Source organism: Ahaetulla prasina, chromosome 7 (genome assembly GCF_028640845.1).
Source record: "Ahaetulla prasina isolate Xishuangbanna chromosome 7, ASM2864084v1, whole genome shotgun sequence".
Classification (NCBI taxonomy): Eukaryota; Metazoa; Chordata; class Lepidosauria; order Squamata; family Colubridae; genus Ahaetulla; species Ahaetulla prasina.
This window is the reverse complement of record NC_080545.1, coordinates 18,191,862-18,336,040: the sequence shown is the minus strand read 5'-3', so window position 1 is coordinate 18,336,040 and position 144,179 is coordinate 18,191,862. Positions and strand designations below refer to the sequence as shown.

The 144,179-nt window shown below is 41.1% G+C and overlaps 1 protein-coding gene across 4 annotated transcripts; it reads right to left on the bottom strand.

The window, feature by feature from the left end:
• Positions 1 to 23,863: 23,863 nt before the first annotated feature.
• GRAMD4 (GRAM domain containing 4) lies at positions 23,864 to 132,501 on the bottom strand. Of its 4 annotated transcripts, XM_058190063.1 has the most exons (21): positions 132,172 to 132,501; positions 104,598 to 104,668; positions 91,235 to 91,439; positions 72,056 to 72,176; positions 56,322 to 56,442; positions 51,545 to 51,600; positions 49,370 to 49,502; positions 48,896 to 48,921; positions 47,611 to 47,702; positions 46,172 to 46,263; positions 43,699 to 43,747; positions 42,499 to 42,570; positions 39,809 to 39,852; positions 39,586 to 39,695; positions 37,287 to 37,441; positions 35,252 to 35,341; positions 32,566 to 32,713; positions 31,941 to 32,034; positions 30,666 to 30,750; positions 26,998 to 27,066; positions 23,864 to 26,243 (listed from the first exon to the last, which is right to left on the bottom strand). In XM_058190063.1, the coding sequence occupies exons 3-21, from the start codon at positions 91,388 to 91,390 to the stop codon at positions 26,142 to 26,144; spliced, it is 1,815 nt and encodes a 604-aa protein (XP_058046046.1). In that variant the 5' UTR covers positions 91,391 to 91,439; positions 104,598 to 104,668; positions 132,172 to 132,501; the 3' UTR covers positions 23,864 to 26,141. The 4 variants fall into 4 exon arrangements, with proteins under 4 accessions (XP_058046046.1, XP_058046045.1, XP_058046047.1 ...); XM_058190062.1 differs by lacking the exon at positions 104,598 to 104,668 and having other exon boundaries at positions 132,172 to 132,499; XM_058190064.1 differs by lacking the exons at positions 35,252 to 35,341; positions 104,598 to 104,668 and having other exon boundaries at positions 132,172 to 132,488.
• Between the last annotated feature and the right edge of the window lie 11,678 nt (positions 132,502 to 144,179).

Below are 144,179 nucleotides of genomic sequence, written 5' to 3'. Positions count from 1 at the left end.
ATAAATACATACATACATACATACATACATACATACATACATACATACATACATGGCTTTTAGTAACAAATAACAAATCAATGAGCTAGTCAATCAAAGTCTGTTATGTAGTATTTATTTACTTGTTGAACTGTTTTATCCAATACCAAGTTCAGATTATACTTGTAACTTGCTTTTGGGCCTTTTTCCTGTAAATAAAATTGATTGATTGACTCTCCCACGGTTTCCAGGCAGACCTTTAAAAGGGAAAGGTGCACAATTCATTAAACTTGCTTCAGCAGCATTGAGACATCCTCATTGTCTTTTTGTCATCAGTCATGTTTTTTTCCCTTTTTTACAAAAAAAAATAAATCTCTTTGCAGGGATAATCAATTTAACCAAAAAAAACCAAAACAGAAGCATAAGGTTCCAAAGATATAACTGTTCTGACAGTTTGAATTCAGTGGATTTTGGGAGGAATGGCTTTAACGTCAGCAGTGATGCTCACCCCTCCTTTTCCTTTACTCTGAGTAGGGATCTTCTCCTCCAACTCTCGGACTTCTCTCTGTTGGAATTAGAACTGGAAGTTGCATAGAGAAGTATCCCAGGGCACAGATTTGTAATAAACAGCAGGTTTATTGCAATACCCAGGAAGACCATTAAGAAAGCTTGATTTGTAGTGATTTCTTCTGCTTTCTCTCACCAGTGCAGTGCAATAGCCCTAGAGGCCTTCTACTTTAGACAGGAGGAAGGATCTTTATCTGTCCCTTGTTAGTGTAAATGAACTAATCTAGTTTCAGGCTTCTTGCTTCTGGTCTTACCCAAAATAAACCTCACCTCCACCTTTTTTGGGAGGTGAGCATCTGCTTATTCGCAAAGGCTGCCACAATGGATATTGTAAATTTTGTTGCTGTTAGTTGCGAAGTCGTGTCCGACCCATCGCGACCCCATGGACAATGTTCCTCCAGGCCTTCCTGTCCTCTACCATCCTCTGGAGTCCATTTAAACTCACACTGACTGCTTCAGTGACTTCATCCATCCACCTCGTTCTCTGTCGTCCCCTTCTTCTTTGGCTCTCAGTCTTGTAAATTGTAAATTAATTGTAAATTATAAGATGCCAATATAACAAAACGTAAAGAGTGGTGCGGTGGTCTAGAGGTGGAGGTCTCACCTCACAATCAGGAGGCTGTAAGTTCGATCCTAGGCAGAGGTAGATATTTCTCTCTCCGGGCACAATGAGAATATATCTGCTGAACAAAACTCCGCATTGGTGACAGGAAGGGCATCCGGCCAGGAAACACACAGCTCCATTCAGTTGCCCAGACTCCACCTCGCAAGGAATTATGGGATTATTAAAAGGAGATGAATATACCAAAACGCAAACTGGTGAGCTATGGCTATACAGAGTTCTTGGCAACTGTTGTGTCTTGCCCGCTCTCACCGCAGCCGGGGTCTCCTTATCTGCTTCCGAACGCTGAAGAATGTCCTAGTATGCCTCCCGGCCCCAGCCCTGGCTCCATGCCCAGACAGGCTGAGGAGGAGGGGGCACCTCCCGGCCCCAGCCCTGGCTCCATGCCCAGGCAAACGGAGCAACTAGACCCCTCCCCCTCCCCCACAGCATGTGAGCCTGAGGGAGGTTTATTACCAACAGCTGCCGACTGGAGTGACCCTCGCTTCAGAAGAATTGATAGGCGGCGGCGTCAGAAGGAAGGGAGGGGCAGGCCTGGATAAGTGCTGAGTCATGGAGCCACACCCCATGGCCTATATAAAGGATCTGCTTTCTGGCATTCTCTGAGTCAGGCAAAGTCGAACATATCTTGCTGAAGTCACTTTCTGGTCTCCTGCCTGCCTTGAGGGCTTTGCTAGGACTTTGGCAGAGCTGCAGAGGCACGCCTGATTCGGATTTCCCTGACCCGGCCGTCAGCGGAGGAGTGGGACACGACAGCAACAATACAGAAGTGTTTTCCCCACCTTCTCTCCTGTTTGAGTTTGGGGTTCCCTCTTTCAGTGGACTAGCTTTTTTTCATACAGGCAAAGTTCTAGTTGCTCTCACTCCAGGGGTGGTATTTACTTACCTTACCACTTAACCTTACTTACCAGTTCGCAAATGTGCATGCGCACATCTTCCATGCATGCGCAACAGTGGTCAGTTTCAATTTTTTTTACTACCGGTTCTGTGGGCGTGGCTTGGTGGGCGTGGCTTGGTGGGCGTGGCAGGGGAAGGATACTGTAAAATCTCCATTCCCACCCCAATCCCAAGCAATTGGATTACTGCAATGCTCTCTACATGGGGCTCCCCTTGAGGAGCACCCGGAGGCTCCAACTGGTGCAGAATGCGGCCGCGCAGGGAATTGAGGGAGCTCCTCATAGCTCCCATGTAACACCTCTCCTGCGCAGGCTGCATTGGTTGCCGGTGGTCTTCCGGGTGCGCTTCAAGGTGTTGGTTATCACCTTTAAAGCGCTCCATGGCATTGGACCGGGATATTTACGGGACCGCCTGCTGCCGACAGTTACCTCCCGTTGTCCGATACGTCCAGTGCGCACCCACAGGTAGGGTCTTCTTAGGGTACCGTTGGCTAGTCAATGTCGGCTGGCGGCCCCCAGGGGAAGGGCGTTCTCGGTGGGGGCCCAGGCTTTATGGAATGAGCTGCCGATGGGACTCCGTCTCCTCCCTGATCTCCGGACCTTTAAGCGCGAGCTCAATTTTCACCAAGCGGGGCTGGCCTGATTGATTTTAGTATGGGGGTTTTAGTGGGTTTTAATAGGGTTTTACTAAGGTTTTAGTTTTGATAAATTTTAGCTAATATTTTAAGTTACAGCGATTGAATCAGTTTTTTAAACTTGATATTTTATTTTAAATTTGTTGGGATTTTTGTCGTTTTATTGGCTGTACACCGCCCTGAGTCTTCGGAGAAGGGCGGTATAAAAATATGAATAAATAAATAAATAAATCCAGGGGAAGGTTACTGCAAAATCCCCATTTCCTCCCAATCAGTTGGGACTCGGGAGGCACAGAATAGATGGGGGTGGGGCCAGTCAGAATTTTTACTACCGGTTCTCCGAACTACTCAAAATTTCCACTACCGGTTCTCCAGAACTGGTCAGAACCTGCTGAAACATACCTCTATGCGCAAGGCCTTCTGTGCATGCGCAAGCCCTGAAAACATGGAAAAATGGGACGTCATGAAGTCCACACAGGTGGGCGGGGCATCCCACAGTCGCCCCTACCGGTTCACCTGAACCGGATAGAACCGGCTGAATAGTACCACTGTCTCACTCCCTTTTTGATCTTCCTAGCAAGGGTACTCACACTGGGAGGAAACTTACTCCAGAGCTTCTCATGGGAACTACAGACACTGAAGCTTCCCATCCTGTCACATCACTGATCCCTTGGGTGAATTACTCTAGAGGGAAGAATAAGTTTAGAGACAATTACTATTACAGAGTTAAAAAAGAATAGATCAATCAATCCATGACTATTCATCTAGGCTAAAAAAAAAATCACATATAAGACAAATGAAGAAGTACATAGTAGTCCAGGAAACAATTGTGCCTGGATATCCTGAAGAATTAAGACAAGTGACTACAGAGGATGGATTGAATCAAAGAGATTACTAAAATGTCCTTGGAAAGCATAGATACTGCAAAAGATAAATGCAGATAAGAAATATTTACATATACAGTCACCAGCAGTCAAATCTAAATCACTAGCTTCTAAAACTGCTTTGCCATTATCTCTATTCCCACAGAATATTCCCAATTCCCTTTTCACTTTTTTTTCTGCATAGCTGGAGATATTTATACAGGATTACACTGAGTGACATTCATTCACTACTTTTATTTTGTAAAAATGCCTAGGGGACCAATGTTGAATCCAAGCATGTTCTTGGCTAATACTGTACCTGTTTGCAATGTTTTAGCTTCTTTTTTAACATTGTTTTGTTTCTAAATATTTTTTTAAAAACACAGTTAAGCTGTAGGCTTGGCGGATACGATGTAAGAAAACTGCAAGCAGACATGGGAGGAATGTATTGCATCATGTAGAGCAAGGGTATCAAACTCATGGCCCGCGAGCCAGATGCATCATAGAATAGAATAGAATAGAATAGAATAGAATAGAATAGAATAGAATAGAATAGAATAGAATAGAATAGAATAGAATAGAATAGAATAGAATTTTATTGGCCAAGTGTGATTGGACACACAAGGAATTTGTCTTGGTGCATATGCTCTCAGTGTACATAAAAGAAAAGATATGTTCATCAAGGTACAACATTTACAACACAATTGATGGTCAATATATCAATATAAATCATAAGGATTGCCAGCAACAAGTTATAGTCATACAGTCATAAGTGGAAAGAGATTGGTGATGGGAACTATGAAACGATTAATAGTAGTGCAGATTCAGTAAATAGTCTGACAGTGTTGAGGGAATTATTTGTTTAGCAGAGTGATGGCCTTCGGGAAAAAACTGTTCTTGTGTCTAGTTGTTCTGGTGTGCAGTGCTCTATAGCGTCGTTTTGAGGATAGGAGTTGAAACAGTTTATGTCCAGGATGCGAGTGATCTGCAAATATTTTCACGGCCCTCTTCTTGATTTGTGCAGTATACAGGTCCTCAATGGAAGGCAGGTTGGTAGCAATTGTTTTTTCTGCAGTTCTAATTATCCTCTGAAGTCTGTGTTTTTCTTGTTGGGTTGCAGAACCGAACCAGACAGTTATAGAGGTGCAAATGACAGACTCAATAATTCCTCTGTAGAATTGGATCAGCATCATGCATTGGTCACGCCCATCCCATTTTAGTGAAGGGGGGAAGTTGAGCTGTCACATGACGATGACGTGTTGTCATGAGTTTAACACCCCGATGTAGAGGATGCTGGTACTCGGGATAAAATATAAGGTCCCACTATAAGTTTCCCAGAGTATTATCGAGGCTTTGAGGAAATACTAAGATCTGATCATTAATATCATAAGAACAGGGGTGAAATTCAGCAGGTTCTGACAGGTTCCGGAGAGCCAGTAGCAGAAATTTTGAGTAGTTCGGAGAACCGGCAAATACCACCTCTGGCTGGCCGCAGAGTGGGGAGGGAATGGAGATTTTGCAGTATCCTTCCCCTGACCCGCCCATCAAACCACACCCACCAAGCCTCGCCCACAGAACTGGTAGTAAAAAAAATTTGAATTCCACCACCGGTTGGCATTCAAGAGGAACTTGAGTGCAATTCATTTTTGTGCTGCCTCAGAATTAGGAAGGGAGAAAAGGTGCAATTATACTGATCATTATATCTATGACATTTTGAGGCAATTTTTCAGGGTAGGAGAGCTCAAGTGTTATGCCATGAAACTATGTAAGAAATAACTTTCTATTGCTGTCATACTGTATTTACACGTCCCATATAGAACATAGAATAACAAGGTTGGAAGGTACCTTGGAGGTCTTCTAGGTCAATCCCTTGCTTGAGCAGGAGACCTTACACCATTCCAGACAAATGGTAATGACCAAAGATGACCAAAAGGGGGAGGACCTAGGAAAATTACTGGAATTATGCAGAAAATCATCAGATCTGGCTTTGCTACATTGTAACCACTTGGCTTCAGTAAATGGAATTGAGGGTCTTTCTTTCCTGGATGTCCAGGCTGAGACAGGTCTGACATACTTGAGCAATGGATGGAAACTAATCAAGGAGAAAAGTAACTAGAACTAAAGAGACATTTCCTGACAGTGAGAACGAATCAGTGGAACAACTTGTCTTCAGAAGTTGTGGATGCTCCATCACTGGATGCTTTTAAGAAGAGACAGCCACTTGTCTACAATGGTATAGGGCCATGATGGCGAACCGATGGTACAAGCCATGTCGCCTGGCACACATGTCCTTGCCTGTTTCTGGCGCACATGCACACGCGATGATCAGCTGTCCTTTGCGCACACGGCAGTGCTGAAAACCGGTGCGCGCTGGCCAACTGATTGTCAGTGCGCATGTGCGCCAGAACCCGGAAGTTCGGCTTTTTCAGAGCTCAATCCCTTCGCACGCATGGCAGTGCCAAAAACCGGCCTGAGCATGCATGCCAGCCAGCTTATCATCAGACGTGTATGCCTGCTAGAACCCAGAAGTTTGGCTTTTCTGAAACGCAGCCCTGATCTGGGAGCACATGCGTGCGCAATGTTTCCACATGACTGGTATAGGGTCTCCTGCTTAAGCAGGGGGCTAGACTGGAAGACCTCCAAGGCCCTTTCCAATTCTGATATTCTCTTCTGTATTTGGATGTGCAAGCACTATTGATCATAACCAGAAATATCCAGGAATCTTATTATACATAAGATTCTTCCAGTCATCCCTTCCTAAAGATCTTTATTTCTCAAAAAATGCTACATCTTCAAACTCTGCACTCAGATAGCTCTACATTCAACTCTGTACAGGTTCAGAGGCTTTTGAGGGTTCTTATTATGTTAACACATCATACTCCGAATGCACTAATACCTAAAATGGCAGCAACCCAAATTTCACAACCAATCAAGTATTTGGACTTCCTCTTTACACAGAAGGAATCATTTCACTTATTCTTTCACACAATTTATGTAAAGTACAAATATTATACTCTGTAGAGATTTCTGGGGAGCCAAGTTTATTTTCTACTGGAAAAAAAAATAGAATTACATTAAAAATATACACAAGGGGAAACGGTTTCTTTGAAAGACCGTAACTGCAATTAAAAGAGAATTTTAGGCCTGGCAACAATATTAACAATTCTTTCTCAAATAATTCTTTTCTTACATAAGTCACAGTTTTGAAATATAACAAGCTGTTCTGTCCTCCTCCGCCTCCGTCCGAATGATGGCTTAATTAGCCAGCACTATCAGCTCTGGTGACAAAAGAGCCAGCGTCTGCCAAGAGCCCTCGTTATCTTCCACAACGCTGGTGAGTCACAAACTTCAGCTCTAGTCAGTCAGTGGATTTACCTGTTACAAAGAGACACAGCAGCTCTGGCTGCCTTTTATATCCTGTGGGGTGTGGCTCCATGACTCAGCACTTCCTAGGCCTGCCCCACCCTTGCTTCTGTTGTTCCCTCCTCTCCTGCCTACGAAACCAAGCCTGATTGCTGTCAGCTAGGTCTGCAGGCGTGGCCTGGGGGGAGAAAGAGTCAGGGGAAGGAGGCCTCATTATCTCCTCCACCTGGCCTGCTTCTGGCTGAGCCAGGGAAGCCGGTGCTCCCGAGGTAAGTCCTGATGGCTCTTCCCCCTCACTGTCCAAGTCACTTTCTGGCAGCAGGCCCGGCTCCAAATCACTTCCGGGCATGGGGCCAGGTTCAGGGGCTGGAGTCACAACAAAAGCTGCTCTTCCTACTATGTATATAGTCAGTGATTGACGGGGAAAAAGTATGGCATTTTAGTCTTCAGAGTGGATGGAATCAAACATTTGAGCCCTTTCCAGAAAAGAATGGAGGGTTTTAAGGAACAAAGAGGAATTATAAATGCTCTAAGTTCTTCAGTCATACAACTCTAACCGGCTTATTGCATGACATACAATATATACAAATACATTAACAATGAAACGTATCAGGATTATATATTAATAATAAAAATATATTCAGCACAATAGTAAAATAATATTAATAATAATAACAACAGCAACAACAACACAGTCATAAAATCACAGCATGACACTAAGCAGCAAGTTTCATCTCAATTCAGGTATATTTCAAGATGGTCCTGAAATGACTTCCTCAAATAGGCCCTGGTCCCAGTGGTGGGATTCAAAAACTTTTACTACCGGTTCTGTGGGTGTGGCTTGGTGGGCGTGGCATTGCTTGGTGGGTGTGGCTTGGTGGGCGTGGCAGGGGAAGGATATTGTAAACTCTCCATTCTCACCCCACTCCAGGGGAAGGTTACTGCAAAATCCCCATTTCCTCCTAATCAGCTGTGACTTGGGAGGCAGAGAATAGATGGGGGAGGGGCCAGTCAGAGGTGGTATTTACCGCTTCTCCGGACTACTCAAAATTTCTGTTACCGGTTCTCCAGAACTGGTCAGAACTTGCTGAAACCCACCTCTGTCTGGCCCTGTTCACTTTTGAAGTTCAGGTCTCATTCTATTCATCCAAAACCTATTAGGTAGATAGAACCAATAAAGTTTTGGTGGCTCTAGTTCGAAGGGTTGTCATGGACCAAGAGAAGGGAGCAGGGTAGTGCAGAGCAGCTTTCTCCTGGGATGGGAGGTGACTCTTCCATCCACAAAGCTTCTTGCATCGTCACAGAAAGCTTGCAACTGCAGGAGATCATGGTTAGTTTTTCTACTTCTGCTTCTCCTTTAGATGAAAAATAACCCAGGAGAGGTCTATAGTAGATGGCTCCTTTTAAGAGAAGGTCACAGATGACCATACAAGTTAGAGAATTCTGGGACTTGAAGTTCTGGAGATCATCTAGATCTGGGGGGAGGCCCAGCCACATTAATTGAATCAGAAAGTTAACAATTTCCTGTGTTCTAAGAGCAAATCAAGGAACCAGCTTTTAAAAAATCTACCACATGTAGGAATAGGCAGATAATTAAAAATCCAACCTACATACTATTAATGTTAGATATTACAAGCTGTTGATGTTTCAGGTTGTGGTGTTTTGGGATTTTCATTTTTAAGGGATAAGGATATAGAAAATTTCCAAATGTTTATGTTCACGAGTCTTCCCTAACATTCAGTCTCTTTAAACAACTGATTTACATAGCTCTAAGCATTTCCCAAGAAACTCTTCTTTAAAAAACATTAATTGGTTCACTCTTTGTAATGTACATTTCCCTCCTGTAATCTCTTTGGGCAACTCTTAGAAACCCACATTCTTTTGAGATGCATATTTTATATCCCAATGAGGTTTATTTTTTGACAAACAGATACAAATGGATTTAGTCTGTATAATACAACAGGCCCTGCTTTGGCAAGCAATATTTAGCACATAAAGAAAATCTTCAGAGATTTCTTTTACATCTCTAGCTTTATAGTTAATCCTGCAAAAATTGATGTCATCCCAGCATCCTATCAAGAAAAAGAAAGGACAGTTTCTTTGAGCAGTTGTAGACTTAATAGCCACCAGCATATTTTTATTCCATGTTTCTTCTAAAAACCTCTACAAATAAAATTTTACTTTTGGGTCAGAAACCTATCAGTACTAAACAGCTCACAATAATTCTCTTCACTTGTCAAATCCAACTTATGAAGCTACAGTTTCTGGCATGCAATTCTTGGTTTTCACCCAGTTTTCCCAACTATGGATTATTGGGAAAGTGTTATGAGAGTTGAAATCCAATCTATTGGGTAGATACCTAATAAACAAGCTGACAGTGTGATATTGCTACTTCACATTATGTAACATAATCATACCTAGATTCAATAAATTGCAGAGGGGATACAGAAATATAAGTTTTGTCATTTTATTCTATTTTACATATTTATGTATTAAATTATTGTATTTTATCCTATGACTATTGTATTTTACCCTGCTCTCAATTTAAATTGTTTAGAATATGTGGTAATATGTGTTTGAACCTGTACATTGATATGGCCTATAGGCTAATCAATAAATAAATATAAATACAAGGCTACTTTTATATTTTCATTTCAGGAGACTTAGTTGAAACATGTTCATGAACTAATGCTAAACAAAAGTTCCCAACATCTTTTGAAGTTGTAACCCAACTGCAAAAAATCCACCTGAAACATAAATATACAAGGATAGTATCACCAACTAAAATTACTTTTATTGTTCTTTATTGACTGCAAATTGACCATGAAACTAAACTGCTCTCTGCAGTATGTTCAATTTTCTCCTGGAAAATTCTTTAAATCAAATTTAAAATGTTTGAGGATTTCTCAGGAGAACAAATAAAAAAAAATATTGGCTAGGAAATGTCCAGCCAACAATAATCAAATCTGGCAGATCAAACAAAGATGTTTTGAAAATACTAAATGTGTCTGGTCTTTTTACTTCCGTAATGCCTTCAGGTATTTTGGGGTGGATATAGCTTTTCTTAGCTCCTGTCAAAGAAGCAAGGAATGTTTCTTCTTTCTAGCTCTGGGGTCTCTAACCTTGGTAACTTTAAGCCTGGAGGACTTCAACTCCCAGAATGCCCCAGCCAGCAAAGCTGGCTAGGGCATTCTGGGAGTTGAAGTCCACCAGGCTTAAAGTTGCCAAGGTTGGAGACCCTTGTTCTACCTCAAGGCCTTTATCCTGATTCTGAATCAAATTCACCCATCACCCATACAGCTTCTGTTTCTGCGCCTTGCACATTCTCTATCAGAGAATGGGTGGCTGTGAATGAACCAAAAATACATATGAGCTACAGTATATCCCAATGATATTCTCCACATATCAAAAGGACATCTGACTCAGACTACACAGTTCTCAAAATAGATTGCATGAAGGTTAGATAGCGTGAACTTTGGTTTGCCATCATGAAAACTGCTACACAAGGAGGTGCATACTGAATCTGGAATTCACATATGTGCATAGGGACTATCCAGACGACTGAAAACAGTGATTTCTGACAGGTTCTCACACTTTTGACCAGTCCTCACACTTATGACTGGTCATTATTTATGCCTGTTGCAGCATTTTGTGCATAGGGACTACTCAAAGGGCTGAAAAAGTTATTTTTGACCTGTCCTCACACTTTGACCGGTCCTCACACCTACAACTGTCCGCACATTTTACATTTTGTGCCCTATCTTGTAACCGTGGTGAAGAGAAGCAGTTGTGAAATGAGTGACATGGTTGTTAAAAATGCTGCAATGGGCATAAATGTGAGGATTGTCATAAGTGAGAGGACCGGTCAGAAATGATTTTTTTAGCCGTTTGAGTAGTTTCTATGCCCATAGCCATGTCCACCCGGTCACATGAGCAGCTAGGCTCACCCACACAGTCACATGAGCAGCTAGCCACGCCCACCCAATCACATGACCACCAAGCCACACCCCAAAATAAGCCACGCCCACAGAACTGGTTGTTAAAAAATTTGAATCCCACCACTGCTTGGTGGGCGTGATATGGCTTGGTGGGCATGGCTTGGTGGGTGTGGCAGGGAAGGATACTGCAAAATCCCCATTCCCTCCCCACTCCTGAGGGAAGGATATTGCAAAATCTCCATTCCCACCCCACTCTGGGGTCAGCCAGAGGTTAAGGTATTTGCCGGTTCTCCAGAACCACTCAAAATTTGCATTACCGGTTCTCCAGAACCTGTCAGAACCTGCTGAATAGCACCCTGCTCCATGGTCTCTTGCAACTCTGCACTGTATAGGCTTGAGGTCAATGGCTTTGGATAGCCAAATTCAAGGCTTGAAGTGTGGAGTAGGCGCCTTGAAACATCTTGGTATTCCTGGATAGTTCAAAGGAATGTGCAATAATTACATGCTTTATATTTTACATGCTGCAGGCTACTTCTGCTGACTGCTGGCTACCTGCAGTTCGATTCTCAAGGTTCAAGGTTGACTCAGCCTTCTATCCTTCCGAGATCAGTAAAATGAGGATCCAGATTGTTGGGGGAAATGTGTTGACTCTGTGCCTGGCTAGGTGGTTCAGTGGCTAAGACACTGAACTTGTCGATCAGAAAGGTTGGCAGTTCGGTGGTTCGAATCCCTAATATAGGTCTCCTGTGTGAGCAGGGGGTTAGATTAGATGACCTCCAAGGTCCCTTCCGACTCTGTTACTGTTACCTGTAAACCACTTAAGAGGGCTCTGAAGCACTGTGAAGCCGTATATAAGTCTAAGTGCTACTGCTATTAAAAGATACTAGTTTTTTTTCTCGCCATCCTTCTTGTATTACCAATACACTATTTAATCAGAACAACTTAGGATTCCTTATTTCAACCATCAAAGTCTCCATTATACAAACACTTAAAATCTAAGTGTTAGCATACTGTTACTGCAATATACTGCTGGGATCATCTAGTCCTATCCGTTTCCGTGCACTACACACATCCTGTTACATTATTTTATTATTTTTTATGGCTGCTAAGATAGATCAACTGTGAAAAAGGGGCGATGGCATTTTTCAGCTAACAAGACTAAGTCATCAGCACAGGTCAAGAAGGCGATTGGATCCCTGCCCAAGTCAAACTCCCTGTCTGGCATTGATTTATGAATAATATTCCCGATAACTAGGGTGAGCTAGCCCTTGATGCTAGGAAATTCTCATTCCGAATGAGCACGCTCTGAAAGGTTGAATTATATGATCTGTTATCATGGATTCTAGTATTCCTGTCCCTTGTTTTTCAATATCTATCCCATTCATGCAAAAAGCTCACTTTTCTAAAAATTGTTTTGAAATCTAATTTAATTTTGGACAGCAAGGATCAACGGGCCTTTCACACATTAGAGAAATCTATTAATAAGTCTTGTAAACTCAATTATCTCACTATTTCCACCAAGGCAGAAGTGAGAACGGAACAGAAAAAAATCTATTGGCACAATCAATCAATGGGCAGGAGCTGAGTGTGTCTGAGTGTTGATTCAGTCAGCCATGAACAGCTATTGAACCCACTCTGGGTTTTTCTGCCCCTCTACCTGAGAGGAATTCAACTGATAGGTGGCCTACTACCAAGGCATACATGAGGTTTGTACATGAGTACAAACAAATTATGCGGACGCATCTTTTGGACTCCTGAAACTTTTAATCACATCCTGCAAGCATCGGAGTTAACACACAATATATGTTCAACATAATCAAACCTGCCCAGCAATTGGAGTAACTATTATGCAATGACAGTAAACAGACTTGGATTGACTCTATTTAGGACTCCATTTATAAAAGCCAACCTTGTACTCGAGAAAGCTAACTAGTTTGAAAGCCTCGACATTTCTTTAATGTTTGGGTACAATTTGGAAGAAACCTTGAACTTAAAAATTGCTAAGTAGGCTGCTAGGGCATAATAATGACATTTTTAAAGTGGTCTACAATAATCAATTTCTATTAAACACCGACTTGTCACTATCTCTACTTGAGGCCTATTTTTTTGAGTCACCTGGTTGTTGGCTTCGTGTGAAGGACCTTAGCCACCAGAACTTTATGGACCCTTGTCTACTTGCCATCAACTGCTAACTATGACCTAAAACCAGTGGTGGAATTCATTTTTTTTTACTACCGGTTCTGTAGGGGTGGCCTGGTGGGCGTGGCAGGTGAAGGATACTGCAAAATCTCCATTCCCACCTCACTCCAGGAGAAGGATACTGCAAAATCCCCATTCCCTCCTCACTCCTGGGGAAAGGCTATTGCAAAATCCCCATTCCCTCCCCACTCCTGGGGGAAGGATATTGCAAAAGGGCCGCGGTGTGACTCAGGCTGTAAGAAGCCTGTTATTAAAACACAGCTGCCTGCAATTACTGCAGGTTCTAGTCCCACCAGGTCCAAGGTTGACTCAGCCTTCCATCCTTTATAAGGTAGGTAAAATGAGGACCCAGATTGTTGGGGGGGCAATAAGTTGACTTTGTAAATATACAAATAGAATGAGACTATTGCCTTACACACTGTAAGCCGCCCTGAGTCTTCGGAGAAGGGTGGGATATAAATGTAAACAAAAAAAAAAATCCCCATTCCCAGCCCACTCTGGGGCCAGCCAGAGGTGGTATTTGCCAGTTCTTTGAACCAGGGGTCTCCAACCTTGGCAACTTTAAGCCTGGAGGACTTCAACTCCCAGAATTCCCCAGCCAGCAAAGTTGGCTGGAGAATTCTGGGAGTTGAAGTCCTCCAGGCTTAAAGTTGCCAAGGTTGGAGACTTTTGCTCTGAACTAGTCAAAATTTATGCTACTGGTTTTCCAGAACCTGTCAGAACCTGCTGAATTTCACCCCTGCCTAAAACACTAAAATTGACAGCCAATCGACCTACTAGAAAGTTGTTATCTACGAACAACCTGCCCTTAGATGAGAATTACTCTTGCAGGACCTTCAAGTAGTGAATTTTCGCCTTAGAAGATTGAAAGGCAAGCATCTAAATGTACACCATCTCTTATTTCTTTTTTTAAGGTTTTCTTGTGTTAGTTTATGCTATAAGTTTTCTAATAATAAATGTTTACTAAGAGTAAAGCTAAGCCTGAAGACCCAAACAGATGCAAGCAATCTCATGTAATGAAAGCCTTCGCATGTTAAAAGAAAAGTTTTCTCCAATTAAAGAAAAAGAGAAAACTCTTTCCCTGACATTTAGCTTTCTAAACACTACAATGGAATGTTGTTGTATGTCTTGTTTTAATCAGACTTCGGCCTTTAATTCTACTCTCAGAACAGCTTAAAAAAAAATATTTCAGCAGCTTGCCAAATTGAATTTAATGCCTCAGCATGGCCTTAGAGAAACCTCTTTTCAGCATTAACGAAATGGCTTTACTGTTTAAGCTATTCATTCGTAAAAACTTTAAATTTCCTATTTCTGCATCAAAAAGTTCTGGAAGAAATGAAGTCCCCACCCGCAAAACCATTATTTGCCTGCATATAAATTAGAGGCAATCAATTGCACAAAACAACATCAAGTTCATTTGAAAGGAAATGGATTAAATGGTTGAGATTTCTCAAAGAAACAGATTTATAGTTCATCCCTTTGCAATTTTCTTTCAAACAAAGAGGCTTTTGCTTCTGTCCGATAGTGTTGTTCTTCCTGGAACATAAGCACCCGTTAAGTTCTTTGTTACCTGTCTTGAAAAGATGCAATATGTCTTCTAAAGGTCTAATAATAATAATGAATACAGAAAATAACTTTCTTATAATTTCTCCTGTTATAAATCATGCTTGGTAAAAAAATTCTTTTTTTTTTCCAGCTACATTGTCCATCTACTTAAAAAAAATTTTGGAGAGCTACTGCCATCAAGTGATTCTGTGTGATAGTGCACTCAACGTTGCAAAAGTTCTATCTTTAAAGTATTCTTGGAATACAGGAATCTGTGTCTAACCACCAATAAATGGTACGTCATTATTTAGATATAAAAAAGATGGAGGGTTGCCAGTCTTATGAGCAACTGTTCTTGCTTCTCAAAAGCAAGAAACTTCTTCTCAAAAAAGATTCTGAGACCCTAGAACTGTGATGGCGAACCTCCACCGGTGGCACATGGAGCCATATTGGTGGGCACGCAAGCTCAGCTCTGGCGCGCATGTGCGCGCTGGCCAGCTGATTTTCAGGCCTTCCGGTCCCACAGAAAGTTGGCAAACAGGCCATTTCCGGCCTCCGGAGGGCCTCTGGAGGGGTGGGGAGGGCTGTTTTTGCCCTCCCCAAGCTCCTAGAAAGCCTCTGGAGGCTTGGACTAGAAGTCCACCGAGGTCCCTTCCAGCCCTAAGATTCTATTCTAATCTATTCATGCTGAAGCTAGTAATTACTACTACATTCTTGCAGAAACTAACAATTACATTACAAATGAGAAAATATTTGCTGGGTATGCATAATTCCAGTGCAGTGAGTCTGATGCCATTGAAGCCCAATAAGAAGAGAGAACGGGATAATAATGATAACGGGATAATAATAGAGAGATAATAATGATTGTGCAGAAATGGACAGATTGTCCATGGAAATGAAGAAGAAGGAGGAAATCGAGTACTATCAAATTAGGAACAAATGGTATTCTTGGCTTGAGAGGAGACAGAAAAAATAAGAGATAATTTGTTAAATATAACATCTGGAAGGTAAAATTGTTGAAGAAATATAAGATATGAAATTGAACTACGAATAGAAGTAAATATAAATAAGGATATAATTTAAGATAGAGATATATAGAATTAGAAATTTTGTAAATATGTACGTTATGGTAGTTATTAGTGGAAAATTTTTGTTATGTTGTTTTTCTATGTTTTTTCTTTTTTTTCTTTTTGTATTGTGTTTTTAAATGTTGGAATTTCAATAATTATTAAAAAAAGAAGAAGAAAACGTGAATTAATATTATTGCTATATTACTAACATCTTCTACAAAAAGTGGCATAGCCAAAAGTGCCTTTGTCATACAATTGCTAATCTAATTATTTTTACATAAGGCAAATCCCAAATCAATTCATTTAATTTGGCATAAATAAATAAATAAATAAAATCAATAAAATATAGCCATTACCATGATATTGAATTTGTACATTAATTCAAAGTAATGAATTATCACAGAAATATAATAACTTGTTTAATTTACTTAATTTCCAACACAAATGCTTCTGTATCTGATTCATAGTCTATGGTGGTGTTCCATAATCTGGTACCTATCATGTGTTAGAAATCTGTTCACCAGTGCTGGAAATATTGTCCTAACAAATCTGGAAAGCATTGAGTTGGATAAGTCAGAACTATGGCTTTAACACAGAACACCAGGAGATATTCTTTCACACTTCTGTAATGTGGTTTACATCCATTTGTTAAATCCATGAACTGCATTCATTGTAAAATCCAACTCCCAAAATGCCACTAGAAAAAAAATATCTGATTTTGAAAAACAGCTGATTTTCGATCTCCGACGTGAACATTTCTGATACTGGTAGGTAGGAGATCAGGCTGGGACGCTGAAAAAAAAAACAGGAGGATGGGAGACTCAAAAGTAGAAATTTATGCTTAGAATCAGTTTTGGGGTCTCTTTTCAAAAATGAACACTTTGAAAGGAAAATTCCTTTCAAAATGCTAGTGATAGATGCACATTGCAGATGGATAAAAACCATTTTGACTCAAATTCAGAAACTGACAGGAGGATGAGATTTGGGTTGGACAATTATTTTTTTAGAAATGGTTCTGGAGTCTCTTTTCCAAAATCACTGCTTTTGGTATTCTCGAATGAAAATGTTCGATACCACCGATAGGTGAACGTGGCAGGGCTGAGAAATTGTTCAAGTTGAATGGAAAAAAACAGAGTCTCTCAATTTGATTTTGCGTAGTAGAATTTTATGCTTTGAACTCATTCTGGATTCTCTTTTTTGAGAACTGCTGATTTTCTGTCCATAGGATGAAAATTCCTGATGCTGGAAGTATGAGCAACGGGCAGCGGAATTTTAAAAAGGTTCAGATTTGAATGCAAAAATGGAGAATGGGATTAGATTCAGGGTGGAGGAATTTAATGCTTAGATTAGGATCCTGATTCTTTTCAACAACAGCTGATTTTAGGTCCTTAACTGCAAATTTCCTGATGCCGTCAACAATTGATTGGTTGGGGTGGTGATGAAAATACTGTATTTTTGGGAGTATAAGACGCACCGGAGTATAAAACTCACCTTAGTTTTTGGGGAGGAAAATAAGAAAAATGCTGATTGGTGGGTGGATCGGCCTCCCAAAATACCCCCAATCAGAGAGGGTAATTCCAGAGGTGAATTTTAGCAACAGGTTCCTTGGTTGTGAGATCTGTGCCTTGCTTTTTTTTTTGCCTCTGAAACTTCTGAAACTCTGTTTCAGGAAAAACTTTTTTTTCTGCATCTGAAAGCCTCTGAAACCGCTTCAGAAAAAAAAAGGCTCTGAAGCTCTGGGGGCTTCTTTTCTGAAGCTCTTTTTGGAGGCTTCTTTTCTGAAGCTTCTTTTCCGATGCTTTTTCAGCCTCTGCAACCTCCATTTGAGAAGACAGGCGGGGCTGCATTCGGAGTATAAAACGCACCCAGATTTTCACCCTCCTTTTTGGGAAAAAAAGGTGTGTCTTATATTCCGAAAAATACGATAGTTCCACCCAAATACAAAAATGAACCTTATGCTTAGATGCAGTTCTGCCTTCTCTTTTCAATTTTGAGGTTCTGTAAAAAATTTCCAGTAGGTTCTTGGCGTGAGGGTGGTGTTAAAAAATATTTCAACCTGGATGGAAAAATGGTGGGCGGGATGAGATCTGGGGTGAAAATTTAGCAACAGTTCTGCACTTTCTTTTGGGGAGCATCCAGTTTGTGTGTTCACCAGGAGGAAAACTCCTGGAGCCAGTAGTAAGCATGCAAGGTGAGGATGTGCGTTAAATAATACAAGTGCAAAAATGGAGGGTGGGATAAAATTTGGGGTGGCATTTTATGCTTCAAATCAGTTCTGTTTTCTTTTTCCAAAAATTACTAACCTTGAATCCCCTAGAAGAAAATTTCTGAAGCTGCTGGTGATCCCGGGAAAAAGAAGTGATGGACTTAACCACTTCTCCTGGTGCACTGAGTTTCAGGTATGGAACAACCAGGCTTCAGCCGAACCTGGGAAGTCTGAGTGGATCTGGGTTTTGGGGTCTTCTGGTTGTGGTATTGTTCTGTCTCCCTTGCCTCAGTCCGAGCGATGATTTAATTAGCCGGCAACTATCAGCTTCTGGCAGCAAACTAGCGAGCGTCTGCCAAGTGTCTCTGTTATCTCTCTTGATGCCGATGAGTCAACCAGGAACAAACAGTACTTCAGCTCTAGTTAAGCAGTTGATTTGCTTGCCACGAAGTGGTATAGCAGCTCTTGCTGCTTTTATATCCTGTGGGGTGTGGCTCCATGACTCAGCACGTCCTAGGCCTGCCCCACCCCTACTTCTATTGTTCCTGCCTGTCCTGCCTACAAAACTAAGCCTGATTGCCATCAGCTGGGTCTGGAGGCGTGGCCTGGGGGGGAAAAGAGTCAGGGGATAGAGGCCTCGTTATCTCCTCCACCTGGCCTGCCTCTGGCTCCTGGAGCTGAACCAGGGAAGCCGGTGCTCCAGAGGTAAGTCCTGATGGCCCTTCCCCCTCACTTTCCAAGTCACTTTCTGCAGGGGGCCCGGCTTGGGGGGGCGCAGACACAACAGGTATTTTACCATCTCTGGTATGGCACTATCCCAGACAGACTTGTTGTGCAACTTGAGGACTCCTTCTAGGACAGGGTGTCAAACTCGCGGCATCACATTGTCACGTGACATAATGCAACTTTTCTCCCTTCGCTAAACCAGAGGTGGGAGTGGCCAGTGCATGACACATCTGGCCCATGGGGCACCCATGTCCTAGGAGAACAGACTTGTTGTGCAACTGCCATGGCTAGGAGAGCCTTTTCATAGCATTGTGTTATGTGCCTTCCGGGACCATGAGTCGCTCATGCTCTGCTCACATCCAGAATGAATGACTGTAGCAGGCTCTACATGGAAGAGTATCTTCAGCTGATGCAAAATGCATTGGTTCTCAGTTTGCTTCCATGTGTAATTCAAGATGCTCATTTTGACCTTTAAGGCAGAGAGGGGGGACCATTTTATTTGAGGGACCACCTCCTCCCAATTACATCTGCCCATCCATCCACCAGGTCAGGTAGGAGGCGACGTGCTGCAGATCCCGTCCTCTAAGGAGCTTCATCTAAGGCAGGGATGACTAACCTTTTCCGGACCAAGTTCCCAAAGCACACCCGAACCCCCAAAATGCAATGTGCATGTGTGCCCCACCCCCGCGTATGCACCACAGAGACCTGAAGACCAGTTGGCTGACGGGAGGTGTGTGCACATGCACATCGGAGCTGAACTGGGGCGACGGCTCGCATGGCCACAGAGAGGGTGCTGCATGCCTCCTCTGGCACGCGTGCCATAGGTTCACCATCACAGATCTAAGGGAAACCAAGTGGTGCGCCTATTCTGCTGTGGCCCCCACCCTGTGGCCTATAATTCCCCGAGGTGAGCTTAGTCCCATAAAATTTGGGGTTTTTCATCAGCATTGGGATCCCAGGAACAGCCTACAAGGTGGGTTGTATGACATAATGTTTGTTCTCCCATTTTCTTAGGTTCTATTTTATATGTTTACATTATATGCTTAGTTTAGACTGTTTATGGAGTTTTTGTGTTAAATGCTACCTACAGCTATTTATGAGATGGGTGGCTATATAAATATATTAAACAAATAAATTCCCATGAAGAAAAACAACCAAGAGCAGAAAGCATTTTTAGGGTTTATTTAAATAAAAATTATAATTTATACCAAGATATCCTAACCCCCACCCCTTTTTTTTTTTTAAACAAAGAAAGTTCTCTTAAAAAATGTACAGGGCAAATTGTTTCAGTTCAGTTTTTCATACAGTACAACTCTCCTGTTTGAACAAAAGTTACACTGCTAATGTATTATTTACAACTTCAAAATATAGACTGAATTTTCAGACATAAAAAGTATTTCACATCCATTCTTTTTAATGATTAGTAGCAGAAAAAAATGTCTGCCGAAATGTACATAATTAGTTATAAACTACCAGATTTGCTTTTGCAGGTCAAACACTCCCATACTTCTACAATATGCCCTCCTCAGCTTACACAGTATATCCATTGGGTTTGCAAGAGTTTTGCATTATGGTGCTACATGATTTGCCTAGAGTCAAATCCTGCAAAATTAATATGTCAATGTAATAAAATTTCTGATTCTGGCAGTTTAGGAAGGGAACATGAGTTGTGATCAGTTTTCATTTCCTTTTATAACGAGAAAAAGTCTCCAACATGACCACTATGTTTCTAATAAAAGAGCTTATTCAACTAAATTTTAAAAAACCATCATCAAGAGCCACAGGAGATACTACTCTACATATCAGCACAACAAATTTATAAAATGGTTTTTAAAAATGCTATGTTAAGGTAACACTTTGTATTAGTAGCACTAATGGAGCTACATTCAGTAAGTGGATAATGAAAATCCCATAAAAAGAGATGAATTTAAATCAAACCTAAGAGTGGTTGCCTGAGTACAGAATGGACTGACAAATATTCAGCATTTCACAATATAAGAAAAAGAAAAGCACTGAGATGGCCCAGCACACCAAAATTATTTTCAGGGCATGAGATCAAATATCCCATATCACAAAGAACAGAAGTTAATTATGCATTAGTCCTTTTAGTAGGAAAATTGTACATGGCTTCAGCAAGGAAGGGGGGAAAAAATAGAATAGAAAAATAGAATACCAGTAGTTCCCATTTTAATGCATATTAACCTAATTCCCCAAATGCTTGACTAAATTAGACTGCATTTCAATGGCGAAATGTACATTTCACGTCTCCTACATGTTTTAGTGTATGCGTGGATATCTGTATTTTTCACAAATGAATTGTCATCAGAAGTTCACAGAATTGTACATTTCATCATTGAAGTGGTGAACTGTGTACAGGAGAGGTCAAGAAAATATGCACACAAATTGAGACATTTTTCTGATTTCGGTGGGAGAATTTATATCTTCGTGCAGAAATAGGCTGGGGTAAAATTAAGGGTTGGACACTGAGCTAAATGTTGCACGATAGATTTACTTAATTCCTAAATGCCTATTGTTGTTGTTTTTCATGTACACGATACTGACATTAATGGTCTTGGCATTCTCATTTGAATACATGTTCTATTCTAGTCTCTTTTCTTTAAGGGATGCACTTTTAAAAGTACAGCTTATTTTGAACATTTTTGTAAGAACACAGAAGAACAGGGGAAAATTGAAAGCCATTTATGCATACTGAAAATATAAAAATTGAAAGCCATTTATGCATTCTGAAAATATAAAAATCAAAGATTACTACTGTGGCATAACCATAGATTTGAAGCAACCATCTTCTAGAATGGTAGTTTTCAACTTCATCAGCTTTCAGATGTGTAGATCGCAACTTCCAGAATTGGGGAATTCTGGGAGCTAAAATCCAGACATCTTGAAGTTGCCAGGTTGAAATACACTGTTCTAAAATAAGTCTTTGGTTAACTAGAATGGAGATTAAAAAAATTTTTTAGAATCCTGTTATCTGATTTTCAACAGAACCAGTAACTTTAGAAACAGATTGAAGGTTAAAAAGTACATTTGAAAATGATACAAAAGGGGGAAAAAGAAAAGAAAAATAGCTTGCTTGGTAAACTATATAATCTATCCTTTACCCCACAAAAAATCCCACAGAACATAGAATAACAGGAGGGGATTTCAGAGGTCTTCTAGTCTAATCTTGCTCGAGCAAGAGACCCTGTATCATTCCAGACAAAGGCTCTTATTGAAAGTCTGCAGTGACACCTACCCTTCTAGAGGCAAACAGTTCCACTGATTAATTGTTCCCACTGTCGGGAAATTTATCCTTAATTCTAGGTTGGATCTCTCTAATGATTTTCCACCTATTACTTCGTCCTGCCCTCAGTAATGCACAGGCGATCCTTGAATTGCAACAGTTCATTTGGTGATCATTTAGTTACAAAAGCAAAAAAAAAAAAAAGTGACTTATGATTGTTTTTTCAGTCACATACAACCATTACAGGATCTTCATGGTCACTTCGTGATCAAAATTCAGATGCTTGGCAACTAGTTCATATTGATAATGCTTGCAGCATCCCAGGGTTATGCGATTCCCTTTCGACAAGCAAAGTAAATAGGGAAGCCAGATTCACCTAACAACCATGTTACTAATTTAACGACTGCAAAGAATCACTTAACTGTGGAGAGAAAGGTTGTAAAACGGAGGACAACCTGTAGTTCTGTATAAAGGGTACTATCACTTCACATCAACTTGATAGTATCCCTCGGTTGATGCAGCCTAGAACTGTATTGGCTGTTTTGGCAGCTGCAGCACACTTCTGGCTCATACTTAAGTGATTGTCAACTAGTTCAGGGGTCTCCAACCTTGGCAACTTTAAGACTGGTGTACTTCAACTGCCAGAATTCCTGGGAGTTGAAGTCCACTGGTCTTAAAGTTGCCAAGGTTGGAGACCCCTGAACTAGGGTGCCTAGATCTCTCTCACAGACACTGCTGTTGAGCTAGGTGTCATCTATTCTACACCTCTGCATTTGGTTTTTCTTGCCTATGTGTAAGATCTTACTTTTCTCACTACTGAATTTAATTTTGTTTAATGGGGCCCAAGATCACTTCTGGATCTTGAGCCTATCTTCTAAAGCAGGAGTCTCCAACCTTGACAACTTTAAGCCTGGAGGACTTCAACTCCCAGAATTCCCCAGCCAGCAGAGGTTGATGTCCACAACTCTTAAAATTGTGAAGGATGGAAAACACTCGTCTAAAACAGGACTCTCCAACCTTGGCAACTTTAAGCCTGGAGGACTTCAACTCCCAGAATTCTGGGAGTTGAAGTCCAACAGGCTTAAAGTTGCCAAGGTTGGGGACCCCTGTTCTAAAGTGCCACGGTTGGGACCCCTGTTCTAAAGTGTTGACTATTCCCCCCCCCAAGCTTGGTATCTCCAAATTTGAGGAGAATCCCTTCTTTTCTTGTCATCTAGCTCATTTATGAAGATATTGAAGAGCAGTGGACCCAAGGCAGAACCTTGAAGTATCCCATTGCATGCTCTTCTCCACGTAGATGTAGTTCTATTGAAGACTGCATGTTGAGTGCGGTTGGTCAGCCAGTTACAAAACCAACTTGGTAGTGATGCTGTCTATCCCACATTTTTCTCTTACCAAGAAACAGGCTGGGTCTACTTTATCAAATGCTATGTCCTCAGCATTTTCCTGATCCACTAATTTAGACACCTTGTCAAAGAAGTCAGTAAGGTTTGTCTAGTATGATCTATTTTAACAAACCCATGTTGGGTTTAGTAAATATTAATAAGATTAAATATATTAACATGACTATCCAAGGGATTTTTTAGAAAGAAGGGGGGAAACATCAATTCTGTGTAATATAATTCTGATTTAGGTTGGTAAAAAATGTTAAGCTTATATCCCCATCTTTACATTTACTTGCCTGGCAAAATCCTTATTTGTTCAAAGTTTTCTGAAGCCTACCAGCTTAACATTTTATAGAACTCACAAAATGTTAACATAGAAATGCATTACTAAAAAAGCTGACATTTTACCACCACCAACTCTCCTCCCCCGCCCCGTTACAGTGGTCGATCTCAAACTGTGGGTCACAAGCCCCAGGGCATCATCAGCAACTTTGTGGGATGCTGCAAATGTTTTGAGTATGCAAATCAAGATCACATTAAAATGTTGCTTGCACTCTGCCTGATCATGCCAACAGCAAAGTTAGGATTTATTTTTTAACTAGTTGCTGCTATAAAAGGCAAACGTTAATCCAAAATAAATATGGAACAAAATATGAGAGCAGCCATCTCAAAAATGAAATCCAGATTTCAAGGTCATGAAGAAGAAAACAAGTGCATTCTTCCCATTAAAATTATGGTTTAATAGCTTTGCAATTTATTTCCAGGGAAAAGGTTTTATGTTATAAAGTTGCAGTATTTTCTCATGTTTTAATTCTATATGAATTGCATTTCTATGCGAATTGCATCTTAATTATTAAAAATCTAGTATATTTTTGCCCTACTCTAAGTCTATTGAAATCATGAGTTTAATTCATCATGGAGAATCACATAGAGTAAATTCATTTAACATTTTAGGGGTTCACATTAGTGGTGGGTTGCTACCGGTTCGGGTGAACTGGTAGTGGTGGCGGGAGGCTGCGCCCATCCACCCAGACATCATCAAAAATGCTGGGCGTATGTGCACCCACACGCTCCCAATAGCAAACTGGTAGCGCCAGGATTTGAAACCCACTACTGGTTCACATTAGCACTGAGTTGAAACTTCGTATTACCTTATAGAAAATATATGAGCATATGAGCCTTTCAGATCCTGAAAGACCAATAATTAACATGTGTTTTAATCCTTTTTAAGAAACTAGGTTTTCTCCACACATAAATCAGTTTGCTAAATTTTTCTAGCATTTATTGCCCACAATTTTAGTCCTGCTTGACTTCTTTTTTTTTAGTCCATCTTCTTATGATATCTGAACCTATAATAATTAAGCTTAACTGAGCAGCAGTGACATGTTACATGCAAATGCATGTAACAGAGTCAACAACAGAATTCAAAGCAACGGATTGGTTTGGGATAGACTAGTTCATAGCATAGAAGCAGCCTCTCTCTTCCTACTTGACAGTTCCAATCGTATTTGTAAACAGTTGACTCTATGTACACAATAAAAAGCAATTGAGGGGATCATTTGGAGTACAGAATAGATTCCAGGATCTACTGCTTCTCTGTTAAGAACCATCCAATCTTCAAAAACTGACTTTAAAATAAAAGAAACCAAAACTAATGCATCATGACCATCTTTATAAAATATTAAATTGGCATGTGGAGTTTTAGTCATCTACTCAATTTCTTTTCATGATTAAAAGACTACCGCACACAAAGTTAATTACTACAAAAAGTGTAGCTAAAGCTCTCAAGAAGCTAAAATACCAACCAATGCAAATTAACGTTGGTGCAATACCAAATTTACCAATAGGAATACCTATACAAAAAGAAAAAGAATTATGGACATGTACAGGGGTAACAGCAAGATCCCGAGGTTTCATCAAAATTATGTTGATCTAATGTTGCAGCCCTTCTTTTTTTATGTGTGTATGACATTTCAAAATACTACAAAGGATGTAGAGCTTGTAGTACATTGATACAACACTATTTCCATTGTTTCTCTTCCATTCCAATGGACACATTTTTGATAACTTTCATGTTTATCCAATATTTTAAGGAAAATACAGGATAATTCTAAAAAGTTGCTTTCTCTATCAAAAACACTGGGAACATTTGTTATGTCAACAGAGGGGCGTAAGATAAATGACAAAGCAAGATGTATAAGAGAGGCCGAGAAGAAATGAGCATACCAACTGTCTGAAGATTTAATTGCATCTGCCAGCTGTCTCTAAAACTAAAAATGCCTTTTGAAAAAATACAGAAGTCAGTATGAAAGTTTTCTGGAAGCACAGCTTCAAATACTCATACCTTCAAATATTATTATTATTTACACCTCATTTAGGGAAACACGAGACCTTTCAAAATCATATCCTTGACAGTTTTTGCTAAGTTCAATCGAAACCTGCGCCCCATTTGTGTATATATAGTAATGCCACTTAAATCAATGGAATTTGTGCAGTGGAAGTGTGCAGAACCCGTAGCTAAAGAAATATCGGATGAACCGCAGAGTTCAGGGTATGTCTTATTAAGACAAGGCCTACCCCTCAAGCTAGTTTTGCTAAGAATCTTCCTAAGCTTTTTAATGTCAGTGAACAAACATTAAAAGTGCTTAATGTGCAAGGCTAACAGTGCTGATAGCATTTTCACTGTTCTTTTATTTTATTACAAAAACCAAAAAAACCAACAACAGTAAATAAAAACCAACAGAAACCTTGGAAGGCATGTATAAAATGCACTTCTGTAACATAAGACATATGCAACGAAGAAAATTATTGCAGGACTGATGATTGAAGGATGTTCCACCTTTTTATTCACTACTGGGTGAGTAAAATTCATGATGTTTCCTATAATAACCGGCAAGGATGATATACTAGCTTTCACTGGCAGATGCTGCAGAGCTTATCTTCACATACTGGCTGAAAATAGTCTCAAAAGCTTCGTCTCTGTGTACCATGGCACCAAACACGAGTGGCTTTCAGGAGGAAAGAAGAAGAAAAAAAAAACACCAAAGAAGTTCAATAAAAGAATGACTGAAATGTGAGCATTCCAATACATTAATAATAGCAGAATCCTACAGACTACCCAAAAAGACGTTCATTTCAATTTTAGACTTATTTAAAATAAGTCTAAATAAAAAAATATACTGGGTATATATACACAGGGCCTCTGTGGCTCAGACTGGTAAGACAGTCTGTTATTAACAGCAGCTGCTTGCAATTACTGCAGGTTCAAGCCCCACTAGGCCCAAGGTTGACTCAGCCTTCCATCCTTTATAAGGTAGGTAAAATGAGGACCCAGATTGTTGGGGGCAATAAAAGTTGACTTTGTATACAATATACAAATGGATGAAGACTATTGCTTAACGTAGTGTAAGCCGCCCTGAGTCTTCGGAGAAGGGCGGGATATAAATTCAAATAAATAATAATAAAATAATAAAATAATAAATAATAATGATGGATTAGTAACAAGCCAGCCTTCCCATCATTCAAAGCTGTAAGAGTTAAACAAAAGAAAAGAAAATGGAAGAAGAGAGAAGGGGAAAAGCATTGGTTTCATTGTTTTCATTAAATAAAAAAAATAGTTCATTAATAAAATGATTCATATTTGTCAAACTAAGAAGTGCTCCAAAAGGGATAGAATCAATATTCCTGTCAGACAAAATTGTCAAGTGATGATAAACCAGCATGCAAATGAAATATGTATATGCTTCAGATTTGACTACTTACTTTTTGTGTAGATGGTGTGGATACTGCAATACCCATCCCAGATCCTGGGAGAACAGAAAGTACTTTGTACTAAAATAAACATAAAAAAAATAATAATTACATAACGAATACTTTCACATGCAACAGAAAAAGTAGATTTAACCAGTGCAGAAATTTAAACAACAGTATCTTATCTAGACAGCCAAAGCTCTTAAAATAGTGTATTATAAAGCCCGTATTTGAGGTGTTTCTGAATGTTGCTTTCGCGATGGAGGAAAAGGAGCAAGGAGAATCACTATTTTCTTGTCAAGCATATGTGCTCTACAGCAGGGGTCCCCAACCTCTGGTCCAGGGGTCTCCAACCTTGGCAACTTTAAGACTTGTGGACTTCAAATCCCAGAGTCCCTCAGCCAGCAAAGCTGGCTGAGGAACTCTGGGAGTTGAAGTCCACAAGTCTTAAAGTTGCCACGGTTGGAGACCCCTGCTCTGGTCTGTGGACTGGCACCAGGCCGCGGCATGCCAGAAACCGGTCCGCGCAAACAAGCGAAGCCCCATCCGTGGGATGCATGTTACACATTGCATACAGGCAGGCTGCCCCCTCCAGTACACGGAAAAACCTCTCTCCACAGAATCAATCCTTGATGCCCATAAGGTTGAGGGATGCTGCTCTACAATCATGTTCCACACAGAGGTAAAATCCAAACACTGGACTGTATAAAGATTTTTTTAAAAAAAACACACAATAACGGAGTACCGATCAAAATGGCCTAATCCTACCGTTTTTTTTTAAAACCTCTGTGCTTGATTTATACTTACACGGTTAATGGTAACCTGAAACTATTATTTAAACAGAATGGTTGTGTCAGATGTACTTATGCATAGAACAAATCGATCAAAATAATTGGACATAGGCTAATCATGACTAAACTCGTCCCACTGGTTCAGTGAGTTAGGATTTCTCAAACACCGCATATGATGGAAAACACTAACCACAGATATTCAATAGGCTTTGTTACCAAAACAGAAACAAAATCATTTTTTTCTCTGGTAGTTAAAAAATTAGAAACCAATTTATAAAGAACGTATCAACGCCAGCCATTCCTGGTACGTACAACAAAGTAACTACAATGTAAGCATGGAATTTAGCATTTCCAGAAACCAAGTCATTCATTGATAAAATGAATGATGTTTGGAGGCATGACCAACATTCTATAATCATAAAGATCCTTCAGTGGAAAAGGCGTTTAAAGAAAACATTTGTGGTTAGAGTGTAGGACTATCGCATCTTTGTATTCCCTTTCAAGTCTGTGATTTTGACATTTCCTTATGTAGAAAATGTATATGATTGCCTATCTGAAACAAGTAACCCTGGGCACCTATCAAATGGTGCATTAAAATGACAATAAAAACAATACGGAATATAATTTAGAATAATAATAACACATAGCAATAGCACTTAGATATCGCTTCACAGTGCTTTTACAGCCTTCTCTAAGCAGTTTACAGAGTCAGCCTCTTGCCCCCAACAATCTGGGTCCTCATTTTACCCACCTCGGAAGGATGGAAGGCTGAGTCAACCTTGACTGAGGTTGAGTCAACCTTGAGCTGATGAGACTCGAACTGCCGAACTGCTTGCAGCTGGCAGGTGGCTCAGGTGGCTAAGATGCTGAGCTTGTCAATCGAAAGGTCGGCAGTTCAGCGGTTCGAATCCCTAGTGCCGCATAACAGGGTGAGCTCCTGTTACTTGTCCCAGCTTCTGCCAACCTAGCAGTTCGAAAGCATGTACAACATGCAAGTAGAAAAATAGGGACCACCTTTGGTGGGAAGGTAACAGATTTTCGTGCACCTTTGGCGTTTAGTCATGACGGCCACATGACCACAGAGACATCTTTGGACAGCGCTGGCTCTTCAGCTTTGAAATGGAGATGAGCACCGCCCCCTAGAGTCGGGAACAACTAGCATATATGTGCGAGGGGAACCTTTACCTTTCTACTCCATTTTAACCACTATGGCTCATTAATAATATTATCCTAACACAGCAAACATATTGGGGTCCATTAACGTCCCACCCTAATATCTGAAGAAACAGTCGGCTTTCTCAAGCTTTCCCTCAGGGGAAAAGCTGTTTCAAAGGTCAGCAACTGTGACAGAAAAAGCTCATCTCCTGAGTCTTGCTATGTGATCTTGTTTCAGAGAAGCGACAAAGAACATGCCTGCCCTGCCAGATCTGATGGAATGAGCTGAAGCCACTGGAGACACACAGTCGTCCAAGTAACCTGGTCCTGTGCCACACAAGGCTTTAAAGGTGGTAATCAATACTTTGAATTGCACCTAAAAGACTACTGGGAAATAGCACAGCTTGTGCAGTAGTGATGTCATACGCACGATGAATCTGAGGACTCCTAAGATAATTGCAACAAATCAGTCTGGGGAAATGCTACCCCATCAAGAGCTAAAGAATGGAGGTCTCCAGAGCCAGGGGGCCAAAAACTCATTCAGTCTTTGCTAAGGTTAGGTCACAGTTTGTTCTTTTCCCTCCAGGACCCCGACTATCTCCAAGTACTAGATAAGAATAAGAATTACACCACACTATACTAAATTGTGATAAAATTTAACTGCAGAAATAAAATAACATTTTAATAGTAATAATAGGTATGTAATAGGAGCCATGGTGGTGCAGTGATTAGAATGCAGTATTGCAGGCTAATTCTGCCGAATGTCAGCAGTTCGATTCACACCGGCCCAAGGTTGACTCAGCCTTCCATCCTTCCGAGGTTGGTAAAATGAGGACCCAAATTGTTGGGGCAATATGTTGATTCTGTAAGCTGCTTAGAAAGAGACCTATAAAGCACTGTGAAGTGGTATATAAATCTAAGTGCTATTGCTATTATTATGCCATTGCTGTCTGTATTCCAATATAGACAAGTCTTGAATTAAATTTAATCCCAGGAAGGAAAAGAGACTTTTGATCAGCATAAAAATTAATTGATGAGCAGAGGTACAATTGACTACGGCTGTACATATTTTAGCAATCAGTTGGAAGATGTACTTCAGGCCTCATTTGAGCATATAAGCATAGCAAATCACTAATAGTCACTAAAACAGTTCTTTGCTTTCAAGGTTCTTTGGAATCTTGAAAAATCTTTGGCAAAAAAGATGTAACTTTAGGGCAACTACATTTTTTTTCAGACTTACAGACAAATCTGGGGGAAAAATAACAGTTTGCTTAAAGAATAGCGCAGAGGTGAAAGTTTAAAGCAAGTGGTCTTCAAACTTGGCAGCTTTAAGACTTGTGGACTTGAACTCCCAGAATTGAATTGAATTCTGGGAGTTGAAGTCCACAAGTCTTAAAGCTGCCAAGTTTGGGGACCCCTGGTCTAAAGTATTCCCTCCAACTTATTTTTGAGGCATGGACAGTCCTACAACTAATGCTGTATTCCTACATTAATCCTACAGCTAATGCTAAATGGGTCATAGATTTTTGAACATGTCCAGGGGTAGCTGTGAGTGGATGTGCTTTTTAGTCCTAATCAGTGTTAGTAAATCTGGGATTATATTTATTTCACTGCATCCATTTGCTATTTAATGCAGCGTTAATTTTTTTTTTAACCATGAATGACATGATAGATAAGCTTCTTCAACGTAAAAGAAGTTAAAAGCAAAACACTAAAGAAAAATCAAGCACTTACCTTTTGAATATCTGTTATATCTGCAAGTTTTATAACTTTATTTCTTTTAGATGAACCAGATTTGGAACTTTCAAAGCATAAGTAACTAAAGGCAAGGAACGAAAGAACATGAATAAAAAAGTAAAAAAAAAAATCCTAAATGATTTAAAACACTGCCACTGAGTTATTTCTATTTATTTATTTATTTATTTTTCTGAAAGAGAGACTCAGTATAATACCAACATGTAAAACAAGATAAGTTCAAACTTAATTTTAGTATGTATATGCTGAAGCTGGGTACCTTTTGTTTTATCTAATTAGTCCAAACTACATCTCTTCTGGCGTTCTTACCATTTCATGGCATGCTCGTATCACTTTTTTTCTCTTTGCCCTTTGAGGCAGTTTCTCACTCTTGGTGCCTACCTGACTTAGTCCCTGCAGGGTTTTTTGGCAAGGTTTTCCTAAAGGGTTTTGCCCTTGCTTTCTCCTTTCTAGGGCTGAGAGAGAAGGACTGGCCCACGATCATGCAAATGGCTGTGTATCTAAAGCAGGTCTAGAACTCACAGCCTCCCAGTTTCTAGCCAAATGCCTTAATCAATATACCAAAGTGGCTTTCTCCCTTGATCACATATTAACTGTGAATTTGTCCCTGTGCAAAACAATGAAGATCTCTTCTAAGGAAACCCCACAGAAAATAAGTTCAGTCTTTTATTGGAGCCTTCTATAACGTTCTTTTCCGTTCGCCGTTATGTTATGTTATGTTATGTTATGTTATGTTATGTTATGTTATGTTATGTTATGTTATGTTATGTTATGTTATGTTATGTTAGTTTATGCCTGGCTAGGTGGCTCAGTGGCTAAGACACTGAGCTTGTCGATCAGAAAGGTTGGCAGTTTGGCGGTTCAAATCCCTAGTACAGGTCTCCTACGTGAGCAGGGGTTGGACTAGATGACCTCCAAGGTCCCTTCCAACTCTGTTACTCTTACCCATATCTCAATCGTATGAGACTTATGGCAAGCATCTTCAACCTCTTCAATAACATTTTTATAGATTCACAAAAAAAAACCTCTGAAAGTTATTTTCTTTAAAATACTTTTTTTGTAGTTCACAAAAACACTTAACTCCCACCCCCCTTAAAATAGAGCCATCAAATCAGGGTGGCAAAAATATGGACAACACTAGGAGGTGGGAGAAAAATAACTCCCTACTGCCAGCTAGTGATCATCCAATTTTTTGCAGCTCAGATCTAGTGGCCCTAGCTTTAACATTCTCCTGTAAATAAGGCAAACACTTACCTTTCAGTAACATAGAGAACGCCGTTCCTAATGTAATCAGTGGTTATCTTCCTATCTCTGTTTATCAAGCAGCAGCGCCAGCCATTTTCACACACTATAAAATAGTACAATTATTCCATTTTACTTTTACATAGTAAAGAGCTGTAATATTGATATATTTCAGATACACCTAAAAGTTCTATATATGGAGTTGGCAAACAAGCTCCTGCAAAGAAAACATGTTCATAAAGGAGTGAGATCTTCAATAAACTTTGATTTATGTGGTAAGTTTTCTTTTTAAAAGTCACCAAAACAACAGAACCTAAATTCTGAAAATGCGTACAAACTCTTCTAGACACTGAAGTAAATGTTTCAAGCCAGGGTAAGGTTAAAATTCTCTGACAAGTGTATGTTCCATTTCCGCAAATTTATATTTCAACAAAGGTCAAATCAGCCATCCCACTTGCACAGAGAATCTGTTGACTGCAAGGTAAAAAATTAATATTGATCTGCCGTCCATGGAATCCAACAGCAGATTACATTATGATGTCAATCCTTTCTTCATAATGTTATTTTATCGGCTTTTTTTTAAAAAAAAAACTCATTACTTAATGTCCACCTTCGAAGTTTAGAGTTGTGTGAATACCTGCCAATGGGCGCTCATGTTCTGGCAAGTTAAATACTTCATGGAAGTTTCCTCTCTTTGTATTGTGAAAGCGGCTGGTTTCCTCATCTCGATTCACTCCTGTTGAGGTGTTTGAACCTACATAGCTTCGGGATGCTGCTGTTTGAGGCTGAAACAACAATAAACCTGGTTTACTAAACACTTGCAGAAATCAACAGAAGCTCAGTTATGTTATCTTCCCTTGCCCTCAGGAAATGTCCTGCTTCAGTGCTAGAAACCCCATGTCTGATGCAGCCGCAATACCCCTCCAAAATAATTCAGGGTTGATCGACTTGTGAAGGATTCCATCACTCATCAGGCTGTGGGTTACAATTAATAAAGGATGCTCACACTCATCGTGTAGTTTTACTTGACATAGGATCTTTTCTGAAGGCTGCCATGCAGAACAGCTGTGCAACTCCTTCAAATGAATCCTCCGCAGGGCTGTATATCATGTAATGTAGAGGTGTCAAACTTGGGTCATCATGGTGGTGTCACATGATGATGTATTCCCCTTCGCTAAACCAGGCGTGGCCAGTGCGTGACTTATCTGGGCCGCGAGTTGGACAGCCCTGATGTAACTAATTTGTGTTGCGACCCAAAACAGGGCATGTCCCTGATGCTTTTTTTGACATCCTTTTGAGGGGTAAAAAAATGCATTTTCCATTTTAAAAAAAAAACCCCAATCTCAACTATCAGAACTTCAGACAGGAGCTTTCCATGAGGTTGCAGGACCTGTCACCAATAAAGAATCAATCTGCTATTTGAAACACTGTAGCTATATATATTCCCAAAGCACCCAAAAGCCCTAAGTAGGATCTCACCAAAGTCATAAAAACAAATGATTCACTTGGCATTATTTTTGTCCAGCAAAAATTGATTAGCAGGGCTATTAAAAGATGGGGAAAATGGGCGATAAAATGTTACCACAAGCCACCTCATAAGCTTGATAATACAGTGGATGTTTTTAGGCGGAAAGTCCCATTCACATCCAGCTATTCCATCTATTCTATCCAGCTTTTAATAAGCATAAACTCAACACTGATTCAGGAATGTCGAATATATACAAGTAGTCCTTGACTTAGAACCATTCACTTAGGAATCTTTCAAACTTACAATGGCGCTTACAATCGGTCCATCGTAGCATTCCTGTGGTCATGTAACCAAAATTTGTGATTGGCAACCGACATGTATTTATGTCGATTGCAGTGTCCTGGGGCCATGTGATTTCATTTGCAGCCTTCCGAACCGGCTTCCAACAAGCAAAGTTAATGAGGGAAGCTGGTTTCGTTTAACAACTACATGATTCACTTAACAACTGTAGGGTGACTCACTTAACAACTATAGCGGGAAAGGTCATACAATTGGGCTTAACTCGCGTAACCACCCCTTTCCTTAGCACTGGAAGTTCTGGCCCCAATTGCGATTTTAAGTCAAGGACTACTTATATCAATACTTTCCTATTCCTTGGCATTGTAAGAGGGAAATGGTGGGGCAGAAAAACATATATATATTTTTTCATTTCGACCCATGGACTCCAAGGCTTAATTTGCTGTTTTGCATCAAGTGGCCATTTACACAGCAAATATATTCAGAGGGATTCCAATATACACAGATTTAAATGTGGGATAAGAAACACGTAGTCTTAAGGATGAATTACAATTGCCAACATTCCCAGCTGCCCAGGCAACTAAATTGGTCTATCTCAAGGTTTAAATGAAAGCATCTTTCATTTCTGCATCAACCATTTTTCAAAGTACTGTAATATGAAAATCATTATAAGCAACTGGACTTTCATGACTATTAATTTCGAAGTTATATCATATTGTTAATACTGTTGTATGCTTCTAGAATTTTCTTCTATTAATCAAGCAAAGTAAAATTAAATAAAGCAATAGTTATATGAATGCTCTGCCACATCACGTTTATCAAACCATGTCTTCAACTGAATAGGGAAATATTGAACACAATTCAAAATTGATCAGTTAATAGTAAAAAAACGATTTCTACATCTCTGGGTCTTTGGATTCAAATGAAGACCAATTACTGTAATTAATACAAATGTAAACATTACAGTTAAACACGTTTGTATAAACAACAGAGGTGGGGAGAGATAGCGAGAGAAAGAAAGAAAAAAAATTGCTGCTCATTCTAAACACAAATGTTCATCTGAAAGACAGAAGATATTCCACTCTAAGATCCATACCTTTTCATGACCTGACAGCTAGCAGGAGGGAAAAAACAAACAAACAAACACAATGTGATGATGACAAAAGAAAAAAAGCAAAACCTATTTAATTGTATCATATGCAGAATAAAAATACGAACTGAGTGAATTGGCAAGATTTTTTTGCATACCAAAAGACTACACCTGATATTTTTTTAAATCCCTAAAAAGTATCAATGGCTAAAGGTAAAGGTTTCTCCGCACATGCGTGCTAGTCATTCCCAACTCTAGGGGGCAGAGCTCATCTCCGTTTCAAAGCCGAAGAGCCAGCGCTGTCCAAAGACGTCTCCGTGGTCATGTGGCCGGCATGACTAAATGCCAATGGCGCACGGAACGCTGTTACCTTTCCACCAAAAGTGGTCCCTATTTTTCTACTTGCATTTTTCACGTGCTTTCGAACTGCTAGGTTGGCAGAAGCCGGGACAAGTAACGGGAGCTCACCCCGTTACATAGCACTAGGGATTCGAACCGCTGAAGTGCCGACCTTCTGATCGACAAGCTTGGTGTCTTAGTCACTGAGCCATCGCGTCCCTATTATCAATGGAGAGAGCAAAGTTTTTGAATTTTATTAAAACTATGAATGCCTGACTGGATGTTCCCATTTCTGATTCCTGACTTGCTTTGTACAAGTTGGTGATGTTTAATAATTTCTCTAATGATGAGTTAGCTAAAATTGATTCAAGAAAATATTTGAGAGAGTACTGTAGTGTTGTTGTTTTTTAAACTGAAATGATTTTGAAAGGAGTGACAATTAGAATGAATTTAACTTTGCTTTTTCACTTCTTTTATCATTTGGCACTAGTTGAATGAGGCAAATTGCAGAAGATGCTGAGGGGGGCATTAATAGATCTCCTATACCAGGGGTGTCAAACTGGCGGCCCACGGGCCAGATGCGTCACATGCAGCCCACGTCCACCTCAGCTCCGCGAAGGGGAAAAATTTGTGAAACATCACATGACGGCAATGTGACGCCATGAGTTTGAGACCCGTTATCTTACACTAATAATAAAGATTGAAGCATCTGTCAGGAGATTCATTGTAAAGTAAATAGGAGCCACTTTCAACATTCAGGAGAAAGAGTCAGATAAAACATAATTTAGAATTTATTTGCATATTTTAGATACTGTATTTTTCAGTGTATAAGACGCACCTTAATTTTGGGAGAGAAAAACAAGAAAACAAGAATTCTGCCTAGCAGAGCCATACTTGCCTGTTTTTGGAGCGCACCGGTCTACCTTCTTTAAAAATGGAGACACCGGTCTACTAATTGCTTTTTTTTGGGGGGAAGCGCACCAGTCTACCTTCTTTAAAAATAGAGGCACCAGTCTACTAGCCGCCTACAGCGCTGATCAGCTGTAGTGCGGCCCTTTGAAGTGCTGCGGCAGATGCAAGACCGTCTTCATGAGGAAGCACAGCTGTGCAATGCACAGAGGTCGACAACCTCCAAAGGGTGGGGGGCGGCAGGTGGGTGGGACTACATTCGGTGTATAAGATGCACCCAGATTTTCACCCTCTTTTGGGGGATAAAAAGGTGCGTCTTATACACTAAAAAATATGGTACATGCTCTCACTTCAAAATAGCAAAAATATATGTGTTATTGTAATGTCTATTTTTAGCTACCACATTTGGAGGGTGAAAGAAACTGTAACAGAGACACCAATTATTCACCCCTGATTTAAGGCTAGAAGTATTTTATTACTTTAAAAAAAGAAAGAAATCTCCATTTTTGCTACTGGTATATGTTACCTGATTGCAGACAAACAACCTAACATTTGCTAGGGATATTACAGGAGGAACTCTTTATCTTTTAACTCTTAACAATGTATTCAATGTCTTAACAATGACAATAGCTCTAGGAGTGAAGCACAAAGAAGCAATTGTTGGTTTATTAACAAGTAACATGGATTAAACACGCAAGCCCCAGAGTGCTAAATTGGCTAGTTGCCACATTTCAATTCCATAAACACAGCCAGGTTTATCATTACTCCAGATATATGCAATTATTACAGTTGCAAGTGAGCAAAGTTAATGATTAGTTTGATTGAACAATGGCATAAGCAGAGTCAAGTTCTTAGTTGGACTTTGCTCGTATACCCCAAATCTAGTTTCCTTTTTTTCTATGAATTCAAATATTGTTAAGAACATATTACGACACTTCAGATGCCGTCAAACGTTTTAGAGGAAAGCATTTTCTTTTTAATTAAAAAAAAACCTGGCACTCTCTAAATTGTTTTAAAAAGTCCTTTTTCCATTGAACAACTTCATACTTTAAAAGGATCATATTCCTATGCCTAAAATTTTTAGAAAGAAGTGGGCATACAGGAGCAGTAAGCTAAGTAAGTGCATGGGAATGTAAATATTGTATTTGAACTATGTACAACTAGCCCTCCATGTGCTCTGCTCACTGAAGCTACACAGATGTTGTAAAGTTGTGTTACAGAGAAAGAAACAGGAAAGAAAGAAAAAAAGAGTTACCCGTCTCGATACTGTAGCATTAGCCCTTTCTTTGAGTTGAGGATCCGTAGGCAAGTTCAACCATATGATATAAGGAGTATCATACTTTGCTCGTAGTCTTGGACACCGTTTGAAGACAAAATCAATCAGAAAAAATTTAATTCCTGCATATAGTCCTGCATAATTAGAAAGTCAAAGGTTGGAATGAGGAAAGTTTCATGACTGAAGTATGGAAACAAAATTACACTATAAATACTAATTTGCAAATACAGGCAAACCCTCAATTTACGACCAGAATTTATATTGCTGAGCGAGAAATTTTTAAAGGGAGCTTTGTCCTATTTTATGACCTTTCTTGCCACGTTTGTTAAGTGGATCACTGCAGTTGTTAAATTAGTAACATGGCTGTTAAGTGAATCTGGTGTCCCCATTGACTTTGCTTGTTAGAAGGTCTCAGAACGAGATTTACATGACCCTGGGACACTGCCACTGTCATGAATATGAACCAGTTACCAAGCGGCCAAATTTTGACGATGTGACCATGGGGATGGTCCAATGATTTTAAATATGAGAAATGGTCATAGGCAGTGGTGGGATTCAGCCAGTTCACACCACTTCGGGAGAACCGGTTGTTAACTTTCTGAGCAGTTTGACAAACTGGTTGTTGGAAGAAATCATTAGGGCAGAGAACCGGTTGTTAAATTACTTGAATCCCACCACTGGTCATAGGTCACGTTTTTCAGTGCTGTTGTAACTTTGAACGATCACTAAATGAACTGTCGTAAGTCGAGGGCTACCTGTACTATGAAAGAGACCTTTAACAATATGCAGGGGCATATATCTCAAGATGCTTCCTCTGGATCATTAAAGCAGCTGCCTCTTTTTCCAGGCTTACACAGCTTATCAGGAATTATCTCTGCATAGTTTCAGTGTCTCCCTCACCCAAATTCATCCTGAAAGCAAGCTTGCAATGTGAAAGAGGTTCAGATATAGTGACTCAGGTGTGGTTGCATGGGGTTCACATGGGGAACTTCCAAATCCCACTCCTGGTTGGCCCTGGCCACCCCATCCCTTCCCTCCCAGAAGTCCCCACGCGGCCTGTTTTAAATGCAGGTAAATGCAAGGTGCGCTCAGAGGCTCGGGGAGGGCGAAAAATGGACCTACCGGAAGTTCGGAAAGGCTGGTTTCTGGCCTCCAGAGGGCCTCCGGAGCCTGAGGCGGCTGTTTTCACCCTCCCGAGGTTCGAGGAAAGCCTCCGAAGCCCAGGGATGGCAAAAATGCCTCCCAACACGGTGGTGCAGGACACCGACTAGGCCATGCCCACCCAGCAACTGGGCAGAGAACCCCTTGCTAAAACTTTTGAAGCCCACCTCTGGCCACTATTTAAAAAAAGGAGTTTCAAACTTTATTGCAACAAATGGTCAAGTAAGAACTTTTGTGAGCTGTACAGCAGGATTCTATCAAAAGAGCCACCCTACAAGAAATCATGATTAGCAAAGCCACCTAAGAACTTTTACAAGTAGAATGCCCAATTTATCATTGTCCTTGACACTTTTATTGAACACAAACATTGTAAGGTCCTTGTTTTGGAACATTTATTTCCTGGTAACTCCCAGGCAATTTAGGGTGTGGCCCACCTTTTATTATACTGCAACTTTTATAGGGACCTTCATGTCACCCTAATCTCTGTTCTCCTCCAAGATGTACCAGTTGAAGAAGAGCTACTCATCTCACTTCCTTTGTTAGACAGCTAGACCAACATCACCCAGTCAATAGCTAAATTGGTTACATTATACACTGTACCTATATAATTTCCTTATGCTAGGAATGGGGGTGGGATTTATGCTCCTTTTGTTTTGTTTTGTTTTGTGACAATGCTAACAATAATTAGTTCGATTTTAGGCCTTGGGCAGATGATATACTTTACTTTAAATAGCTCAGATAAGCTTCAAATCTTCTAGTTCGATATATTTCATTTATAGTATTGCTTCTTGAGTGTCTTTATATTTCTGCTGCTATGTTGGCTGATCATGGACTCAAATGAGCAATTACTATTGTTGTCATATTAATTAGTTTTGTACCTGATTCAGCAACCTGCATCTGAATATGGTAAACCAACTCAAAAATAAAAGGAAATAAAAAGAAAATTGCTGACAGCTGAGAACAGATAAATGGAATAGCCATCTCCAGAAAGTGTGATTTTAAAACATAAACTGCATAGGGGGTTTTGAAGCCAAACCAATTGCTCTTTTTTTTTTTAGCAGTATGTGGAATTCTAACTTTTAAGAAAGCACGCAATGTGAAAATATAATAGTTTTACCTATTGCAAGCCCAATCATCCTGTAAGGAATGCAGCAGGATGCAATAAAAACTGCCCATAAAGCAATATATAGTTTCTGCGTTACTTCAGGCTGGACCCACATGAACAAACTGGGGAGAGAGAGAGAACAGAAAATAAAAGTAAATAGGCAGCATTTAAATATGTCATCATTCAGACCTGATGAAAGATTTATTGTTAGAAAGAGAAATATATAGAAACTTACTTTTTAATTTTTTCTAGTATATCTGACATTTTTCCAAATAAATTCTGTAATCAAGAAAGAAATGAAGTATTAGATTGGAATGCATGTCTGTGTTTATGAAAAAAGAAGTTGTTTAATAAGTTTACTTTCTAAATCAAACCCTATATATTTACTATGTTGTGTTATTTCTCAAATCATAGTCGTTTAACGATCCCATAATCCCTTGTGGGGTGGAGTCTGGGCAACTGAATGGAGCTTAGCGGAGTGTTTTAATGACCGGATGCCCTTCCTGTCGCCAATGCGGAGTTTTGTTCAGCAGATATACAGGTGAAACTCAAAAAATTAGAATATCATGCAAAAGTTCATTTATTTCAGTAATGCAACTTAAAAGGTGAAACTAATATATGAGATAGACTCATTACATGCAAAGCGAGATAGTTCAAGCCTTGATTTGTCATAATTTTGATGATTATGGCTTACAGCTCATGAAAACCCCAAATTTACAATCTCAGAAAATTAGAATATTACATGAAATCAATAAAACAAGAATAGAATAGAATAGAATAGAATAGAATAGAATAGAATAGAATAGAATAGAATAGAATAGAATAGAATAGAATAGAATAGAATTTTTATTGGCCAAGTGTGATTGAACACACAAGGAATTTGTTTTGGTGCATATGCTCTCAGTGTACATAAAAGAAAAGATACGTTCATCAAGGTACAACATTTACAACACAAATGATGGTCAATATATCAATATAAATCATAAGGATTGCCAGCAACAAAGTTACAGTCATACAGTCATAAGTGGAAAGAGATTGGTGATGGGAATGATGAGAAGATTAATAGTAGTGCAGATTTAGTAAATAGTTTGATAGTGTTGAGGGAAATAATTGTTTAGCAGAGTGATGGCCTTCGGGAAAAAACTGTTCTTGTGTCTAGTTGTTCTGGTGTGCAGTGCTCTATAGCGTCGTTTTGAGGGTAGGAGTTGAAACAGTTTATGTCCTGGATGTGAGGGATCTGTAAATATTTTCACGGCCCTCTTCTTGATTCGTGCAGTATACAGGTCCTCAATGGGAGGCAGGTTCGTAGCAATTATTTTTTCTGCAGTACAAAGAACAATATCGGACCTCTGAAAAGTATAAGCATGCATATGTACTCAGTATTTGGTTTGGGCCTCTTTTGCATCACTTACTGCCTCAATGCGGCGTGGCATGGATGCTATCAGCCTGTGGCTCTGCTATGGAAGTCCAGGATGCTTCAGTAGCGGCCTTCAGCTGTTCTGCATTGTTCGGTCTCATGTCTCTCATCTTTCTCTTGGCAATGCCCCATAGATTCTCTAAGGGGTTCAGGTCAAACGAGTTTGCTGGCCAATCAAGCACAGTAATCCCATGGGCATTGAACCAGGTTTTGGTACTTTTGGCAGTGTGGACAGGTGCTAAGCCTGCTGGAAAATGACGTCAGCATCCCCATAAAGCTAATCTGTGGAAGGAAGCATGAAGCGCTCCAAAATCTCCTGGTAGATGGCTGTGTTGACCCTGGACTTAATGAAGCACAGTGGACCAATACCAGCAGATGACATGGCTCCCCAAATCAACACAGACTGTGGAAACTTCACACTGGACATGGGCTTCAAATGTCGTATTCCACTTGTCAAGCCGCTCCTGAACAACAAACATCAGAAGCGTCTTACCTGGGCTAAAGAAAAAAAGAACTGGTCTGTTGCTCAGTGGTCCAAAGTCTTCTTTTCTGATGAGAGCAACTTTTGCATCTCATTTGGAAACGAAGAACCCAGAGTCTGGAGGAAGAATGGAGAGGCACACACTGCAAGATGCTTGAAGTCCAGTGTGAAGTTTCCACAGTCTGTGTTGATTTGGGGAGCCATGTCATCTGCTGGTGTTGGTCCACTGTGCTTCATTAAGTCCAGGGTCAACGCAGCTGTCCACCAGGAGACTTCATTTTCCAGCAGGACTTGGCACCTGTCCAACCATAAAGATGAGAGACATGAGACAGAACAATGCAGAAGAGCTGAAGGCCGCTATTGAAGCATCCTGGTCTTCCATAATACCTCAGCAGTGCCACAGGCTAATAGCATCCATGCCACGCCGCACTGAGGCAGTAAGTGATGCAAAAGGTGCCCAAACCAAGTACTGAGTACATATGTATGCTTATACTTTTCAGAGGTCCGATATTGTTCTATGTACAATCCTTGTTTTATTGATTTCATGTAATATTCTAATTTTCTGAGATTGTGAATTTGGGGTTTTTATGAGCTGTCAGCCATAATCATCAAAATTATGACAAATCAAGTCTTGAACCATCTCGCTTTGCATGTAATGAGTCTATCTCATATATTAGTTTCACCTTTTAAGTTGCATTGCTGAAATAAATGAACTTTTGCATGATATTCTAATTTTTCAAGTTTCACCTGTATTCTCAGTGCGCCCAGAGAGAAATATTTGCCTCTACCTAGGACCGAACTCACAGCCTCCTGATTGTAAGGGGAGAGCTCTACCTCTAGATCACCACACCACTCTTCTGCTATTTCTCAAATGAGGTGGGAAAATCAAGTGTGACTAATCCAAGCTGCCTTCCATAAACGTTCTAGTCCAGAGTAAGCTCTACTCTCCAAGAATCATTTCTTACGTGCAGATTTCTCACAGATTTCTACCTGCAACTGCTAAATGGAGATGCCAAATGTTTCATACCTGTGCTTTTTGTGCGACATCCAGAACAAGCTGGAACTTTTCTGACACCGTTAAGTCTTCTTTGGGAGGTTCCTAAAATAGTAAGTATAGTTTGTCATCAAACCATGAGTGTGTGGTTTTAAACTTAAAGAAAGGAAACATACAAATTATCACAGTAGAAAATGCCTTATAGATACTTAGTACAGGTAGTCCTCAACTTGCAATCAAATGCTTAGTGGCCACTTGAAGTTATAACAGCACTGAAAAAAGTGACTTACAACCACCCGTCACACTTATGAGCTGTGGTGGCGCAATGTTTAAAAGGCGCTATTGCAGGCTAATTCTGCCCACTTCCAGGAATTTGATCCTGACCAATTCAAGGTTGACTTCCATCCTTCCAAAGGTTGGTAAAATGAGGACGCTGATTGTTGGGGGCAATATTCTGACTCTGCAAGTTGCTCATAGAGTGCTGTAAAGCACTGTGAAGCGGTATATAAATCTAAGTGCGATTGCTATTGCTATTACAACCATAGCAGCATCCCCATGGAAATGTGATCAAAATCTAGGTGCTTGGCATGTCCTGAGATCATGTGAGCACCACTATGACCTTTTCAGCTGGCTTCCAACAAGGAAAATCAATGGAGGACGTTGGATGTGTTTAACGCCATGATTCATTTAAAAACTGCAGTGACTTGCTTAACAACCATGGAGAAAAGGCCATAAAACTGGGCACAACCCACGTAACAGCTGCTTTGGTTAGCAATGGAAGTTCTGGTCCCAATTGCAATTGTAATTTGAGGACTACCTCTGTAAATTTAAAACGTATCAAAACATTCATATAAATCAGGGGTGTCAAGCTCGAGGCCTGCGGGCCACATCTGGCCCGTGATGTGGTTGGATCCGGCCTGTGGGGTTGGCCTGGAAATTGTAAGGGGCCGGCCTGTGTCGCTTCAGCCCAGTCTACCCAATGTGAAGAGGAAACATTGGGCCAGCATGGCTTCAGCCCGGTCTACCCAGTGCAAAGAGGAAACATGCCAGCAGTTTGGGGAGTGGCATCAAGCTGGCCATGCCCATCCAGTTGGCCACACCCAGTCAGTCAGTCACGTCACCTCCCCACCCCACCGAGGTCAACTACAGCCCTGATGCAGCCCTCAATGAAATTGCATTTGACACCCCTGATATAAACATTTCAAAAGTTATCTCAACATCATTTGGACTTACAATAGGCTCAGAAACTTCAGGCACAATGCTCCACTGTATTCTCCACCCTCTAAAAAAAACAGGGATTTGCATTAAACAGGAACACTGGTTTTCTAACAATGAAACAGGAGAAATCCTTTTAAAAAGCAACTCATGAAGGCAACAGAATATACCTTTTCAAATTTAAAAAAAATTCTTTAATATAGTCCTGACATCCGTCTTAAAGGGAACTTGTAGCCCTGAATGTCCAATAGACTACAGTAGATCCATTAATAAAATGTATAGCTAAGATTTTTTAAAAAGAAATAATTAGGCTACTACAATAATGTTCTTGCACGTAAAGTATTCATTCTATGTAGATTATTTGACTATGCAATTGGGATTTAACATAACACTAATTATGATCAATAAAATATTCCATCACAGAATAAAAATATAGTAAATAAGTAATTTATATTTCAACTTTCCTGAAAACATGAAATGGGGGGGGGTGGAACACCTATACATTTATTGTATAAAAGGATGTCCATAAATACATGTGGAAATGGGGTTATATTTCAAAGTTCATCTTTTCTGGAAAGCCACATGAATCTGTCAATCAGTTCCTGATTACAGCGATCACTTCTCACATTAGCTATTCTCAATGTGTGGCTGTTTGCTATGAAGACAATGAAGGCAGCAATTTTGCAGGCAATGAATCTGAATAGACTCTACACAACCCAATGGAACACACTTGCTGACTTGAGTCTAAGCCATTCCATTACAAGAAATGCAGGAACAGTAGGAGTAACAATAATATTAGGAATAAATTTGGCACATGAAAATGTGATGAAGGAGAAGGGTTAGGGAAGGATTTACTAACACGCCCACAATTCAAATTCTAGGATTTCTTGTTTACTTTCTCCTCTTATTATAATTTGTAAATTGTGCTGGAATTCATATTCCCCAAATATCTGAAAGGCAATTTAACTGATTTGCCTCCTTTCCATTCAAACGTAACACGAAGGGTGAAACAGAAATCACATTTCGTTTGCAAGTCTAATCGAAATGTGTTGATAAGTATGCACAGTACATTACAGCTGTCGTAATACTGTAGAAGTAAAATAAAATCCTGGATGAAAGTCGAGACCAAACCCACTTTATTTAATCTATGTAATAGAGAATATTTCAGGTTCTCTTACTCTTTAGGAAGGGTTGGGAGTTCCCGAGTTTCTGAACGGCCCTTGAAAGAAGATTTTTTTCCTTGATGAACTAGCACTACCAGATACTAGTTCTTAAGTAACTTATTTCTGGCAGGGAGGAAATTTATAACATTAAGTACTATATTTAGACACTCCCTCAAGGCAATACTTCAGTTAACTAGATGGGACATGTATGCAGTTTGGTTGGCAACAGGTTGAAAGACTAACCCTGACCAACCAGAACAATGGGAAACTAGCTTGGCTAAACATAATCCAGCAGTCAGGACACCCAGTTAATGAATACAGAAGCCCAGTCAGTCCTGCTCAGTGGTCTGTATAGTAGGCCACCTTGCTTCTGATTATGCCAAGCACAGTTTCTGGAGAAACATCAGGAACTTTGTTTCCTAGACTCCTGTCTCCAACCTTGGCAACTTTAAGATTTGTGGACTTCAACTCTCAGAATTCTTCAGCCAGCTTTGCTGAGGAATTCTGGGAACTGAAGTCCACAAGTCTTAAAGTTGCCATGGAGACCTCTGCCCTAGATTACAGTCACTAAATCCTGAAGACCAACAGGATGGTAATAGCTTACCACCACCTACTTCCAAGAGTTTCTCATCTCTCCATACTAGAGAAGAAACCTGATATTTCCCTGGTGGCCTCTCACCCGCGTATGAATTAAGCCCAACGCTCTTTAGCTTCCCAGCACTGCCATGGTTGGCCAGGTGGAATAGGCAATTCACCTCAGACAACTTGCCGACAAGTCCATGTGGGATAACTCAACTCAATAAATGTTGTCTGCCACTGGTTTTTTGACATTATTTCCATTAACAAAAATGTAAATAATAGTGAAGAAATAGAAGCAGGTAACATTTCTCGCGTTGAGTTATCCCATGCGGAATTGTCCTGCAGTGAGTTGGCTGTGGCAAAATGGCCGCACCGGGGAGGCTGCAGCAAGATAGCTGTGGCCAGTTGGAGATGGTGAGATGGCCGCAGCGAGTTGGCCATGGTGAGTTGTCCTAGACTCTTTGCCAGATGCTGCCATCTGCTGAGACAGTCAATAAGCTAGAAACCGGGTATTTCCATGTGCAGTGCAAAATTTTTAAAGCGCGAGAGCACCAAAGACCGGAATTTCCTATTTCCTTACCAATTTTTAAATTAACTGCATTAAATAGGAAGACTATATAAAAATACGTTATTTATTGATTTATTTAGACAAGCTTATACACCACTTTAAATTGCATAAATTCTAGCAGTATATATACTCCAGTATTTGAGGCATACCTATAATTGACAACATATTAAAGGGTGATTACCTGGCTATGAGGTAATTTAGCGACAACCTCAAAATTGCTAAAAATAAGAACATAGGAATGGCCCAGCCATGCCATACAGCATTCATGTAGATCTACAAAAAAAAAGAACAAATAAATCCCATTATCTTTACATGCAATTATTATGTTATTAACATAATATTATGTTAATAATTATTAACATAACAAAATATTAACAGCAATGGATAGGAAACTTTCATTGCAACCCTACATACCTTGAATTATGAATAATGAATCACATTATTGTAACTATGTAAATTTAAAACAAGCATTCCTAATGTCATGTATTTCTTAAATTTCTATCCTGTCTTTGTTCAGAAGCTCATGGAAGCATACATGCAGTATCTTTTTAGGCATGGTTTCAGGGTTTTTTTAATTAAAAAGAATCTTGCAATATTTATTTGTATGATTGATTGTTAGTTTAACAAATTTACACATACAGTGACTCATCTCACTGAACACGATGCTGATGGTATAAAACTATCATAACAGAGGCAATACTTAGTCAATTGAAAGGTTTTCTTTAAGTGTTACTTCTTAAAAATATATTAAGTCTTCTTTTGTTTGGAATGAGGGAGGCAAAGGTAGAAATAATACAGGTAGTCCTTGACTTACAACAGTTCATTTAATGACTATTCAAAGTTGCACTGAAAAAAGCAACTTATGACTATTTTTCATACTTTCAACCCTCGTAGCATCCCTATGGTCACATGATCAAAATTCCGATGCTTGGCAATTGGTTCATATTTATGACAGTTGCAGTGTCCCAGGGTCATGTGATTACCTTTTGCAACCTTCTGCCAAGCAAAGTCAATGCGGAAGCCAGATTCACTTAACAACCGGGTTACTAGTTTAACAACTGCAATGATTCACTTAACAACTGTGGACGATGAACCTTCCAAAACTACTTGTGACTGATTTTTGAAGTTACGATGGATTAACCTGTTCCATTGCATTTTGGGCACCTGGCAATTGGCACACCCTTACGGCTGTTTGTAGCGTCCCATGGTTATGTGACAATTCTAGACGGGTTTTTTTGCAAGTTTCTGGCATTTACTACCAGTTTCTGATAAAAATTGCCCATTGGGAAAATGGCTTTGCTTAACAACTGCTGTGTTTGCTTAATGGCCATGGCATTTGCTTAACAACCACAAAAAAATTACAAAAAATCTGGTCCAGTCACGTAATACCTCGACTTGCAATGCCTTGTAGCTGTAATAAGTTAAGGACCACGTCAATGCACTGAACGTAACAGATTTGATATTAAGCCACGTTTTCAAAGAAATCATGAACAATTGCAAATATTGGGTAGAATTGTTAGTGATTTTTGTCATTTTCTTTTCTATAACAAAATTTAAAATAACAAAACATTATTCTGGTAGTCAAATTATGTGCTGCTCAATTAAGAAAGAACAACTTACAATAAAGGCAATAGCAGAAGTGTAGACAGAAAACCAGTCGGATAAGGCAGAAAGATTCTTCACAAAATTTGTAACCGGTTTGGCACCTCTCTCTAGGCAGAACAGAAAATATAGATATAACTTTAACTATTATTTAGTTAACAAGTAACTTAGTTTACAAGTACAATTTACAATGGCACAAGAAAGTACATACAAAGACTAAAAGCAGAGACAGTTAAATTTTTAAAATCAAATCAAATCTCATTCAGAATTTTTTTTTACAGATAATCCATAGTCACCCATTTGTATGATCTTTGTATCCACAATTTCCTCTTACTTCATATTTAAGCAAAACTATCTGTAATTTTTCGAAAGTCCAGATGCTAGAAACTGAATAATCGACTGATTTACATCACTTGATTTATTTAACTACAAATTAATGTACAAAGAACGGCCTCCAATGAAACAGAGAAATGATAAAGGGGCTTTGCTCTTGTTATGATCCACTTCACACAAGCAAATTGCCTCTTGAAGTTCATAACAATGAGCATCTTCATCTGAACTTATTCCCAAATCATTCATATTGGAAGCATCCTAAATCTAATTTGTTTGCTTGTTCTGTGGCATACATAGCTCTCCTTAGTTTCTCCCTGTAAAAACTCTATCAAGTAAACTTATTCAGAGACAGAATAATAGTGGCCCAAAGTCTAAAACTTGGTAGCCTAAAACCTGGCTTTCCCTGCTAGTAATATTTAACCACTATACTACACTGCCTCTCTTAGTATAAGAGACAGCAACAAAATCTATCATTTGCTTGCAGTGCATATTCAGAATGAACAAGATCTACTGAAATGTCACTCATTTCCATTTGGTATGTCATCCCATCACATATATATAAACAATATAGGTAAAGGTTCGCCTCACACATGGCTGCTAGTCATTCCCGACTCTAGGGGACGGTGCTCATCTCCGTTTCAAAGCCGAAGAGGCAGCGCTGTCCGAAGACGTCTCCATGGTCATGTGGCTGGCATGACTAAACGCCAAAGGTGCATGGAATGCTGTTACCTTCCCACCAAAGGTGGTCCTTATTTTTCTACTTGCATTTTTTACGTGCTTTCGAACTGCTAGGTTGGCAGAAACTGGGACAAGTAACGAGATCTCAGCCTGTTATGCGGCACTAGGGATTCGAACCGCTAAACTGCCGACCTTTCGATTGACAAGCTTAGCGTCTTAGCCACTGAGCCACCGCATCCCTTTGAACAATATAAACATATATTGAACAATATAAACATGGTTAAATACTTACTTAATCTTCTCATATTTTCTGTTAGCCTGAAAGTAAACAATAAACATGTATAAAAGTCCCTTCGAAAATTAATGCATTTCTGTTTGCTATTAGTACATCTATTGCAGACTTGATTCTAAAATGATATGCATATGCCTTTAAAGATAAGATATGGAATGGTAATACATACTGTTGCTGATTACAGAAACACAAAGACAAACACTTGCACATACATACACATAAACAAATGAGAGAGAAAAAAACGAAGAGAAATACATTTGACAAAAATTAGTAGTTTTAAAATTCCATTTCATTATAAATCAAATATAAGAGTAACAATTAAGAACTATACGATATAGAATATAAGCCAATATCAATTTATGGTAGAATTAAGGAGCCTTTAATTAATATCATTTGTTACCTATATACATTGATCCAAGGGACTTTTACGTTTATTGTCTTTACATAAGAAAATAGCTTTCCAGTATAATTTACCGTCTAGCACTGAGCGGCTCTTCGGTTTCCACTGTGTTTTCTTCTGGCTGAAATCTAAAGTCTTCAATATATTCTCCAAACTTATCATAAATCCACTTCTGAACTCTTGAACACACCATGTGGCTGCGTTTATCTAACAATCAAAAAAACACATCACATTTTTCAGTGACTTCCAAAACAATCAGTTCAAAACAGAAGCAATTATTCTGAAGCACAACTAGATATCCTTAAAATGGCAGGATAATTAATATTAACAGAACCTATTGCTCTATAACATTCAGGAAACTAAACCTGTTCATTGACAAAAGGGCTCGCCAGGAATTCTCATACTGGAATCGTGTTCCATCCGTGTCTGAATATACTAATCCCCGGTACCCAAAAGATTGGGGGCTGATGATCTAAAGCAGGTCTCCAACCTTGGCAACTTTAAGACTTGTGGACTTCAACTTCAAATTCTGGGAGTTGAAGTCCACAAGTCTTAAAGTTGCCAAGTTTGGAGACGCCTGGGCTAAAAAGAGAGAAGTTTACATAAAAGGTCGTAAGACAGAAACAAGGGTTTCAGTTGTGGCTCATATAAGTAACCAGGCGTTAGAAGTGAGAATTTAATAAAATACTAAATAAAACAGCTTTGCAGAAGAGCTCATATGCATGAATGAGAACTCCCATAAATATTATTATTTCAAGTCCTCTGTTTCAAGAAATACTGTATTCATTCCAGAGGTGGTATTCTTCTGGTTCGTACCAGTTCAGGCGAACCGTAGCGGTCACTGAGGGTGGGCCTGCCCACCCACCCGGACGTAATGCTGTCCTATTTAGCCGCATTTTTGAGGTGCATGCACGGTGCGTGAGCAAAGCACATGTGCGGAAGGCCAGGTGCACAAAGCGAGTGTGTGCACGTGGGAGGGTGAACCGGTGGTAAGCATTTCTGAAACCAACCGCTGATGCATTCGTTCATTCATTCACAAAGCAACCAATTATGAATTTAACTGCTTCTGAAAAATTATATTTATTCATGTATTTTACAAAGAGAACTTGTTAGGTTAAAACCACCGTAAACTATTTATTTTGGTTTTATTCTTGTAATATTTATTTCTTTTGAGGCAACAAAGAAAGCCATCTCCTCCACGGTGTAATCCCCATCTTCAGGTATGGTAACAACCCTTGATAAATTTCAGCAAAGCAAGTTCTGCCTTATTTGTAGGATTCTTGGGGAACAGGCCTGAACTGCAAGGTAGATTTTGGTAAAGCTTGATTGAGATAAATCAGTGTACTAATTTTTCTTGCAGAGGGAAGGCCTTTACGATTGCCAATCTGGTAATTTCCAGATGTGACAGAACTCATATACCATAATCCTCAAACATTTGACCAGGATCTGTTGATAGTTGTGAATCCATACTTTTCTGTAGTATATTTTTAATGAGTATCGCCAAGAAGAATATGTTACACATGGGAACCCACAGACTTTACATTAGGAAAATGTTTTTTTCTTTCCCTTGTTCTGCTTGGAATAATTGTTTCTTACTCCAACAAAGAGCATCCTTTCAGCCCTCCCCAAATGCGGATGGAAGGACAGACATAAAGCTGGACAATTATTCAGCTGTCCATGGGACAGAGAATACAATGGCTGATTTAACTAGGTCTCAGCCTTCTTATTTTTTTTTTCTATGCTGAGCTGAGGATATGGATTAGCTGAGTTTCTCTTTATCCTTTTCAAAACTAATCAAATTTAAATTTAACTAATCAAATTTGTTGCTGGCAATCCTTATGATTTATATTGATATATTGACAATCATTTGTGTTGTAAATGTTGTACCTTGATGAACATATCTTTTCTTTTATGTACACTGAGAGCATATGCACCAAGACAAATTCCTTGTGTGTCCAATCACACTTGGCCAATAAAAACAAAAATTCTATTCTATTCTATTCTATTTAGATTTTTCTAAAAGCCAGCTTTTATTTTTATTCACTTTCAATGCAGAAAGGGACATCAATTTCTACATAACAGAATGTGTTAAGGCAGAGAGATGCACATTCTGCTAAATATTTCATTTATAAAACTCTACTACTACTGTAACCAGGGGCATTCTCGATCTTGTTGCTCTTCCACACTCCTACAATTAAAGTAAAGTCCGTCTGCAATCATTAACCGTTTTAGTAAGGAACCAGCTATACCTGTTCCATTCTGTGCTTTGGGGGGCTGCTGGGTAGATGGAGGCGATTCGTCTGCTCTAAAACAAATTAAGAAAACAAATGCGATTTAGAATACATTCACTGAACAAAACAAAACAAAACAAAATAAAATGTCAATATTTTAAAGGAACAGAGAGAGGATTCTTAAAATTTCCACAACGAAGATGAATCAAAGCAGCTGCTTTGAACAGCCAAGCTGGGACAACCTGTAAGATTTTTAAGTCAATGGCTGCTTTCCAATTTGAAAGAGCTGCTTCATTTATGTCAACATGCTCTGTTGAGAATGCCTCTTTTCAACCATCTCTAGATTTACCACCTACCAAAAGTACTCTAATAAAATTTATTTTATTTTTTAAAATGTATTTATAGATCTAATTTATGTACCCATGTCACAAACAAGCGACTCTGGGCAGGGTACAACAAAACTGAAACAGTAACCATCTAAAACCACTATCCTGAATAATTATTTTTTAAAACGTGAAAACTATAAAAACAGAGTTTAAACAAAGTATAGTAGATGAAAGGACATCAATAATAATGGAGTCACCTCACTGGCTTGCCTGTCTAAATTTAATTTTGTAGAACAGCATACACATAGAAGTGGAAAAATGAGAATATACCAACAGAGGAGGAAGTGATAAAGAAAATCTTGGACTGTGCTGAGATGGATAAACTAACAAAGGAGTTAAAAGAAAAAGAAGAGTTGAAATATTACATAGTATGGAACAAATCGTATAATTGGCTAGAGACTAGAAATACTAGATGATGAAAAAAGGTGAAAAGCTTATATATACATGTATATAAAATGGCAAGGTATCAAAAGAAAATGAATAGCTAGAAGGATAGATAGGATAGAAGATAAAAAGAAATAAGAGAGAACGGGACAAAAAAGAAAAGTATAATTAAATGAAACAAGAGGGGGAATAAGGATGTAAATATGAGAAGAATAAGGAAACGAAGCTGATGTAAAGAAGGAATATGTTTTATGTCAATGTATGTTATGTATTCTTGTTCCTTTTTGTTAAAAAATAATAATTTTGTATTCTGAAATCGTGAAAGACTAAAATGCTTAGGTGGATCTAAGGCTCATGATCATGCATGCCTTGTTCATCTACTGAATGGATTACTGCAATGGGTTCTACATGGAGGAGCCATTGGAAGAACATCTGGAAGCTCCAACAGAATAAACCTCTGCATGCAGGAAGTTATGGGCAGCATATCTCAATGGACATGTGTTATACCACTGCTCTGAGAGCTGTAGCATTTCCTAATATACTTCTGGGTGCAATTGAAAATGCTGGTTGTTGCAGATAAAGGCCTTCTTAGCTTGGTGCTGGAATATTTGCAGCATCACCTCTCCCTGGCTGATTCCACCCATCCCATTAGGTCTGGCAAGGAGATATATGCTGCAGGTCCCATTAATTAAAGGATGTTGTCTTACTGAACCCCCAAAAGTGGGGCTTGGACTAGAGGACCTACAAGGTCCCTTCCAACTCTGTTAACATATTTACAGAGCACCATATCCCCTGAGAATATGAACAAGCCCTGAACAAGCTGGATTTACAAAATCAACCCCAACTCCTTAAAGACTCAGACAGGTGGGTAAGGAGGTAACTGGGACCTGTTTTCTAGACTGGATTTTTACTTTGGTGGTCAGTATAAATTTTGTACACTGGGTGCTTTTTGTTGCTACTTTGTATGTTTTATGTATCTTATTATCACCCAGAGTCACTATGTCAAGATGGGCATCTATATAAATTGAGTAAGTAAGTGTTTCACTCTTCCACGTTATGATACAGTTGTGTATGGTGCTTTGTAGGTTTGTCCTGGAAAGTTGCAACATGCAAAAGGTAATTATCCCACCCTCTTCAAATAAACATTTGAGTGATTGCAGCATGCCTGAAATGAGATACCATCTTCTTTGAAATCATGCATAGAAGTGAAGGTTTTAATCAGGGAGGAACTCAAGAAAGATACCTGATTGCATTAATGATTAATAATATTAAAATATATGAGCTGAAATACTTTCGGAGCAGCCCTCCTAGCCAAGAACATATACAGTATGATATCAAGTTATCCTAAATTCTATGCAAGATACCTCTTGTAGAATGATACTGTGTCTGTTTTAACATCTTATTTTCTTGTAACTGATTTCTATAAAGTTATTGATGGCAAAATCAAGTCAATGTGTATTTTGACACACTGCAATTAGAATAGCATGCAACAGGACATGAATGGCTCATGCCATACAATTTTACACAGCAGCAAAGTATAGGTTTGCATTTCCAAATCCATCTCCACCTCAGAAATATGCAGGATTGAATGCCAAAAAATTAACATTTTTTAAAAAAAAGTTCTATAGCTAGCAAGTGTGATGCAAAAATTAAACCTGAAATCCAGCCAATAATGTCTCTGAGCACGTTGAAAGTGGCCCATAGTTTGAAACACTATATATTTAGACTTTAGACATCTTAAGAGACTTACTCTCTAATATTCTTCCCCTTTACAACAAGCAATGCTGAGTCTATACGAGGAAGCCCAGCCTATCCCAAATGTTTTGGGATGTACTCACAACAGACGCAGATATCCAAAACATTGGATTGTCTATTCAAGAGTCTAACAGAATAACATAATTGGAAAGAACTTAAGAGGGTATACATATGGGTTATACATATAAGTTTATCCATATCTATTAATAACAGTGGTGGGATTCAAATAATTTAACAACCGGTTCTCTGCTGTAATGACTGGCTGGGTAGGCGTGGCCATGGTGGGCATGGCCAGGGGGTGTGACAGGCAGTTACTCGGCCTCCTGCACCTCCCTGGAAGCAAAAATGGGCCACAGGGGGCACACTGCAGCCCCCCGTACCCTGTTTTGCGCCTAGTAGGCCTCCCTGAAGCCTCCTGGGAGCGAAAACGGGCCACTGGGGGAGCACCCCATACCCCCCAGTGCCCCATTTTGGGCCTAGGAGGCCTCCCTGTACTTACCTGGGAGCCAAAATGGGGCACGTGGGGACTCCTGGAAGGGGCGGGGAGGGGACAGCCAGCCATTTAACTACTGGTTCGCCCGAACCGGCTGAATCCCACTGATTAATACATTTCAATGTGGTTAACAGTTCCAAAAGTACTTCAGTATTTAAATACTCCTAAAGGCAAATTTTGAGTTACAAGGGTTTAAATGCATATTGAAAAAAAGTAAAATTATCTACTTTTTCTCCAATAGCTGACTAGGAAAGTACTAGCAATTCATCCTCTTTCTCTTTCTTCCTCTTCTGAGCCAGTAGCATTGCTTAGGAAGAGAGAGGGAATCCATGCGTTCCCCATAACCATACAACAAGGAAAATGTGTTCAAAGTACGTGTCTGGTTATTTTTTTGGAATAAATCATTAAAATACCATTACAGCACTAGCAAGTTTGTGTCTCTGTAATCAAGAGTACAAATTAGGGTTGCACATAATCTTGCAATATTCATTTCCACAAACCAGATCAGATGAATACATCTTAGCTTTTTCTTTCTTGCAGTCATCAGTCTAATTTAAAAAGATTTTTTATTTAAGTTTCTGAGGTTCACACTTTTGATAAGAGATGGAGATTAGTAATCAAGAAGCAGTGGACTATAGCTTCCATCAAACCCACCCAAAACACATCGAAGTAGGGAAGGCTAGTCTAAAATATGTCCTGTACGTGAGTGCGTAAAGTAAATAAAGGAGAACATTTGTAGCTCGGGGTTGAAATGTCCTTGGTGCTCTCTGAGCTTGCTTGTTTTCTTGCCGATGCTTCATTACCAAAACTAGGTAACATCGTCAGGGCTAGTCGTTGTCACTATCTTCTAAAGTGTTGGCAATTCCCCCCAGCTTGGTGTCGGCTGCAAATTTCATGACTTCTCCCTCTATCCCCTCATCTAAATCATTTAAGAAGATGTTCAGAGGTGGGATTCAGCGGTTTTGTCTGGTTTGGGCAAATCAGTAGTGGCGACTGCGGGAGGCTCCGCCCACCGACTGAGCCTTATGCACGAGCAAAGAGCACGGTGGAAGGCCGTGTGCATGTGCAGAGGAGGCATGTGTGAGCGAAGCAAGCGTGTGCGCGCACTCACATTTGCAAACCAGTAGGGAAGGTAAGTGAATCCCACCTCTGAAGATGTTGAAGAGCACTGGGCCCAAGAAAGAACCTTCAGATACCCCACTCCATGCTTCCCACCCTGTAGATTTGGTTCCATTGTGGACTCTATAATAAATGTGGTCATATAGGAAATAACAAACACAATTACAGCCCTCAATTTGCCAGCAAGGCACTGCTAGCATTAATTATAGTTGTGTTATGTGATAAAACTTGCTTGCAGCTTGTAAACTACAAGAAGCGACAGAATGTAATTTATACCAGACAAATGGGTGATCAGACCATTTCAAATCATTTAGACACTTGTTCCCTTGGCAAAATGCCTCCCAGAAGCAGATGCTATTTTATTGCAATCCTTATGCATACTCATAGAAAAGCCACTAAAATTCACACTATTGTATTATTTAGTATTTCTTTTCTATATTTCCGTGGTAGAAAAAAGATAGGATGGGAAGGGAAAATAGGGGGTTAGAGAAGACAAATTTCTTGCATTCATATCCCACTTTTTGAAATGAAATATCTTAGAAAGCATCATACAAAAATAAGAAGGTAGATAGAAACATGCATTCATTGCGTTCAGGAAAAGACCTTTCTCTTTTAAAACTCAAATTACCCTCTATCTTGCAGTCAGATTCCTCCTTACCTTGCTTTTAGAATTTCACTGACTTTTTGTTCCAGTTCTATCCTCCTCAAGCGTTCTTTTTCTAACTCTTGCTTAAGCGTTTCAGCGTTGGTTTCTTCTCTCAGCTTTCTTAGCTCCTCCTCTGTTAAAAACGGGAGAAAAAATAATCCAGGTATTACGTTTTCATTATAGACTTACTTGTGAAGGTTTTGTGCCACTCTAAACAATCAAAACAACCAGGCAGCTTACAATTCTCCCATGGAATAATTAAAGCTTTTTTTTTTTAATCAGAATATTCTTAACAAAATAAATCACACAGCAGGAATCCTCACCACCACACCAGTGGATCTACAACAACATTCTGGCATAAGTTCCTTTGGGACTATCAAAGATCATAGCCAAGCCACTGCTCTTCCAACTAATAAGGAAAGAATCAACCTTCACATGAATCACTGAATTAAAAATGAATCGCAAAACATACTCTCACACACTGCATTCAGGAAAAGGATGAAACTCTGGACTTCACAACTCCATTATTAGGCATCTATAGCACTTCAGGAGAACAAAATTATTATTTGACACACAGACAGTATTTCTTTGCATGCACTACTGCATAATCCATATCACCTACCCATGTTCTGCATCAATTCCAGTACACCAGGCTGCCTCCTTGGGTTACAACGTGAGTAAAACTACATGTGGGTTGTCATTTTAACAATCGACCCAATTTTTGGGTGATTCTTGTCATCTTAAGGAAACCCAGGGTGATAACTCAGGGTTAAATTACTTGCTTTGCTTTCAGAAGGATTAATCTCTGCCCTCTTAAGGAAATGAATGAATCAATAAATGAAGACGCACCAGGAAGTGGAAGGAGATCTATGTAATATTCTGGATTATGGTTGCCAATCACAATAGTCAATATTGGGTGAGAGTTATTAACAATTTGTCATTCACATGGCGACTAAAGTCACTGCTGAAACTATGAATCAGGTCACAGACATTAGCGCTGTTAAATTATTAATGGTGGTGCCCTATTTTACAACAGAGGATAAAAATACTAGGATCTGAATGAAACTGGTAACTTGGAGTTCCATTAATAGGAAGATAGCTCTTACACTCCTAAAGCTTGGTTTACACTGAAGACGCTACACATAACATCAATAAGCTGAATCACTGTATTCAGATTTTAAAGGCTGGCTGGCTGGATTACAGTTACCTAATGCAGAAATCAAAGTAGCCATTGTTTTTGTGCCACATGGCATCATCTGTGGGGGTTTTTTAACCTTGGTTGCCAACCATAAAACCTGGGAAAACATCATGCAATATTTAGGAATTTACCAAAACTTAAGGCCTACCGCAACATTGTTCAACAAGACCGGTGCTACAACAGGGCTCCCTTCATCAAATAAAAATTGTTCTAAGGAATGGGATTCGGAGTGTTCCAATTCTGTTGGATCATACCGTTGGATGGGGTGGATACTATGGGAGACAGACAGTCCTCCCCAACAAAGGTAGTCCTTGACCTATGACCACAATTGAGCCCAAAATTTATGTTGCTAAGTGAGAAATTTGTGAAGTGAGTTTTGCCCCATTTTACAACTTTTCGTGCCACATTTGTCAAGCAAATCACTGCAGTTGTTAAATTAGTAACCCGGTTTTTTTTTTTGTTGTTTACATTTATATCCCGCCCTTCTCCGAAGACTCAGGGCGGCTTACAATGTATAAGGCAATAGTCTCATTCTATTTGTATATTTTTTACAAAGTCAACTTATTGCCCCCCCAACAATCTGGGTCCTCATTTTACCTACTTTATAAAGGATGGAAGGCTGAGTCAACCTTGGGCCGGGCTCGAACCTGCAGTAATTGCAGGCTTTGTGTTCTAATAACAGGCTTCTCTATTGCCTGAGCTATCCCGGCTATCCCGGTTGTTAAGTGAATCTGGCTTCCCCACTGACTTTGCTTGTCAGAAGGTCGCCAACGGGGATCACATGACCCCGGGATACTGCAACCGTCATAAATATGAACCAGGTGTCAAGCATCTGAATGTAAATCACATGACCACGGGGATGCTGCAACGGTCGTAGGTGTGAAAAAGGGTCCCACGTCACTTTTTTCAGTGCCGTTGTAACTTCGAATGGTCACTAAGTGAGCTGTTGTTAAGTTGAGGACTACCGACAGTCAGGCCCTTGTAATATTAATATTACAAGAAAAGCCTCCAAGCAGAATTGTTTACCTCAATGTCACAGATTAGGAATAGGATACACTTCACGGCCAATGGAGAGGGTGCGCAACTTGGGCGTTCTCCTGGATGGACGGCTGTCTTTTGAAGACCATTTGACGGCTGTCTCCAGGATTGCTTTTTACCAGGTTCACCTGGTCCGCCAGTTGCGCCCCTTTCTAGACCGGGATGCCTTATGCACGGTCACTCACGCTCTCGTGACATCTCGTCTGGATTACTGCAATGCTCTCTACATGGGGCTCTCCTTGAGGAGCACCCCTCGTGGCTCCCACGTAACACCTCTCCTGCGCAGACTGCACTGGCTGCCTGTGGCCTTCCGGGTGCGCTTCAAGGTTTTGGTAATTATCTTCAAAGCGCTCCATGGCATAGGGCCGGGCTACTTACTGGACCGTCTGCTGCCACCGATTGCCTCTCACCGACCCGTGCGCTCTCACAGAGAGGGACTCCTCAGGGTGCCGTCGGCCAGGCAGTGCCGACTGGCGACACCCAGAGGAAGGGCCTTTTCTGTGGGGGTTCCCACCCTCTGGAACGAGCTTCCCCCAGGACTTCGCCAACTTCCTGACCTTCGAACCTTCCGCCGCGAGCTTAAGACACATCTATTTATTTGCGCAGGACTGGACTAGGATTTTTTAAATTTTAAATTTGGTTTTAAATGGGGTTTTATTATTTATATTTCTATTTTAAATATTCGGCCTATTGAATAAGTTTTTTAAATCAATGTTTTATTCTGTATATATTTATGTTTTTATCTGGCTGTAAACCGCCCTGAGTCCCTAGGGAGATAGGGCGGTATAAAAGTATGAACAAACAAACAAACAAACAAACAAACAAACAAACAAATAAATAAATAAATCGATACCTTCTGATTTCATAAGAAAAGTTCCAACACGTTTTAAGCAACAGCTGATATTAGATCAAGAAAACCCGACCTAAGGCTAACAATAAAGGGGACATCTATAGTAGGGGTCTCAAACTTCATTTCATTGAGGGCCACATCAGGGTTGTGTTTGACCTCGGAGAGGCAGGGTGGGCATGGCCAGGCTGAGCGTGATCCAGGGATGAAATGCTTCTGTTTCGAGCCAGATCGCCTGATCTGGTAGTGATGGCAGCAGGTGGTTCGGAGAAGCGGCAGCAAAAATCCCTGCTCCCCCACCCCGCATGGCCAGCTGAGCCACGGTCATCAGACGTTGTTTTGTTTTTTTTTACTTTTAAAAGTATTTTTTCTTCGGCCAAAAAAAATGCTTTTAAAAGGCTGTTCTGACGATCCCAGCTGAGTTGCCTGATCGCCAGAGCCTTTTAAAAGCATTTTTTACAACCTCTTCAGCCCAAGAGGTTATAGAAAAAAATGCTTTTAAAAGGCTGCCCTGACAATCCCAGCTGAGTTGCCTGATCGCCAGAGCCTTTTAAAAGCATTTTTTACAACCTCTTCAGCCCAAGAGGTTATAGAAAAAAATGCTTTTAAAAGGCTGCCCTGACAATCCCAGCTGAGTTGCCTGATCGCCAGAGCCTTTTAAAAGCATTTTTTACAACCTCTTCGGCCGAAAAAAATGCTTTTAAAAGTTTTTTTTTAAAAAGTTGACCACGCCCACCGTCACATTACCCCCCCCCCACCAAGCCATGCCCACAGAACTGGTAGTAACAAGTTTTACATTTCACCACAGGCGTGATCAGCTCAACATCACTCATGTTGGGGGCACTTGTGGTGGCCCGAGCGCTCTGCCAGCGAAAACGGGGTCCTGAGCTCCGTTTCTGGCTGCAACTGCCTCCTGCAACCCTTTTCAGTGAAAACAGAGCTCGGGAGGGGGGGCCTCCCGAGCTCCGTTTTCGCTGGCAGCGGCACCATGGGCCGGTCCTTTGCTGTTTCCAGGGTGGCCCTGCAGGCCTTGAGTTTGACACCCCTAATCTATAGGATGTATTCCAGAATTATTGGATAGACACTAAGAAGTGGAACAGTTAAATAAAATATATTTAAAAAGCACAATTGCAGTGCATAAGCTACTTTGACAACATTTACTCCCTTCTATATTAAAAAAAAAAAGTTGCTTACCTGGAGTGTCAAATGACAGTGTGGCATCAGAATGAAGATCTTAGAACTAATATATGCCTAGGATGATTCAGAAATAGCCTGAACTAGTTTCTGCCATTTACCACCTGTGTTTTATAAGCTTAGTAGCTGAGCAAACAATTCTTAAAAGGTCATTAAAATAACATGAAGGCAAAAGGACAAAGATACTTTTCATTAAGCGCAGCTTGTGTAATCCACTGACCTATGATTTTCTACATCTCTGATGTAGTAAAAGCACAATTTGTAAACAGGTTGGCAGTCTAAGATAACTCAGAAACATACTATGGAGCACAGAGGGATCCTCTCTAAAGCTTCAGTAAAAGCAGTTCATTATTGTGGCGTGAACTGTCCTTTTTAGCAAGAAGTCTTAATCAGATGCTACTCAGATATTCATTTGTTCTGCGGGAGACCCAGGTAAAGACATTTGGCAATGAAAAAGAACTGGCTTGCAACGCATTTCAGATAGGGGATATAATCATGGGTGATTACTCTGGAGCAGTTTTATTCTTTCCATCCACGAGGACTGTTTAAAATGAATTAAGTAAACAGTTTCAGGACTCAGTCCATCCATCCCCCAGCAGAATGACTGTCCGAAACCATAATGAGACCAAATCTCATGCAGTAAGAAAAGCCATCAAAATGCAGGATTTCCTGGACTTCCCACAGAACTTCTCTTTCTTTCTTTCTTTCTTTCTTTCTTTCTCTCTCTCTCTCTCTCTCTCTCTCTCTCTCTCTCTCTCTCTCTTTCTTCCTTCCTTCCTTCCTTCCTTCCTTTCTTTCTTTCTTTCTTTCTTTCTTTCTCTCTCTCTCTCTCTCTCTCTCTCTTCCTTCCTTCCTTCCTTCCTTCCTTCCCTAAATTATTTACATAACATACATCCACTACTCTACCTAGACCAGTGATGGCAAAACTTTCCGGCACTCATGGAAACATCGTGCGTGCATGTGCGCTCGTCAGGGAAGCGCTCTGGAAAAGCTGAACTTCAAGGTTCTAGCGCACATGCGTGCCTGACGATCAGGTGGCGCATGTGCAGGGAGGTTTTCGGCACTGCTGCACACACAAAGGACAGCTGATTGTCGCATGCATGTGCATGCCAGAAACCCAGTAGACAAACAGGCAAGACTGCACATAGGGGGTGTCATGGCATCACGTGCCACTTTGGGCACATGTGTCACACGTGTCATCATGGACCTAGAGCCTGACTGATACACACCTACACAGAGGCAAGACTTAGTAGACACACCAGTCCTTGAGGAAAAAACGTGCTATGTATTGATTTATTAACACAGATGCATCTGTGGGGGTGGCTGATAAAGAGGTTAGAAATAATTCCAGAAGCCATGCCTGGCATGCTTGCCCAGCCTTGTTATTCTTTCCAACCCAATGGAATTTTGCAAAGAAATTACGTAAGGGAGGCCAGGACTCTGTCAGCAAATAACTCTTTGAAATCTAACAGAGCAGGACCATAAATATGCCAGATTTGACTAGCAGCTACAAAAGAAAAAAAATCGCCCCAATGCATCTGTGACTTGAAATGCGGGCAATTGTTCTGTTTCTAAATCCCTCTGTTCTACACATCATATGGTCCACATTTTTCCAATCTCATTTACCAGCTACAACTATATAGAACTAGGTCTTGTGAAACTGCATTATTTAACTCATGGTTCAATACTAAGTTGCAAGCTACAATAAATTTCCAAAGTTAGACCTCGAAGTTCCCAGTTCAGGATACAAAAAGAATTGTGTACAAACAGCCCTCAACCACAATTCAAAGCAGAATCTCAGTTGCTCAGTGGAAGCAGTAGTTAGTCAAGATGTCACGTGACTGCCCATGTGACCGCTTCACTCAACAACCACAATCTCAGCACTTTGGTTGCAGTTGTTAAGCAAATTTGTGGATTGTTAAGCAGGCAGTCCTGGGTAAGGAGCAGTGGTGGGTTGCCCCCGGTTCGGACCGGTTCACAAGAACCAGTAGTAAAAGCGGCGGGAGGTTCCGCCCACTGACCATGACATCATCAGGAAGCTTCTGCGCATGCGCAGAAGCGAGTGTGTGCAGCCCCATTGCAAATTGGCAGTAAAAGTAAGTAGAACCCACCCCCTGGTAACAAGTGTGGGGTGTCGGGGGGGGGGCATCCGGGGAGATGTTGGTCAGGAGCTGAAAATCCTTCCTGACAAAATCCAAGCAGGATTTTCAGCTTGGCCTCCCCACCTGCCTGAGGCCCCCCATGCTCCTTACTTTACTGTGCTGCCTCTCTGTCTGGGTTTTGGCTTCCTCTCAACTCTGGGGGCGGGATAAAAGTGCTGCCTGCCAAATGATTTCTGCTCCCCTCTGTGCACTAAAGGAAATTCCTTCACAGGGTACAAGAATGGAGCTAAAATCCCCTGCTCCGTTTCTGCACCCTGCCAAAGGATTTCAGCAGCCCTCGGTAGGCAGCTCTTTCCACTAGCCACAGAGATGAGAAGGAGCCAATCTAGCAGGCAGCAGCAGCTTGCAACTTTTCTTCCTGGCTTCCCCATTGACTTTCTCAGGAAGCCAGAAGAGAAGATTGCAAATGGTGGTCACATTGTCATGAGGCACTAGGCAATGGGTCATAAATGCAAACACGTTGCCAAGCACCCAGGTCAGGATCACGTATCCATGGGTTGGTTTCTACGGCTATGAGCAGTCATAAATTGAGGACCACCTTTAGAAGAAAATAACTGTTTAATGTTTGAAGCTAGTATGAGCAAGATAGATCCTTGAGCATCATTTAGTAAAACCTAGACCTAGATCTGAATGTTGATCTTTTGTGAATTAATAATCTGAAATAATCAATTTTTCTTGGATTAGTATACAAATTTGATATATAAAAACTTATGTACTTCTCTAAACTTTAATATCCAGTTTTGGTTCCAAATGTATTTTAAAAGTATATTCTTTTAAGCAATTTTAAACATGAGTTCCATAAAAATGATTTTGTTCTGAATTGTTTTTTTAAAAAAGTAAGATTTTAAAAATTGAACACTAGAGGGAACTGAAGATTATAATTGAACACTAGAGGGAACTGAAGAATATAAACTTAATTTACAAGTCTAGAATGGAGCAAAATATTCTAACGTTGGGCATCTATTTTTTGAAAAATAGACTCGGAAACTAATAGTGTCAACAGAGACATCTGTCTCTATGGAGAAATTAAATAAAAGATGCTTTGGAAGGGGAACAAATTTTACCTGCCAGGATTGAGACTTGAGTTGAAAGTGGGTTTACAATGGCTACAAGAATGACATGGAAAAAGATGTTACACTAACCATACAAAAGAAACTGACTGAAGACTTACAGTAATAATTAAAAGAGCTATCAAAAACATAAACTAAGAGCGTCACAGGGACAATTTTTCTATATTTAATTTACAAAAGAAGCTTATTAAAGTTTCGAACAATCTCATGAAAACAGTCAAAGAAAAAAATGAAAAGAAATCAAGTACTATGACATTTGAATGTACCAAGACTGTTGGAAGTAAAAGGAAGGAATATAAAGTTGGTTTATTTGAGAAAGAACACAAAATAATAGAGTTGGAAGGGATTTTGGCAGGGAGGGAGGGAGGGAGGGAGGGAGGAAGGAAGGAAGGAAGGAAGGAAGGAAGGAAGGAAGGAAGGAAGGAAGGAAGGAAGGAAGGAAGAATCTATCTAGCAGGGTTTTCAAGGAAGAAACACGTTTTATTTAGCATGCGCTATCCTTATTTTGGTTAGGCCATGCTGGGTAAAAGCATAATACCATCTTTAGTTTCTAAATAGTCCAACTAATCCAAATATTTTGCTAGTAAACAGTTGATTAGCTTCAAGCAGAAGGGCACAGTAGAGTGCTGTAATTATAACAGCATCCTAGCTCTGTAGCAGAACTCTAGTTGGTGAGGTGCCAGGCATTAAGAGAGCCAACGAGGTAATGTAGGTCAGCAAAGCCAGATCACTCTATTTGAGATGATTAGCTGTCAACTGATCCATTGAAAGTGGCCTCAGCAGAAATTAAAAAAAACAAAAAAACATCCAGGATTCAATCTGAACAGAGTGATCTGTAGGACAGGGAACATTAAGAACCGCATGAGCTGGCTTAGAGAGGAAATACAGATCAGTTGGGTCAATGTCTGGGAGGTAGACAATTCCCAAAGCGTACATGATTTGTTTACTCTTATCACACACAATTGGGGAACTGAAAAGGGAATTGGGAGATTATGCTGAATTTTCTTTACTATATAGTTCAGCATTCCACACAGCCGTCCTACCTTTGCTTAATTATTTTTCATTTCAAAAACGTTCAGCTCACTAATTAAAAATAACATCCATAAGCACATATCCAAGGCAGGAGACATATTCCATTCCCGACAAATAGTTGTCCAATCATTTCTTGAAAACTCGAGCAATACAGCACCCATAATTCCAGCAAGCAAGCCGTTTCACTGCAGTTGTTGTCAGTGTCAGGAAATTTCTCCTTAGTTCCATGATATCTCTTTAATAATCTTTGTTCCAATCTTCATTTAATTTAATCATAATCTTCATTTAATTTAATTTTTTAATATTGAGGCTGCCCGATTCCACAATTCTAATAGCTTACAATTAAAGAAAATGAAAAAGAAACATATATATATATATCTCAAAAAGTGTAAAAGATACAAATAAATCTGTAGATATATTAAGTTCAATGTGGAAAGAATTTCAACAACTTTGGGAGATTAACTCTGCCTTCAGCATGGAGTTTGATCCTCACGGGGGCTCAAGGTTGACTCAGCCTTCTTTCCTTCCGAGGTCAGTAAAATGAGGATCCAGATTGTTGGGAGCAATATGCTGACACTGTGAACTGCTTAGAGAAGCGGTATATAAGTATAGGTTTGTGATGGTGAACCTATGGCACGCATGCCCAAAGTAGCACACGAGGCCATATTGCCCGGCATGCACAGGGTTGCCTGTTTGTCTTCTGGGTTTCTGGTGAGCATATGCGCACAACAATCAGCTGTCCTTCACGCACATGGCAGTGCCGAAAACTGGCATGTGCATGCACACTGACCAGCTGATTGTCGGGTGCGTATGAGTGCCAGAACCCGGAAGTTCAACTTTTCCTGAGCACGATCCCTTCACGTGCGCAGCAGTGCTGAAAGCAGTGCGCATGTGTGCCGGCCAGCTGATCGGCAGGCGCGCATGCTCACTAGAACCCGGAAGTTCAGTTTTTCCAGAATGCGGCCCCAACGAGCATTTCACACATGCGACATTTCTGCGTCACCTTTTCACCGTCATTGGTCTAGTGCTATTACTATCGTTATTGCTATTGGGTTTTATTTTTGTTTTATACTGTTCTGCCTCACAAGGAATGCAGTGCATTATACCAACAGGATAATAAAAATCCTTTCAATAAACTGTTTCTGCGACCAAGAAAAACAAGACTATACAATTAAAATAAAAGTTATTTTTAAAAGGCAGTTGAAAAGACTAATCCTAGAGAAGCTGTCACCCTGGAAATGGCTGGGGGAACAAACGCATCTTCACTTGTCATTTAAAACAAGGCAGCGTGGGAGCTAATCACGCTTCCTTCACAAACTAGCCAACTCAAAAGCAACTGAGGAGAAACTTTTGCAGAAACTTTTCAGTATGAGGCTACTCATTCAATCTATATCAAGGTAGATATTTCCAAGCATCTTGAACGCATCTGATTTCCCCCAAATAGCACAATCTTTTCCTCTTTTACAAAGAATGCTAATGTATATTTATTTATTTTTATTTATTTATTTATTCATATTTTTATGAATAATGTGTGTATGTGTAATGGGATGTACGGGTGACCTTGGACATCCTAGGCCCGTGATGACGAACCTATGGCACGCGTGCCCAAAGCAGCATGCAAAGCCATGTCGCATGGCATGCATGGCCTTGCTTGTTTATCTTCTGGGTTTGTGGTGCACATGCATGTGCGACAATCAGCTGTCCTTCGCATGCACGGCAGTGCCAAAAAGCGGCCTGCGCATGCGCGCCGGCCAGCTGATTGTCAGGCACGCATTTACACTAGAACCTGATAGTTCGGCTGTTCCGGACACGGTCCCTTTGCACGCGCAGCAGCGCCAAAAGCCAGCCTGCGCATGCACCCCAGCCAGCTGACTGTTGGCCACACGTGTGGTAGAACCGAGAAGTTCAGCTTTTCTGGAGCACAGCCCCAAGGAGCATGTGCATGCGCGACGTTTCCACGCAACCTTTTTGGCACTCGGTGCGGAAAAGGTTCGCCATCACTGTCCTGGCACTGCTGCCTAGGAATCAGACAGGAGAGACAGGAGACACTGTTCTGACCTAGGCGCCCTTAAAAAGCAGGAAGCAGGAATTGGTCCCGCCAAAACCTCTTTTATTTACACGACTGTAAATGACTTTCATTCACAGTCAGCAAGGTTTGTCCAAACAGTTTTTCAAAGGAATATTTCTCAACACACCTTATCTCACTTGGCAAGCTGCCACGTAACTTGTTTCCAAACACAGAGTAAGGCAAAACTTGGCACAGGGTCTCTTAGAGTCATGAACAGAACTTTTTACTCCTGAAACTACCAAACGAGCGAATTGTTTCCTGCAAAAGCCCCCTCCTCGATCGCTCCTCTTTTGTTTCCTATGGAAGGGGCCAATCGTCTCCAAGGTGTGGCTTTACTCCCAAGTCGACCCTTGCTTTCTGAGTCATTCTTGTCTTCTGGCAGCTCTGTGTATGTGCACAATGGGAACAGTCTCCAGCTGTTCCTCTGCTTCACTGCTGTCAATCTCGGTAACAAGGTGTTGTCTCACAAAACAATGGTGTGTGTTAGAGTAAGTGCCCCTGTAGCTCTTTATAAAGAATGAAGTAGATGAGTTTGGAGATGAACTATAACAAGGAAGTACAGCATAACAAGATCTGCATGATTGATGTGAGCCCTGCTATATAGACTGAGAAAACAGCTCCAGAGGAAGGCTAAATTGAAGCTGGCTATAGTAACCAAGTCTTCCAAGTCTGTGTTGTGGTCCGCCAGCAGCCTGCAGAGCTGGCAACGGAGTCAGATAGCGATGAGGCTGAGGAAGAACATGGGCCAGTCCTGGAGGCTGGGAAAGGCCCAGATGAGGGCTCTGCGTCAAGAGGCAGAGGTGGGGCCAGGGCCATCGGGGAGTGATGTGCGGACTCCAGAGGCTGACAGTAGTGAGACAGAGGAGCAGGAGGAGCCTGTTCCTAATGCACTCATGAGAAAAGCTGCCAGAAGGCAAGAGCAGCTCAAGCAAAGAGGACGACTCGGGAGTAGGGCCAAGAGATGATTGGCCCCTCCCATAAGGCTTAAAAGACCAGCAATGGCATTTGGGCTCTTTGCCGGAAAACAACGTTGATAGCTTTGTCTTGCTGCATTTGTTTCGTATCGGCGTCTTCTGAACTTTTGCGAAGAAAGGCCTTTGGCAGTTTGCCTAATTGGACCAAGGTTGGTGATAGGACCGAGGAATTGTGTTGGGAGGAATTTGCTTTAATTTAGTTTGGACTACGCTGAGAATGAGTTAATTCTCAGCTGTGCTAAAAAGTTTGTTTGTTGTTCCCATATAGATGGATAGGTTGATGTGATTGCACGACCGCCTTAGAAAGGACGTTAAAAGGCTGTCTTCAGATCTATATCAAAGGTTTTAAGAGATAATTGTAATTATGCAAAATATGAATGACAACTATAGAATTTTTAAGGACACTTTGGGGAATGAGGGAAAGACTATAGAAAATGATTTTTGATTAAAAGAAATAATGTTACTTATGATGATACAAGATAGTGATTTCTAGAGGCAGAGGATGATAGCAGGAACTGAATAGTCTGTATTGGATTATTCCCAGGAAGATGGATAGGTTGATGTGATGGCATGACCGCTCTAAGAAAGGATAATAATGACTGCCTTTAGATTTATACTAAATGATTGAAAGAGAAAATGGAATTTATGAAAAATATAGATGATGACTATATGAAAATTTTTAGAGATACTTTGGAACTAGATATTTTCCAGGATAAAGGGATAGAATAGACTTTAAAAGAAAAGGGCTATCATATCATTTGAAAAGGGGAAAATATTGGACAAATGATATAATGAGAGGATGAAATTTGAAATATGTTTGAATATGTACCCGACCGATATCTTTTTCAACAAAGATTTGTATGTTTTATTTTGTTTTTAAAAAAATAAAAAAACTTGTAATAAAAAAAAGTTTGTTTGTTTTTACATTGACTTAGTTTCCTACTATCTACTTGGGCCTGGGTCACAACAGTCTGATTGTGTTTTACCTCCTCCTCCTTATAATTAGAGTGACTTAAAGAGCCTGTTTTAGTCACATTATATGGTTGTTCTGCACTTGAAAAGTGTTTTATTCCTAGTCACTCTGGCAATATATTCTGCCAAAATCTCCCTTACATTTAAGTAGACAGCAACTGCCTCTATTTCTGTACTAGCAATATACCTATAGTAATGGGCAATAAGAATTTCCTTGAAGAACAGAAGGAAAAGCTGCAATCAAGGTAATGGACAAAAGAAATTTGAGTCCAATACGGAAATGTTAATTCGAGAAAACAGACTGAATTATTCACCCTAGTTCTCTTGAAAATAAAGAGAAGGAGGGAGGGAGGACATTGAGACTTGCAGGATTCTGTTACTACAACCTTGCAATAAAATTAATATTAATTAAAATTATTCATAACATTGGTTTCATAGCCTGGTCTACCTCAAAGGGCGGATGTGTATACTTATGTATTGCTTTCCTCTGGAATTCTAGCCTGCGATCAAACACATGCTTCCAGGGACAGATTCCTACTTCTGTTCAGATATTTAGAATGGATGAAAACTGATAGAAAATATAACATTGCCTTGTAAATGGGTCTGAGCAAAACCTTGGAAGACAGAAGGAAGAACCAGAGCTTTGGCAATGGTCTAATAAAAGAAATCTGATACCAAAAGAGAGATGGGATTAAGAAAGCATCTCAGAAGGGAAACCTCCCTATTTCTCTGGAATGTAAAGATAGGGGAGAGGGGCGGTGCTTTCAGACTTACAAAATTCTTACTGTAAATCAGGGTGGATAAAAATGGATGGTTTTTTTTAAAAAAAAATAATTAAAAAAATCAGTTTTTTTATTTAAATTGGATTTTTCTGATTTAAATCAGATTTTTTTAAATTTTTATCAAATTTAAAGTTTAATAAAATGCTTTTGAAGTAAAAATCTATCTAAAGATACTTTCTATTTAAGATACATTAATAATTTAGCTTATTCAGCATGAAGCGGAGCTTAGTTACGCAGCACGAGACTGTATATTCTGCAATATTGGGACTGTCAGTGAGTCAACAGCAGGTCAGAGGAGGAGCCGCTGTGGGACAGAGATGACAGCTGCTCTTCAAAAATTATGATTTAAATCAAGTTGATTTAAATCAAGCCTTTTTACTAGTGATTTAAATCATGATTTAAATCGTGATTTAAATCAACTCGATTTAAATCAAATCCACCCTGCTGCGAATTTACAATAAATATAATATTAGTACTCACAGGTTGGGTTTCCTGTCCAGACAGCAGCACCTCCCACCGTTGCCAAGACTGCCTACCAACTAGAAGTCCGTGGCCAGCAACCTCGTGGGCCCCCAAAACAGAGATGGCAAGACGCCATCAACAAAAATATGCAAGCCGCAAGCCTGCGCCCTGGAGACGCAGCTGACTGTGCAAAGTGATGCTCAATGATCCGAAAAGCGGACCCTGCACCTGTGGAGTATGCTAGGAAGAAGAAGATTGAAGAAACTGAAAAGAAAAACAGAAGGAGCCACACTTGGAATACTGCAGTTTTTGTCACCATGATGTAAAAAAGATGTTGAGACTCTAGAAAGAGTGCAAAGAAGAGCAACAAAGATGATTAGGGGACTGGAGGCTAAAACATGAAGAACGGTTGCAGGAATTGAGTATGTCTAGTTTAATGAAAAGAAGGAGTAGGGGGTGACATAAGAATGTTCCAATATCTCAGGAGTTGCCACAAAGAAGAGGGAGTCAAACTATTCTCCAAAGCACCTGAGGGTAGAACAAGAAGCAATGGGTGGAAACTAATCAAGGAGAGAAGCAACTTACAACTAAGGAGAAATTTCCTGACAGTTAGAACAATTAATCAGCTGAACAACTTGCCTCCAGAAGTTGTGAATGCTCCAACACTGGAAGTTTTTAAGAAAACGTTGGATAACCCTTTGTCTGAAGTGGTGTACGGTTTCCTACCTAAGCAGGGGGCTGGACTAGAAGGCCTCCAAGGTCCCTTCCAACTCTGTTATTCTATTCTATTCTAAGATGGATTGGGTTTCCTGTCTGAACTACCTCGAAGGGCCGACGCACTATCCCTTCTTCACAACAACTGGGCAGATAAAGGATTGCTGCTGGATTTTTTTATCAGATAAATTTTGGAGATCTTAGTATACTGTAAATGTTATCTTCAGTGATAAGATGGAATCAAATAAATCAATCCTGCTATTCCTTTTATTTAGCAGATTTGCACAATTTCCATTTTTTTCACAGGGTTTTTCCTTACCACATCAATTATATCTTGCCACAAAATAGTTAAACAAACTAATGCTCTCTATCCCTTTCCAGTTTCGACAATAATTACTCAGATGCCATTCCTTGTTTATTTGTACATTCGAACCAGAGATTTATGGCATTTGGGAGAATGTTTCAAAAACATCCTGCTTCGGCTTCAAAGAGTTTTTACTTAATTTGGTTGCAATTTGCCTAGTTATCCAAAATGTTATAGCAATATAGCATCTCCTTGTGTTACTTGTCTTGCAAGCAGTTTTAGATATTTACTGCAGTCCTTATCCATTTAATGCTTATAGCTTAATTTTATACTGTACATAATTAAAAGAGTATACTTGAAAATATATCAAATGCATGAATTCATTGTGTGCGCCAAGACCAATATATTTGATAAATAGAAATTAAATGCACAAACAATTTAAACAAAGCCAAACTAGTCTTAAGCTCCAATGCTTAAACCATTACCCAAAGACCCTTACTACCCCTAAAAGAACTATGTTAATAACAGAATTTAAAAATGGGCTTGTTTTATTATCACAACCCAATTCCTGCTTCTATTCAATCATTAAAATATTCTGAACTCATAATGAATAGAAAGCAAACTGGTTTGGAGATTATTGTGTGCCGTAGACTTCTGACTAAACTAACAAATCTTCTCTCTTGAGCCATTCTTGAAAACTTGTTTCTAATCATGACTCCAAATTATAAATAGGGAAACTTAAAATATATACCTTTGCTCCAGAATGACAGGATTGTGTCAATTAAAAACACAGCGTCAACTAATAATGAGAGATAGATAGATAGATAGATAGATAGATAGATAGATAGACAGACAGACAGACAGACAGACAGACAGACAGACAGACGTGCACAATACTGAGTACACAAACTCAATTTCTTTGTACTTACGGAGAAAGTGCTTTTCCAGCAAGGCAATTTCCAAGTGGCCTTTGATCTCATTTAATCTGTCAGATTCTGTTCTGTTGTAATCGGGAACTCCTGTAGCCATGATGACAGTCCCAGGACCAGCCTACGGAGGGAGGGGGGGGAAGGGAGGGGTTATAAGAAAAGAGAAGAGATGCTGGCAGCTCAGAAACCAATCTCTGAAGGAAGAAAAAAAAAAAGGCAAGAGCATCCACACAAGCTGCTCACACACACACACTCCAAACTGAAAATATAAAGCAGTACATAAGCAATGGTTATTTTTTATTTACTAGTTTATCCGGGGCAAACCAAGAAACACAAACCTTTTGCACAGCGTTAGGCTGCTGACATGAATCAATGGAAGCTTATGAAAGGAACCGTATCTCTCACAGCGTGTTCTCGCATCATTGCGCCTGCTCAGACCTCCCCAGCAAACGCTTTGATTTCTGCAGCATGGTAGCATCATTATCTAAGCTCCCTCTGATTGGCTAGAAGCCTGCTCCAAATAAGGATCTTTCCAAGTCAATTATGGGCCGCGGTTTCAAAAGGGCCATTTAAACAATTATGAAGTCTGTAAACTGAAGTGTGCGGGCACTCAGGATAAATCCTTTCTCATGCATATGTAAAGAACAGTTTGCAGTGCAAGGAAAGGAAGAAGAAAGGAGAGCAGGGACGGTGAGGAGAGGAAAAATAAGCTTGTAACGTTTAAGATTCCTACCACTTTAATATCCTGGAGAGATTAACTTTAAAAAAAAAAATAGAGAATAGGGAGAGAGAGAATAGGACAGATAATGCAGCACTGCAAAGAGATTTATATGCTCATGTAAATTTGGGTATAAATAAAAATAAATTATCGGGGAGGGCGTGTGTTTGTGCATCAATTTCCAAGCAAGACAGAAGCTACACCGTTGCAGGACCTGGGTATGGCTAGTCTAGTGAAGAGAAGGACCAGGGGAGACATGATAGCAGTCTTCCAATATTTGAGCAGCTGCCACAGAGAGGAGGGGAATCAAGCTATTTTCCAAGGCACCTGAAGGCCAGACAAGGAATAATGGATGGAAACTGAACAAGGAGAGATTCAACCTGGAAATAAGGAGAAATTTTCTGACAGTGAAAACAATCAAGCAATGGAACAGAAGTTGCCTTCGGAAGTTGTGGGAGCTTCATCACTGGAAGCTTTCAAGAAGAGACTGGACAGCCATCTGTCACTACCAATAATGTAGACCAATGGTGTAGACCTATACCATTTGGTTGGGCTAGATGACTTACAAGGTCCCTTCCAACTCTGTTAATCTGTCATTCTGGTTGTAAATCATAAAGATCATAAAGCACATCACCACATGACTGGGCCTGATTTTAATACCTTTCTTGGGGGGGGGAGGGCTATCCATCAAAACTTTGAATGGTGTTTAAGAGATCGGTCATAAATTGGGGACTACAGTATAAACTTAAAGAAAGGAAGAGATGCGCATTTATGAGAAGGTGAGTGAGGGCTAAAACATCTTGTAAGAATAGATGGCTATGCATGAAATAGATCAAAAAGGAGCGAGAGAGTCAAGGTCACAACTGCCACTCTGTTAATAGTATAAATTATTATTCCTAAAGCTGCATCTGGGATTAGAACATGTTGCATAGGGATTACGGGAGCTGTTAGTAGTTATGCCTGGTGGGAAAAAACAATGCCTGGTGGGGAAAAACAATGTAAACAGTAAAATTTGCCTTAAAACATGTCCGTGTGTTATAATGAAATTAAAAATTTATATTGCTGTTGATCATTATAGGTTTTCCCCCTCCCAGGAAAATGGCACTGTAGCAAGAGATGTAGGTGAATTAGAAGGGACGAAAACTACATTTCAGAAATAAAGAATTAAACAGAAAATTCAACCACAGAGCTGCGAGGAAAAGATATACATTGATCAAGAATTCTTTGGGCAACAATGCTTTTTGTTGCCCACTTTTTAAACCTATAATATATACACAAACATTGAAAGTAAAACTGAAACGTGTGCTAATATCCTTATTTGCAACATGTTTCATTTACTTAGGGAATAGCACATTTAGATATAGTGAATCTTATATTGCCTATAGTGCAAAAAATTCAGATATAAGAGCTTTTAATTTTATAGTGGGATATTTTTTTCCGATGCATTCAATATACATATATCTAGAAATTGATTTTCTACATAGAACCTCGCCCCCCCAACCAACCAACATTTTAGGAATATGAATTCCTATGCAATCCTTTTATTTGGGTCTGTATGTTAAAAAGGAAATCAAAATCACTCCAGTTTTTGTCTTTTTTCTTGTTTTCTGGAAGATTAGCTATGCAGTCATCTGTGAAAAATAACATTGTATCGTCAATGACTGACCTAACCGTAAATAGGCCGGTAGGTTGGTGTCATTTTGAAAGGCTAAAATTGCACTCCATTATCTGCTTCAATGCTTTTACTGTGTTCTGAGAAATGGTGATAGTTCAAAAGCAGCCACTGAGATAATACACAAGTATTTCTGCCATTGAAATCAGGATTAAAAGTATGCAGATTAAGGCACTATCAAAGCAATCTAGAATCAATATAACAGAATTTAGTTCCATGTAACTGGATATAATTCCACAGTCATTTCTAATCCCCATCCCCTCTTAACTACAAGAGGCAATGATTTAATAATAAAAATGATGAAACAAGTTGTATTTGGGGCTTTTATTTTAACCCCAAATTCCTATCTCCCCATCAGTCTGATTTTCTTATTAACACACCCGGCCACACAAATGGAAAGTCACACTTGCTTAGCACTTATCTTTGTCCCCATAAGACATTAATCTAACTGCACGGTATTTTAGACACGTCAACGCGCAGTTCTTAGAAGGTGAAGCAGAAATGACTTTAAATTATAAACGAAGGCAAGGTTTTCACATAATTACTGAGGAAAAGGACATTTAGCATGCCTGTGCAGAAGTAAGTACCCTGGGTTCAGTGCCTTCCCAAGCTAGAATTTTATATTGGTTTATCTAGGAGTAGGACTCAAGGAACTCAGTCAAGCTTAATTCTGAGCCAGACTATTTAGCAGGGACAATCCGTTCTTCCAGAGTCACCTTCTCTCTTCTAATTTTGAAAACTGCACAACTTATTAATAATTTGAGAAAGGAATCACATAAAAACTGCAATACAAGCCCTACATAAAGCTTTATGTACTGTAATTAAACCTATGGTTTCTCCCAAGCCTGTAAGTGCTAGCAGAGTTGATATATTATGGGTTCTTATTACGTTATCTATGAGGACCCAAATGGGGCCTTGGAGGTGCCCTTTCCATTTAGCTGTCCCAGCCTTTTGAAATAGCCTTCCATCTGAAATTTAAGGGAATCTTACCCTTCTAGCTTTTCAGAAGCCATGAGGATCAGGCTCATTACATTAGCATTAGGCTAAAATAGGGGGTTGAGTCAGAAGGTTAATAGTTTGGTTGGTCTGGTGCCTGGTGAAAAGGATTGCTCTGTTTTTATTCTATTGCTTTTATCGATTGTTGTGAGATGATGTAATGGGTATTGGGAATGGCTTTGACAGATAGAAGGAATGGGCCACTACCAGGGGTGAAATTCAAATTTTTTTACTGCCGGTTCTGTGGGCGTGGCTTGGTGGGCATGGCAGGGGAAGGATACTGCAAAATCTTCATTCCCACCCCACTCCAAAGGAAGTATACTGCAAAATCCCCATTCCCACCCCACTCTGGGACCAGCCAGAGGTATTGGTATTTGCCAGTTCTCCAAACTACTCAAAATTTCCGCTACCGGTTCTCCAGAACCTATCAGAACCTGCTAGATGTCAACCCTGGCCACTACCAAGGCAACACTTAAGATTATTTATTTGTTGAAGTTGGCCCAAAAAATAATGGTTTACATTCCAGGGGTCTAAGGACCTGGAAGATATAATCTCAGAGCTACTGAATATAATCATTCAAAGCTTTTGTAGCACAGAGAACTACCAGAAGACTCAAAAAGGGCTGATGTTGCTCTAATCTACTAAAAGAGGGGAAATGGATCCTGGAAACTATCAACCAGTCAGCTTGACATCAAAACCTGGGAAAATCCTGGGAAAAAATAAATCAGTTGGAGAATTTGTGAGTGCCTAGAAACACAAGGCAATTACAAAAAGGACAAATGGGTTAGTTAGAAGCAGATCATGCCAGCCAGACAAATGTTATTGCCTTCTTTGACTAAATTACTGGATCAGGGAAATGCTGTGGACATATGTAGTATATTTGGACTTCAGTTAGGCATTTGACAAAGTAGACCAGAGCCTACTTCTTGGTGAGAAAACAATGTGGAATAGACAATACCACCAAGAGATGGATTTGCAGTTGGCTGACCAATCGCGCCCAACATGTAGGCCTCGATGGAACCATATCTATGGGGGGAAGCATGCAGTTGAGCACCTCAAGCTTCTTGCTTGGGCCTGGTGCTCTTCAACATTGTCATAAACAAGCTAGATGAGGAGCTAGAAGGGGAATTCATCAAATTTGCAGAAAACTCCAAGCGAAGGGGGAGAAGGGGGGGCATTGCTAACATTGCTAACAAGATAAACTCAAGATTCAGAAAGAACCTGACAAACTTAAACACTGGGCAACAAGATGCAGTTCAGTGGTGAGAAATGTAAGGTCCTGCACCTAGGCATGAAAAACTAAATGCATAGGTATAGAATAGGCAGTAATCTGAAAAATATGGTAGATCCCTCTCTCAGAGTATAAGATGCACCCTTTCCCCCCCAAAGGGTGAAAAGGGGCATTGGTTCTTACCTGAGATGCACCTTCTCGTTCGGTGAAGACAGCGGCCAGGATGGTGATGCTCTCCGTTCAGATTGGTGGACTGAGTCTGACAAAGTTGTTAGGTCCCACCTCTGTTGCCGGGGGATCCAGCTTTTGGCAAAGACGATGAATCAGACTCGACACGTCGAGAAAAAAAGGTAAGTAGGAGAAAGGCAAGAGACAGATCAGACAAGGAAAAGGGTGGGACTGGCCGCTGTCTTTACCGAACGAGAAGGTGCATCTCAGGTAAGAACCAATGCCCCTTCTCCGTATTGGTGAAGACAGCGGCCAGGATGGGACATACCAAAGCCCCCATGTCCCCACTACGGATGGGCCTCTGGCTGATCTGATGGCTCTCCCCTGATAACCACTTGCTGCAGGACCCTACGCCCAAAGGCCGCCTCCGAAGAAGCAAACCTATCCAGCTTGTAATGCTTGACAAAGGACGAAGGATTAGTCCATGTAGCCGCCCTGCAGATCTCTTGCAATGACGCCTGCTTAGCCCAAGCCAACTATGGGTTGAATGAGCCGTCACATGGTCGGGCCTTGAGTGGGATTGTAAATCATAGGCCTTAGCGATTGTCTGCCGTATCTACCTGCCAATGGTCGAAGACGTCACCTTAGTACCTAAGGAAAGAGGATTAAAGGAGACAAACAAAGACTCCATCCTACGAATGTCAGCTGTCCGTTTCAGATAGATACATAGTGCCCGATGAACATCCAACGAATGCCAGCGATGCTCAGATGGGTGCGAGGGATGTGGACAAAAATCAGGCAACACCACCTCCTGCATTCTGTGAAAAGATGTGTTTAGCTTGGGTACAAAGGACGGATCTAGACGCAGGACAACACAGTCCATGTGAAACACGCAAAGGTCGCTCCGGACAGAAAGAGCCGCCAGTTCCAAAATTCTGCACGCGGACGTGATCGCAAACAAGAAGGCAACTTTACAAGACAACAAGCGTAAACTGGTCTCCCGCAACGGCTCATAAAGTGGTCCTGTGAGCGAATTCAAAACAACAGCCAGGTCCCAGGTGGGATATCTATGCAATACAGGAGGGCACAGGTTAGTGGCTCCCCTCAAGAAGCGCTGAATGATTCGCTCCTGTGTCAAGGAAGAGAGATTCTTAGGAGTCAACACAGTAGCGAGTGCCGCCACCTGTCTCCGTAGAGTATTAGGGGAAAGCCCCCGTTCCAAACCATCCTGTAAGAAGTTCACAACATGCGACACCGAGGCCCGAAGAGGTAGGATTCCAACACGGCTACTCCAAGAGCAGAAAGCCCGCCAAGTGGCAGAATAAATCCGTTGAGTGGAAGGTCTATGAGAAGCCTGAATAGTTCGGATTGCGCCTAGTGAGATGTTGTCCCGTCTCAAAGTGCGCCGCTCAATCGCCAAGCGGTCAGTTGTATCCAGTGTGGATCCGGATGAACCACTGCCCCCTGGCTGAGAGAATCGACGGTTGGAGGTATCCGCCAGGGAGGAGCTATCGACAGAGACACCAGATCGGCGAACCATGACCTCCGTGGCCAATGAGGTGCTAGAAGGATGATCTCCGCCCGTTCGTCCACCACCTTGCGTACCACCTTCGCTAGGAGAGGGATGGGTGGGAAGGCGTAGAGCAGACCCGTCGGCCACGGGCTGCGAATGGCATCGACGCCTTCTGCTCGGGGAGATGGAAACCGTGTGTAAAAGCGCGGGAGTTGAGCGTTTAAGTGAGTCGCAAAGAGATCCACTGTCGGAATGCCAAAGCGTGCCGTCAGGGTCCGGAAAAGCGCTGGGTGTAGACGCCATTCCGAGGGGTCGATGGTCTGGCGACTCAACCAGTCCGCCTGCACATTGGCAGTTCCAGATATGTGTTCCGCCGTTAGTGACTGAAGGTGGCGTTCTGCCCAAAGACCCAATCTCATGGCTTCCCGCATTAAGGACCGGGACTTGGTGCCCCCTTGGCGATTTATGTGCGCCTTTGTGGCAATGTTGTCTGTGAGCACCAGGACGTGCTCGTTCGATACTGATTGTTGAAACTGACGGAGGGCTAGGTACACGGCTCGAAGTTCTAGCCAATTGATGTTGTGCCGTAGATCGTGGGCCATCCATGTGCCCTGCGCCAAGTCCGACTCGAAGTGGGCTCCCCAGCCGGAGAGACTGGCATCTGTCGTAACCACCAAGCGTTGTGGAGCGTGAAAGAGAACCCCCTTGGTCAGAGCCGGCGACCGCCACCAGTTGAGAGATCTGAGGACGTCCTGTGGAACCCAGACCTTGGTCGAAGATGATCCTCTGTCTGCCTTCTGGAATGGCAAAAGAAACCATTGAAGGTCCCTAGCGTGCAACCTGGCCCAAGGGGTGATAGAAATGGAAGATATCATCTTCCCTAGGAGTTGGGAGAGTAGATAGAGAGAAACCTTACGCTCCGTTGTACCTTGCAGGCAAGCTCCGCAAACTATTCTGACGCTCCTGAGAGAGATATACCCTGCCCTCAATAGAGTCAATCACCGCCCCAAATGAAGTATACGGGTTACGAGTCAATTGACTCTTTTCTCTATTGACAGTAAACCCGTGATCTGCCAAACAGTGCAGTGTTATACGCAAATCCCTAAGGGCCCCCTGAACCGAGGTTGACAAAATAAGAATGTCATCCAGGTAACACTGAAGACGAATTGCTTGGGATCGGAGGGAAGCCGCCAACGCAGCCAGCAGTTTAGTGAAACACCTCGGAGCTGAAGACAGCCCGAAAGGCAAGGCCGTATACTGGTAATGCACCCCTGCATAACAAAACCGTAAAAACTGTCTATGAGCGGGGCGAATAGGGACATGCAAATGCGCCTCAGTAATATCTATTGAAGTGAGGAAGTCCTGACGCCGTCTAGAATAGATTGTAAAGACTGCATTTTGAACCTTCTATAGACTATGTATTGGTTCAAACGTTTAAGGTCGAGGATAGGTCTCCACCCACCAGATGATTTGGGAACAAGAAACAGAAGAGAATAGAATCCTAGGCCATGTTGGTCCTGTGGTACCTTCTGAATAGCGTTTATGAGTAGAAGGTGTTGAATAGCAGCCTCCATGAGGATCTTTTTTGTTACGTCTCTAGAAACCGGGCAGCGAATGAAGAATTGTGGGGGAGAAGAAAGAAATTCCAATGATAAACCAGATCTGACCGTATCCCTGACCCAGCAGTCAGATGTAGTCTCGTCCCAATGGTCGGCATAAAGAGTTAATCTGCCGCCAATGGGCGAACTACTATGGCAGTTAACGTCGGCGTCGGATAGGACGGCTTCCTCCCCCTCGAAAGGGCCGTCTATTCATATCGGTCTACGCGAAAGGACCTGTCGTGTGACCCCGTTGCCTAGAAACATATGATCCTAAGCGGAATATCCAGCCCCAGTCGGATCCCGAGCGGAAGGCGATTAGAAAGTGGAGTGAATCGAGACTCCCTCGGCGCTGGACCGATGGCAAAATCTTTCTTTGTCTTTGGTTTCTATTAGCAGTGGCTCCAAACCATCCCGAACAACTTTTCCCCAAAGGGGTGGATGCCAGGCGCCACTTATGGCGGGTGTCCGCTGCCACCACGTAGCCAGATCATGCGGCGAGCAGCAACTGCAGGCGACATGGTTCGAGAGGCAAACCTGGCGGAATGTAAAGTGGCATCCGCTGAGAATTGTATGGCTGCCACGACCTTGTTGAGGTCCTGTTGGATTCTGATATCGTCCGGTGGCAATTTCTCTTGTAGCTCCTTGAGCCAGAGCAAAGTGGCCCTATTGAAAAGGATGCAGTGGCCGCAGACCGAATGGCCCAAGCGCCCCTTGGTGAGCTCGTTGTAACACTTGATCCGTCGCGGTCATCAGGACGCAAGGCCTCTTCAGGGTGTCCAGGTATAGCAGAAACTGCGAAAGAGGCCACTATTGGGCGTCAACCGTAGGTGGTTGCATCAAAGAAGCCAAGTCAGATGCCACGTTGAAGTGACGCCGGTCTGTTGACGAAGGGAGTGGAGCTGAGGTTGAGACGACCACTGTCTCTTAACAACGTCCACAAAAAGGCGAGGGGCGGAATAGTGTCCAAGGCTCGATCAGGTTCGGAAAATAGAGAAGCAGCGGGCCCCTGCGATGGAATGGATGATACCTCGCCGCTGGTGCATGAAGTTGAGTCACCTTTATGGCCTTGAAGAGCAGAGATTTAAATAAATTAGGCGGAAAAAGGCCTGTAAATGCCGGCTGGTCAGGGGCCATACCCTCATCGTCAGAGAGGTCCATCGCACGGCGGTCAGTTTCCTCCAATGCAGAAGGCTCAGTAAGAATAGAATCATTGGGGGAATCCGGGTCATCATAGGAGTGAGAGTCATCCTCCCCCTGATCAAGATGTCGGTTAGAAGCTGCAGAGCGGTCTGAGGTAACTCTGGAGGAGTGGCGAAGGCCCGCTTGAATGCCTTGTTGAATAGCTTGGGCAATCATGGCTTGTATGTCGCCAGAGGAGGGAGCAGAAATGCCCACAGTTTGGTTAGTGGTAAGAGCCACTGGATCGAGCTCCCTTCTTACTGCCTCTGGTTCCAGTAAATTGTCGCCACTAATTGGCTGTTCAGCAGGCAAATTAGAGGCTCCACCCCAGAGATTAGCAATAGATATTGGTAAAAGATCACCTTGCAACGACACCTGATCAATAGATACGGTGCTGGGGGAACCAGTTGGAGCGTGACCCTGATTGGAGGAACGAACCTGAGCAGAGGATTTAGATGCTGCCTTATCACAGATTTTGCAGGGCAAGATCGCGCTGTTTCTCATGTCTACTGACAGCCCTCGAACCAGATTTACTTGGTCTTGGCTTAATAGTGGAAGCGCTGTATGTACGGTCAGCTGGCAGTGCTGGGTCACGCTCCTGCATAGATGGTATCTCCCTGCTGGGAGAGTCAGAGTCATTAGCTCTCCTAGATTTACTTAAGGCTTTGGGCATGCTTGAACTATAAAGCAGGATGGCCAAATAAAGGGACAATGTAATTAAGGCAGGAAGAGCTTAATATATGGTTAGTCTTGAATGGCAAGTAGGCAAGTTTTCCTCTCCTTATGCTTGAAAGGTTGGAGCTCAGCGCTCCTATTAGCAGGCAGCCCACTCCAGGCAATTAATTAGCTGAAAGTATTTGTAAATTGCAGCTAAGTACTGAAAGGCTGTTGCCACAATAATGGGAGTGCAATTGCAGGCTATAAACAACGTAGCCAACTTGTGAAGTAAAATGCCTGCTAAGGTCGGAACTCAGCGTTCCTGTGAAATTGGCTCAGCCGATGTGAAAAAATAGGCGCGAAAATTGCAGCCGTTTGAAAATGGCGCCATGAAAAGGAAAAGAGCGCGGCTGCAAGGAAATTAGCGCCGGCTTGCTGGCCAATTCCAGGTGATCACGGCCAGAAAAAAAGGAGGGAAAGTGTTGCCAGTGAAAGGCAACACTAGAAGAGGACGAGGAAGCCTAAAATAGCTCTGCTAAACTCCTCCGAGCAGAAACCGTGCTAGCCGCTCTGCCGCTGCCAATACACAACTGTCAAAACTTAAAAGAAAGGCAAGCAGCTTCCCTCCGGCCGTGGGAGCGTGAAAACTCCACCGCCCCCCCGCGGCTTTAATCCTTGGATCGTTAAGCTTCCCACCAGTTTCTGTCAGGGGGAAAACAATGGGAAAAGGTTCTTTAGTAAAAGAACCTTCCTGTCAGCCGCGGGGCCCCAGCCCAGGGCAACAAATATTGTCACCTGCGGGGACTTTGACAAACCAAAAAATAAAAATAAAATAAAAATAAAACTCACAAGTCCAAAGATACAATCACAAGTCCAGAGAATAGATCGAATACAGTCCAAAGTCAAACCGGAATATTGGTGAAAATATTAGTTAGAATGAAGAGAAACTCTCGACGTGTCAGTCCAGACTGACGGACTGAGCCAAAAGCTGGGTTCCCCGGCAACAAAGGCGGGACTTAACAACTTTGTCAGGCTCAGTCCACCAATCTGAACGGAGAGCATCACCCATCCTGGCCGCTGTCTTCACCAATACGGAGAATTTGGATGTGTCTTATACACCGAATGTAGCCCCGCCCACCCACTGGCCCCCACACTTTGGCCTCTGCTCCCAGCAATTTACCTCCTTGCAGCAACCAGCAAGAAGATACAGCCCATTTCAGCTTCAGCACAGCCTAGTTAGCACAAGTTGATTGTCTGTTGGCTCGGCCTCCCTGCTGTTTTGCAATGGCCTCTGCTGCTTGCTGCAAGGAGATAAATTGCTGGGAGCAGATTTTTTTTTCTTGTGCTAATCAAGTTATGCTGAAAACGAAAATGAAAGTAAAGCAGGCTGTTTGCTGCAACGAGGCAAAATTGCTGGAAGGCAGAGGCAGATTTCTTTTTCTTGTTTTCCTCACCAAAAAAGGTAGATGCATCTTACAGTCTGGAGCATCTTATACGTCGAAAAATACGGTAGGTGTTTTAGTGAACCACTACTGAAGTATAAGCCAGCAATATGCTGTAGCTGCCAAAAAATCCAATGCAGTCCTAGGCTGTATCAACCCACGGATAGTGTCTTGATCAAGAGAAGTGATAATACTGTTTTAAACTGCACAAGTGAGGTCACAGAGAAGAGCAACAAAGATGAAAAGGCATCTGGAGGTTAAAACATACGATGAACAGTTAAGGGAACTGGGTAGGTCTAGCCTATCAAAGAGAAGAATTTAACACAGAGAAAAGAGGGTCAATCGGACCTTTCGCCGTGAGCTGAAAACGTATTTGTTTATTCAAGCGGGACTGGCTTAAATTTTTAAATTTTTAATTCTAAACAATTTTAAATCGGGGTTATTATTTATATATTTTAAGGGTTTTAAATTTGATTGTTTTAATTCCGGCCATTTATGAATTATGTTCGTTTTAAGTTCTTGTTTTAATTGTATATTGTGCTGTTTTTTATGACTTGGTTGTGCACCGCCCTGAGTCCTTCGGGAGAAGGGCGGTATAAAAATTTAAATAAATAAATAAATAAATAAATAAATAAATAAATTTATTCTCCAAAGCATCTGAGGGCAGGACAAGAAGTAATGGGTGGAAGCTTGTTAAAAAGAGATGGAACCTTGTAGGAAGTTAGCACCCACCCTCTCCTAGAAGAATATGGATATATGAATATTAATATTTTAGGAAATATTAAAAAGGGCAGTATATTATATTTCTCTAGATGAGAAATGGAGAAACATGTTTTAAGGACAAAGCAGCTTCCTGCCTCCCCCCACCTTTGTCAATGGACCAGAAGCAGAAACTCATTCTCCCCACCTTTGTCAATGGAGCATCATCTGCAACACAATAGGACCCATCTAGCAACAGGAACTCACCACATGGCACCTAGGAAGATTACATCAGCCATCAAAGCTAGCTAAGACCCCCCACTCCCTGGGGGTCTGACAACCAATCAGGATACTCTTCCTGTGCCCCAGGAAGTTCAAAGCTCAGGGAAAACATAAAACCAAGGCACACTCAGCATCTCAGCCCTTTTCTGTTCAGGAACTCAAGCCATCTGATCCTGTCCACCATTAAACCATCTTTCCAAGCAGTCTCCATGTTTCCAGTATCTTTTTCCCCACTTGGAACTGAACCCAGATGGACATTTCTTCCAACAACCTAGAACTAAGGAGAAATTTCTTGATAGTGAGGCCAATCAATGGAACAAGTTGCCTCCAGGAATTGTGGGTGCTCCATTGCTGGAGGTTTTCAAGAATAGACTGGACAACCATTTGTCCAAGATCATCTAAGATCTCCTGCCTTGAGCAGGGGTGGCCGTCAACTAGAAGACCTCCGAGGTCTCTTCTAGCCCTTGGGGTTGGTTTGGGCCTGCCCCTGACAGAGGGCACTATTACTATATTATTTATGTTACGTTTTGTTCATTTTTAATGCATTGCGTTTGGTTTCTTGTATGCTGGTCAAAGCCAGTTTGAACTGGAATGGAACAGAAACCTTAATGCTGTAATGAATAAATAATTGAAAAAAATGTCAGCCTCAGGATGTAGATCAGTTCAATAAATCAAATCCACATTAAGACTAAAATGGCATTTTTATTAAGATTGGCTATAGAAACAGAAGCATCCAAGTTTGACTGTGTTTTATTTCTTCTCTTTGTTATACTCATGTGAATTAGGGGGACATATGTCTAAAATGTTTACACATACTTTCTTCATTGTTTAGGCTTAAGCAATGTTTGCTTGTTGCCTTTGTAATGGATCTCCCCCAGGGGTGAAATCTAAAAATTTTCTGTACCGGTTCTGTGGGCGTGTCTTTGTGGGCATGGCAGGAGAAGGACATTGCAAAATCTCCTTTCTCACTCCACTCCTGGAGGAAGGATACTGAAAAATCTCCATTCCCTCCACATTCTGGGGCCAGCCAGCCAGCCAGCCAGAGGTGGTATTTGCCGGTTCTCTGAACTACTCAAAATTTCCGCTACCAGTTCTCCAGAACCTGTCAGAACCTGCTGGATTTCACCCCTGATCTCCCCTCTCTGTAAGGCTCTACACTTTACTCTCTACATTTCTCTTTACTATCTACACTTAACATAGCTATTGGCCAAAGCAACCACACCCACACATGTAGAATTCAAGCTTACTACTTCAATATATTCTCTATTCTTTATTTGTTATTATCTTCTCAGTCTGGTAGCCTGGGAACAGACAGATAAGGCTCTATAAAGCTTAAGGTGGGGTGGGGTCCATTCTGGATCTTAAAGATCAGCAGTTAGCGGTTCGAATCCCTAATGCTGCGTAACAGGATGAGCTCTCGTTACTTGTCCCAGCTTCTGCCAACCTAGCAGTTCGAAAGCACGTAAAAAAATGCAAGTAGAAAAATAGGGACCACCTTTTGTGGGAAGGTAACAGCGTTCCATGCGCCTTCGGCATTTAGTCATGCCGGCCACATGACCACAGAGATGACTTTGGACAGCGCTGGCTCTTCGGCTTTGAAACAGAGATGAGCACCAGCCCCTAGAGTCGGGAACACCTAACACATATATGCGAGGGGAACCTTTATCTTTACCTAAAGTCTCAAAACTAATTCTGCACTTGAGGCCTCCCACTTTCCTGGCTGAGTGTTTCCCAACAGCAGCTCAAATCAGAAGTTGATAGGGCTGATTAGCATTTGGGATTAAAGACAAAAAACATTCTTCCAAGCATGCCAGGATGCATATGGACCAGTGGTAGGTTGCCCCCGGTTCGGACCGGTTCACAAGAACAGGTAGTAAAACCAGCGGGTGGCTCTGCCCACTGACCCGGACATCATCAGGAAGCTTCTGCGCATGAGTGCGTGGCCCCACTGCAAACCGGTAGTAAAAGTAAGTAGAACCTACCCCGATATGGACCCCTATCCACAACACCATTGGACATGTCTTTTCCTGACACTGCTTCAACTGCAGATGATAATTGCACAAATCCCAGGAAAAGATGCAGCTGCTTTAATGAACTGCCTGCAAGTGCTAAGTTAACATCCTGACATGTTCACCAAATGGCCTTTTGTCCCTCAATTCCAAGTGACATACTATCCTAAAAGTTAACACTGCAACTGTCGCTGTTTTATAAATTTCCATCTTTTTCTGATTGGGAAGCTTTTTTTAGCACTTCATGCGCTATAAGGCAAGAGAGAAGTGTTTCAGCAATTAATATTCTATCCTTCAGTTAAAACTTGTCAGAGAGGGAATTATGCAACACCTAGTTTTAAGAGACAGAGGAACAATTAAATCTAGCAGCGCCAACATTAATTAAACTTAAGAAAAATGTTGGAAAGCTTCTATACCCAACAAGCCTCTATTCTATATTTGGCGCAACAAATCTTTTTCTCCAGTTACATCCACCCACCGTATTATGCAATGATTCTCAACAGTCAGATTGCAAAAATGGGGGAGTCCAAAAAGCTGCAAGAGAAATTTCACTCATTTGGCTGATATGTAGCTGGCTTACTAGCATCCAGATATGATAACAAAAGCAATGTTCCTTGAAATACTTGAAATCCTAAGTTGCATTAACAGAGAGATACAATCAAAATCAAGTGAGGTACTAATACCACTCTATAAAGTCTTAGTAAGACCACACCAAGAGTACTGCATCCAGTTTTGGTCATCACTCTATAAAAAAGATGTTGAGACTCTAGAAAGAGTGCAGAGAAGAGCAACCAAGGTGATTAGGGGACTGGAGGCTAAAACATACAATGAACAATTGCAGGAACTGGCATGGCTAGTCTAGTGGGGAGAAGGACCAGGGACGACATGATAGCAGTGGTCCAGTATTTGAAGGGCTGCCACAGATAGGAAGTGAGTCAAACTGTTTTCCAAAGCATTCGAAGGCCAGACAAAGAATAATGGATGGAAATTGATCAAGGAGAGATTCAACCTAGAAATAAGGAGAAATTTTCTGACAGTGAGATCAACCAACCAATGGAACAGAAGTTGCCTTCAGAAGTTTTGGGAGCTTCATCACTGGAAGCTTTCAAGAAGAGACTGGACAGCCATTTGTCAAAAACGGCATAAGGTCTGCTTCAGCGGGGGATTGGACTAGATCAGGGGTCTCCAACCTTGGCAACTTTAAGCCTGGCGGACTTCAACTCTCAGAGCTGGCTGGGGAACACCAGGCTTAAAGTTGCCAAGGTTGGAGACCCCTGGACTAGATGACCTACAAGGTCCCTTCCAACTTTATTAATCTGTATCTGTATCTACTTTTATATATATTTGTTTATACACACATACAAATTTTGTATACCACCTCCCTCAGAGACTTGGGGCCATTAAAATAACAATTCTGACACAAACAAAAATCCCCAACGCAACAAATCCCCCAAAATATAACAGAGTTAACCTGAATCCCCCCATCAACACCAAATTTTTAATGAAATATGCCGTTTCCAGAAACAACAGAACTACAGAACACTCTTCCAGTACATGGAACTATTGAGAAGGAATGCTTTCAGAGCCCTCAATTCAAATAGGTGGGACTTTTATCTTCTTGAGATGAATGCAGAGAATAAGAGAAATGAGTGCTGAAAATAAGAGAACTGGTTCTGAAGATACGCAAAGGCTTAACCACAAAGAGATTAGAAAGTTAAGAACAGATCTGATTATATCAGAAATGTAAAAAAAAAGCTTCTGACACGTGATAGTTAAGATGCTAGAGCAGTGGTTCCCAACCAGTGTGCCGCGGCACTAAGGGGTGCCGTGAGATCTTTTGAGGGTGCCGGGAACTTTTGAGCTACGGAGATTTTAAATATCTATTTCCTTATAAGGGTGCCGGGAACTTTTGAAAGGCTTTCCAAGGGTGCCTCAAACAAGAAAAGGTTGTGCCTCAAACAAGAAAAGGTTGGGAACCACTGTGCTAGAGTGATACAAAGAAGATACAAAGAAGCTCACTTGATGACTTTGAGCCAGTCACTAATTCAGCTGAACCTTTTTCAAAGGGTTGTTATTGTAGGGGGGAAAGAGAAAAAAAAATAATATAGCACTTTCTAAACGTCCTAGATGAATGGTGGGATATAAATATAATAAATAAAATATTTCCTGTGTTTATTCAGTGTTATAAGTTGTCTGGTTTTGGCTTAATCATTAAATAAATTCAGCCACTTTTTTTTGGTAAACTAACCCTGGTTTATGAGATATGGTGATATGTGAACCCAGTCAGTTGTGGCTTATTCGATAAAAGTTTAAGGAGCTCTGTGAACAGGGTCATTTAGAGAAACATTTTAACACCCATAAAGTTTTCGCAGTAAAGCTTTAGAGAAAGGGGGGGGGAACCACTCAAGAGTTTCAACTAATCTCACAGCTAACAAATAAAACTTAATATGAACCTAAAACACATACAAAAGAATCAGAAAGAAATAAAATGCTTTTAGTTTTGTGAGAAAACCAACAATAGGGTTAAAACAAACTTAACAATACTAGCCTTGAGAATGCTTTGCTTTGATGAACCTTCCAAATCACCTTTCAAGGTCACCTCATTGGAGTCAATATAAGAGCTCATCTATCTACTTTCTTTTCATGACATGGCACAGAGCAAGTTATTTTTAACTGAGGAGTTTGGAACAAGCAAGTCCACAACATTTTAGAACGGCCACTAGAGAGATCTCGTTACTTTCACTGTGCTCTGAATTTAAAAACCTGTATCATATTAGTACAATTTAGCTGCCTTTGGCTGCTCCAGACTTAAAAGTCCATGTTTGTTCAAATAAAATAAAGATATTACTTTATTTTAAAGTTAAGATATTACGTTTTTACTAAAACATAAAGATAATAATAATGATCTTTAAACATAATAAAGATATTAAGTTTTTACATTTCATTCTTCTTCAAACTTAAAATTGGGGGGGGGAATCAGATTTGGCTCTAATCCAGAGGTCTCCGACCTTGGCCACTTTAAGACTTGTGGACTTCAACTCCCAGAGTTCCTCAGCCAACTTTGCTGGCTGAGGAATTCTGGAAGTTGAAGTCCACAAGTCTTAAAGTGATCAAGGTTGGAGACCCCTGCTCTAATCTCTCTGGCAAAGAATCTCTTCTCTCAAGATCCAATACAGACTTTCAATATAGATTCCTATCTCAGAAAGATGAAATATGGAAGGACCAAAGTCACTTCCCTTTACATTTACATTTTTGATTTTCGGGGATCTCCAGATTTCATCAGTATATAGGCAGCAAGAAAGATAAGATATGCCATCCTCCTCCTAACGACTGTTTGCATCAAATTCCAAATTCTTTATAACTACATTTTATATTACTGCATGCATAGAGTATGCACGCCCAATTTTTTAGTTTAGTTTGTTTATTTATTTGTGAAATTTATAAAACCGCCTCACAATTCGTGAGCACATCAATAATTATTTTTTTAAAAACCCAAATTAAATAAAAAGATAAAGACATAGCCTAATTTGAGTGTAATACATCCCTCTGTAAGAAAATTTCCAGATATATTGAAATATCATTCCCAATAATATCAACTAATATTGGATGGGTAATGAATTAATGAGTTCTTCAGGAAATGCAAACATAGCTAAGCATAATGTATAGTTGGGGACCAACAAGAAAAATTAAAATAGGAAACACAATTTTAGTTTAAATTATTTTGCAAGGATTTAATTTTATGGCCCCAGGGAGGGTGCATAAGGAGCCATAGAATTTTGGTGGTTTCCATTTTTATAGACTCGAGGAGTCTAGGAGTCAAATGATCATGTGGCTCTTTGGGCCCTCTGCTGTGGCTCTCTGTTGGGTGATCCCACCCCTGGCTGTCTCCGTCCCTCACACTCCCCTCCCAGTTACTCCTCGCCTGGCCTGAGAAGTTAAGGGCAACAGTGGGGGATGGAGAAGCAGCAGGGGCAGAGACAGAGAGATACAGAGAGAGGGGGAGAGAGACATAGAGAGATACAGAGAGAGCGGCTGGGGGGCGGGGAGGGAGGGAGGGAGGGGAGAGAGAGAGATGTCAAAAGGTTTTTGTGGTTCCCGATGTTTTTTAACAACCGGTTCTCTGCCCTAATGACTGATTGGGTAGGTGTGGCTAAGAGGTCATGTGACTGGTGGAAGTGAGTGACATTGAGTTGGCCACGCTCACCCAGGTTTTGTGGCTCCCGGTGTTTTCTTTTCTGTTGGAAACAGGCCCAAATGGCTCTTTGAGTGGTTAAGGTTGCAGACCCCTGTTATAGGCCAAGAAGGGAAATATCCTCCCCTCGAATTGTATCTCATAGTTTCAGTGAAAAAAGTCCATCACTGCTGTATTTCATAGCACTAAAAGAAAGCCATCTGAAATGACTTCCCTTAGCCAAAAAAAAACCTCGTATCCATCAATTTCAAAGCACTCATATTACACCCAGCTATCCTGAGAACTGAAGTAATAATGGAAAGAATATTTAATAAGCCCCTTCTTCCCTCCAAAAATGAATGCCGCTGAAAGGTGACAAGGCAAAAACGCTCCATCCATCTTTGCTTCCCATGCTTTAGGCCAGTGGTGGCGAACCTTTTACTCACCGAGTGCCAAACAGTTACTCCATCTACACATGTGCACTGTGCACCAGTACTCTCGCACGCATGCGCAAATGTGTGCACATGTGCTGGAGAGCTCCAAAGACCACCTGGGCCTCCTGAATTGCATGCATGCGCACCGGAGGCCCGAATACCAGCTGAGGTGCGTGTACAGCCAAAGATGCAGGTGAGTTGGGCAACAGCTTGCATGCCCGGAAAGATGGCTCTGTGTGCCACCTCAGGCACATGTGCCATAGGTTCGCCATCGCAGCTATAAGCCTAGTAAAGTTTTGAATGTGTACTTCTTCTGCCACAGGTTCTCCATCCATTCAGATTGCTCAGGCTGGGTTTCTTCAAAATAGGCGACAGCAATAAAATGTGCGAATACCTTAAATACTTACAGGGTCTCTCAGTTCATCGTAGCCTGATGTACGAGGTATTTTCATAGGGATTTCATCTCCACATTCAGTATCTGAAGCATTGGGAGACTCTGCTAAGTCCGGGAAGTCATCTCTCCTATGTCCTCTGAACCTTATTTTGTCCAGCCTCTTTAGCATGTTCAGCACTGCACCTTTCTGCTTTATCTTAACATGACGGTTGGAGTCCCTGAAGAACACAAAAGGGAAAAGGAGAGGAAAGCGTAAGATTTTTTTTATCAGGACATGTATTTAACATAGGTTGCCTTCCTGTCTCTTGCGTAACAGGAGAACAATTTTTTTTAAAAGAGCTGCCCAAAGAATTAAGGATATAGGAGCACAAAATGATATAGCTATCCTTAGTAAGGTAGGTAACTTGAAATGGCTGAGCAAACGCAAACGTACTTTTCAAGTAGACAGCTATTTGAAATTACAACTGCCAAAAGATCTTAGGGAGCTATTTACACGAGCGAGGTTCGAGCACCTTGACACAATGGTCAGATATGGGAGATTCCATTCTATACCCTGCAATGAGCGTCTCTGCATTTGCGGAGCGGCAGAGGTAGAAGACCTGGCTCACGTCCTATTTGACTGTTGCTTGTATAAGGGGGTGAGAGACAGGTATCTTGGTCCATGTACCAAACAAATGACCCATTGGAATCCCCATATCAAAACAACTATGTGTGGCCAGAACCTGAAAATAACATTTAACACAGCACAGTACTCAAAGAATCACAGTAATACACAGCCAGTCCTTCCCACAGCAAATAAGCATAAACTTATCAAAGACCAAAGATGAAATCTTACTGAATCCATAATCTTCCATACTGACAGCTGCACATCTTGCTGGGGTTGAAGTTAAACCTGTTTCTCCCCATTCCAAGACTTACAGTCACAGGAACAAAATGCAACACTTATTTAGAGATATATATCCAAGCACCATAAGCTTATTGATGAAAACTCACACATCCCATCAGATTACTTTCTCATTGGCTTCATGTGGATATTAGGGTAGGGAAGAAAGTTGAGCCCTGTGGCAGTCTACAAAAGAATAGAATAGAATAGAATAGAATAGAATAGAATAGAATAGAATAGAATAGAATAGAATAGAATAGAATAGAATAGAATTTTATTGGCCAAGTGTGATTGGACACACAAGGAATTTGTCTTGGTGCATATGCTCTCAGTGTACATAAAAGAAAAGATACGTTCATCAAGGTACAACATTTACAACACAATTGATGATGGCAGTGGGGCTAGTAGGAGTGGTTGATGTTTGAAGAGAAACATCAACCACTCCTACTAGCCCCACTGCCATCATCTGTAACAATCTGCTCAGGAAGGAGAACCACAGTAAAAGTGTCCTCCATAGACAATTTTTGCAGATGATCCAATAGGAACTCACAGGCTGTAACATCAAAGACAGTAGCAGACCCACCCAATACTACCATACTAGAACATAATGCTCTTGGTCCCAAGCTTATGAATTTCTAAGATTGCAGATATGAGGATTTGCCTCTTCTAATTCGTACAGCATGTTCCCAGCTGTGGATTTTTTTCAGTTCAAATTATACTTTGATTTAAGTACGATTTGAACTGAAAAAAATCTACAGCTGGGAACATGCTGTATGAATCAGAAGAGGAAAATCCTCATATCTGCAATCTTAGAAATTGGTTAGAGCAAAAGCAGCTCAAATACTTAAAACAAGCCATGAAATATGCAGATCTGCATTCCTAGGGATAACATATTCTGTGTCACTGACTCTTCTTTTATGGCGTTCTCCTCTTCACATAAACACAACCATAGATACAATAGTGGCCAAAATTGTGGAAACCTTTTGGGGAAAGTGTATTTTTGAGGTTTGACGGCTAATAACACCACTTTTGGGTGGGGGGGTTTGAAGATAATCATATTCCACTGCTGGAATGGCCTGGCAATAGCCCAGACCTTAACCCAATTGAAAGTCTATGGAGCCGACTAAAGAAACTTGTTAGTCAGAAGCAACCCCAGCAATAAAACCCAGTTAATAGAAGCAATCATTCAATCTTGGTTTCACATTATAACAGCTGCAGAACTAAAAGACTTGGTTTATTCCATAGGAAGACGGTGTAAGGCCGTAATTCATGCTAAAGGTATGAAGTATTAACTGGCTTGATAATTTTTGTATATCTCATTTTTTCTATGGTGATAATTTTTGTATATCTCATTTTTTTCTACGTGTTTCACTTTTCTTTTTTATACTGTAACTGCTATTGTAATAGCATATCCTTCATAAAAGTTATTGCATTACAGTCTTGGTTAAATTATCTTTCCATTGATATATAATTTTATGGTAGTACTAAAAAAAGGTGGTATTATTAGCTAGTTTTAGAAAATACACTTTTCCTAAAAGGTTTCCACAATTTTGGCCACTACTGTACTTAATAGATCATTCATATACAAGAATACATTTTCCCATAATCTTTTGCAATTGACTAACATTTAGTAATGCTAGCTATCCCTTTTCTTAATTGGTGTCCTGCCAAACCAGCATCACAGAGTTTCATCCGCCTCAAGTTCTATCCTTGTAAGGAGTCTGAAAATTCACCATAAACTATTCTCTAACACTTCAATAGGTGGAGTAAAAATCCATGTGTTCCAACACCATAAGAAGACAAAGGGTACATTTTTCATTATTTTACATCTAGGCCTTCTTATATGAAGGTCAAATTTTGCCCAATCCGCAGATGTATTTTCCCCCAAAGTACATACTATGTGATACTACAACTAAATGCCTACATGAACATCCTAAGAGTAAGGGGGGGGAGAAAAAGCATAAAAAAGGCTTTTAGAAAAATGGTAGTTATAATTTTATTTTATAAAAGACAAGAAAAACACAAATCAACTTCCAACTATAATAACTTTGCCCATTTAAGAGTTCTTTTCTCACAGTTTTGATTTCCACATATATACTTTTAAGCTCATGCATCTTAGAAAGCAGTCACTTGTTCACAGAAACTCATACCCCAATATCTTGTAAACAGGATGATTTGCTGCAACCAACTAATATATCCAACTCTGGAATAAACCCACTCCTCTTAAAGAGGAAGCTTTTCTTTAGCTGCCAACGTGTAAGAGGCCAGTATATCCTTACGTGACATAAAGGTTTGAAGGAGAATTCTTCGAGGCAGGTGGGAACTTCAGAAATGTTCAGACAGACAGACAGACAGACAGACAGATAAGATTCCAACATTCAAGCTGTCTAAACCAGCTAGTTTAAAGTAATTGAAATCACAAATCCATATAGGCTAATAGATAGATGATAGATAGATAGATAGATAGATAGATAGATAGATAGATAGATAGATAGATAGATAGATAGATAGATAGACAGACAGACAGACAGACAGACAGACAGACAGACAGACAGACAGACAATAGAAGAATGGATATTGAAAGTTGCCAATTTGGCTGAGATGGCGAAGATATCAGCCTTTTTGAAAGACAATACGCAAGAAAGATACTTAAAGGAATGGGAAAAATGGATTGACTATATTCAAAGTAGATATCAGACTAAGAGTTATCAGACTGTTTTTGAATGATTACGATGTATTATTTTTGATTGTTTTCGGGGGAAGTTAGGAATTGATGATTGTAGGGGTATAATTAAGTTGGGACGAAAATTTTTTAGCATATGTTTATTTTATTTTTAACTATACCTTGTGCTCGTTCCGGGAAGTCTGGGGGGGGGGTTGTGAAAGGAGGGGGAGGGAGGTGGGGGAAAGGGGGAAAATTTTCTGTAAAACCTTTTGAATAAAAAAAAGATAGATAGACAGACAGCAATAGATATTTATATATTATATATATGGATCTTTAGAAGTAGCCCTTCCTGAATATAGTGGGGCTTGTTCTCTAACAAATGCACTTAGAGTTATACTATCATGCTTTACTCTTTTTCAATATAAGCTGCCCTTCTGAATTAAAGTTTGAAAAATATTTTGAAATGACTTCTATAGAAAAAAGGTTTCTGAACTGCATAACTTATTACATTTCATATATATTGCACGCTTCATCCAGATCATTGTAAAAAGTTTTTTCTTGTACCATTAATAATGTACCATCAAAATTAAGATGCACATATTAGGAAATGAAATGTTTATTATGTTTTTTTTTCAAACAGTTTTTTTAAGTCTCAGAAAATCTAAGTATAAGATATAAACCCTGACTCCATTTTTTTTGTCCCATTATGTACTATTGGTTACTAAGCTAATAGTTACAGATTTTTAAATCATTAAGATCATTATAAGTGCATGTACTTCATCATAGGCTTTCTAATGATATGTATTTTCTGAAATTGTCCCCGTACCCCAAAATGTAATTTAGGCACCCACTATTAGATTCTTTAAGTGCCTTTTGCTTAAAAATGTCAAAATACTGCACTAACAGTATCGGCAATTTTCTGGGAAATCTGGAACTTTCTGTTCTTCCTATAGTCCATACTGATTCAGACATTTTCAAGGGTAGTCAGGAAGTTATACGGGAGCAAATTTTCCAACACTGTAGTATTTAGTGATGTTTAGAAACACTCTGAAGGATTTACGTTCAAAAGAATGGATCAGCAAAGTCCAGAAAAGATTCTAGAATATTCCATCATGGAGTATTCTTTGCATACTACTGATGACTAATTCAGGTCTTCTTGAAAAAAAATCCAATTAATTTTTAATGAATGAAACTACCGGTATATCTACGTGGAGGGAAACCAGCAGTGGGATATCTCAAGTATTCTTCAACATTTTCATAGATGACCTGTGTGTGTGTGTGTGTGTGTTTGTGTGTGTGTAATCAAAGAAGTGTTCATCAAATTTGTAGATGACACCAACCTGTGTGTGTGTGTGTGTGTGTGTTTTTGCTAACACTTTGGAAGGTACAGTCAAAATTTAGATTCTTGTCAGATTTCAGCACTGGGCCCTGTCTAATAAACTGCAGTTTAGCGGTAATAAAAATAAGGTCTTAACATTTAGGCAAGAAAAACAAAATGCACAGGTGCAGGATAGGCAGTTAACTGGCTCCATGTAATAGTACCTGTGTAAGTATCATTTAAGTATGAGTCAGCGGTGAGCTGCAGCTGCCAAAAAAGCCAATGCAGTCCTAGGCTGCATCAACAAAGGGATAGCATCTAGGAACATCAAGGGAAGTGAGAGCCATTTCGGTCTAATGCAGTGGTTCCCAACCTTTTTTTGGCCCTGCCCCACCTAAGCATCTCTAAAATCCTGATTCCCACCCCCACCCCCCGTGACATATAATATTCAAAAAATGAACTCCTACTCATGCCGAGGAAGCCTAAAAGGCCATTAACTTGGTTTAAAAAAGGTTCCAAATTGCCACCATTAAAAATCAAATTTTGGGGGGCTCCAAGATCACCGCACATGGGGACAGCAGCCAATAAATTAAAAAACACTTGCTCCTTGGGAGCAAAGCTATGGCAAGTCTAGACAGTGTACTAAAAAGCAAGGACATCACCCTGCCAACAAAAGTTCATATAGTCAAGGCCATGGTGTTCCCAGTTGCAATGCATGGCTGTGAAAGTTGGACCATAAAGAAGGCTGAGCGCCAAAGAATTGAGGCCTTTGGAGTATGGTGCTGGAGAAGACTCCTGCGAGTTCCTTGGACTGCAAGGCGGTCAAACCAGTCAGTCCTAGAGGAGATCAACCCGGACTGCTCTTTAGAAGGCCAGATCTTGAAGATGAAACTCAAATACTTTGGCCACCTAATGAGAAGGAAGGACTCACTGGAGAAGAGCCTAATGCTGGGGAAGATTGAGGGCAAAAGAAGAAGAGGACTGCAGAGAATGAGGTGGCTGGATGGAGTCACTGAAATATAGGCGTGAACTTAAATGGACTCCAGAGGATGGTAGAGGACAGGAAGGCCTGGAGAAACGTTGTCCATTGGGTCGCGATGGGTTGGACATGACTTCACAACTAGCAACAATAAAAAATCAAATTGCCTCCCTATGGGGCGTAGGCCCCACGCTGGGAACCACTGGTCTAATGATTAAGGCACCAGGCTAGAAAGCGAGAGACCGTGACTTCAATTCCTACCTTAGCCATGAAAGCTGGGTAACCTTAGGCCAGTCACTCTCTCTCAGTCCAATTCCCCTCACTGGGGGGAGGGGTTGTTATAGGGAAAATAGGAGGCGGAAGGCATGTGGTACATGTTCGCCGCTGTGAGTTATTTGTAAAAATAAAGGCCGGATATAAATAAGTAAATAAAAATAAAATGAAAAGTATAGTACCGTGCTATACTGCACTAGCAAGGCCACACTTGGAATACTGCATCCAGTTCTGGTCACCATGATACAAAAAAGATATTGAGAGACCCTAGAAAGAGCGCACAGAAGAAGAACAAAGACGATAAGGGGTTGGGACACTACATCGTATGATGAACAGCTGAGGGAACTAAGTATGTTTAGCCTGATGAAGATAAGGATCAGGGAAAACTTGAGGGTTGTCATAGGGAAGAGAAGGGTCAAGAGGGGATCAATCTAAGCAGGAGGAAAGAATGGAAGCTCATCCGAGAAATATTCAACCTAGGGCCATGATGGCAAACCTATGGCACGTGTGCCAGAGGAGGCACGTAGTGCCGTCTCTGATGGCATGTGAGTTGTCGCCCCAGTTCAGCTCCACTGCACAAGCGTGCGCACCTCCCACCGGCCAGCTGGTCTTCGGATCTCTGCCGTGCATGCATAGGAGCAGAGCACGTGTGGGAGGCCATGCATCCATGCATGCATGGGGCAGGGCAGGGCACATGCAGGGGGCTGTGCGTGCATGCACAGGTGGGGTGCATGCACGGGGCCCGCATGCGTATTGCATCTTGGGCGTTCGGGCACATGCAGGCACATGCATTTGTGCACATGCGTGCTTTGGGCATTTGGTCCGAAAAAGGTCAGCCATCACTGACCTAGGAAATAAGGAGCAATTCCCTGACAGCGAGAACAATTAATCAATGGAACGGCTTGGAGTTGCGGTGCTCCATTGTTGAAGGTTTTCAAGAAGAAATTGGACAACCATTTGTCTGGGATGGTATAAGTTTTTATGCCTTGGGCAGAGAGTTGGACTAGAAAACCTCCAAGGTGCCTTCCAGCCCTAGGATTTTAAGATTTATTGATGTATTTCTCCCTCCTTTTGTTTTAAATAAATGTAGGCTTTTTTTAATCCATCGTAATTTATTGCTATTATTGTATTAGTATTAGGTTTGAGATGTAGTTCTTCCGATATTTTATTGAGCTTACTTTATTATTTTAAGGTAGCAGAGGGCACTAAGTTGGCTATCTCTCCAGCAAACACCCTCTAGAAGAGCTCTTTTATCGTATTCTTATATATGTTTGTAGTTCATATTATCTTTTATTATGATTTAAATAAAAACTATTGTTGACAATTTCCCTTGAAACTAAATGGAAAACAATGGAAAGTCGGGGGTGGGGGGGCTACAGAAAGCCAAGACAGAATGACGTAATGAAAAACGGGCATTCCTCCCTATATCTCTCTGACCCATGAGCATCTCATCATCAAATTTTTATTTTCTTTTTGGGAAAAATAATCAGAAGCCGTTTTGTTTCCAGCACCCTTAATAATTATGAATGATAAAAATGCAAGGAATTTTTCAGCACAGCACCAGTTCAAAGGATCAGCAGTAAATACTAAAGACTTTAGTTTACATAATTTTTTTTTTTACAAAATCACAGACTATAATAAGATCTTGCTTAAAAACTGCAGGACGGACGCTGAGTTTGTCGATCGAAAGGTCAGCAGTTCAGCGGTTCGAATCCCTAGTGTTGTGTAACGGGGTAAGCTCCCATTACTTGCCTCAGCTTCTGTCAGTTCGAACGCACATAAAAAATGCAAGTAGGAAAATAGGGACCACCTATGGGAAGGTAATAGTATTCTGTGAGCCTTTGGCATTTAGTCATGCCGGCCACATGACTACGGAGACGTCTTCGGATAACACTGGCTCTTGCTTGGAAAAGGAGATAAGTACCACCCCCTAGAGTCAGGAACAACTAGCACATATTTGCAAGGAGAACCTTTACCAAGTAACAGGTTTGGGAAGACTGGCTTGTAAAACTTACACAAAAGCCAAAACAAAAAACATGCACATTTCATATTGAAAAACATAAAAGCCAACAGATGGGAAAATTTCTCCTATCTATTCATAGTTAGCATTGTTCACTTCCATGCAAGTTTCATTAGCCTCCGGGTTTTATTTCTGTTTTCAAAAACGGAAACCGTATCCAGATTGCAAGACTGCCAGTGTGCGGGAATTCAAGGCTTGTGATTACATACTTCAGTTAGTTCATACAAAAAGTCTAAAGGCCACACAGCCGATTTATAAACACATTTCAGTAGGAGCTGTAAGGAAAACACTGCCACTAACAAGGAACAGAACAGCTCCAGCTGGCACTATTAAACAAGGGGAGAGTTGAAGAGGGAAAAAACTTGTTACAAGCCTGTCTATTCAGCTGGCTCAGTCTGAACCACTCACATAATTTCCAGATAGCTCAATCAATATTGCTGCGAATATCAATGGTCTCAATTAGGAAAGAGTGTGGGAAGCACCAGTTGCCTCAATCACTTATAAACTATCTTCAGTTTTCAGAACAAATGAGGTTTACTGGGAACTAAAACTCATTTTTTCTGTGCCTTTTTCTTTTTTTTTTTTACAGCTTCAAATGTTTTTTTCCCAGCTAAGTGTTAAAAATGGGCAAACGTTTATCTTACTTATAATGCCCATCATCCAGGGGTGAAATCCAGCAGGTTCTGACAGGTTCTGGAGAACCGGTAGTGGAAATTTTGAGTAGCTTTGAGAACCAGAAAATACCTCCTCTGGCTGGTCCCAGAGTGGGGTGGGATTTTGCAATATCCTTCCCTCAGGAGTGGGGAGGGAATGGGGATTGTGCAGTATCCTTCCCCTGGAGTGGGGTGAGAATAGAGGTTTTGCAGTATCCTTCCCCTGGAGTGGGGTGAGAATAGCGATTTTGCAGTATCCTTCCCCTGGAGTGGAATGGGAATGGAGATTTTGCAGTATCCTTCCCCTGCCATACCCACCAAGCCACACCCACCAAGCCACACCTACAGAACCGGTAGTAAAAAAATGGATTTCACCGCTGCCATCATCCCATCAGCCATTTGAGTCATGGGAACTCAAAAACAAGAATAAGGAACAAGAATAAGGAACCTCGCATCCTCGCATCCTGGACATAAACTGTTTCAACTCCTACCCTCAAAACGACGCTATAGAGCACTGCACACCAGAACAACTAGACACAAGAACAGTTTTTTCCCGAAGGCCATCACTCTGCTAAACAAATAATTCCATCAACACTGTCAAACTATTTATTGAATCTGCACTACTATTAATCTTCTCATAGTTCCCATCACCAATCTCTTTCCATTTATGACTGTATGACTATAACTTGTTGCTGGCAATCCTTATGATTTATATTGATATATTGACCATCAATTGTGTTGTAAATGTTGTACCTTGATGAACGTATCTTTTCTTTTATGTACACTGAGAGCATATGCACCAAGACAAATTCCTTGTGTGTCCAATCACACTTGGCCAATAAAAAAATTCTATTCTATTCTATTCTATTAATAGCTGTGGACTACACTTAATTTTTTTATGTAGTGATTTTATTAAAAAGTACAATTAGTATCATAAAAAGTCATACAAGTAATCCTGAGTTACAAATTAATAAGAGCCTGCCAATTACATTCATAACCCAAGGATTCATTGGACTGAATCACATAAAATGAAAGTGAAAAATCCCTGCTTTCGCCCACACATTCACTAATCGAATGCGCAGGTTGTTAAGTGAATGAGGTATCTCAGGGTGGGGAAAGTCATGGGGGGGGGGGCTAGTGATGGAAGTACCTAAAGACTTCCCCAACCCACTAAGGTACCTCATGCTCCACACAATTGCTTCCCCCCACCATCCTGCCACGCTGAATGGCGAGGGCTTGTCGACTATTTTCAGGTTTGAAGTGCACGGGTGTCAAACTCACGGTGTCACATTGCTGTCACGGAGGTGGGTATGGCCTGCATGTGACGCATCCAGACCGCGGGCCGCCAGTTTGACATCCCGTGTTAATGTATCACCCACTTAAAATGGCAGAAAATCTTTTCAGAAATCATACCATCAAATTCAGCGGTACGATCAGAACAGATTTAGAGGTAACACTAAAAAAGGAAACAGGGGCCCCCAAATGCACCTCCTGTTTTAAAAGGGCAGCTCTGAAAGTAAAAACAGGCCGGCCACCATTTTCCATGCTTTTAAACTGCAGGAGGTTCCCATGACTTGACAACCAAAATGACAGGCTTATTATAAATAAGACACACCCCTTAGGCTACATTTTTCATATGCACAAAGAAGCTAAGTGATAAAAGGGACAGCAAAAAAAAAACCTAATTCTGAGCAACCAGAGAAGGTGAATACTCTTAATCTTTTTAAAAGAGAGACTTTTCTTATTGACATTAATGTACAGTTGATGAAATAAATTAGTAAAATTAATACAGGTCTTGGCATGCCTTTATCCTTCAGCACAAGACACATTGATTAACATCCCTGTAATTTAATTTTTCCATCACCAGCAATGTTAATATACTCAAGACTCAGTAAAGGTTGGTTTATTAAAATAAACCTTTTTATTAGTAAAACCTTTTTATTAATAAACCTCTTAATGCTTCTTTTGCTCCCAATGAACTTGCTGTGACTGTTAAAATATGTATTTGCTTCAATAATAAAGGCCCAGTTTCTTTAATTATAACACTGATTTTCATTTTTTTTTAAAAAATACAAATAATACATATATATCTAAATACAAAAAAAGAAAGAAAAGGGAAAAAGGAAAAACAAACCAAATATTACAGTACACTCCCACCCCCCCGGAGACCATTCCCCCCCCAATATATTTCTTCGTCTATAACAATTAAAAGATATACAATATATTCCAATTGTGCCCTTATCCCCTCCAAAACAACATATATTCCTGAGTAGGTTTGCCTTCCACCCTTTGCCTTCCACCAACACTGATTTTATAAAATCCTTCCATATTTCATTATAATTGTTTGCTTTGATCATTCCTTTTTTAAATTTAATTTCTGTTGTTAATTTATCATTTGTTGCCATACTCCAAATTTCATTATGCCATTCATTTCTTTGAATATCCCAATTTCGTCCCCAATATTTAGCCATCACTAATCTAGCAGCCATTATCAGATTTACAATCAATTTTTTTTGTTTCATTTATATCCCATTTTTCCACCAGCAACAATTATTATTATTATTATTATTTATTAAATTTTTATACCGCCCTTCTCCCGAAGGACTCAGGGCGGTGTACAGCCAACAATAATGCAATTCTCGGTGACATGTCTAAATTTACATTCAAAAGTGCTCTAATTTCTCTAAACACCATGTTCCATATTTTTTGTGCACTATCACAATCCCACCACATACGTTTATTCCAGCCTCTTTCTTGCACCTCCAACAAATATTTGTATATATTTGTATATTTGTATATAAATATACAAATATACAAATATTTGTATATTTACCATCTATTTTATTTAATTTACGTGGTGTTAGGTACCACCTCCATATGACTTTATATCCATTTACCTTAACTCTAACTGACATATTCTTATATACTCTTCTATTGCAAATATTTTTCCAATCATTATCATTTATTTCTCCTAAATCTGATTCCCAAATTAATTTTAAACCTTTAAAACACTGGTTTTCATTGAACTTATTTATATTTCAATCCTTCATTGAGCTAAAAGAAGTGCAAAAACTGTGTTGGATCTTTGGGAAAACAAAGAGGGTGATGACCTTTTGTAAAATCATTTGACTATCGTATATTGTACTGCTTCTTTCTGGGTGTGTATGATCTTTGCTTTTATTTTATTGTTTAATTTTATTTATCTTGTGATTTTAAAAGTTTCAAAGTCTTAAGGGCCCAGTGTCGTGTGGAGACAAATAGTCCTTAATTGTAACTAACTCATTAAGCAAGTGAATGAGTGAGGAGAAAAATATCCAAGTTGCTAATCCCGGTTAAAAGTCAAATAGGTTGAAAGAAAAGAGTTGTTTGGTTAGAAAGATAAGATTGTGTAAAGATTTTATTTAAAAAAAAAACTGTTCCACCAAGAGAAGATGTAGAATAGAGCTGTCAAACTCGCGGCCCATGGGCTGGATACCTCACGTGCTGGCCACGCCCATGCCCGGTTTAGCTAAGGGAGAAAAAATCCTGATATGTCACGTGACGCCACCGTGACGATGTGAGTTTGACACCCCTGAGGTAGAAGATATTAATTTTATGGAATTAACAGAAAGTTTCTTAAAAATGAATTGATTCCTGACATGACCAGCTCATAGACCAGAGAATCTACCAATACAAAGGGCTGGAACCTGGTTAAGTTTCCTAAGCATCACATGTAAAGTTCCTTCTGGAAAAGTCCTTAAGAAAAAGGATTACAGAATCCAAAAAGTTTCTACTAGGTCTCCTCCTTATCAATCATAGGGACTAGCACAGATTTCTCTATTTCATTTGTCACCTCACCATCGCTCCTCTACACAGTTGGACATCCTCTACTCGATTTACAACCACAATTGAGAAACACAATTTCTGTTGTTAAGTGAGACATTTGTTACATTTTGCCCCATTTTGTGACCTTTCTTGACTCAGTTAAGTGAATCACTGCAGCTGTTAAATTAGTAATCCAGTTGTTAGGTGAATCTGGCTTCCCCGTTGACTTTGCTTGTCAGAAGGTTGCAAAAGGTGATCACATGATCACACTGCAACGGTCATAAATATGAACCAGATGCCAAATGTCTTAACTTTTGATCACATGATCATGGGGATGATGCAAAGGTCATATCTGTGAAAAACAGTCATAAGTCGCTTTTTCCCGTGCCTTTGTAACTTTGAACGGTCACTAAATGAACTGTTGTAAGTCAAGGGTTATTCTGTACAGGCAATAGCTTCAAATCTGATTAGCTAGACAGTATGCGACTGAGTTACACTAAGTAAAAACATAACCAAAAATGGGGAAGGGCAGCTACTCTGCAAAACGGCAGTGTAAGTCAGCACTGGAGGATAAGAAAACTATGTAAAAAATGCAACACTTCCCTTCTGTCCCATGGGCACCCTAGAAGGCAGCATGAGATTTTTGGCACTCGCACATATGGCGATACTAACACCACCCATTATAATAACACAAAACTGTAGGAGAAGATTAGGAAAGAAAAAGCAGGAAAGTCAAACCAAGACAACAACTCAGCAGTCTGATATGCACGCAATATCTTACCTAGGAGAATGAAAACTTATGCAAGTAGTCCTTGACTTACGACCACAACTGTGCCCAAATTTCTAATTGTCCTGTAACGAGATAGTTGTTAAGTAAATTTTTGCCCCATTTTACAACCTGTCTTGCCACAAGTGAATCACTGCGGTTAAGTTAATAACACAGTTGTTAAGTGGATCTCGCTTCCCCAATGACTTGTCAGAAGATTGCAAAAGGGGATCACGTGACTCCGGGACATTGCAACCGTCAAAAATAGGAGTCTGTTGCTAAGCAACTGAGTTTTGATCACTTGACCATGGGGATATTGCAATGGTCGTAAGTGTGAAAAGCAGTCATAAATCATTTTTTTTAAGTAACTTCAGTCACTAAATGAACTGTTGTTAAGTTAAGGGCTACCTGTAGTTCTAGATTTTTGTCATAAACTACACATTTATCTGTTTTCTAAGGATTTTACTCTGGTCTAGATTTTCTCCTTCAATCCTAACAATAGTTTACTGCATAACCTGTTTGTAGCCATATGTTCATTGTATTTATTATGCATATTTAATTATTTATTGTATCAACTAATTGGAACCAAAATTACATACATAAACTAAACAGACAATATAACAATAAAATTTATTCTTAAGAAAGGAAAGAAGGGGAAAGGAAAACGGGAAGGGAGACTGAAAATTTATCTCTAGTGCAAAATAATCCCAAAAAAACACTGGAGTTCATCAAGGACCTCACTACTAGCTGTAATATACTATCATGTCTTGTTCTGTTCTGTTTCAATGTTCTAATTTTTTAATTCTAGTCTGTGGCCGTAGGAAATTATTGATTAAAACATCAACTAAAATGCTTTTCTTGTCTATTTTCTTGTCTATTTTGTTGTTAGTTGCAAAGTCATGTCCAACCCATTGCGACCCCATGGATCACGTTCCTCCAGGCCTTCCTGTCCTCTATCATCCTCTGGAGTCCATTTAAGCTCACAACTACTGCTTCAGTGAGTCCATCCAGCCACCTCATTCTCTGCCGTCCCGTTCTTCTTTTGCCCTCAATCGTTCCCAGCATTAGGCTCTTCTCCAGTGAGTCCTTCCTTCTCATTAGGTGGCCAAAGTATTTGAATTTCCTCTTCAGGATCTAGTCCTTCTAAAGAGCAGTCAGGGTTGATCTCCTCTAGGACTGACCAGTTTGATCGCCTTGCAGCCCAAGGGACTTGCAGGAGTCTTCTCCAGCACCAGAGTTCAAAGGCCTCAATTCTTTGCCACTCAGCCTTCCTTATGATTCAACTTTCACAGCCATACATTGCAACTGGGAAAACCATATTCTTGTCCATATTTTAAATTGCTTTACTTCTTTAAAAAAAGGATAAATTGCTATATATTGAATGAACTTTGATTGAAAGAATTCTTGAAGAACTTGGAAAAAATTTTCTACCAATCTTTTATAATAAATCCAGTAGTCCATATCTCCTAATGCATATGAACTGATTCAACAATTAAGAAACTGATTCTTTGTTAGTGTGGGCTGTTAGATTCATTGAAAAACTGGAGCATATATCTCATTATTTTGACGGTATTATACATGTGACAAATTGTATTTTAAAAAAACCTAACACAACCAAGTTAGAAATAAACTTACAATGAAGAATAAATTTCATCAAATTTGGTCACTTCTTATTAGCTGTATAGATATTTTCCATAATAGATTACCCTTGTTTGTAAAACTATCATCTTGTATCAATATACTAAATATGGAGGACCACAACATTTCTATTCCTCAAACTCAAATAGATATTTACAATTGTTATATTTTTTTCTAACTTAGGCAGTGTAAAGAAATGAACATTCCTCTTTCTAATATTAAAAAAACCCTAGTGTAATGCCTTATAAAAACAACAGAATTAAGGTTAACAGTGGCAGAGTAGCAGATCTGCAAAAAAAGCCTATTTGAGTGTCTACGACCATGTTCCCATGTCTGTTTTTTTAATGCAAAGAAATAACATTAATTAAAAAAGAAAACTCTTTCTGAAGCAGCTTCTACAGTATTTGTCAGCACAAGGAGAAAAACAGAAACCGTGGCATTTCAATTTTTTTTTTTTAATTATCTTATGTCTTCCCACCAGCTACCTACACAAAGCCTATTTTGGTTTTCATATACACATTATTAGTAAACATCCTAATTATATAAATGGTTCATAGGAAGCCACCCAAGTATTTAGGCTCTGCATCATTCGTCTACAACACAGAGTTGTCCACGCAACAAATTCAAGGCCTTGGCTGGGACAAGAATATTTGCTCTTCCTTAAGATAATAGCTCCCTTTCTTGTTACTGGAAACATACTGTTGTGCAATTGTGTTCCTAAAAAAGAATTGACGACATGGACCTCTTGGCATCAATGCTTTATTGAATTAAACTGACTCAATCATCATCAATCTCAAAAATAAATATTTACACAAGCTTTCACAAAACTCCTCATTTCAGAAAGTCACCAATATCTTCTTCCCACTGAAAAATCAGAATCCCTATACTTTAGGGATATATTTCTTTTTTTCCCTAGCATTTTTCCCTCAAGTGCACAATCTACTTCAGAGGTATCAAATTCGATTTCATTAAGGGGCACATCACGGTAGTTTTTGACCTCGATGGGGGGGGCTGGCCAGCTCGACATCACTCATGTCAGGGGCGCCTGTGGTGGCCCGAGCGCTCTACCAACAGAAATGGGCTCCCGAGCTCCGTTTTCAGCTGCGATGGCTTCCTGCAACCCTCTGCCAGTGAAAACGGAGCTCAGGAGGGCCGCATGTTCCATTTTCACTGGCAGAGGCACCATGGGTCAGTCCTTTGCTGTTTCCAGATCAGTCCTGCAGGCCAGATCTAAGCACCTGGCAGGCTGGATCTGGCCCCCGGGCCTTGAATTTGAAACCCCTGATCTATTTTTTTTAAATCAGTTGAATGTTGATTCCTTGGTTGTGACAGGAATTGACCAACCCAACTTGTCACCTGAGCCTGATGTTATGGGTTAAGACATAGGAACCGGCCCAAAGTCACCCAGCCAGTTTTCATGCCTAAAGCAGGACAAGAACTCACAAACACTTGGTTTCTAGACCAACACCTTAACACATTAGATGAAACTGGTTCTCCCCTTTAGGCCCTGATTAACCTTAATCACTATCTCCTGTCATTATCCTTCAATTGCGCCCTTCCCCAGTTTCAAAACATGAGACAAATCTTTACATATGCAGCAATTTAACTGAAGTCTTGACCCTAAAATAAACATTTCAGCTTTTCAATATATATTTTTTTCTGAGCTCACATGTGTGTGCTGGATTCTTAAGAATTCATAATTCATGAATTAGGATGAATGCTGAAGACTAACAAATTCTATTTATCCTCTCCCCCCCCCCCCTGCAAGATAAGAGCTGGGCCTGCAGAAGTCTATGCTTTATCAAAATTAGAAGGGCACTATCACTAGTTGGCTCTTGGATTTCAGCAGTCATTCCCACAGCTATTATGTTCTCTGAGTCAAGCCAAGAAAAAAATCATTTACCTTTTTACAGATAACAGCATGCTCTGCTATATTAACCATAGGAAGCACAGACTTATATTGGAGTGACTGAATCACATGCCAGTATCTAACTTTGCCACTGCTGGGCAACCCAAATGAATGCCAACACTTAGAAATACCCAGATAAGTCGCTAGGCATATGATTTAGACAAGGCACAAGACATGCCAGACTCATTTAAAAAAGGATTTACAAACAGCAGTTGCATATTAAATACAGGAAGCCCACAAAGAAATGTATCTGAAGACTTGGAACACACCTGGTGGCCTTAGAATATGCTGCACTATCATTCTCACCATCTCCAGTGTGGCCAGATGTCTAATACATCTAGAACAGTGGTCACCAACTGGTGGTCAGTGAGAAATTTTAGTGGTCCACAGAAAAATTATTTGCATTTTCTATGTTGCCCTAAATCAGGGGTCCTCAAACTATGGCCCCTGGGCCAGATATGTGCAATGATAGTTTCCCCCTTCAGTGTCTTTTTGTGTGGGTCGGAGGGGGGGCAGAAATTCCGACTTGGGGTCTGCTTTGGCCTCCTGGTGTGGAGCTTTGGCGGAAGGCTGGAGGGAAGTGCGCTGGTGGTGAAGAGCCAGAGGGCCTTGTTCCAGTGGGACTGTATCATGGTCTGGAAAACTGGCTGACTATCTCAGCCCACTGAGCTTCCAGACACCAATACCTGACCTTGCACTCCCACAGGTATTCCCTCTGCTTGGAAAGCCTATGCTCCTAGTCCTCAGTGAGGTGCTTCTGCTGAGCTTCCTTCTCGGTCAGATCCAATTTGAACTGAGCCAGCTGTTTTGCCAATTCTTTCTCGTGGTGGCTGCTTAGCTCCAACGACTGCTTCCTGTTGGGGCCCTAAGGAGCCAGGGCAGAAAGGCAAGGAGTGGCTGGCAGGGGAGGAGTGAGGAGAGGCTGGCGAGGCACACCTCAACGTGAGTGACACCCGGTCATCAGGCAGATCATATTAGTGGTCCACAGGATTTAAAATTATGAATTTAGTGGTCCCTGAGGTCTGAAAGGTTGGTGAACCCTGATCTAGAAGGTATCATATTGGCAGTGATTCTTTCAAAAGGAAAGAATAGTAAGTTTGTGTAAATCACATATACCACCTTTCCTGCCACCTTAAAACCATCTGCATGCCTTTCTGTGGAAAACCTATAAAGAGAAAGCCACCAGAAGGTTTAGGAGATAAGAGATCTACAGATTAATCCAAAACAGACCCCTGGGTAATCTTTCTTCTTTCGGAGGACCAGAATCAAGAAAAAGATTTGCCTGGTCCAGCATCCCTGTTTTTAGAATTTTTTAGATTTGTTTTTTTATTTATTGGCCAAGTGTGATTGGACACCCAGGGAATTTGTCTTTGGTGCATAAGCTCTCAGTGTAAAAGAAAAGATACATTTATCAAGAATCATAAGGTACAACGTTTAATGGTAGTCATAGGCTACAAATAAGCAATCAGGAAACAATATCAATATAAATCGTAAGGATACTAGCAACAAAGTTACAGTCATAAGTGGAAGGAGATGGGTGATGGGAACGATGAGAAGATTAATAGTAATGCCAGTGTTGAGGGAATTATTTGTTTAGCAGAGTGATAGCATTCGGGGGAAAACTGTTCTTGTGTCTAGTTGTTCTGGTGTGCAGTGCTCTATAGTGTCATTTTGAGGGTAGAAGTTGAAACAGTTTATGTCCAGAATGCGAGGGTTCTGTAAATATTTTTGTTCTGTATGGTCTGTTCGGTATGGTCTGTTCTCAGCCAATAGCAAACTCTTATTTGGGGGTGCGGATAACTAACAACCTGAACTAGTCTCTCCACATGTCACTCTTAGTGAAGCGTGCAAACCCGAGTCTGCATTTCCTGTGTCGGATGAAGCGAGCAGATCTTTCTCCTTCTTTCCTGGACACTTTTTACAGAGGCATGATTGAGAGCATTTTAACAAATGGCATTACTGTTTGGTTTGGTGGTAGCAGTGCCTCAGATAGAAAGTCCATACAGAGAGTGGTAAGGACAGCCGAGAAGATTATAGGAAGTTCGCTTCCTATTATTCAGGATACTGCTTATAAGCACTATGTGCTTAAAGCTCAAAGTATTGTTAGAGACCCCACACACCAACTTTACGGTCTGTTTCTGTTGCTCCCCTCTGGGAGGAGGTTTCGAAGTATTTCTACCAGATTCTGTAACAGCTTTGTTCCCTATGCCATCCGTCTGGTAAACTCACATGATTCGTTTTTCTCGCCATGTACATTTATACATCCGAACTAGACTTTGTTGTTTCTCTGTGTCATATATTACATGTGGGTATATACATAATTTTGTATTTATTTATTTAGTCATGTTTATGTGGTGTACATTGGAGGTAGTGATCCTTTGAGAACCGTACGCAACAAAATGCCGGTTAGTGTACATTCAAAGTGACAATAAAGTTATTATTCTATTTTATTATTTAGAACAAATGCAGTGTTTTGTTTACATTCAGGGTCTACCATTCACTGGTGTTCAGAAACAGTAACTTTTACTACATACTGTACTTTTTACCTTTTACTTTTAGCTGTAAAGGTCATGCAAAATAACACACAGGTTCTAAATTTAAGAACATCAAAACAGCAATAATGGGTCAGCTTAAAGGGCTTTTTTCCATCCTGGCCTCACAATGCCTTAAGCAGCATGACAGCGACTCATGCAAATGTCATTTCATTGGCATAGCTATTACCAAAAATGCTTCTCTTTCATCTAGGTTAAAACAGTATTAAAATGTGCTTTTCACAAGCCAGCAAAATGATGAATATCAAGATCTTTCCCTCCCAAGCAAACCAGGCTAGGCAGATGGGGGAATTCCCCTCTTTCCACAAGTGCGTATAAGACACTTGAATATATAGGCGTATAATTGTGTATGCATGCCTGTCGGAAACAACTCTCTCAAAATGCCCAGAGCAAAATAAATACATAAATAATATTGATATGAATTGGACAAATTGGTACGCTGGTTTAACAGCCGCGGAAAGGAAGGCACTACAGAGAGGGATTAATTCGGCACACGAAACCAATGGTTGTCCCCTAACACCACAGGATAACTTAGTAAAGTCACCTTAAAACCGCATCCTAACTTTTTGCCATAATAACTTTTTGCCAATCAAAAATCAAACATGATACACCTGGCACTCCTAAGGAAATCTACTCCGATGTAAACAATATGAATGAACACTGAATACAATGCTGTGTTACCTGATGTTTAAATCCTGATTAAATTAATTTTAGTGCTTAATGATCCCGTCTATTAAAAGCTACCAAGGGACGTGGATGGATTGTGCCTACTATGCTTTAGATCAGTGTCCCATAAGTTTCCATAATTACTTGCTTAATTACTTCAAGGGGAGGGGCTTTTTGTGTGTCCATGTACTTCTTTTATGACCTAATTAGGTAATAGTAAGGAAAATATTCAGATGAAAAAAAAAAGAGTGAAAATTAGAATTAAAATTAAAAACCCAATGCCAGCAAAACTCCAAAACAAGGCTAACTGAAGCAAGCAAGCAAGCAAGCAAGCAAGCAAGCAAGCAAGCAAGCAAGCAGGCAGGCAGGCAGGCAAGGAAGGAAGGAAGGAAGGAAGGAAGGAAGGAAGGAAGGAAGGAAGGAAGGAAGGAAGGAAGGAAGGAAGGAAGGTTGGTTCTGCTTGGAAAACAGGTCCCAAGGGCATGATGCAAAGAGCAAAACTGAGCTGTCGTGCCTATAGAAAGCAATACAAAATTGGTTTGTTATTGCCATCTTCCATTGTTTTATTTTCCAATCTAGCCTATCAGGCACTCTCTGGAGGTGTCCCATTCAAGTACTAACTGATCCTGACATTGTTTAGCCTTTGGAGATCAGCCAGGTTAAGCAATGGGGTTGATAATAAGATTAATTCTTAATCTTGAATCTCTGCAATATAGCCACCCATCTCAACAACTGACTCTGGGCAGTGTATATCCTAAAATATAAAAACAATTACAGCAATTTAAACAGTACAAAATAAATCTATTGGCACTGAGTAAAAATGATACTACGGATATTAATACAGCCAGGAAGCGGGACCCTTAATGTGATTGGGTCCCAGGCATTGGCTTACAATCAAGTCTCCACGGCCTTGTGAAAGGCCAACACGGCTGGGATCTGATATCTGAAGGGAGAATATTTCAGAGGGCAAGGACTACGGCAGAGAAGAATATGGCAGAGTTTCCTGATTTCCGCCAGCCGACATTCCTTGGCTGATGGACAACATGCCCACTGCCTGAACAAATTGGATTAGAAACAACATGGAGAAGACAATCCTTTAGCTAACCCAGCCTCAAGCTACATAAGGCTTTAAGGATAATAATCACCACTTTGAATTATATCTGGAAACACGCTGGCTCATGAAGGAATGATGTTACATGTGTCAAATACCCAACACGCTTTTACTACCTGTGTAGCCACATTCTGCACATGTTGAAGCTGCTGGATGCTTTTCAAGGGCAGATCCACGTTGAGTGCATTGCAATAGTCCAGATGAGAGATATTGAGGGCAGGAGTGACTATGAGCAAATCTCCCAATCTACAGATTTTGCAAAAAACTTGAAAAGGTCATACCTCCTTAATTTAAACTAAACAGACATTGACATTAACTTTTAACGTGGTCTTAGAAGCAGTGGTGAAATTCACATTTTTTTTTACTGCCGGTTCTGTGGGCGTGGCTTGGTGGGTATGGCAGGTGAAGAATACCGCAAAATCTCCATTCCCACCCCACTCCAGGGGAAGGATATTGCAAAATCTCCATTCCCACCCCACTCTGGGGTCAGCAGAGGTAGCATTTGCCAGTTCTCCAAACTACTCAAAATTTCCACTACCAGTTCTCCAGAACCTGTCAGAACCTGCTGGATTTCATCTCTGCTTAGAAGTCTACACAAAATGATAAGTATGAGGTTATTAAAAAGTGACATAAGTGAATTAACAGACTTTCTAGATAGTAAAAGTGCAATTGCTATTACCAGTAAAAAAAATGCTTTAGTGCTTAATTGAAAACATAAAAAAGAGGGCTGTGAAAATATTTACAGACCCCTCGCATCCTGGATATAAACTGTTTCAACTCCTACCCTCAAAACCACGCTATAGAGCACTGCACACCAGAACAACTAGACACAAGAACAGTTTTTTCCCAAACGCCATCACTCTGCTAAACAAATCATTCCCTCAACACTGTCAAACTAGTTACTAAGTCTGCATTACTATTAATCTTCTCATCATTCCTATCACCCATCTCCTTCCACTTATGACTGTATGACTGTAACCTTGTTTCTGGTATCCTTAAGATTTATATTGACTGTTTCCCTATGACTATCATTAAGTGTTGTACCTTATGATTCTTGATAAACATATCTTTTCTTTTATGTACACTGAGAGCATATGCACCAAGACAAATTCCTTGTGTGCCCAATCATACTTGGCCAATAAAGAATTCTATTCTATTCTATAAGGCCTTTCTTGCTGATTGCTTTTTTTGTAAATGAAAGTATTAAGCAAATTCTGATAAAGCAGTGTGCATGTACATGTGGGCACACCTCTGTGTACTATATTTGTATATCTTGGAGATAATTTATCATTCTCCTTCAGCAAGAAACTGGGAAAAAACTGTGACCCAAACCTCTACTAATTTATCAAAATGGCATCGCACTACAAACAGATGTGATGGTGCGGATGGAATGACCTTGGAAGATGGGGGGAAGAGATGCTGCCTAGGCAAGAATCGGATAAGAGGGGGCACAGCCCACATCTGCATAATGGGCAGAGAAAGAGATTCAGGAAAGAACTTTCCTAACCTTTCAGGCTGTAAAAAAGATGATGGGAGAAGTAGCCTTACAATAAAGTTGAATTAGCGCATCAGGCAGTGTTTCCTGTCTGGTCGACCTGGGAAAATCTTGCAAGACATTTCTTCACTCCCAATTATATTACAGATGGACTTCTAAACAGGCAACTCAACAGTGCTAAGCTTGGGAAAGGTTGACATGGAACATAGTGTGGGTGAAAGAAGGGTGACTCAGAACATGGAGATGAAACATCTGCTACAGAAAAAGCATAGGAAAGAAAAGGGCAAAAGAAATAAATCCGATAAAGTTCAGTATGTAGACGACAAAAAGGGTAAGCAGCAATCTTCAGTTCAGAGCTGAAACACGAAACTCGGCAACAGACTGAGAGTATCAAGGCAGAAAATTCTATTGGCAGAAATGATTTCATAAACGATAATTTGTGATAGTTCGTCAATGCGGTGACGTGCGTTGGGCTCATATGGCAATATTGAATGTTTAGACAAGGTTGTCACTGAGAATATAGAAATGGACATATATAAGTGAAAGAGACTACATCCTTGACTAGGATTGTGTAATAGTTGTGAGAATTGGGTATGTCTGTCTCAGAGGTCGGCAATATTAAACACTCAAAGAGCCACAAAAGTCCTAACCGGAAGCCCCCATTCAATTCAGGAGCCAACCAGAAGTTCAGCTCCCCCATCATAGTCTCCTCCTAGTGTGGCATCCTTTTTCCTCTACCTGTCCTAACTGAAAAGCCCTATCAATTGTGGAGCCGACCAGCAACAGGGAGCCGCAGCAGAGGGATGAAAGACCCACATGCGCTCCAGAGCCACGGGTTGCTGACCCCTGGTCTATCTAATGAAAAGAGATGAGGCAAAGAAGAGGGGGTAAATTTATTCACCAAAGCACCTGAGAGAGGACAAGAAGCAATGGATGGACACTAATCAAGGAGAGCCAACTTAGAACTAAGGAGAAATGTCCCGACAATGAGAACAATTAAGTGGCTTTAGGTGCATGGAGCTTTAAGATCTGGGACTTTAACCCATCCTTAGTTCTGGATGGGTGGCACTACCTTGAACAGGTCCTCAACCTGAGGGTTCTCCTGGCCTTGTGACTTCTGTTGAAAGAGCAGGTGGCAGTCACAGTTGTTTTGTGCTCCAGCTGCGGCCTTTCCTGGATCAGGAGTCCATGTGCTCAGTCCCTCAAGCCCTGGTCATCTCACATTTGGGTTACTGCAATGCGTTCCATATGGGGCTACCACTGAAGAGCATTCAGAAGCTACAGCTGGACAGACAGGCAGTTCTAGGTACAACACTTACAACACTTAATGATATTCATAGGGTACAAATTGAACACTCAGTGATACAACACTTAATAATAGTCATAGGCTACAATTAAACAATCAGGAAACAATCAATATCAGTATAAATTGTAAGGATGCAAGCAACAAAGTTACAGTCATACAGTCATAAGTGGAAGGAGATGGGTGATAGGAACGATGAGAAGATTAATAGTAGTGCAGATTTAGTAACAAGTTTGAAAGTGTTGAAGGGATTATTTGTTTAGCAGAGTGATGGCATTTGGGAAAAAACTGTTCTTATGTCTAGTTGTTCTGGTGTGCAGTGCTCCATTTTGATAGGACACAGCCACCCCACCCACAGTAGCAGAGGGTGCATACCACAGATCCTGTCACTCAAGTAATTTCAACTGGAGGGGTGCAAGAAAAGAGCCTCCTCTGATGTGGCTCTTGCCCTTTGGCTCTTTATCCTCTGAGGTAAAATTGGCTCCCACCGTTCTGACCTTCTGCAAGAGCCTTTAAGAGCTGGTTCTGCCGGTTGGCTTGAAGCCCCAACGGGAGAACTTCACACTGGAGATGGTTGATTAATTAAGAGCTAATCCCCCCTTCCCTCTCATACAACCAGCTTCCTCCTCCTCCATCTTGGGACGATGATTTTATTTGGATTGTATTGTTATTTTATGGGGTTAGGAATATATATTTTTTATGGTTTTAATGTTTTTACGCTATAAGCCACCCAGTGTCGATGGGCAGCAAATAAATTTAATAATCGATAAACAAACCAACAAACCAGTACTTCATGCTATCAAGAATAATTTTTATGGTTATAAGAAGAAAATGTAGCAATGTTTTCATACCAGAAAACTGCAATATACTAATACAAGTTTCTTTGTGAGAAGCCTGTGGTTGCATTTATCTCATTAGCATCTCAATTGAAAGGAACTGAATGCTATCCTGTAGTAAATTGCAGTGAAGTAATACAATGAGGTGGTTGTCTTATTCAAAATAAAGCCCAAATCTCCATAGGGTAATTTGGTGCAATTAAGTTTTTTCTTTACTCAGTAGAAATTGCTCCTTGCACTAGAGCAGGGGTCTGCAAACTTGGCTCTTTTAAGACTTGTGGACTTCAACTCCCAGAGTTTCTCAGCCAGCAAAGCTGGCTGAGGGACTCTGGGAGTTGAAGTCCACAAGTCTTAAAAGAGCCAAGTTTGCAGACCCCTGCACTAGAGCATTATAATGCAATGCACGTGTTGTCTAATAAAGAAAATCTGGTAATGCTCTATCCCAGGGGTGTCAAACTTTATTTCATTGAGGGCCACATCAGGGTTGTGTTTGACTCGGGGGAGGGTGGGGGGGCATGGCTAGGATAGGAATGGCCACGAAGTCACTCGTATTGGGGGCACCTGTGGTGTCCCGAGCACTCTGCCGGCTTTGCTGGCAAAGTGTTGCAGGAGGCTGTCACAGCCAAAAACGAAGGTTGAGAGCACTGTGCATGCCCTCCTGGGCTCCTTTTTCATTGGAAGACACACTGCCGGCGGGTCCTTTGCTGTTTCCAGGGTGGCCCCCCGCAGGCCAGATCTAAGCAACCGTGGCCCAGATTTGGCTCAGGGGCCTTGAGTTTGATACCCCTGCTCTACCCCAACAACTACTCAAACCCTAGATTGAATGTCCTAAGCCCCTATCTTGCCTCTCTCCTCAAAAAACAGTAAGGGCATAGGCTAGTTCTCACCCACTGCAATTACAGGACCGTGATCAACAAGTCACTTTCTCAATGCAGGAGATAGTTGCTTTGGCCTTATTCTCTGCAGGTATGGACTGCAGCAAGTGAGCTGTGTCCCCTACACAAGTTTCTTCTGCGTACCATCAAAACACTGAGAACATGCCTGATAATCAGGCTAGAAAGAGGGACACTGCAAAGAATTGTGCCACATCAATTGCAGCCAAGCCATTTTCTACTTCATTTGCGTTTATGCAAATCTACCAAGGGCAGAAGGTTGATTTTAATGCAGGGGGGAAAAGCCTACATTTGATTTGCAAAACAAAAAACCCCAAAGGATGTTGCAGTCTATTGGTTTTTTACTTTAGAGTATAAGCACTGTTCCAAAACATTCAAAACGGTATTAGTGAAATGAAGAACATTTTGCTAGCTCTGCATGCTTGTGAATCAGTGGTTTCATCTGATTCTTGGACTCCAATTCCTGGAATCAGAATGTTCTGCTGGCGACATGTAGGTCTTTTACCTGAGGCTTCTAGACAGTGGATTGTAATAAAAAAACTAAATAGATTCCACCCACCTGAAATTTGTCCAACCACAATGGAAGAGGATTTAATCATTGATGCAATGCAAAACTATTTCAGAAGAATTTGTCTAAATTGTTCTTATTTGCAGGCTGTGTATTAAACCAAGTTTCTACCTAGGTTGTTGGGGGGGGGGGATTTTGCAACATTATCAAATGGAGAGATTCAAACAAAGTGAGAAGGAAGGGCTTACTATTACAAGACTAGACTCCATGTGTCTCTTTATGTGTCTCTTTCTTTTGCCCAATATACTGTAGAAAGTTAGCACCCACCCCTCTCCTAGAAGAATGAAATATTTTGAGAAATATTAAAATGGCAGAATATAATATTTCCCTGGATGAGAAATGGAGAAACATGCTTGGAAGGTAAAGGTAAAGGTTCCCCTCGCACATACATGATAGTGGTTGCCGACTCTAGGGGGCGGTGCTCATCTCCATTTCAAAGCCGAAGAGCCAGCGCTGTCCGAAGACTTCTCTGTGGTCATATGGCCAACATGACTCAATGCCAAAGGCGCACAGAACGCTGTTACCTTCCCACCAAAGGTGGTCCCTATTTTTCTACTTGCATTTTTACATGCTTTCAAAACTGCTAGGTTGGCAGAAGCTGGGACAAGTAACAGAGCTCACCCCATTACACAGCAGCACTAGGGATTCGAACCACTGAGCTGCCAACCTTTCGATCGACAAGCTCAACGTCCTAGCCCCTGAGCCACCGCGTCCCTTATGCTTGGAAAGCAGCCCCCATCTTTCTTAGTAGCCCTCACCAGATGTCAGCACTTAAGAGATAAAGAGATAGATAGCTCTATTCATAAGCAGATTCCCTGCAGCAAGGTCTGAACAAAGGTAGGATTAGCCCTCAGCCACAACAGGAATTGCCCAACAAGTCCCTTCATTGCATCAGCCAAATTTCAACCAAACTCAGCTCAGACAAACTCCTAGGATTTGTACATGGCACCATGGGAGTCTGACAACAGCCAATGGAATACATGTTCTTGCACAGGAAGCTCAATTGCAAACCCCAGAAGAAGGTATAAATACACTTCACTCTCAAAAAGAGGTGGGTTTCAGCAGGTTCTGACCAATTCTGGAGAACCGGTAGTGGAAATTTTGAGTGGTTTGGAGAACCGGTAGTAAAAATTCTGACTTGACCTGTCCCCATCTATTCTCTGCCTCCCAATTCCCAGCTGATCAGGAGGAAATGGGGATTTTTGCAGTAACCCGCCCCTGCAGTGGGGTGGGAATGGAGATTTTACAGTATTCTTCCCCAGCCACGTCCACCAAGCCACGCCCACAGAACCAGTTAGTAAAAAATTTTGAAACCCACCACTGCTCTCAACTCCATGTGGTCAGCTGCCCAGTGGTTCTGCTTCATCATTAAACCATCTTTCCAATCAGCCTCCATGTTTCCAGTGTCTTTCCCCCAGCTTGGAACTGAACCAGATGGATATTTCTTCCAACAATACAATATGCAAGCCTTGTAGCTATTAAGAAAAATGCTAAACGGGAAGGAGATATGGCAGCAGAAACTAAACCAATACACATTTCTGTTATTTTGGTCACTATGGGACTCTTTAGGTTTAAAAGCACTTTTTTCCGAAAGATTTTAGCACTTCTGGTTTCTTGGCACTGGTTTCCTATACCTCAAAAGATGGGGTAATGTAACTGGATGCTAAAACCAACAATTGGGATGTTACAGCCAATAACACCATTTGGTAAAAGCAAACAAAAAAACCATGCCATATGGAACAGCTGTAGCCGATAAAACAACAGCTCCTACATTACAGCACAGAACAAAAACAACAACAATACAGCAGGGTATCTTAACACCATTTTGCTGTAGAAAGATAAATCATAAAATAAGAACACCCCGACTCCTTTTTAGAAATGAAGCCTGCAATTTTTGGACGGCCAAAGGTCGAATTTAATATTTGGGGAGGCAAGAATTACAGCGTGGGCGGGAAGTGTGACAATTCTGTCAAATGCACAGCTGGAAATTTGTGGGAGGGGGGAGAGGTCTTTGCTTTCAAGACTCAAAATGATGAAACAGTGGACTGTCCATTTTCAGCAAAAAAAAATAGCCAGAGGCGGCACTGGAAGCCTTTAAAAAGGGTTTGGAAACTATAAATGGCATTGGAGTTATAAATTGAAGACCCTAATCTAGAATAGATCTTTCTCTATTGGTTTAGACACAGTCACAAAAAACTGACTTTCCATGATCACCCACAAGGTATTCGTGTCTCAGTAAAAGAGACCAGCCCTGTCTACTGTTTCATGCTACATTTAATTATTCATGTACCCATTTATTAGTTATATTCATATGCAGAAACACTCAAGGCAACAAACAAAATGAAGGCCATTAACGTCATTCCTCCAGCCCAGAGTTCCTTAAAATGGTCAATATCAACCTCCAAGGGTCGACGGAAGTATACAAAGGGTCAAAAAATGTCTGGCGATTTGAAGGGGGTCAGTAAACGGCTGGGGGGTGTCCACAGAAAGTCAATTAGGGTCAATGTGCAGCAATGACAGAGTGTATTGTTTTAAGATTTAATATAAGCGTGAAAATAGCATGCAGTATGTAGGTTGGAGAAAAACAACTATTGCATTTCAATTAATAATAATAATAACAACAACAACAACAGAGTTGGAAGGGACCTTGGAGGCCTTCTAGTTCAACCATGTGCCCATCTTAATCTTAATCTTAGAGGTCTCTGCAGAGTCCAACCTCTTGCCCATCTTAATCTTAATCTTAATCTTAGAGGTCTCTGCAGAGCTCCAGGCTAATCCTTAGATCCGAAAGATGAGGTATTGTAGCTGGTAGTATCCAAAGTTGGATGGTCATCCAGCAGCAAGAGCAGCCTTGAATTGTCTCTCTATCCTTCTCCTCATTAGTTAAAGTAATATTTATTACATCATTTTCATATAATAAATCAAGGGTTGATTGAAGAATCTGAACTTTTATGAAGGGGTCAATGAGCTGAAGCGTTTGAAGACCCCTACTCTAGCCATAATCCTTTCCAGAGCAACCCATAGGAGATGTAGGAGTGGAAAAGTATTTTGGCTGAAGCCCTCAAGAACTTTCCCCCATTGGGCTAAATTTGAATCCTCTAGTCTTCATCCCCAAATGAAACATTATCCTCTTTCCTTCCACTGTGTTCTTCACTACTTAGCTTTATATTGAAAGCTCTTTCTACAAATTGAGTTTCATGACTCAAATTTTATTTGTTAATAAAACTAAAAATAAATACTAACATACAAACACACAAAACACACAGCAGGGTAACTCTTTCCCCCTTTTAATTAGCTATAACAATGGGTGACATCTGACCCATCCAATTAAAATTAAAATAGCACTCTTGTTTGTTGACCAAACTTGTAGTCAATCTCCTATCTACCTACTTAAAATATTAGCTGCCTTACAAACATCACGTGAATTGTTCTGGCTCAGCCTTTAAGCTATTTTACACAAGAGAGATCACGACAAGCCAATTTCTTGGCCTTCTTTGTTAAAGGAAGAGGAACATGGAGCAATATATTTGCACAAATGTAGCCACTGACATCACATGCAATTCTTTAGGAGATATCTATCTCCGTGAAGATTAAATCTGATCCAGGTAGGCCCGCTGTTAAGCAACAATCAATAAGAGAAAGTAAACAGCCAGTTCTAAATGGGAGGAAAGCTGAACCTAAGGATTCCTTCAGGGAGCAAAATATCATCATTCCTTCAGTTCAATTGAAGATAACCTTAATGTATAATTTTAGAATACAGCAATTTAAGGATGTTGTCGTTGTTCAGTCGCTAAGTCATGTCTGACTCTTCATGACCCCATGGACCATAGTACACCAGCCGCCCCCGCCCCCGTCCTCCACTGTTTCCTGAAGTTTTCTCAAATTCACATCCATTGTGCCATTTACAGACAAACATAACACAAAAACAAATACCATAATGCCCCTCTTTTTTAAAAAGTGTGCACTTGAATATTCCTCCAACCTTGATGAACGTATCTTTTCTTTTATGTACACTGAGAGCATATGCACCAAGACAAATTCCTTGTGTGTCCAATCACACTTGGCCAATAAAATTCTATTCTATTCTATTCTATTCTATTCTAAATGACTTAACTTTTAAAAAACACCCCTTTTAACAGTATCTCCAAACCTCTGTCACATTATATCCTGGAGCGGTGTGTTTCACAGCTGTGGCAACTTTTTTTTTTTAATTTGCATTTATATCCCGCCCTTCTCCGAAGACTCAGGGAGGCTTACACTATGTCAAGCAATAGTCTTCATCGATTTGTATATTATATACAAAGTCAACTTATTGCCCCCAACAATCTGGGTCCTCATTTTACCTACCTTATAAAGGATGGAAGGCTGAGTCAACCTTGGGCCTGCTGGGACTTGAACCTGCATTAATTGCAAGCAGCTTCTGTTAATAACAGACTGTCTTAGCAGTCTGAGCCACAGAGACCCTTTAAGCCCTTAAGTTAAGAACTTTAAGCCCTGTGGCTAGGGAATTTTGGGAGTTGAGATCCACACATCTTAAACTCACCAAAGCTGAGAAACACTACTCTAGAGTAATGATCACTGTTTCTCAGCTTTGGTGAGTTTGAAATGCGCAGACTTCAACTCCCAAAATTCCTCGGCCAACACACACCTACACCTATATCCATCCCAGGATCAGACAAGAAATCATAAGGCTCAGCATTCAGGTTCTAACTCTCATGAGGCTAGAAGTGCATACTGGCATTTTGAACTGAACCGGAAAAAGATGCTACTTAAACTTTTCTTCTCTCAAGAACCTTCCCACTTTTAAAGATTATGAAGGACCCCTAAAAGAGCTTTTGCCTATATGGGTTATATTTATTGATGTTGTTGTGGTTCACCGGCAGCCTGCAGAGTTGGCAGCAGAGTCGGACAGTGAGGAGTCTGGGGGGGAACATGGGCCAGTCCTGGAGTCTGGGGAAGGTTTGTTCAAAAAAGTTTTATTTTGACATTCTTATCCAATAACATATCCAATAACATATTTAATGTACCATCATATACAATTAATCGGATCTGCCCGGTCACCACCCCCTTCCTTTTCCTTTTATTCTCCTTCTCTACCTTCTTCTACTTTCCATAACCATCCTCCCCCTCTCTTATCTACATCCTCTCCTCTTTCCTCCCTACTCCTTTCTTCTCCCTCTTCCCCTCTTCCTTCCTTTCCTCCTCCTCCTCTTCTCTTTCCGCCTTCTCTCTTCTACTTCCTTCTTTCCCATCATTCTAAAGTAGTAGCCAGGCAGGTCCGATCTTACATTAATTATACATCTTCAATCATCTTTGTACATTAACTATCAATCCAGTCTAGGGAAGGTTTGGATGAGGGCTCTGCGTCAGAGGCAGAGATGGGGCCAGGGCCATCTGGAAGTTATATGCTGACTCCGGAGCTTCCAGAGTCTGACGTCAGTGAGGCAGAGGAACAGGGGGAGCCTGTTCCCAGTGCGCACATGCGCAGAGCTGCCAGAAGGCAAGAACAATTTTTTTAAAAGGGTCAACTCGGGAGTAAGGCTTGGAGATGATTGGCCCCTTCCATAATACATAAAGGAGGAGCAAAGGCACATGAGCCTTTGCAGGAAGCAACATTGTTCATGCTGGTCAGTGTAAATTCTGAAGCTCCGTTTTGACTCTGTGCTCCATGTGGCCTTGCAAATCTAATTGCCACTTAGATCTCTGGTAGTGTCAAGGGAGAAAGGTGGGTGCTTATCAGCCTTATCCTGAAGGACTGTGGCAGACTTTTGTCGGACTCTTTACCAACTCTTTGAGACTCATTACGGGCTGTGAATAAACAATAATTCACAGCCGTTGAACTAAAAAGAGGGTTTTTGGGACTAATCATGTGCTTTTTACTGACTCAGGAAGCCTAGGTCAGAAAAGATGTTTACTGTACTCAAAATTAAAACAGATGCATTCACTGCTGCTATGGATTCTCACAATTCTTTGGTGAGATTTTAATATTCCACTTATTACAAATTATTGTAATATTGTACTGTATTTTTTGATGTAGATTGGCAAACAATTTTGATTTTATGAGACTGGGTGGCACAGTGGTTAGAGTGCAGTACTGTAGGCTGCTTCTGCTGCCTGCAATTTGGCAGTTCAAATCTCAGCAGGCTCAAGGTTGACTCAGCCTTCCATCCTTCCAAGGTAGGTAAAAAGAGGACCCAGATTGTTGGGGGCAATATTTGGGCTTTGTAAACCGCTTAGAGAGGGATGTAAAGCACTGTGAAGGGGTACGTAAGTCTAAATGCTATTGCTATTTTGTGGATCCCTGAGAGAGTCTTGAAGGCCTCCTGAAGCCCTCTGTCCCACTTTAAGAAGCACTGTCTTAAACAATCCAAATGTTCATAGGTCAGGAAAGGAACTTCAGTAGTACTATCTGAATAACAGTTTCTGTCACTGATTTTTCCTCTTCCTTTTCATCTTTTTCATCTAAGAGCTGCACACCGTCTGTGTACCCTTGTTGGTAGAAATGAAACTATTATGCACCTTTGGTGGCAGAAATGAAACTATTCCTCTGAACAAGTCTGCCACTTACTGAAATTTATAAAATGAGCCAACAATGCCACGTCCTAAAAATCCTCATCAACTTGTGTCCCAATTTTCAACAGTAGCAGTGTGTGTGTGTGTGTGCGCGCGCACGCATATATATATATATATATATATATATAGTTATAGTTATGTGCTATAAAGCACTTAATCCCTACAATTTCAGATGATTATTTCTAAACCATCAATGGATGGAGCTTTGGTTTCAAGCAATTTGACTTCAAATACTATGCTTCTCAATGAAATGGATTCATGCCTTTAAATGGACAGACTTCAAGCATTTGGTTGTAGAAATGCCAGTTATGTACATACTTAGAAATCTACCCATAATTACAAATAGCTCATAGAAGAACAAACTGCTTATTATTACTTAATACAAAATGGCATGAAGGAATTGGTACGAGAGAGAATCAAATAGTTCAAGCCCTCCTAAAAGAAGCCCTCCTAAAAGAACAAGAAAATCTAATCCATTTCTAATACTTGTCTCACACACACACAAACACATATACACACACACAAAACCTCAATCAAACTGAATACAACTCATCAAAATTAAAATTGCCTGGAAGGGCTACTGAAGATACAAGAGCCGTGGTATAGTAGTAGTTAGAATGCAGTACTGTAGGCTAACTCACTGCTCACTTCAGGTGTTCGATTATGACCTGCTCAAGGTTGACTCGGCCTTCCATCCTTCTGAGGTTGGTAAAATGAGGACCCAAATTGTTGGGGGCAATAGGCTGACTCTATAAACTACTTAGAGAGGGCTATAAAGCACTGTGAAGCGGTTTATAAGTCTAATTGCTATGGCTAAAAAGGAATTGAAAGCCTGGGTGCTGGGCATTATTTTTATTTATTATCCCATCTTTATTATTTTATAAATAAAAGAAGGTGGACTAACGTATCTTTCTCCTCCTATTTTTCCCACAAAAAAACCCACCCTGTGAGATGGGCTGGCCAGAGACATGACCAGCCAAAATTCATCTGGACTGACCAGTCACAAATCATGCAGAGTCACAGCAAAATGGTTAAATGCTGGCCTCAATTTTCTGTGAGGCCGTCATTCATAATAAAATGGAAAGACTATTGGTGCTTCTACAACTGATGTGATTGCCCAGGATGTAAAGTGGTTGTAGGGCTTGCTTCTGTATCAGCTGCCAAAGCATTCATTTTACTGTAAAAGCATGTAAAGACGCAAAAGCCATTTCAATTTACCATGGGACCAAAGATAAGTGTTTTATGTAACAGACAGAAAAGCAGCCTGGCCTCAATTACCTTTTGTGAGAAATGGACACACACATCTCTTTTTTCACTTTGAAAAAACAAGTGTGGGTCTTTTAATTACCTCTTCTCTAAATGTCTATGGAGATTCTTAGTCATCCAGGTCATGGTTGCCCCAAAGGTGCTTTTTCAAGAGGCAACTGGACTTTCTTTGGAGAGGTTTTTTTTTTCTTTGAAGAGCTGAAGAAGCTTCTTGGATGAGAAGCAAGACGTCTTCAGAGAAAAATAAGAAACTCCAGATAAGGTAAAGGAAAAGGTTCCCCTCACACATATGTGCTAGTCGTTCCCAACTCTAGGGGGCGGTGCTTTAGCATGACTAAATGGCAAAGGCACACAGAATGCTGTTACCTTCCCACCAAAGGCAGTCCCTATTTTTTCTACATGCTTTCGAACTGCTAGGTTGGCAGAAGCTGGGACAAGTAACAGGAGCTCCCCCCCCCCCCCGTTATGCGGCACTAGGGATTCGAACCGCTGAACTGCCGACCTTTCGATCGACAAGCTCAGCGTCTTAGCCACTGAGCCATATGGATCCCCATATGATCCTTGGTATAGATATGCTAATCTAAAATACTGACATAATCATGGTTTGAAACAAGGTGACTTCATGAGGATTGTTACAAGGGGAGAACTCCTGGGTGCTTCACTCGTCTCAACTGCACTTTTACCTTTGAAACAAAAACAGAGCATATTCTGGACATTCACGGTCACAAACTTGCGATATCTCAACAGGCATCAATAAAGACAGAATTCAACAATTCTCCCCCACCCCCCCTTCATCCCTTAATTCCTGCAACAGTCACTATCTCTTTGATTGGATCAAGTTGCAGTTTCTCTCCTTTGTCTGCATGGCTCTTACGTAAGTGTCCATTTCTCCTTGACTTCTAATAAGAACAGAAGCTCAAACGAAAGGACATCAAGGAATGCTAACAGCAGCAAGAAACCTCACATGATGAGGCCTGTGAAAGACAAGAGTCAGGATAAACAAACAAGTAAGAGGCAGCGCAGACTTCCAGGCCAGCTTCAATCAAGGTTTCTTCATGCTTTTTGAACACAGTCAGAGTTTTAGACTATCCTTTCTTCAACCTCCCAGATTTTCTCTCAATTTATAGCAAGGGTCTCCAACCTTGGCAACTTTAAGACTTATGGACTTCCAGAGTTCTTCACAAGTCTTAAAGTTGCCAAGTTTGGAGACCCCTGATTTATAGCACAAGAAGAACCTCTGCAATGGGAATCATAGGTGTTTCACAATGGATAGAGATACATGCACAATACCATTATATTACTACACAACAATCAAGGTTTGAGGTTACACAATCTGCAGAATCAACGTATCTCTAAGGGCAATACAGAATCACCAGACAGTTGAAGAAAATCTTTGCCAGGACGGTCCTTAACAATTTAAGACCAAATTCACCAGGATTTCTGTACTTCAGAGTTACATATGGTTTTCATGGCGATGATACTTTTTTTTTCTCTTTGAGGGGCATGCAAGGGGGTACATTACAAATACCTTGTTTCCCCAAAAATAAGACCCTGTCTTATATTTTTTTGAACCCCGAAATAAGCGCTTGGCCTTATTTTTGGGCAGGTCTTATTATCTTGGGGCGCATGGAGCAAGATGGGGCCCCTCTTGCCATCTTACCTGATTTCCAGCTCTGCATTTAAATATTTTCGGAGAGGGCTTATTTTCGGGGGGAGGCTTATTTTAGCGCATGTGCTCAAAAGCCCAATTGGGCTTATTATCAGGGGATGTCTTATTTTCGGGGAAACAGGGTAGCAGGTAGAAGGAAAGTAAAAATTTGTTTTCTCTTTATGGTTACATCCCTAGTGCCATGTAATGGGGTGAGCTCCCGTTACTTGTCCCATCTTCTGCCAACCTAGCAGTTTGAAAGCACATAAAAAATGCAAATTGAAAAATAGGGACCACCTTTGGTGGGAAGGTAACAGCGTTCAGTGCACCTTTGGCGTTGAGTCATGCCAGCCATATGACCACGGAGAAGTCTTCAGACAGCACTGGCTCTTCGGCTGTAAAATGGAGATGGACTCTAGGGGGCGGCAGAGATGGACTCTAGGGGGGCAGTGCTCTAGGGAAGCACTGCCCCCTAGAATCGGGAACAACTAGCACACATGTGGAGCGAACCTTTACCTTCACCTATGGTTACACTGAATTGTAGTGAAATACACAAATCTGAAGAGCTGTTCCTCTCACCTTCAAGCTTGCATATGGGTTTCCCAGAAGCAACTGGTGGCCAGAACATTGAACATGATGGAGCTTTGGCCCAATTTTTTTGTTACATTTATATCCCACCCCCTCCTTCCACTCAATCTCCATCAAAGGGTTTTTCCTCTGTTCTTCTTTATTTTTCCCTGCTAAAGAAATGCATAAGACATGTGATATGAAACAAGCAAGTAGCTTCTTACGAAATGGACATGCAGTCCAACTTGAAGTATGACTTCAAAGGAATCTATTTGCTTCTTTTAACAAGCTTTTCACTTTTTCTTACTACCTGAACAAAAGTATATGACAATATTTCATTTTAGCCGTATAGCTGAATGATGAAAGAATCTAATTTCGGTTTCATAGGCCTCCCACAAACACTGTAAACAACCTGCCTAAATGCTTTTCTAAAAAGCAAAGCTTAGATAAGGGTGGGTGATGATTCTGTGTTTGACAAGAACTTGCTGCAGACAGTGGTTATTATGGAAATTATTACCATCAAAACTTAATGGAAATCTGTTAAGAATATTATGCTAATCTCTAAAGTGCATTAAGCACACCATTACACGAGTCTAAGAAAAAGACATTACAAATGATGTCATGCATTGCTACTACGTTAAAATAAAATTTTCTCCAGCAATGTAAAAGAAATGAATTGTTTTGTCTATAATCATACCAATACATTCAACAAGAGTAATAAGTCAGGTAGAGATTAATAATAAGCATTTATTGCATGATTATTCCAACTTGCTTCCAAGGAGACTAAAACATTATAGGAAACAATAAGATAAGTTTGACAAACCAATACCACATCTAACGTCACTCCTTCTTCAGATCTGAGCTGAGTTTTTCTACCGTGTTTCCCCGAAAATAAGACTTCCCTGGATAATAAGCCCTCCCCCAAAAAAACCCTCCCTCGAAAATAATGCCCCCCCCAAAAAATAAGCCCTCCCTGAAAATATTTAAACGCATGCGCAGCCAGTCCCCGCCATTTCCTCTGGTTAGAGTTAGGGAGACAGAGCTGGAAATCAGGTAAGACGGCAAGAGGAGCCCTGTCTTGCTCCATGCACCCCAAAACAATAAGACTTCCTCGAAAATAAGGCCAAGCGCTTATTTTGGGGTTCAAAAAAATATAAGACAGGGTCTTATTTTCAGGGAAACATGGTAAATAAACCAGAAAAACTCCATTCTCAAGAGACAATGGCAGAAAGCAGACCAAATACTACACCAAGTCCCATAAAAACAACCCTGCATTTATTTAATCTACCGTTTGTTGACTACTCTATATCTGGCAAGTTAATCCAAAACAATTAAGAAACCACATGATGATTTGGGATGCTGTTTGAGCCAAGCCACTTAATCAGATCACTGGTCCATTAAACCAGTATTGCAGACACCTGGGCAATAGGCTATAATTGTAATTTTTCCTTATATCTTGAGATGCTGAGAGTTGCATTTCAACATTGCATTTCAACATCTATCCAATGTTTGTTCTTTTGCCCTGCTGATAATAAAGTCTATCATATCTGCAAACCACAGATTGGAGAATGCTGTTCTGTTTATCAATGACACCAGAAGTCTCCAACGTGGTTGTTAACAGCCAGCTCTCGGGAACTGTCTGTCATGACTAAAAGAAAACAATTGCAATTTTCCACTTCATACCACTGGTTTCTGAAGCAAAAGTAAGACATGTACTATAGTGTTTAAAGGCAAAGCCTAGCAATCTGCAGTATTCAAATCTAAAGCAAGCAAGAATGCTTCAGTTGTAGCATGGGTACCCTTGCTGTACCTGTAAGCAGGTCCTTCTGGGTTTAGGAAAATACATGTTGGAATTCAGGAGACAACAGGGAATGACATGTGATTGCATTCTGTCATACCTCCATAAGATCTTTGAAAACACACACACACACACACACCTGTGCCAGCCCAGAAAAAGATTTGGCTTCTTTGAGGAGTTGCCAACACTTTGCCAGAATGTTTTAGATCCAAACACCACACACTATTTAAAGGTCAGAGCAATGCTTTTGATTGAGTCTCCAAAAGTTCTTCACAGCATCTGGACATTGTCCTAGGACTTGTATGAATAGAATAGAATACGAGTTGGAAGGGACCTTGTGGTCTTCTAATCCAACCCCCTGCTTAGGCAGGAAAAGGCACTTTACATATACTCCAAGACAGAATGTGAAAGCACAGCCCAACTCTACTAGCTAATACACAAAATTCTGCTACCACAACTGCCAGCCATGGCATGATCCTGTCTTCTGCAGTGCTGTTGTAACTTCAAATGAATGGTTGTAAGTTGAGGGTACTACAAATTATAACTGAAGACATGTTTCAGGGAGAGAAAAGAAATAAGGCATAGTTCGGTTCTTCCAGCAGCCGAGCTTAAATAACAAACTGTCGGAGCCCCACCAAACTTACAACATATGAAACTTTCCAAAAAGTAAGCAGCTGCCTCAATAGATTTATTTATTCACCAGTCTCAAGGACAATATTTAAAAGAAACTCACTTTTTCACACTTCTAGCCACATCTTCCAAAAGAACCTTAATATTAACCTATGGGAAAGCAAGTCACAGCAATCAGTAGCATCTGGCTGACCTTGGCTGATTTGATCCAATTAGTCCTTGGATAGGACACCACCAGGAAATCCTTCAGCTGTTAAGAAGACTGGAAAATCAAGCACACACCTCCGGAGAAGGTAAATGACAATCTATTTCCATACTGTTGCAAAGAAAACTCTACCTTGATGCCTACCTATAATTATCACAAGTTCAGGTCAAATCAGGGCACAAAAGCAAGGAAACAATTTCCTCTATTTATGAAAGGACGCCGCAGCCCGAGGAAGAAATGCAAGACGGAGCGATCGTTTCAGGGACAGAAAGTTGCTTGCTCGAAGCACAGAGGCAAGTTTTGTCCCTCCATATTTTTTTTGAGGGGTGGGGGGTGGGAGAAACAACAACCAAAAGGAAGGAAGGTTATGGGTGGAGAATAAAATGAGGTGAAAAGAGGCCCCAAAAGTACCATTTTCTTCTCCCAAGGAATCCCTGGAACTTGCTGCTGCTCAGCCTCCATTCCTTCCAGTTGGCAAAGGCATTGTGGATTTGGGGAGGGGGGGGTCTTCCTTTCCAGGGTGGGGTGGGGGGAGCATATGAGAAGACCACAATGTCAGATTAGGGAGTGTGCCAAACAGAAGCCAGTGAAGGTGACTGGCTAACTTGTCAATCAGAAAGGTCGGCAGTTCGGCGGTTCGAATCCCTAGTATAAGGTCTCCTGCATGAGCAGAGGGTTGGACTAGATCAGGGGTCACCAAACTTTTGGACCTCAGGGACCACCAAATTCCTAATTTTAAATCCTGCGGACCATTAGTACAATTTTTTTTAAAAAAAAAAAGATCAATAGTATTTAGTGTGATATAAAAAAATGCAAATAATCTTTCTGGTGGACCGACAAAGTTTTTGCGCGGACCACCAGTGGTCCACAGACCACCAATTGGTGACCGCTGGACTAGATGACCTCCAAGGTCCCTTCCCACTCTCGTTACCGTTACTGAACCTGAGAAACTTCAAAGGATCCGAAGTGGCAGCTGGGAATAAGCCCCAGTTTGGAGGGGGGTGGGGAAGGTGCCCAAAACGTCCAAGGAACTCAGGAAAAAAAAGGTGATAGCAATTTATAATTATATAATTTATAACTGCAGGAACTGGGTATGTCTAGTTTGATGCAAAGAAGGACTGGGGGAGACATGATAGCAGCGTTCCAATATCTCAGGGGGGTTGCCACAAAGAAGAGGGAGTCAAACTATTCTCCAAAGCACCTGAGGGTAGAACAAGAAGCAATGGGTGGAAACTGGTCAAGGAGAGAAGCAACTTAGAACTAAGGACAAATTTCCTGACAGTGAGAACAATTAATCAGTGGAACAACTTGCCACCAGAAGTTGTGAATGCTCCAACACTGGAAGTTTTTAAGAAGATGTTGGATAACCCTTTGTCTGAAGTGGTGTAGGGTTTCCTGCCTGGGCAGGGGGTTGGACTAGACGACCTCCAAGGTCCCTCCCAACTCTTGTTGTTGTTGTTGTTGTTATTTATCGAATTGACCCTGAATTGGGAGGTAGGTTAGGGGCTGCTTTCCAAAGTCCCGGCAGAGGAGGGTGGGGGGGGACAACTCTTTCCAAGCAGGGAACAAGAAACCAAAATTAAAAAATTAAAAAGGGGGTGTTGGGGGGGTAAGGAGTGGGTCAAGTTTTGGGCAAAAAGGGGACGCCGAACGGATCGGCGACGAGACGGGACGGAGAGGGAAGGAAGTCCTTTCTCCATCGGGGGTGTGGGGGGGGAAAGGTAGGTGGTGGTGGGGAGGACGGGCGGAGGCCCAAGCGAAGGCGAAGGGGAGCGAAGCTGGAAGAGAGAGAGAGAGAGAGCGAGGCGGGAGGACGTTGTGCGGGGAAGGGGCTCCCGCGCTTCTCCGTGGGCTACGAGAAGGAGGAGGAGGAAGAGGCGGTCGACAAGGGCGGGCGGGGAGGAGGATGGCGGGACGGCTTTGTTCCTTACCCTGCACGGAATTCCGACCAAACTTTCATCCACGCTGCCAAGCCGGCCGATGCCCTCGCTCAGCTCCTTTCTTCCACCGTCGCGATGCCCCGGAGCCTTGGTTGCCGCAGCTTCGCCCCCGGATTGCGCCACCGGCTTCTTTCTTTCTTTCTTTTTTTGCCTGCTAAATTCGCTTTGCAACGCCGGAGCACGAAAACCCTCGGCGGGGCCGTCAGGCAGCAGCAGCAGAAGCAGCAGCAGGTGCTCCGGCCGCCAGGCACCCCCCCTCCCCCCGCCCGCCTGCCCGCCTGCTTGCCTGCCTGAGCTCCCCAGCCAAGGCCGGTGACGAGAAACCTGCGCAGCCGCCGCTGCCGTCACCGCTCTTCGCCTTCCCTTCAATCGCCGGCGTCGGCGGTATCCGAGGCGCGCAAAGGGGCCGGACTCCGAGGCCGCTCGGCTCCGCCTGTTTCCATCTTGATGGGCAAGGCTTTCGAGCCGGGGAGCCGTCCGGGAGTCCCCGGCGGGGAGGGACGGAGGAGAGACGCTCCTTTTGGGCCCGGCGGGCCGTCAACGGCTCGCTGTGAGGGAAGGGCGGGTTTCGTTTGGCTGCGGCTCCCCTCAGGAAAGGGGCTAGGATGAAAGGAAGGATTATTTTTTTTTTATTTTTTTATTTTTTTTTATTATTTTATTTTATTATTTTATTTTATTTTATTTTGTCACACACTATATATAAGCATAAGCAGTGGTGGGATTCAAGTAATTTAATAACCGGTTCTCTGACCTAATGATTTCTTCCAACAACCAGTTTGCCAAACTGCTCAGTAAGTTAACAACCGGTTCTCCCGAAGTGGTGCGAGCTGGCTGAATCCCACCACTGAGCATAAGTATGAAATAACTATACAATATATAAGCATATATATAAGCATAAGCATGAAATAACTATATTAATTATATAATTTATAACTGCAGGAACTGGGTATGTCTAGTTTGATGCAAAGAAGGACTGGGGGAGACATGATAGCAGCGTTCCAATATCTCAGGGGGGTTGCCACAAAGAAGAGGGAGTCAAACTATTCTCCAAAGCACCTGAGGGTAGGACAAGAAGCAATGGGTGGAAACTGATCAAGGAGAGAAGCAACTTAGAACTAAGGACAAATTTCCTGACAGTGAGAACAATTAATCAGTGGAACAACTTGCCACCAGAAGTTGTGAATGCTCCAACACTGGAAGTTTTTAAGAAGATGTTGGATAACCATTTGTCTGAAGTGGTGTAGGGTTTCCTGCCTGGGCAGGGGGTTGGACTAGAAGACCTCCAAGGACCCTCCCAACTCTGTTGTTGTTGTTATTATTTCTTGAATTGACCCTGAATTGGGAGGTAGGTTAGGGGCTGCTTTCCAAAGTACCGGCGAAGGACGGTGGGGGGGGACAACTCTTTCCAAGCAGGGAACAAGAAACCAAAATAAAAAAATAAAAAAAGGGGTGTTGGGGGGGTAAGGAGTGGGTCAAGTTTTGGGCAAAAAGGGGACGCCGAGCGGATCGGCGACGAGAGGGGACGGAGAGGGAAGGAAGTCCTTTCTCCATCGGGGGTGTGGGGGGAGGAAAGGTAGGTGGTGGTGGGGAGGACGGGCGGAGGCCCAAGCGAAGGCGAAGGGGAGCGAAGCTGGAAGAGAGAGAGAGAGAGACAGAGAGCGAGGCGGGAGGACGTTGTGCGGGGAAGGGGCTCCCGCGCTTCTCCGTGGGCCACGAGAAGGAGGAGGAGGAAGAGGCGGTCGACAAGGGCGGGCGGGAGGAGGATGGCGGGACGGCTTTGTTCCTTCCCCTGCACGGAATTCCGACCAAACTTTCACCCACGCTGCCAAGCCGGCCGATGCCCTCGCTCAGCTCCTTTCTTCCACCGTCGCGATGCCCCGGAGCCTTGGTTGCCGCAGCTTCGCCCCCGGATTGCGCCACCGGCTTCTTTCTTTCTTTCTTTCTTTTTGCCTGCTAAATTCGCTTTGCAACGCCGGAGCACGAAAACCCTCGGCGGGGCCGTCAGGCAGCAGCAGCAGAAGCAGCAGCAGGTGCTCCGGCCGCCAGGCACCCACCCTCCCCCCGCCCGCCTGCCCGCCTGCCCGCCTGCTTGCCTGCCTGAGCTCCCCAGCCAAGGCCGGTGACGAGAAACCTGCGCAGCCGCCGCTGCCGTCACCGCTCTTCGCCTTCCCTTCAATCGCCGGCGTCGGCGGTATCCGAGGCGCGCAAAGGGGCCGGACTCCGAGGCCGCTCGGCTCCGCCTGTTTCCATCTTGATGGGCAAGGCTTTCGAGCCGGGGAGCCGTCCGGGAGTCTCCGGCGGAGAGGGACGGAGGAGAGACGCTCCTTTTGGGCCCGCCGGGCCGTCAACGGCTCGCTGTGAGGGAAGGGCGGGTTTCGTTTGGCTGCTACTCCCCTCAGGAAAGGGGCTAGGATGAAAGGAAGGATTATTTATTTATTTATTTATTTTATTTTATTTTATTATTTTATTTTATTATTTTATTTTATTTTGTCACACACTATATATTAGCATAAGCAGTGGTGGGATTCAAGTAATTCAAGTAATTTAACAACCGGTTCTCTGCCCTAATGATTTCTTCCAACAACCAGTTTGCCAAACTGCTCAGAAAGTTAACAACCGGTTCTCCCAAACTGGCTGAATCACACCACTGAGCATAAGTATGAAATAACTATACAATATATAAGCATATATATAAGCATGAGTATGTAATAACTATATTAATTGGATATAACGAAAGGAAACAATAGGACAGGAACGGTAGGCACCCTTGTACTCTTATGCACGCCCCTTACAGACCTCTTAGGAATGGGGTGAGGTCAATAGTAGACCGTTTTTGAAGCTTTGGGGATTTGGGGAAGAGACCACAGAGTCAGGTAGTGCGTTCCAGGCATTAACAACTCTGTTACTGAAGTCATATTTTCTGCAATCAAGATTGGAGCGGTTCACATTAAGCTTAAATCTATTGTGTGCTCGTGTATTGTTGCAATTGAAGCTGAAGTAGTCTACGTGATTCGGGGCGAGCTCTCCATGGATTAATCGAACCGGATCGTTTGCACAGGAATAAAAATATATTGAAAGCATTAAATTAATTAAATAGGAACTAGTGGCGTGCAATTTCCCCTCCCCCCCCAGTTGGTTTGGAAATAAACTCCATGGAGGACCCTACCGTCCTCTGAACAGAATTGGTTTGTTACCTCTACCCTTACTAGTCCTGATGATGTTACCTAGTTAGGGTAATGAAACATCCGCAAGAAAACAAGTAAGCTCAGAGAGCACCGAGGACATCTCATTTAAACCCTGAGTTGCAAATATTTTCCTTTATTGATTACAAGGGTTCATTTAGTGACGGCTGGTTCAAAGTTATGTCACTGGAAAAAGCGGCTTATGACTCAGAAAGACCAGTGGTGGGATTCAAATAATTTAATAACCGGTTTTCTGCCCTAATGATTTCTTCCAGCAACCAGTTCACCAAACTGCTCAGAAAGTTAACAACCGGATCTCCCGAAGTGGTGCGAAATGGCTGAATCCCACCACTGCTTATGACCATTTTTCACACTTACGGCCATTGTAATATTACCTGAATTACATTTGGATGCTTGACAGTTGACGCGCATTTATGACAGTTGTGGCGTTCCAGAGTCGTGTGATCACCTTTTGTGACCCTCTGATAAGTAAAGTCAACAGATTCAATTAACAACCATGTTCCTTATTTAACAACAACAGCGATTCACTTAACAAAGTGAATGTGGCAAAACTCGCTTCATAAATTTCCCACTTAACAACATAAATTTTGGACTCAATTGTGGTCATAAATTGAAGACTACCTGTATTTGCTAGGTCCTGTCTTGTTTAGGTTTTTATTTTTTTTCATTCATTGTCTAAATGTGAACACCGGAGTTAAAACAAATTTCAGAATGCAGCAATGGCACAATATCATTTTAAGATTTAATATAAGTCTGAAAATAGCATGCAGTATGTAGGTTGGAGAAAAACAGCTCTTGTATTTCTTAGGCCAATCCTATGGGAGCATCTAGAATGGAACATTGAATATGATTTCTATCTGCAAAAATATTTATTTTGTTTGCAGAAGCAGTACCTACAAGTATAGCTGTCTAATACAAGTCATAATGGTGTCATTGCACAAATGATATATAGGTAGTCCTAATTCTGAATCCAGCCTTCATTGTTTTGACAAATGAGCAATAAGCCTCTTATTAGTGTTCCAGATAAGTGAGGTCTTACCTGCACATGAAAGCTTTATGATCTTTTCTGTTAACCAAGAAGATTTTCACAGATGTCCCACAGAAACCTAATGTCGATTCTCAAATGCAGATTATTCTATTGTGCAGAGTTTACTCTAGAGAATATCTAACTCCTTAGTAAATTTCTTACACCATAGTTAATTAAGTAGTTGTATCATTTTGTTACAAATTGTTCTCCTTAGCCATCAGCTCTTTTAGATGAAGTCCCCGACGCAACTTATTTATCAACAGTTTCAAAGTCTTTATATACATGTATGCAGGTATGAGAAAACATTGCTCATATCACTTCCTGGTTTTCTCTTGCTGTTCTATTTTTCTTTGTTCTGTTTATTAAATATATAATGATATATATGTGTGTGTGTGTGTATATAGTATACACACAAAAACACACACACACACACACACACACACACACACACACAGAGAGAGAGAGATACATATTGAGAGCCAGTTTGGTGTAGTAGTTAAAGCATGAGACAAGAAACAGAGACTGTGAGTTGTAGTCCTATCTTAGACACAAAGACAGCCTGGTGATTTTGTACCAGCCCTAGGAAGGCAGAGGTGTCAATCACTTCTGAAAATCTTGCCAGAAAAAATTGTCCAGGCATTGTCCAAAAGTCAGACATGATTGAACAAAAGAATATATATTCTGAGAGCTAAAATACTGTGTAGAAATCTTAAACTCCCAGGCCTCTAGCGGAGGAAGGAGAATGAGAAAGACAATACCATCCATAGGTGTGAGAAAGGATAAACTCACAAACACACACACACACAAGTATATAGACGTGTATGAAAAACCATTATTGCTCATACCACATGTACATGTACACAGTGGTGGGATTCAAATAATGTAACAATCGGTTCTCTGCCCTAATGACCAGCTGGGTAGGCATGGCTTGGTGGTCATGTAACCGTGTGGTTGTGGCCAACTCAACATCACTCACATCGATGGGCGCTTCACCTTATCTGTTACAATGTAATAAGGGTTAACCAAAGAGGCAGTTTATGTAAGCAGGACAATAAAGATTAGGCTAGAAACAACACCAGAATGTTTCCTTCCTGCCTTCCTTACAGGATTAGCTTTCCACTGTAAAGTGGAAAAAAACAAAATAAGATTTTTTCCAATAACCGGTCCTCCGAACTGCTTAGAAAGTTAACAACCGGTTCTCCTGAATAGATGTGAACTGGCTGAATCCCACCACTGCATGTATATATACAAGATTAGATAGATAGATAGATAGATAGATAGATAGATAGATAGATAGATAGATAGATAGATAGATAGATAGATAGATAGATAGATAGATAGATATAATATGTATAAACTTTATATATAAACTTTTATCATCAGCATATACTAAGTTCCATAGAGTTCAATAGGCATAGTGCCCATTAATTTAGGATTTCACTAGATACCTTTGATTTATCACTTATGCAGTACAAATAGTCTAGGTAAATCATACCTCATCGTTTCAATCCAGCTTTAGCAACCAATCCCTGGTTCTGCTCCTCAGCTGAAGTGACGTATGTTTCAGTGCCTTCATGAACAATCGTGGATAGTTATTTTATATTTTTGGAACTTGGTAAAGAGGTGTGTATATGCATTCACATGATGGTGAGTCAGACGTTCTTAGCTCTGGGAAACTCTTGGGTACCCTGCCATCAGAACCTTGTATGTTTTCTTCATGTAAAATGTGTCTGTTATGAATCAGGAACTGGGGTACAATTCTTGTTAAGATGTCAGCTAACCTTCTGGGGAAGAAAAGACAAAATATTGTCTTTTGGAGGAGTTTTTGTCTCATTTAGAAGTATGTTACCACCCTTTAAGAAAAAAAGGGGGTTCTAAACAACTGTATAAAGTGCAACAAGGAAACAATTCAAAATCAGTTGTGATATATTTTTGTCTTTCATTTAATTACCCATCAAAGAGAACTCTACAATGGAGAAAGCCAACCAACCGTATTTTTTTTACTGAAGCTATTTGTTGTATATAGGCTGATAAAACCCACTTTTATTAAAGTGATCCAACCTTAAAACACTTGATTAAGCTTTCTGAGTCTATATTCCAGGCTCTTAGCTGTTGGGCGGCCAAGTTCTTAGCCGTTCTTCACCTGACTTCCTTCTCATATTTCACTAAAGCTGCCCTTAGTGTAAGAATATGGTACGGAGGAAAAACTACCCACATCCTTTGCTTTTATTCTAACGACATACAGGAAAATAACAGCTTTGCATTCTGGTGCATGTACGCACACGCAAACACATATACCCCCCTCTACAAATATACAGGGGGAAGAGAGAACTATTTCCTGTGCTAACTGATTAGAATCATACAATCATAGGAATAGAAGGGACCTTGCCTTGGAGGTCTTCTAATCCAGCCCCCCCACCGCAACCTTTTGGGTACCAGGGACTGGTTTCATGGAGAGAGGTTTTTCCATGAACCAGAGGGGGCATGATTTTTTGTGCTGCCTGCATCCCATGGATGGGGATTCGCTTGTTTCCATGGCCCAGTTTCTGGCATGCCACAGTTCAGTGCTAGTCCACAGACGGGGTTGGGGGACCCCTGTTCTAATCCAACTCTCTGCTCAAGTGGTGTAGGGTTTCCTGCCTGGGCAGGGGGTTGGACTAGACGACCTCCAAGGTCCCTCCCAACTCTTGTTGTTGTTGTTGTTGTTATTTATCGAATTGACCCTGAATTGGGAGGTAGGTTAGGGGCTGCTTTCCAAAGTCCCGGCAGAGGAGGGTGGGGGGGGACAACTCTTTCCAAGCAGGGAACAAGAAACCAAAATTAAAAAATTAAAAAAGGGGTGTTGGGGGGGTAAGGAGTGGGTCAAGTTTTGGGCAAAAAGGGGACGCCGAGCGGATCGGCGACGAGAGGGGACGGAGAGGGAAGGAAGTCCTTTCTCCATCGGGGGTGTGGGGGGAGGAAAGGTAGGTGGTGGTGGGGAGGACGGGCGGAGGCCCAAGCGAAGGCGAAGGGGAGCGAAGCTGGAAGAGAGAGAGAGAGAGACAGAGAGCGAGGCGGGAGGACGTTGTGCGGGGAAGGGGCTCCCGCGCTTCTCCGTGGGCCACGAGAAGGAGGAGGAGGAAGAGGCGGTCGACAAGGGCGGGCGGGGAGGAGGATGGCGGGACGGCTTTGTTCCTTACCCTGCACGGAATTCCGACCAAACTTTCATCCACGCTGCCAAGCCGGCCGATGCCCTCGCTCAGCTCCTTTCTTCCACCGTCGCGATGCCCCGGAGCCTTGGTTGCCGCAGCTTCGCCCCCGGATTGCGCCACCGGCTTCTTTCTTTCTTTCTTTTTTTGCCTGCTAAATTCGCTTTGCAACGCCGGAGCACGAAAACCCTCGGCGGGGCCGTCAGGCAGCAGCAGCAGAAGCAGCAGCAGGGGCTCCGGCCGCCCGGCACCCCTCCCCGCCCGCCGCCTGCCCGCCTGCTTGCCTGCCTGAGCTCCCCAGCCAAGGCCGGTGACGAGAACCCTGCGCAGCCGCCGCTGCCGTCACCGCTCTTCGCCTTCCCTTCAATCGCCGGCGTCGGCGGTATCCGAGGCGCGCAAAGGGGCCGGACTCCGAGGCCGCTCGGCTCCGCCTGTTTCCATCTTGATGGGCAAGGCTTTCGAGCCGGGGAGCCGTCCGGGAGTCCCCGGCGGGGAGGGACGGAGGAGAGACGCTCCTTTTGGGCCCGGCGGGCCGTCAACGGCTCGCTGTGAGGGAAGGGCGGGTTTCGTTTGGCTGCGGCTCCCCTCAGGAAAGGGGCTAGGATGAAAGGAAGGATTATTTTTTTTTTATTTTTTTATTTTTTTTTATTATTTTATTTTATTATTTTATTTTATTTTATTTTGTCACACACTATATATAAGCATAAGCAGTGGTGGGATTCAAGTAATTTAATAACCGGTTCTCTGACCTAATGATTTCTTCCAACAACCAGTTTGCCAAACTGCTCAGTAAGTTAACAACCGGTTCTCCCGAAGTGGTGCGAGCTGGCTGAATCCCACCACTGAGCATAAGCATGAAATAACTATACAATATATAAGCATATATATAAGCATAAGCATGAAATAACTATATTAATTGGATATAACGAAAGGAAACAATAGGACAGGAACGGTAGGCACCCTTGTGCTCTTATGCATGCCCCTTACAGACCTCTTAGGAATGGGGTGAGGTCAATAGTAGACAGTTTTTGAAGCTTTGGGGATTTTGGGAAGAGACCACAGAGTCAGGTAGTGCGTTCCAGGCATTAACAACTCTGTTACTGAAGTCATATTTTCTGCAATCAAGATTGGAGCGGTTCACATTAAGCTTAAATCTATTGTGTGCTCGTGTATTGTTGCAATTGAAGCTGAAGTAGTCTACGTGATTCGGGGCGAGCTCTCCATGGATTAATCGAACCGGATCGTTTGCGCAGGAATAAAAATATATTGAAAGCATTAAATTAATTAAATAGGAACTAGTGGCGTGCAATTTCCCCTCCCCCCCCAGTTGGTTTGGAAATAAACTCCATGGAGGACCCTACTGTCCTCTGAACAGAATTGGTTTGTTACCTTTACCCTTACTAGCCCTGATGATGTTACCTAGTTAGGGTAATGAAACGTCTGTAAGAAAACAAGTAAGCTCAGAGAGCACTGAGGACATCTCATTTCAACCCTGAGTTGCAAATATTTTCCTTTATTGATTACAAGGGTTCATTTAGTGACGGCTGGTTCAAAGTTATGTCACTGGAAAAAGCGGCTTATGACTCAGAAAGACCAGTGGTGGGATTCAAATAATTTAATAACCGGTTTTCTGCCCTAATGATTTCTTCCAGCAATCAGTTCACCAAACTGCTCAGAAAGTTAACAACCGGTTCTCCCGAAGTGGTGCGAACTGGCTGAATCCCACCACTGCTTATGACCATTTTTCACACTTACGGCCATTGTAATATTACCTGAATTACATTCGGATGCTTGACAGTTGACTCGCATTTATGACAGTTGTGGCGTCCCAGAGTCGTAAGATCACCTTTTGTGATCCTCTGATAAGTAAGGTCAACAGATTCAATTAACAACCATGTTCCTTATTTAACAACCGCAGCGATTCACTTGACAAATGTGACAAAATTCGCTTCATAAATTTCCCACTTAATGTAAATTTTGGACTCAATTGTGGTCATAAATTGAGGACTACCTGTACTTGCTAGGTCCTGTCTTTTTTAGGTTTTTTTTTTTCATTCATTGTCTAAATGTGAACACCGGAGTTAAAACAAATTTCAGAATGCAGCAATGGCACAATATCATTTTAAGATTTAATATAAGTCTGAAAATAGCATGCAGTATGTAGGTTGGAGAAAAACAGCTCTTGTATTTCTTAGGCCAATCCTACGGGAGCATCTAGAATGGAACATTGAATATGATTTCTATCTGCAAAAATATTTATTTTGTTTGCAGAAGCAGTACCTACAAGTATAGCTGTCTAATACAAGTCATAATGGTGTCATTGCACAAATGATATATAGGTAGTCCTAATTCTGAATCCAGCCTTCATTGTTTTGACAAATGAGCAATAAGCCTCTTATTAGTGTTCCAGATAAGTGAGGTCTTACCTGCACATGAAAGCTTTATGATCTTTTCTGTTAACCAAGAAGATTTTCACAGATGTCCCACAGAAACCTAATGTCGATTCTCAAATGCAGATTATTCTATTGTGCAGAGTTTACTCTAGAGAATATCTAACTCCTTAGTAAATTTCTTACACCATAGTTAATTAAGTAGTTGTATCATTTTGTTACAAATTGTTCTCCTTAGCCATCAGCTCTTTTAGATGAAGTCCCTGACGCAACTTATTTATCAACAGTTTCAAAGTCTTTATATACATGTATGCAGGTATGAGAAAACATTGCTCATATCACTTCCTGGTTTTCTCCTGCTGTTCTATTTTTCTTTGTTCTGTTTATTAAATATATAATGCTATATATGTGTGTGTGTGTGTGTATATAGTATACACACAAAAACACACACACACACAGATACATATTGAGAGCCAGTTTGGTGTAGTAGTTAAAGCATGAGACAAGAAACAGAGACTGTGAGTTGTAGTCCTATCTTAGACACAAAGACAGCCTGGTGATCTTGTACCAGCCCTAGGAAGGCAGAGGTGTCAATCACTTCTGAAAGTCTTGCCAGAAAAAATTGTCCAGGCATTGTCCAAAAGTCAGACATGATTGAACAAAAGAATATATATTCTGAGAGCTAAAATACTGTGTAGAAATCTTAAACTCCCAGGCCTCTAGCGGAGGAAGGAGAATGAGAAAGACAATACCACCCATAGGTGTGAGAAAGGATAACTCACAAACACACACACACACAAGTATATAGACGTGTATGAAAAACCATTATTGCTCATACCACATGTACATGTACACAGTGGTGGGATTCAAATAATGTAACAATCGGTTCTCTGCCCTAATGACCAGCTGGGTAGGCATGGCTTGGTGGTCATGTAACCGTGTGGTTGTGGCCAACTCAACATCACTCACATCGATGGGCGCTTCACCTTATCTGTTACAATGTAATAAGGGTTAACCAGAGAGGCAGTTTATATAAGCAGGACAATAAAGATTAGGCTAGAAACAACACCAGAATGTTTCCTTCCTGCCTTCCTTACAGGATTAGCTTTCCACTGTAAAGTGGAAAAAAACAAAATAAGATTTTTTCCAATAACCGGTCCTCCGAACTGCTTAGAAAGTTAACAACCGGTTCTCCCGAATAGATGCGAACTGGCTGAATCCCACCACTGCATGTATATATACAAGATAGATAGATAGATAGATAGATAGATAGATAGATAGATAGATAGATAGACAGACAGACAGACAGACAGACAGACAGACAGACAGACAGACAGATAGATAGATAGATATAATATGTATAAACTTTATATATAAACTTTTATCATCAGCATATACTAAGTTCCATAGAGTTCAATAGGCATAGTGCCCATTAATTTAGGATTTCACTAGATACCTTTGATTTATCATTTATGCAGTACAAATAGTCTAGGTAAATCATACCTCATCGTTTCAATCCAGCTTTAGCAACCAATCACTGGTTCTGCTCCTCAGCTGAAGTGACGTATGTTTCAGTGCCTTCATGAACAATTGTGGATAGTTATTTTATATTTTTGGAACTTGGTAAAGAGGTGTGTATATGCATTCACATGATGGTGAGTCAGATGTTCTTAGCTCTGGGAAACTCTTGGGTGCCCTGCCATCAGAACCTTGTATGTTTTCTTCATGTAAAATGTGTCTGTTATGAATCAGGAACTGGGGTACAATTCTTGTTAAGATGTCAGCTAACCTTCTGGGGAAGAAAAGACAAAATATTGTCTTTTGGAGGAGTTTTTGTCTCATTTAGAAGTATGTTACCACCCTTTAAGAAAAAAAAGGGGGTTCTAAACAACTGTATAAAGTGCAACAAGGAAATAATTCAAAATCAGTTGTGATATATTTTTGTCTTTCATTTAATTACCCATCAAAGAGAACTCTGCAATGGAGAAAGCCAACCAACCGTATTTTTTTTACTGAAGCTATTTGTTGTATATAGGCTGATAAAACCCACTTTTATTAAAGTGATCCAACCTTAAAACACTTGATTAAGCTTTCTGAGTCTATATTCCAGGCTCTTAGCTGTTGGGCGGCCAAGTTCTTAGCCGTTCTTCACCTGACTTCCTTCTCATATTTCACTAAAGCTGCCCTTAGT

Bases quoted from the DNA above. Each gene is read 5' to 3' on its own strand.
- GRAMD4 (XM_058190062.1), bottom strand. From the start codon at position 132,200: ATGAAAGTTTGGTCGGAATTCCGTGCAGG. The intron at 43,748-46,171 runs GTAATCACCCTT...TGTTTTTTTTAG, and splicing joins CTAAATTACCTCATAGCCAG to AGGGTGGAGAATACAGTGGA. The intron at 37,442-39,585 runs GTAAAACTATTA...CTAATTATGCAG, and splicing joins GATGATTGGGCTTGCAATAG to GACTATATGCAGGAATTAAA.